Source organism: Carcharodon carcharias, chromosome 14, assembly GCF_017639515.1.
Source record: "Carcharodon carcharias isolate sCarCar2 chromosome 14, sCarCar2.pri, whole genome shotgun sequence".
NCBI lineage: Eukaryota > Metazoa > Chordata > Chondrichthyes > Lamniformes > Lamnidae > Carcharodon > Carcharodon carcharias.
In genome coordinates, this window is record NC_054480.1 from 15,712,742 (window position 1) to 15,834,637 (window position 121,896).

A 121,896-nucleotide genomic window follows, 5' to 3' on the forward strand; every position below is an offset into this window, starting at 1 on the left:
CATAGCTCCATCTCTTCTCAGCCAATCAGCTTGTCAGATCAGTCTGTGCACTTGACTCCAGGGTATTGCAAAAAGTTTTGGGAAGAGGAAAATCAAACGACGTTGCTGCTCTGACACTTTCTACGTGTGCAGGTGTGGGCACTTCAGCTAAATACAAGACTGGCTGCATAATTGATTACTTGTGTAATGTTATGTCAAGGTTCTCACCTGAAGAGTTGCCAATTCGGGTAAAGTTTTGGGAGGGTGTGGGGTGTGGGTCTGGTACTGTCTCACAAAGGAGTGAACAGCAGAGGAAGGGAAGATATTGGGGGAGATGAGAAGAAATATAGAATGTGTGATCGTGAGATTATCTAGTGTCCTACGTAAGCTTCGTTATGATGTGGCAGATAATGTGTGCCAGGCAGATCAAATCCACGAGGGAAACTTGATCACGTGATCACAACCATTTTGCAATTTGTATTTTATTTTGAGATGCATGCCCTGAATTCAGAAGTGATAAGTCCACCAAGACTTCAGAAATTTTTTAGAAAACTAAATTGAACCTTTATTAACAAAAGAAAAGATTTCAAGCGCATACATAGGTCTACAAATTACAAAAAACCCTTAATTAACCTGGCTTCCAGTTACACCCCCATTAAGGCGACAATAAACACAAATAGATTTTAAACAGATCCAGGCAAGTCAACGCAATACCCTGGACAGTAGAATTCAAAGTGGCTTTCCCAGCTTTGGTTTCTGTAGACAGCAGCCTTAATGCGCAAATAATGGAGGCTTCTCACACTTCTTTTAGATCTTACATTGCCTTTTCTGACACAAAGCCACATTCTCCTTTGTACATGTTTCACTCTTTTAATGTAAATTCCATTGTTCCCATATGTCTTTGCAACTTTACCAACCTCATAATATAAATCTTTTCATGGTGCTAATATTGTCAGTAACTTTTGGGAAAAATAACCATACTGCTTGGCCTAGCTTCTCTGGCTGGGTGTAACATCCTACCATCTCTTTGAAATTCAAACTACCCCGATTTATCGAAAAATGCAAATTCTCCTCACCTCACGTTCTAAGATTTCAGCCACGTTTACGTATTTAGCATTTCAAACCTAGCTTCTCCCGATGAGTCAAAGCCTCCAAGCCAGCTGTCTCCAATTCAATTAAATCCCACACACACGCACTATCCAAACCCCACTATTAACCAACTTTTATAATAAATCATAATAATATTATGAGAATTAGTATACTTATGTGACAGCTTGTGTGTGATTAGTGTTTGTTTTTCTTTGTTAACTCCCACATTGTGCTTCTACCTTGTAGTAAGTGTCGGAAGATGATCATGAATGAAAGCCCTGGCCATCTGCTTTGTACAAAGATCACGGAGTTTGCAGACGGAGGAGTGTCTGCTGGTGTGGCAGTTCTGGATACACCCTATCTTACCTTAACTAAAGATCCCCTGAAGTGTGTGCCCCAGGGTGTACAGTGTACAGCATTAAAATTGCAGGCATTCAAAAAAGATGCTTTTCTTTCCCCACATTCCCTCACTTGAGCTAGGTGAGGTAGGGCAGGGAGCAGTGGGTAGGGAATTCATGCCCGAAGATTTAGTGAAGGGTTCATCACCTTCCAGTTTCGGACAAAAAGGATCAAGAGAATTAAAACAGTCCAAAGCTGCAGAATGAAGTATCTGTAGTTGTTTACTGGGTGTCAGTATAGAATAAAATAATTATTGGGGTATAGTGTTAACAACTCAGAAGTACATCTCCTCATCCCCACCCCTTGCCTGCTACCCCCCCACCACCCCGCACCCCCCCCCCCAACACTGCCCCCACCACCCCCCCACTGACCCCCCACGAGAAATAGGCTGATGGTGTTCCAATGCTCTGTCCCCCAGCCTATGTTTGACTTGATCTCAGACATTTCTCCTGTTACATTGAATCTACTGGTGACTGTTCGCTGGAGAAGATTCTATCATGCAACTAGTAGAAATATTGGTGCACATCTAAGCCCGGCTGACACAGTTCTGCCTCTATTATGCGACTTAGCAGCAGACTCATTTATTTGTCAGTAAATCCCTTATGCTTTTGGCTCATCACTTATACAGCCTGGATAACTCAGTCTGAAACCGATCATTCAAAGTCGTTTTTTTTGTACTCAAACAATTTTAATTAGCCAATAATTTAAATTAAGTGACTTATTTAAGCAAAGTGTTTAAATTAAGGGTAGATTTTTAAAAATTTGGTATTTAATGTTGAAACAGATTAGAAATTGTGCAGCTAGGCCAGGATTTTGTGGCCTCTCACGTCCGGCGGGATATTATGGTCCTACCGAACTAAATGGAGATTTAAACGGCTAACCACATCCGCCAAGGGGAGAGAGGCGGGGCTGTAAAATCCTGCCCCTAGGCAAATACGTACCAGTCTCCTGTGATCTGGTCAGCTGTGTGAAGCTTAAGTCTATTATTTGCACTCCCTATGGATGATACATAAAGGCTTGAAAATGCTGATGGTAAGGGGAGGAACCAGAGCAGTGAAATGAAGCAAGTCAGTAATTCCCAGATGAAACAAAAAGTGAAGTCTAACTATACACGATTTCTGGTTGTCACATAATACATGTCTGTTTTGTTTCTCTCACTTAATGTTTTGAGCGCCAGCCTGTTATCTAATTCTATAAAGATGTAGTAATTACTTAGATACCCCATAATTGGCTGGAGAGGTGGTCAGCTTCAGTTGTTTATATGCAAATATACTGCTGACTGCTCTTCTCACCTCTAGGTTCCTGTTCATCATCATCAAAACTCAGACTGCAAATCAAAAGCAGCAATAAATTATAACCACGCATTCTTAAGATTAACCTTGGCTGAAAATTAAATATTTTCAGTATAGTCAATTCATAGCATCATCAAGCATAGATGCAGAGCAAGCTCAAAGGGCCAAACAACCTATTCATGCTCTTATTTCTCATGTAGAAGGAACCCATTCAGCCCATTGTATCTATCAAATATTTATCTAGTTCCTTTTGAAACTTACTAATGAATCTACTTCCACCACCTTTCCAGGCAGTGCATTGCAGATCACACCAGCTCACTCTCCTCATCTCTCTCCTGGTTCGTTGCCAATTACTTCAAATCTGTCTCCTCTGGTTAGAGACCCTCCCACCAGTGGAAAGAGCTTCTCCTTATTTACCCTCTCTCATCCCCTCGTAATTCTGGGTACCTCCATTAAATCTTCCCTTATCCTGCTCTGTTCTAAGGAAAACATTTGCAGCTTCTCTAGTCTGTCCACAAAACTGCAGCCCCTCATTTTTGAGAGCATTCTAATGAATCTCCGCTGCATCCTCTCCAAGGCCTTGACATCCTTCCTTAAACAACCTGCTCAACTTCTCCTGCCACCTTCAAACATTTGTATGTTAAAGCCCCAAGTCTCTCTGTGTCTGCATCCTTTTAAATTGTTTATGGAAAGAAATTTTAATACAATTTTCTCTTCTTGTGAAGTCATTGACAGGCTTTAGTTTTGGTTCTACGGGCACCTGTAACCCTTTATTAATTTACTCAACTCTAGTGGCCAGCCTGTTGCACTATATAGGAGATTGCATCAAAACTAAGCCTAATCTCTTGCAGCAGAGGTTGTTTGAGTAGAAACTCTAGATGTAATCATTTTTCAATCTCTCTGTGATAAAGATCAGTTTTGCTCCCCTATTCTAGTTGAGGCGGGATTAGCTAATCTAGCACACAGCAGCTGCTAAACTGGTGACCTTGGTTGCATCACTCAGTTACGCATGCACTACCTTTACTGACTGAGCTATGAAGCAAACCTGGTTTATTTCTTTAAGTGTATTCACACATGTTTATAGAGGAGGAATTTTATCATAAGTGTATGGGTCATAAATGATTTAAACTTTTCATGAGCTGTGGTCTCCTTACCTGGATTCACTATTATAGGCCAAAGTATTTAAAAAAATTTTTTTTTATTCATTCACAGGATGTGGATGTCACTGGCTGGGCCAGCATTTATTGCCGATCCCTAGTTGCCCTTGAGATAGCGGTGGTGAGCTGCCTTCGTAAACCATTGCAGTCCATGTGGTGCAATTCTTTTGAGTCCAACCAAATAAACTAAATCAACAAATAAGGGACAAATTAAAAGGCAGCCCCTTAAAGGGAAACTGCAAAAACAAAAGACAAAATTTAAAGGAAACTTACAAACATTAAAAGCAAAATAAAGCACCCCACAGTGCCCACCGAGCAAGGAAGGCCTGGATGATGCCAACGGATACTTGGTGCTCTCTTCCCAGGGGCACCTGGCCGCGAACATAGCCACAGAAGAGGGGCAGACAGTAGGGCCGGAACACCTCCTCAATCACCCGCTGCCTGGGCCTGTTGATGGCCAACTTGGCCAGGCCCAGCAGCAGATTCACAAGGAGGTCCTCCTCCCTCCTCTCCCCTCTCTGTATCGGGTGCCTGTAGATCAGGAGTGTGGGACTGAAATGCAATCAAAACTACAATAAAAAAAAGGGGTGCAGCCTACAACAACCTATATAAGCATAGTGCACGGACTCCACAAGGCCACAAAAGATGCAGGCATCTTGGGAGCCTGTGAACAGACACATCCTACGGTTGTATTGGACTGATGGGTGCAACATCCTCCACCTCAGGTCCCCAGTGGAAAGGGGGAGGACTCCCATAGAGAGGCCCCCCAGCGGGGACCTCTGCCACCGGACAACAACAAGGCGTGCCCGGGAGGCAGGCGAGGGCAAGGAAGTGAAAGGTGTGCAGCAGCAGCCCATACAGGAAAAGGGCAAAGAGGGCATTTCCACGAGGCGACTCAGGGTTGCAGGTCTCTGTCTCCCAGAGGGAGGGTTCGGGGCTTGGGGCCAATGTGAAAATCTGTCCGAAGGGGGGTACGCTCGGACGGAAGACCACCACACACCTGCGACACCCCGAGTCCCAGTATGACGCGGGGCTGAGCATGACTGTCCTAAGGTCTTGAATGGCATTGGCCGCAAACCGGGCATCCACAGATGCGCCAACTCCTGTGGAAGCATCCAGCCCACTCCTCTGCCACCCAGCACATCCCCGGATCCTGGTCACCCCAGCAGCCAGAGCCCTCCTTTCCGCCAGCCACCAAAAGTGGTAGAGGTGCGGATTTCTGAGCAGCGGCTCTCTGGCGATAGCCGCTACTCCTGACGGCCGAGAGCTGCGTCGCGAGGTGGCCACGTTCCAGACTTTGATCCGGTCCTGGTAAAAGACGGACAACGCCTGCAAGGAGCCACGAATGCCCCTCAGGTCCACAAATAGGAGCTGCACATTATAATTCAGGACATGCTCCTGGTGGAAAAAATACGTCACCAGGGCACACCCTCTCGAAGGGGGCTCAACGTAAAGGTATTGCTGCAGGGCCTGAAGGTGGAAAGTTGCCACCTGGATGCGTAGGCACATCAGCACCTGACCGCACCCCCCCCCCCCCCCCCCCCCCCCCCCCCCCCCCCCCCCCCCCCCCCCCCGCCCAAGCGGGAGACTCAGAACCTCAGCAGCCACCCAGTGCAGCCTTCTGTCCCAGAAGAAATCGATGAGCATTCCCTGGACTTTTGTGACAAATCTGGGGGGAGGGGAACTGTTGAAGGGTCATGAGGACTCGAAACGTTAACTTTGTTCTTCTCCGCCGATGCTGCCAGACCTGCTGAGTTTTTCCAGGTGATTCTGTTTTTGTTTTGTTTTATAAAGCACAGAAATGGGTCGTGTGGTTCATTTAACTGGCCTGTTTACCCTTCACATGAGCCTCCTCCCATCCCTCTTCATCTCACCCTCACAGCTTAATCCTCTGCTTCCTTCTGTCTAGTGTTTATCTAGCTTCTTAAATGCATCTCTGCTGTTTTCCTCAATACTCCATGTGGTAGTGAGTTTCACATTCTCACCACTCTTTTGTTAAAGAAGTTTCTCCGGAATTCCTTTTTGGATTCATCAGCAACACTTCTGTTTCTGTTTTGGTTCTGGTTTTGTTCTTCTTCACAAGCAGAAACATTTTCTCGATATCCACCTTACGAAACTCGTTCATTTATCTTAGAACTCTGTCAGGTCACCCCTCAGCCTTCTCTTTTCTCCCCGGTTTCTAACAGTGAAGCCTAGACTGGTTGATGTGAGAGTGAAGTCAATATGGTGTCATTGCAGTTTCACAACTGCGCTGATTTTAATTCCCATCTGAATGCTGCATAAGTACCCAGAACACGAGCGATGCTGAGGGGAGTCACCTACTTCTAGGCTTCGCTTGTCTTTCCTCCACAGGGTGGCAGCAGCTGATGAGGTTAAGTTGAATTTCTGGCTGCTGAATACACTCTGGCACCCACGTGTCTTCCTCTCTTATGTTGAGATGGAGGTTGGTACAGGGGACAGTTGGGTGAGGGGGAGCAGTGGCCGACAGCTTTACCCATTAACCTCATCAAAAATAACACATACTCTCAGTAGTTTTGAGATGAAATGAGCCTTGGACAGCAGGCCAGCATCGGGTTAGCTGATCTCAGCGGGGGTGGTGATAGGGTCGCTATCATTTGATCTTACAGGACAAAGCTGACCAGGCTCTAAATTGCTGCAGACTCTCCAGTAACCCCTGCTTAGAGGTACATGGTCATTGGTGATAGGGTTAGGATAAAACTAAGTCATGCTGACCGCATCTGTTTAGTAGCCTCCTGATGACACTCACTGTTGAAGTTCACTGTTGAAGTGAATACTGCCCATCGTGCTTAGATAGAGGAGGATATCCACTGCCGTTGGAACCATACCTCTGCAACGATTCAATGTGATTCAAGGTTAGAAAATTGGTCCAGACGATATAGATTGAAAGTTGCAGGTACAATAGTCACTGCCTGATTTTTAGCATGAGAATTAGCATTGAACTGTGTCATTGCAGCACATCCCTCACCATTCGATTTACAAGGATGCTGTCTTTTAGATGAGGCATTGGATGGTGATATATTGTTGTGGCGGACATTAATGACCCCGTGGCACTAGTCAAAGAAGTCATTTGTTGTTCCCTTCTATCCTGGTCAGCAATCCTCCCTTGGCGACTACCATGTAATTAATTAACTGGTTGTTCACCTTATGTCATCTTGCTGTGTGAAAAATATCAGCTGTGTTTGCCCAGATAATACTCACTGCTTCAAACTAATTATGAAGGATCCTGAGATGCTTCTGAGAAGCATGAGGCAAGGGTGCAGATGAAATGTTAATATCAGCTCTTGTGTACTCCCCATAGAGTCATCTTGTGTTACTGCTGAACTTATTTGTCTATCACAGAACAATGTAGTAGTTGCTTCAGCGCCAAGGCTGATGTGTGATCGAAAAGGAGAGAGAAAATGGATGAAAAGCGAGGGGAGTTTAAATGGTGTGGCCATACAATTCTGCCATTCCAAACTTCTGATAAAGTTGACTCTTGTTTTTTTTTAATACGTTTTGATGCAATACATCTTGACTACACTTCAAAAAGTACTTAGTTTGGTGTGAAGCACATTGGAGCAACCTGTTGTAGTGAAAGGCGCCATGTAAATGCAAGTTTTTTTTGCACTGTACACTTGTGCTGGATTCTGCCTGCGGTTCCCTGTTATGTACTACACTTCTGGGATGGAAAGATGATTGTGGATACTGCTGTTGACTTCAATATTTATTTTTACATGTTTTTGTGACAATTCTACAGATATTTTACCGCTGCATTACTAGTCGTCAGTCAGTAAGTGAGAAATTAAACTTGTGCTGTTCCATTTCTTTTTCATTCGTATTTCCAAAAAAAACCTCAAGACTGTTGGACAAAGTTAATGGAAATCTCCTCTGTCTTAACTTTCACATGTAAAACAAAGCGGCTGAATTTTACATGCCCCCATCAGGCATATTTCCCCCAGGCGGTTTGGGGGTTGGGGGTTGGGGGGTGGGGGAGGGTGGAGGGGATAGGCAGGTGCCAAAATAGGCACCTCTCCCACCATATTTAAATAAATAACCGAGGGTCAATTCGGCTTGTTATCAAGCCAATTGATCCAGATGATATGCTGCCCACGCTATGGGCAGGCATGGGCAGCTGGATGGTAGTGGACAGCCCGATTTTTTTCACTTAGCTGTTTAAAGGGTGGGAAGGAAGGGGGTTGCCGTTAGCCGATCATGGGGTGGCCCCCACCTAAGATTGAACCCCCGTTTCCTTCCTACCTGCTTCCTCCCTTAAACCCATCCCCCCACCCCCTGCGCCCCTCACCCTAACCTAAGCAAATCCTCCCAGCCCCAAGACCCCGGACTTCCCTGCTTAAACAGTATAAAATCCATCGCACTTCTGCTTCTCTTTAGCTCTGAAGAGGAGTCATACGGACTTGAACCGTTAGCTCTGTTTCTCTCTCCACAGATGCTGTCAGAGCTGCTGACCTTTTCCAGCATTTTCTATTTTTATTTCAGATTTCTAGCATCCACAGTATTTTGCTTTTATCTTAAAATGGGTGTTCGTCTGGCTATTATCAGGGAACATCTCGGCCAATCAGAGTCAACTTGCCAACCAATCAGCACCCTTTTACCCTGTTGCGTAAATTGTTGCAATCATTTGCAATCTGGAATTCTTGCATGTGTCCTGATGAGTGCAAATTCAGCAACATGCCTCTATTTTCAGCAATATTCAGGTTCTAAGCTACCAAGTGACAGTTTTGATTTGAACTATCTATTAAGTTCCTTCTTAACTTTCAAAGGAAAACAATCCCAGCTTCTGTTGTTGCTCCAGATAACTGAAGTCCCTGCTCTCTCGCACTATTCTGGCAAATTGCCTCTGCACCCTCTCCAAAGTCCTGACATCCTTCCTGAAGTGCCCAGAATTGGATGCAATACCCCAGCTGAGGTTTGATTGCTGATTTATAAGGGATTTATAAGCGTAACATCCTGGCTTTTCCACTCTGTGTCTCTATTTATAAAACCTACCTCTCACAAGTTACTTGTCGTTTTGTCAAAAAGTTTGATAAAGGGTGAACGTTGCTTTGGTGTAATGTTGTTTCAATGAACACTGACCCACATGCATGAAAGCAGCAAGCTGATTTGGGTAATGTGAACAGTTCCTGGGTTTTTAAGAATACACCATCGTGCTATATGTTATCTGTCTATTTCTTGGTTACCATTTTTGCCAACTGATTAGAAAGGCCCACCCCTCTGCTGTAACCCATCAAATAACTGTTCCAGACCAATTATTTATTGAGGCTATGGTCTGTATTTTCACTTAGTTGGTTTGACTCGGGAGCCCTTTAAAAATGGTGGGCAGATCCCAATTCAGGAATTTCTGAGCCCATTCCTGGGCTATCTAATTTTTGGGAGTGCCTTTAAAGGGTGCAGGCACTTCCAGTCAGTAGCCCGCATCTGGCACTCCTTGACCTGGCTGGCTCCATTGTGGAGATAGGCATCTCCTAGTCCTCCACAATTTTTGTGGAGTCGGGCCAGGTTTTAAAAGAGTCCTGGTTCACAGCTCCTCAGAGGGATTGTGAACCCTTGTGTGCATGAGGGGACCTTTTAAAAGGTAAGTGATCCAGGGCAAGTAAGTGTTTGCAGCTTGAGGAGCTTCGGCTCAGAGTCATTGAGCTGGAGGCTGAGCTGCAGGCACTGCACCACATCAGGGAGGGGGAAAGTTATATGGATGCTTTGTACCAGGAAGCAGTCACACCCCTTAGGACCTTAGGATAGGGTCTTCTGATTTGTCAGTGATCAGGGACAGAAGAGTGTGACTGTGAGTGAGGCAGGTAAGGGGATCCAGAGGGCAGGAATGTGAGCCTCTACAATTTTCCAATAGGTTTGAGGTTTTCTCAGCTTGTTTGGATGAGAGTGGGGGCTGCAGGGTGGATAAGCAAACTGACCATGGCACCATGGTACAGGAAGTCATTCAAGTGGGGGAAGCAAAAAGGAATGTAGTGGTCATAGGGGACAGTTTCATGAGGGGGATTGACATTGTTCTCTGCAGCAAAGAACAAGAGTCCAGACGGCTGTGTTGCCTGCCGAGTGCCAAGATTCAGGAGATCTGCTCAGGACTGAAGAGGAACTTGCAGTGGGAGGGGGAGAATCTAGTTGCCATGTCATGTAGGTACCAACGTCATAGGTAGAACTAGGAATGAGGTTCTGCATAGAGAGTATGAGGAGCTAGGTACTAAATTAAAAGGCAAAACCTCAAAGGTAGTAGTCTCTGGATTATTCCCTGAGCCACATGTAAATTGGCATAGGATACATAAAATTAGAGTGTTGAATAGGAGAGCAAAGAGGGGATATGAGAAAGCTCTGTCTGGTAAAAGTAGGGAAAATCCCAAGATATCCTGTAAGTATATCAATGGGAGGAGGATAACCAGGGAAAGAGTAGGGCCCATAAGGGACCAAGGGGCAATCTATGTGTAGAGGCAGAGGACATCGGTAGAATGTTGAAAGAATACTTCACATCTGTCTTCACCCAAGAGAATGAGGATGAAGGTATCGAACTAGGGGAGAGAGACTGCGAGGTTCTTAAGCAAATTGATATAGGGAGTGACAAGGTATTGGAGGTGTTGGCAGGCTTAAAAGTGGACAAATCTCCAGGTCTGAATGGTTTGTGTCCCAGACTGCTGAGGGAGGCAAGGGAAGAGATCGCAGGGGCTCTGACCCAAATTTTTAATTCCTCTCTGGCCACGGGGGAGATGCCAGAGGACTGGAGAACAGCTAATGTGGTTCTGCTATTTAAAAAGGTTTGTAGAGATAAGCCAGGGAACTACAGGCCAGTGAGTCTCACATCAGTGGTAAGGAAACTATTGGAGAAATTTCTGATGTAGAGTATCTATCTCCACTTGGAGAGTTTGATCAGGGATAGTCAGCATGGCTTTGGCAGAGGGAGGTCATGCCTAACAAATTTGATTGAATGTTTTGAGGAGGTGACCAGGTGTGTAGATGAGGGTAGTGCATTTGTAGTTTATATGGATTTCAGCAAAGCCTTTGACAAGGTCCCACATGGGAGACTTATAAAAAAGGCAAATGCACATGGGATACAGGGTGATTTGATAAGGTGGATTCAAAATTGGCTTAGTTATAGGAGGCAGTGGGTGATGACAGAAGAATGCTTTAGTGACTGGAAGCCAGTGTCCAGCAGCATACCACAGGGATCTGTGCTGGGTCCCCTATTATTTGTCATTTATATAAACAACATAGATGACTATGTTGGGGGGTAGGATTAGTAAGTTTGCGGATGACACAAAGATTGGCCGGGTGGTTAACAGTGAGGTTGGGTGTCTTGGGCTACAGGAAGATATCAATGGGATGGTGAAATGGGCAGATAAGCAACAGATGGAATTTAACCCTGAAAAGTGTGAGGTGATACACTTTGGAAGGAGTAATTTGACAAGGAAGTATTCAATGAATGGCATGACACTAGGAAGTTCTGAGGAACAAAGGGACCTTGGCGTGTGGCAGAGGGGTATCTTAGTGGGGTGGTGAAAAAGGCATATGGGACACTTGCCTTTATCAATCGAGGCATAGATTACAAAAGTAGGGAGGTCATGTTGGAGTTGTATAGAACCTTGGTGAGGCCACAGCTGGAGTACTGTGTGCAGTTCTGGTCACCACATTATAGGAAGGATGTGATTGCACTGGAGGACGTGCAGAGGAGATTCACCAGGATGTTGCCTGGGATGAAACATTTAAGTTATAAAGAGAGGTTGGATAGACTTGGGTTGTTTTCATTGGAGCAGAGAAGACTGAGGGACGACCTGATCGAGGTGTACAAGATTATGAGGGTCATGGACAGGGTGGATAGGGAGCAGCTGTTCCCCTTAGTTGAAGGGTCAGTCACGAGGGGACATAAGTTCAAGGTGAGGGGCAGGAGGTTTAGGGGGATGTGAGGAAATGCTTTTTTACTCGGAGGGTGGTGACGGTCTGGAATGTGCTGCCTGGGTGGGTGGTGGAGGCGGGTTGCCTCACATCCTTCAAAAAGTACTTGGATGAGTGCTTGGTACGTCATTACATTCAAGGCTACAGGCCAAGTGCTGGTAAATGGGATTAGGTGGGTAGGTCAGGTGTTTCTCACATGTCGGTGCAGACTTGATGGGCTGAAGGGCCTCTTCTGCACTGTGAGATTCTGTGATTCTGTGAAGCTGCCAATCAAAAAATCTTTCCTCTGAGAAGCAGGTGTTCTGGTATTTAAATAGTTCTCTGGGCTCTCAGCGATTTCAAGGGTTTGTAGTTTGTGGCTCTTGAAACTTCAAAGGATCTGAAGGATTGACATTATAATTAGCTTTCCAGACTTATTTTCATAGCCGAAATTTATCAATGAATTACATTTTCTTCAAAGCTTTTTTTTCACAGACCCTACTATACCCAATGGTATTCAGTGGTTCTAGAAAGTGTACAGTGGGTCAATGGGCAAAGTAGTGACATAGTGGAATGAGGGTACATAGGGGTGAGTGGAAAGGCAGAGCTTGGCATGGGGGTATGAGGTACATAGGGGTGAGTGGAAGGGCAGAGCTTAGCATTGGGTATGAGGTACATAGGGGTGAGTGGAAGGGCATAACTTGGCATGGGGGTATGAGGTACATAGGGGTGAGAGGAAGGGCAGAACTTGGCATGGGGGTATGAGGGTACATAGGGGTGAGTGGAAGGGCAGAACTTGGCATGGGGGTATGAGGGTACATAGGGGTGAGTGGAAGGGCAGAACTTGGCATGGGGGTATGAGGTACATAGGGGTGTGTGGAAGGGCAGAAATTGGCATGGGGGTATGAGGGTACATAGTGGTGAGTGGAAGGGCAGAACTTGGCATGGGGGTATGAGGGTACATAGGGGTGAGTGGAAGGGCAGAACTTGGCATGGGGGTATGAGGTACATAGGGGTGTGTGGAAGGGCAGAAATTGGCATGGGGGTATGAGGGTACATAGTGGTGAGTGGAAGGACAGAACTTGGCATGGGGGTATGAGGGTACATAGGGGTGAGAGGAAGGGCAGAACTTGGCATGGGAGTATGAGGGTACATAGGGGTGAGTGGAAGGGCAGAAATTGGCATGGGGGTATGACGGTACATAGGGGTGAGTGGAAGGGCAGAACGGCATGGGGGTATGAGGGGACATAGTGGGTGGGTGGAATGGCAGAGCTTGGCATGGGGGTATGAGGGGACATATTGGGTGGGTGGAATGGCAGAGCTTGGCATGGAGACATGAATGGACAAAGCGGGTGGGTGGGGGATATGAGGTGGCATGAATAGGGCATGGGGAGTATTTGGAGGGTGAAGGGGATGTGAGAGGTGAGGGTAAGAGAGCCTTTTTGTTTTTTTTCCATTGGGACAATATCCCATGGCATAGAGATGGGTGATTAAAACAACCCATCACTGCACCAATGGCTCCTGGGGCTTTTTAAAAATTAATTCATGGGATGTGGGCTTCGCTGGCTGGGCCAACATTTATTGCCCATCCCCGTTTGCCCTTCAGAAGGTGGTGATTAACTGCCTTCTTGAGTGGCTGCGGTCCATGTGGTGTAGGTACACCCACAGTGCTGTTAGGGAGGGAGTTCCAGGATTTTGACCCAGTGACAGTGAAGGAACAACAATATATTTCCAAGTCAGGATGGTGAGTGACTTGGAGCGGAACTTCCAGGTGGTGGTGTTCCCATCTATCTGCTGCCCTTGTCCTTTTAGATGGTAGTAGTCGTGGGTTTGGAAGGTGCTGCTGAAGGAGCCTTGGTGAATTCCTGCAGTGCATCTTGTAGATGGTACACACTGCTGCTACTGTGCATCGGTGGTGCAGGGAGTGAATGTTTGTGAATGTGGTGCCAATCAAGCAGGCTGCTTTGTCCTGGATGGTGTCCAGCTTCTTGAGTGTTGTAGGAGCTGCACTCATCCAGGCAAGTGGAGAGTATTCGATCACACTACTGACTTGTCCCTTGTAGATGGTGGACAGGCTTTGGGGAGTCAAGAGGTGAGTTACTCGTCGCAGGATTCCTAGCCTTTGACCTGCTATTGTAGCCACAGTATTTATATGTCTAGTCCAGTTCAGCTTCTGGTCAATGATAACCCCAGGATGTCAATAGTGGGGAATTCAGCGATGGTAGTGCCATTGATTGTCAAGGGGTGCTGGTTAGATTCTCGCATTACGGATATGGTCATTGTCTGGCACTTGTGTGGAGCGAATGTTACTTGCTGCTTGTCAGCCCAAGCCTGTATATTCTCCAGGTCTTGCTGCATTTGGACATGGACTATTTCAGCATTTGTGGAATCCTGAATGGTGCTGAACATTGTGCAATCATCAGCGGACATCCCCACTTCTGACCTTAAGATGGAAGGAAGGTCATGGATGAAGCAGCTGAAAATGGTTAGGCCGAGGACACTACTCTGAGGAATTCCTGCAGTGATGTCCTGGAGCTGAGCTGATTGACCTCCAACAACCACAACCATCTTCCATTGTGCTAGGTATGACTCCAAACAGTGGAGAGTTTCCTCCCTGATTCCCATTGACTCCAGTTTTTCTAGGGCTCCTTGATGCCACACAGTCAAATGCTGCCTTGATGTCAAGGGCAATCACTCTCACCTCACCGCTGGAGTTCAGCACGTTTGTCCATGTTTGAACCAAGGTCAGGAGCTGGTGGAACACAAACTGGGCACCTGTGAACAGGTTATTGCTGAGCAAGTGCCGCTTGATAGCACTGTTGATGATCCCTTCCATTACTTTACTGGTGATGGAGAGTAGACTGATGGGGCTGTAATTGGCCAGGTTGGATTTGTCCTGCTTTTTGTGTACAAGACATACCTGGGCAATTTTCCACATAGCCAGTTAGACGCCAGTGTTGTACCTGTACTGGAATAGCTTGGCTAGGGGTGTAGCAAGTTCTGGAGCACAAGTCTTCAGTACAATTGCTGGAATGTTGTCAGGGCCCATAGCCTTTGCAGTATCTAATGCCTTCAGCCATTTCTTGATACCATGTGGAGTGAATTGAATTGGCTGGAGAGGAGCATCTCTGATGCTGGGGACCTCTGGAGGAGGCTGAAATGGACCATCCACTCGGCACTTCTGGCCGAAGATTGTAGCAAATGCTTCAGCCTTATCTTTTGCACTGATGTGCTGGGTTCCCCCATCATTGAGGATGGGGATATTTGTGGAGCCTCCTCAGCTGGTGAGTTGTTTAATTGTGCACCTGCATTCATGACTGGATGTGACAGGACTCCAGAGCTTAGATCTGATCCATTGCTTGTGGGATCGCTTAGCTCTGTCTATCACTTGCAGTTTATGCTGTTTGGCATGCAAGTAGTCCTGTGTTATAGCTTCACCAGGTTGACACTTCATTTTTAGGTATTCCTGGTGCTGCTCCTGGCATACCCTCCTGCACTCTTCATTGAACCAGGGTTGATCCCCTGGCTTGATGGTAATGGAAGAGTGGGGTAGAGTGGGCCACGAGGTTACAGGTTGTGCTCGAGTACAATTCTGCTGCTGCTGAAGGCCCACAGTACCTCATGGATGCCCAGTCTTGAGTTGCTAGATCTGTTTGAAATCTATCCCATTTAGCACGGTGGTAGTGCCACAACACAATAGAGGGTATCCTCATTGTGAAGGCAGGTCTTCATCTCCTCAACGACTGTGCGGTGACCACTTCTACCAATACTGTTGTGGACAGATGCGTCTGCGGCAGGCAGGTTGGTGCGGATGAGGTCAAGTGTGTTTTTCCCTCTTGTTGGTTCCTTCACCACCTGTTGCAGACCCAGTCTAGCCATGGTGTCCTTTGGGACTCGGCCAGTAGTGGTGCTACCGAGCCACTCTTGGTGATGGCATTGAAATCCCCACCCTCTGCACCCTTGTCACCCTCAGAGCTTCATCTAAGGGTGGTGTTCAACATGGAGGAGCACTGATTCATCAGCTGAGGGAGGGCAGTACGTGGTAATCAGCAGGATATTTCCTTGCCCAGTTTGACCTGATGACGAGGGACTTCATGGGGTCCAGAGTCAATGTTGCGGACTCCCAGGGCAACTCCCTCCCGACTGTATATCACTGTGTCGCCCCACCACCTCTGCTGAGTCTGTCCTATCGGTGGGACAGGATATACCCAGGGATGGTGGTGTCTGGGACATTATCTGTAAGATATGATTCCATGAGGATGACTATGTCAGGCCGTTGCTTGACTAGTCTGTGAGACAGCTCTCCCAATTTTGGCACTAGCCCGTCAGAGATTAATCACACCGAGGCATAATTTTGTACGTAGAAACCCCATTTATTACTTGTGCACAAGGGAGACAGTACAATGAGAGATACTCTACAATCCCATAGCAGAAAACACGCAGACTTTTTAAAAGCATTTTTACAGCCAATCAGTAAATTTTGTACAAACCTATCCATTTATTTGCATATGTTAACTGACCAATCCATGTTCCAGTAATTTCCATTTCCCTCACAACAGATGTTTTGGTTACGCAGTTTCTTATTGCAACCCTGATTATATTCGGCCTGAGAAAGAACAAAATGGAATGTCTCAGGGCTCATCCTACAACTGTGGTCAGACAAGATGGTATTGTTCTCAAGGTTGGGGTATTTTTCTCTTAGGCCTAGGCATACAATTCAACTTCTCCATTAACCCTTCCAGCACCAAATGGGTTCCCTTCAGTTGCCTAGGCCACCACAGCCCCAGATGTTATTAAGGAGGACTTTGCAGTGTTGACAGGGCTGAGTTTGCCATTGTTGTTTCCAGTGCCTAGGTCGATGCCAGGTGGTCCATCCAGTTTCATTCCTTTTTTTGAGGTGGTTTGCTACAACTGAGTTGCTTGCTAGGCCATTTCAGAGGGCATTTGAGAGTCAACCACATTGCTGTGGGTCTGGAGTCACATATAGGTCAGACCAGGTAAGGAAGGCAGATTTCCTTCCCTAAAGGACATTAGGGAACCAGATGGGTTCACTGTGAAGTCCTCCTTACTAACATCTTGGGGCTAGTGCCAAAATGGTTCCACAATGGTGTCATGGTCATCTTACATTTTAATTCCAGATTTTCATTGAATTCAAATTCCACCATCTGCCGTGGCAGGATTTGAATCCTGGGTCTCTGGATTACTTGTCCAGCTACCTCCACATTTCTCCCTGGGTTGGCTCGCCCAACTCCAGCCTCCAGCAATGAAGGTTCTACCTTTGTGTGCACTTTCTCCCGAGGTGGGTGGGCTGAGTCGGCAATTTTCCCGATTCCCCTACCCACCTCGGGGTGAAAATCCAGGCCTATATCTGTTTTTGCTTGTATGAATGGCAGTGTTGATGTAGACGGAATGCAACATGAAATAATTTAATGTCAGTTCTGACTCAGATGACGGCATTCGGATTCATACTCTGAGCCCAAAGGGTGAGCTCGAGTTCATGTTAGGCTGACACTTTAGTGCAGTGGTGAGAGAGTGCTGTACTGTTGGTGGTGCCAATGTTTGGATGAGACATCTGCCCTCTCAGATTGAAGTAAAAGATTCTCTGCCAATCATTTGAAGCCGGGACTCCAGATGCCTTGGCCAACATTTATCTTTCAACCAAGAAGTAAAAAACAATTGAAACAGAAAATACTGGAAATACTCAGAAGGTCTAGCAGCATCTGTGGAGAGAGGGAGAGTGTTAATAATTCAGATCGTGCCCAAGTCTGACCTGAAACGTTAATTCTGTCTCTCTCTCTCCACAGATGCAGCCAGAACTGTTGAGTCTGCCTACCATTTTCTGTTTATATGTCAGATTTCCAGCAACTGCAGCTTTTGCTTCTGAACTAATAAAAAGTCTGGTCATTGTCGCATTGCTATTTGTGCATCCTTAATGTGCGTAAATTGACTGTTGTATTTCCCATGAGAGTAGCTAACTTTCAAAATTAAGGCAAATTAGGGCAAAGTAATGTACATGCTGGAAATCTGAAATAAAAACAGATAATACTGGAAATACCCAGCAGGCGGTGGGACAACAGCCTGAAATGTTAACTTTGTTTCTGTCTCCAGAGATTGCTCTTTTATTCATTGGATGTGGGCGTCACTGGCTAAGCCAGCATTTATTGTCCATCTCCAGAGGGACATTTAAGAGTCAACCAACATGCTGTGGGTCTGGAGTCACATGTAGGCCAGGCAAGGGTGGCAGATTTCCTTCCCTAAAGGGCATAATGAACCAGATGGGTTTTCACATCAATCAACAATGGTTTCATAGTTATCATTAGACTTTCAATTTCATATTTTTATTGGATTCAAATTCCACCATCTGCCATGATGGGATTCAAACCCAGGTCCCCAAAGCATTACTCTGGATGTCTGGATTATTAGCCCAGCGACAATACCACTATGCCATCATCTCCTCATGCTACCCAGCCTGCTGAATATTTCGAGCTTTTTCTGTTTTTATTTCAGAAAGTGTTTCATTGGCCGTAGGTTGTACAGTCATGAAAGGCCTACTGAAAGAAAATGTGTCAGGGTAAGAAGAGTTAAGTAGGAAACTCTGAAGAAGGATCATATGGACTCGAAACATTAGCCCTGTTTTCTCTCTCCACAGATGCTGCCAGACCTGCTGAGTTTTTCCAGCATTTTCTGTTTTTGTTTTAGGAAGAGTTAAATATGGGTAAATGTCTGTTGAGTATAAGCTTGGGCTGATGGAGCAAGTTGCCTATTCCTGTGCTGTAAATTTTTATGTAAAATGTTTGAAGATTTGTACATGAAGCAGTGGGAAAGGATGTGATTCTGAAACTTCTAAATCCTGTAAGGACTGGTCATAGTGGCCATTAACAGGTCCAGTCAGAGTACAGTCAGTGGAGGTTTTTGCACCAATGGGCTGCCTCTCTTCAGCCATGTCCACACCCAGGCATCCTGGAGAGGGGATTGGTGATGTCCATCAGTACACTTGAGGCCTTCTGTGACTACTGTATACCAGAGAGACTGGAGTGCATAGAAAATAAAATGGACAATATTATAATTATAGGAATAGATTTACTAGAATCAGAACAGAATTGAGAGGTTATACCAAGAAAGATTGAACAGAATGGGGTTCTTTTCCCTGGAAAAGATTAGACTGAGGGGTGACTTGATAGAGGTTAATATTATGAAAGGATTTGGCAGGTCAGAGGTAGAGATTCCACTTGCAGACGAGACCAGAACTAGTCACTGAATAGAGTGGTTGAAATGTGGAGCTTTCTACCAGTGGAAGTAATTGAGGCGAATAGCTTCAATGCATTCAGTGAGAGACAGGTGAGGGAGGATAAAAGGATTTATTTTTGGTTTTTGACGAAAAGGGACAGGGTTGCCAACTCCGTTGGACGTGTTCCTGGAGGCATCATTACATGACTTCCCCATTCCAACAACCCACCCTGCCCATTGCTCCAACATTGGTCACCTGACTCATCCTTGCTCGCAGTGCACCACAGCCAATCCGAACTCAAACAGACCCTTCATTACAAAATTGGATGGTTTTAGATTACCCGTCAAACAGCCTTTCTTCTCCAACTCAGATCTTTCTAACTAATAAATAGAAAAAAGTGTTCAAAGAAATTTTATTTTAATTTTTTAAAATTCTGCTATGATTTTTCTCCCCAGTGTCCTGGGGATTTGTCTTTAATTCCTGGAGGCTCCAGGGCAATTCTGGAGGGTTGGCAAACCTAGCGAGATTCGGTGGAGCATAGACATGGGTATGTACCTGTTGAACAAAATGAGAAGATGCAGGAGAGACCAGAACTAGTGGCCGTAAATATAAGTTAGACACTAATAAATCCAAAAGGGAATCCAGGAGAAGCCTCTTTATCCAGAGCGAGATAAGAAATGTGGAACTCGCTACGACAAGGAATAGTTCCACACAGCATAGATACATTTGAGCATATAGATAAGCACAAGAGGGAGAAAGGAATAGAAGCAATTTGGAAGCCAGTTCTGAGGAACAGTCACATTCGACTAGAAACGTTAACTCAGTTTCTCTCTCCAAGGATGCTGCCAGACCTGTTGAGTATCTCCAGCACTCTGTTTTTATTTCGGGTTTCCAGCATCCACAGTATTTTGTTTTTATATTTATTAAGGAACAGAAGCTGACGGTGTTCGCGGATGAGGGTGGGAGGAGGCTTGTGTGGGGCATAAGCACCAGCATAGACCAGTTGGGCTGAATGGTCTGTTTCTGTGCTGTAAATACTTTGAAATGACTTTATTTACTATATTATTTTATTATAATAGAATATATTATGGTATATATATTAATATAAATTAATATATTAATTGCTGAAAAAAAGAGACATGCTGTCTTAAGCTTTATCTTGCACTCATCAACAGATCACAAGACTTATACTGCATGAGAAGAGAGTGCTGATTGGTTGGCAAGTGGACTCTGATTTGTAGAGGCAAAATACTCACAGTACCCAACCAGCCCATGTTTGCAAAACTCAAAACATAGTGTCCAAAATTAGATGTGATTCCGCAGTTGTTCAACACTTGCTAAACAATCCTGATTGTGCTATGAATTACACTGAATACTATTTTAAGATAATCAGTCAGGTTCACAGCATAAAAACAAAAAAACTGCGGATGCTGGAAATCCAAAACATAAACAGAATTACCTGGAAAAACTCAGCAGGTCTGGCAGCATCGGCGGAGAAGAAAAGAGTTGACGTTTCGAGTCCTCATGACCCTTCGACAGTTCTGTCGAAGGGTCATGAGGACTCGAAACGTCAACAATTTTCTTCTCCGCCGATGCTGCCAGACCTGCTGAGTTTTTCCAGGTAATTCTGTTTTTGTTTTAGGTTCACAGCATGGTTCACCTACGCATGCTGGAAGTCACATATATTCACACACAGGGCTCTGTCCTGTGCAGACAGAAGGAGCATGTCCACACATTGCACCTATTTCAACTAAAAAGCTTGGGCGAACAGCCATTCTTCCATGGTTCATTCTCATGGCAATGCCTTGACCAATCGGAGTTCCACCTGCCAACCAATCACCATTTTCTTCTCAGGAAGTACAAATGGTTGCTCCCCTTACTGTTGGGATCTTGTGATCTGTCCTGATGAGTGCAAAACAAAAAGCTTAGACAGCATATCTCCTCTTCCAGCAATACTCAAGTTCTGCGCCACCAAGCAACTATTAATATATTAGTTATGTTTATATGTTATATCCATGAATTATGCAGTTTTTAAAAATGTAACAGTGACGATTCTCAAGTTAACTGATTTAAGCGACAGAAAGTTGGAAGAGAGTTAAGCCCAACGTGCTTGAAGAAAACTGCCACACGCTCGGCAACATCATCCCTCTTTGATTGACCTGCGCGCCAACCAATCGGAGCGCCGCGCGGGGGGGGGGGGGGAACAGTCGGTTTCCATGACGTCGGGCGGCCAATCGGGCGGGTCCGGGGGGGGGCGGGAGCTGGCCGCCGGGAGCCGGTCACGTGAGCAGGCGCTGCAAGATGGCGGCGGCGGTGGTGGCGGCAGCGGCAGCGACAGGGGTGTCCGAGGAGAGTTCGCGGCTGGGCTTGTGAGGCCGGCCTGCGCTCAACTCAGTGGGGCTTGTGCCCGCCTGAGCGCGCGCGGGCGCGTGTGGGGGGGTGCGTGCGCGCGCGCGCACACACACAGGGGGTGGCCTGAGCTTTTACTTCCACCTGTAAGAAAGTCTTTCATTTCTCTCCTTGTGAGGCGATAAATTAAATATTTATTTGTGTGCGTGTCGGGGGAGGGGGAGGGGGAGGGGGCGGCAGGCGGCGGTGGTGGGGAGGGGGACGGGGACGGTGGGGAGGGGGAGGGGTTTATCGCCTAATGGCGGGGCGAGCAATCACTCCCCCTCTCCGGGCCTGTGGCTGCTTTGGTTACCCTCCCCCCGGTGTCCCCTGTCTGCTGAGGCGACTCACTTTCTATTTAAAGCTTTTTTAAAAAAAAAATCGCCACGCAACTTGTGACGGCCGGTCTCTTTTTTTAAATTAATTAATTTTAAAAAAAAATCAAAATTACATTGTGGATGCCCAGAAGTAAAAGTTTGGGGCCAAGGAAAACTTTTGAAGCCTCCCCCTCCCTCCTCTTTGTGGACTCTTCACTCCCAGCCTTTAACCTAGTGTCAGTGCCAAGCTTGAAAAGGACTTGATCCACCTCGCAGACCAAAACCCCGCCTCCCCGGGACATTTTATTATGACAGTTTTACTCCGATAGTTGCTTCAGGTCCTCCCCGGTTTTGCTGGCGAGGTTAACGTCCAAAGCTCGGTGCTTCAGGAACCCCCCCCCCCTCCCCCACCCCCACCCGGGCAGTCAATCACCTGTCCCGTTTTGGTGGGCTTTTTTTTTGTGTGTTGAAATTTGTGGGAACGCTGATCTTGGATGGTGATACCAGTCTGGGTGCTTTAGCGTAAGAAATAGGGACAAGAGTTGGCCACTTGGCCCATTGAGCCATGTTCTGCCATTCGGTAAGATCGTGGCCAATCTGGTTGTGGCCTTAACTCCACTTTCCTTCCTGCCCCCTATAAATCTTAACTCCCTTGTTGATCAAAAAATTGTCCCTCTTCACCTTGAATATATTCAATGACCCACCCTCCACTGCTCTCTGGATAAGAGATTAACGGGCCTCAGAGAGAAAAAATTCCCCCTCACCTCCGTCTTAAATGGGAGACCCTTTTTAAACTGTACCCCCTGGTTGTAGATGCCCCTACAAGAGGAAACATCCAGCATCCATTCTATCAAGCCCCCTCAAAATCTTATATAGTTCAACAAGATTGCCTCTCATTCTTCTAAACTCCTGCTCAACCTTTCATAAGGCAACCCAGGAATCAACCTAGTGAGCCTTATCCGTTATCCGTACCACTTGCAGTGCAAGTATATCCCTCAAGTAAGGAGATCAAAACTGCACGTAGTTCTCTGGGTGCGGTCTCAACCTGTAGCAAGACTTCCCTACTTTTATGCTCCAGTCCCCTCGCAATGAAGCCGTATGTAATTCATGTCTGTTTTAACTGATTATGTTTCTCTGAGAGGCTGTGGGAAGTTTTATCATTTTAAAGTAACTAAATAAATGCGTGTTGAGGTGGCAAACTGATGGTATCATACAGGTTTAGTTATCTTTTTAATGCATATTTACACTTTACTGGATGATGCAGGATTGCCATAGTAATAAAAACAGAAAATGCTGGAAAAATTCAGCAGGTCTTACAGCGTCTGTGGAGAGAGAAACAGAATTAACGTTTCGAGTCTGTATGACCCTTCTTCAGACTTGAAACGTTAACTCTGTTTCTCTCCCCACAGATGCTGTCAGACCTGTGAGTTTTTCCAGCATTTCTGTTTTAATTTCAGATTTCCAGCATCCACAGTATTTTGCTTTTATATTGCCATAGTAATATGCCGACCTTGCACAGCATGAATCCACATTGTGCAAGGTTACTATTTCTGCTTTAGGCTAGCAGCTGGAGGTCAACATGTGTTCATGTGTTTGCCTTACTTTTGTAATTTAATCCTGCTTTACAGTAGGAAAGAGAAAACATGCATCCTTATAGAACCTCATATCCTCAGGATGTCCCAAAATGCCTCATAGCCAATGAGTTGCCTTTTGAAATGTAATCACTGGTTTGTAGACAAATGTGGCAATCAATGTGAAAGGTCCCATGAATAGCAAATGAGATAAATAAGATGGTTTGTTTTGGTGGTATTTTGAGGGATCACTGCTGGCCGAGACATTGGAAAAATTCGCAAACTGTTTTCAAATCGTACCTTGGGATCTTTTATATCCATCTGATCACATAAACAGGGCTACTAATTTAGCATCTCATCCAAAAGACAGAATGCTTAATTTTATTGATAATGTTTTCTCAAACTGACTTGATTAATTTATCCTTTCTTTTTACTCTGGTTTCATTGATTCTTGAATATGTAGTTACTGGCTGATGTATTTTCTAATTCAGCTGTTGGTTGTTATATCATGCGATGTTTAACCCATCATCTCTGGGTAGAAACCATGATTCCTCAACTTGCATTGGATCGCCGTGGGATTTATTTGTAATAGTGCATCCAAGTAGACATAATGGTGTTATATGTAGAAAATATTCTTTGCATTAAAGAGTAGCGAGACAAATTGTATTCTTTTAACGCTGCAATAAATACATGCAACTCTGCTGATGTCCATTGTTTAAGGTTGGCTATAATGTTTTTGTTTGTGAACAGAATATAATAACTATATTATAATCAGCATTTCCAAAGAGAAAATCAGGAAAAGTGTGTGAATGTAAAAAACAAAAAGTACAAAATTTTCTTGTAAATTTACAACCACAGAGCTGTAAAAGAAAATTTAAATTGCAGGCATAAAACTTTAGTTTGATAATCTCTTTTGTGACATTTTTGTTCTGGATAGATAACAGTAAAGAAGATATTTGATTCTGCTCAGTTTAGAAGAGTAAGAGCTGACTTGATTGAAACCTTTAAGATCCTGAGGAGTCTTGACTGTGAGGTTCTCGAGCAAATTGATATAGGGAGCAGCAAGGTATTGGAGGTGTTGGCAGGCAGAGTCGATGTGGAGAGGATGTTTCCTATTGTAAGAAAATCTAGAACTAGGGGTCACAATTTAAAAGTAAGGGGTCGTTCCTTTGAGACAGAGATGAGGAAAATTTTTTTCTCTGATGATCACGAGTCTTTGGAACTCTCTTCCTCAAAAGGCAGTGGAAGCCAAGTCTTTGAATATTTTTTAAGACAGACCTGATCAGATTCTTGATTAACAAGGGAGTGAAATGTTATTGGGGGAGGGCGGAATGTTACAGTCAGATCAGCCGTGACCTTATTGAACAGTTGAGCAGGCTTGAAGGGCCGAGTAGCCGATTCCTGCTCCTAGTTTGTATGTTTCTATTCACCTTACTTATATCTAGCAGATTGTGGTTCTCCCCAGTTGATGTTTATATTTGCAGCACTGTAACAGACTTATTTTGTATCTGAATTTAATTCATCATGAGAAAGCACTTTTACGTTGATAGGTTGTTGACTTGACTCAGTTGCCTGCCAAGAGTATCAGGGACTGCCTTAAGACTGGCTTCCACTAATCAGTCTGCCTGGCTTTGGTGGACTGACCCTGTGTTCTGCTCCTGCCAACAAAGCTGTCAGATCATAGCACACGAGCCTTCCCACCATCTTAAAGGTCAGTCTCAAGGAAAGGAATTATAGATTTTTCTCATCCAAGCTTTGGTTTTGTTTGGCCTACATTGAGAGCAATGTAAGATGATTAGTCCAGTTCTTCACAAGCATATTGGACTTTAAAATATATTAGCTTAACTTTAACAACAAATTGACTTATTGAGACATTCAGATTGCTACACACTCTAAGCAAAGCTCAAACAATTCTACATTATCTGAACGTTGAGATATGTAGCTACCTTGAGAGTGATTTTTTTCTAATAACTATAGCATGTGTGGAATAACAAGTCAGAGTTTCAATAGTATCACAAAATACAACTGTGAAACTTGAGAGGGTTATGAATGTTTTCTAATTCCAAAATGGATTAAGTCCTTAGAACAAAGTTTACTATATATTATACTTGTATTATCTGTAGATTCAATTCTTTGGGGCATTTCTGTTCTGTTGTATAGCTGCCTTGGTGGCCAACGAGGAGAGTCAGCCTCTTGGTGAAACCATATGATATGAACTGCAGTTCTGTTGTGGATGTGTGTGTGACCGGAATGCCATTATGCAGCTTTTATTTGATGGCATTTTGCTGTATTATTTTTAAAATATAACCCTGTCATTGTTCTGATGAATCTACATGATGCTCTCAGTGGCTTTAATTTGCTTTCTATTGTGGGGTTCCCAAAACTGCATATTGTGAAGTAACCAGTGCTGTACATAAATTGATCAAGATTTCTTTACTATTGTTCAGCATTTGTAGAACTCCAATTCTGTGGATCATATTTGTGGCTCTGTCGATGTTAATTTGCACTTTCAGAGAATTATGTATTTGAACTCCAAGGTCTTTGTCAATGACCTTTAATGCCTCGCGTTCTTTTGGAGTTCAATCTTTTTTTGCAGCCTTCACTTCTCAGGACAGTTGAGATGGTTGCTAAATTTTGTTCTGGCTCTCCGATGACTCAGTATAGTTATCCTGTCAGTAGCTGTGTCATGCAGAAAAAAAAGGTCATTGATGGTGTCCAGTCTGTACAGGATTTAGGTAAATTTTACACTCTCCAGTACCTCAAACATTAGCTGGGTTGATGTTCAGGGTTTTCTGCCGTAAGACCTTGTGTGATGTTTGAGAAGGACAACCTTGTTGTGATGCTCCCCACTGATTGTAGAGGCCCATACATGAATATTATAGGTACTATAGGACATGCAGTTGTGGGATGATTTGCAAGCTAAGAGTGAACTCTTTTTAGAGGAAGGGCTGATGAGAGAAAGTAATAAAAACATTTTACTTAACTGATTGAAAATCACTGCCTTAAGATCAGTGTAACAAAAGGGTCCTCCAAGTGGTCCACAAGCTGGTCCAAAATGCAAAGCTCAACTCCAGGGCTGCGGCCATATGAGAGAACCAGGTCAGACCCCTCACCCCACCACATACACATGACATCACACAACTAGGCTGACTCCTGTGTATGTGGCATGAGTTGTAAGAATAAGAAACGAGTGTAGCTTTACAAGCAAGAATTATGTTATTGTTACAACATAGGATTGCAAGATCAAATTTTCAACACTTATGGGGCTGAAAGCAAAAAGGAGGAACAGGCTAAATGTGGAGCCTGCCATGAGATTGAAGCTCTCCAGCTTGGAACCAGACATCACCTCATTGATGTCTAATCAAAAGCTGTGCCATTCTTCCCATTGATTTTTTTTTTAGCAGTGACATGGCGTAATATATGGGGTAGGACCAGTAGGTGGTCTGCAAGGTTTTAGACCTGTTTTAAGTGTTTCACAGACAAACATTTTTGAACAACTAGCTTAAAGAACTTTTTACTTATGTATGCGAAGGAGTTATGAACATAGCTAATTTGTGGATTGCATCAAAATTATATTTAAATGTAGTTAATGTATTGAATGCAGGTTGCCATCGGCTGACACCTAGCATTGTTGAAACTTTACAACTATGGATTCAGAGCCAAACCATACTACTTGTTCCCAGCCTTATCCCTTTTTTTGTTGGAAACTTCAGTTCTCACTGGAGTTAAGAAAAATTGGCCTTAAGGTATGGGAGTTTTCTTTAGAGTGAAATGCCCTAAATTTAGCCATTAAGAATGAGGAAATATTTGTCATAAGAACAAGAGGAGGCCATTGAGCCTGTTCCGCCATTCAGTGAGATCATGACCTAAATCCATATACCCAGCTTTGTCTCATACCCCTTAATACCATTGCTTAACAAAAATCTGCCAATCTCAGATTTAAAATTAATAATTGACCTGTTATCAATGGCTGTTTACGGAAGAGGGCTCCAAATTTCTAACACCCTTTGTAGAACTGCTTTCGAATTTCACTCCTGACAGCTCTTGGTCTAATTTTAAGACTGCAACCCGTAGCCCTGGACTCCTGAACAAGGGGAAATGCTTTGTCTCCATTTAATTTATCTGTTCTGTTAATATCTTGAAAACTTCAATCAAGTCACTCCTTAACCTTTGCTATGAATCTCATACCTTGTTGAGCTCAGAGGTTGAGAACTTTGGTTCCCAACGGACTTCTTGCGCAGGCCAGGACTACATGTGCAGTTCGGCATCCTTGCGTTCTTCAGGCCCTGTGCGCCTGCATATAGAGAAAACATGAAAGGTGTGAAAACTCAGGTCAGGTAACCAGGTGTGACGTGCCCTAACCAGCAAGTCTCCCAAAGAGAAGGATAAGGGAGAGAGGACAAGGACAGGTCCCAGGTAAGGGAGAGGGGCAGAGAGGTCCCAAGAAGAAGAGTCCCAGGTAAGGAGCAAAGGCAGGAGACAGGAACAGGTCCCAATTAAGTTTAGCTAGAAGGAAGGAGCAGAGAAACAGGCTTCTAAGGGCTAGCACACTTCCAACATTTAATACATATGGGATGAAAATAAATACTTGCTTCAGGTGCACATTATTCACCTTGTGACCCTGCGACACCACAAATGCAGCATGTAACAACATCAGATGTAACTGGAATGAGATTGAAACTGAAGTTGTTCAGTAGGTTAAAAGCAAAATACTGTGGATGCTAGAAAAACTCAGCGGGTCTGATAGCATCAGTGGACAGAGAGACAGAGTTAATGTTTCTAGTCTGTGACCTCAGAGCTCTGAAGAAGAGTCATACGGACCTGAAACGTTAACTCTGTCTTTCTCTCCACAGATGCTGTGAGACCTACTGAGTTTTTCCAGCATTTTCTGTTTTTGCTCAGTAGGTTGTTTTGTATCCTCCTTTTATTTAATGTTGTTATTAAGAAGAGTTGATTGTGGACTTTGGGTGTTGAATTGCATAAATAGCTGTGTTCCAAATTCGTTTTACTTTCAGAGTCAGCTGTTTTTGTTTTCTATTGGGGCGTTGTGCTGCTGTTTTTCATCTTTTCTGGAATGTTGCTTGTCAGTTCACCTGTGTGCATTTAAAATGTTGAGTCTGTAAACTTACTATTAAATATTTGTGTATTTTTCCAAGTACATTATCTCCCATCTGCAACCTACATGATCTTGACCTCTGTTGCTGAGTGTGTGGGCAGATTGTGGCAGATTAGCTAGCTTCAGGAAGCCCTCCCGCCGCTGATTGTGACTCCATTCCTCCCTGAATTTTCATTCTCCCTTTAGGGAATTGCTGTAGCTCATACCACTGTACTGTACCCTTAAATATTACACCTTTTGATAAATGTGGGCCCTTGATCTGTTTCAGCTTTTTCAATATTACAGAACAAAAATTCTGTTTAAAAATATGTTGCTATCACTCGCGTAATGCAAATGTGAAACCACTGTAAACTATTTGAGGAACCATTATCTTGGTAAAATTGCTCCTTGTATTTTTATTTCAAAGGTGTTACTGGTGCACAAAGTGACGTTTGACTTTTGCACAAACTTAGCACAGGTAGGAATGCTGCCTCTGTTGTAAGTTGTGGGGTTGTTATGGCAATGTTTTTGGAATACACAAGATTTCTCTACGGTTGAGCTATTGAAAATATCTGCAGAAAGTTTGTTTACATTGTGGATTTCATGTCCATATATGGAGAAGGAGTTTTTACCCAGAATATTTTATCACATGACTGCTGCTGAAGCATATAAACGACTGTTGGGCTATCTACAGACAAGTGACCAATTTGAATGAGTGACATCTGAAACCTGTAGCGATGGACTGTCTTGGAATGATTACCAGATAAAACATGGCTGTAAAACTTGTTTTAAGGTCAGTCATTTTGGAAAGCACGATCTAAAAAAAAGCTTCAAAGTAAATACTTCATGAAATGCCCTGGTTAATATTTATTCCTCAACTAACATTACTATAACAGATTGCTGTTTGTAGGATTTTGCTGTGTGCAAATTGGCTGCTGTGTTTCATACATTACAACAGTGATTACACGACAGAGAAAAAGTATTTTGTTGGCTCTAAAGCACTTTGGGGTGTCTTGAGGTTGTAAAAAGCACACTTAAATGTAATTCATTTTAAAATTATCTTCTGATTTATAAAACCAGATGTTGTTTTCTTATTTCAAGAACTTGTTTTCTCCCTCAGTTTTCCTTTTTCCCCAAAGGTAGTGATTCACCTTGGGGCATGGCTACTTATTTCTTACTTTTATGTGTGACGTAAAGGAAGTGTTTAAAAAAGAGAAAAATGCTATTATTCTATTTAACTGCCAAGGCCCTTAGCTCTGGAATTGTCTCCCTAAATGCCTCCACCTGTCTACTTCTCTTAACTCATTTCATGAAAGCTCGATAAAACCTACCTCTTTGACCAAGCTAAAATATCTTCTTGTGTGGCTTAGTGTCAAATTTGCTTTATAATGCTCCGATGAAGTGTCTTGTGATGTTTTAATACACGAAAGGTGCTATTTAAATACAAGTTGTTGCTGATATAATGGTAGCATTTTTGTAATAGTTCTTAATTTATGACTCACTTATTAAGAATCTGGGTTACAAGAAAAATTGCTGACGTCAGAACATATTATAACCTTCCACTTGGCAGGCAGCATGGAGCTTAGTTGCTTAGAGTGTGGCAATTGTAGGAAATTGAAACTGCTTGATAGTTTTGCTTTGACTCCAACCCAGAGTGATAGTTTATTGTTAGAATTCACATGCAGTTCTTCACATATGCCAAAAAGATCATGCTACGTGGTAACCATTATTGTTATGATATCATTTGTTTGTTCTCTTTATGCTGAAGACTTTCAACTTGTTGCCGAAACTTTAAATGAGTATAGATCCTGGAACTTTTTTAACAATAGTTTGCATTTATGTAATATCCTTTATGCAAAAGAATGGTAGCACATTATGGAAGAGGAGCAGAGATCCCCAGAAGGAGACATGTAGAGATTAATGGGAGAAAGGGGCTAATTGAAAAGAAGTGTTAACTTCTTTGTTCCCTTCAGAAATGCTTTGGAAGAGTTACAAGGGTGAAGGTACATTTGCTTTATTAAAAAAAAAGCCGCTGGAGCAAGCTCTAAGATGGAATAAATAGAAAAGAGGATGTGGGTCTGGGAAAGATTGCTGGCCCAAGTTGGAGCAAGACTATGAATAGAGTTGAAGGTGAAGAGCTTGAAATTGATCACTTGGAGGGCTTTGGAATGCAGCAAGGTGCCAGTGCATGACAATCAGCATGAGAGAGAACCTGGATAGAAAGGTTCCAGATTAACTGGTATTTGTAAAGATTGGAGAAGAAGTTGATCAGAATATTTGAGAAGTCACTTCTTAGTAGTGGATGTCTGGCGCAAGATTTTTGGCAGCAAGAGAAAGGTAGGAATGCCTGTTTCAACCTGAGCAGGCAGTCTGGGAAGCTGATGAGTTGTGACAGAGGTTTGTAGGTGTTACCCTGAATCAAAGAATTGTTCTGTTGTGTCAAAACATTTGGCAATTTCGTGACTTAATGGGAGACAGAATCATAGAAGGAGATAACAGCTGTAGAATTGATTGGTGATGAGGTAAGATCGGTTATCGTTGCTGCCCTTATGCTCTAGATGGTGCTGCTGGGAGGTGGTATGTAGATGATGAGGGGCTGAAGGATGAGGACATTAGTTTCCATAGATGCCTGTGCTGGCATAGAATAAAATATAAACAATACGTTGGGACAAATAAGAATTACTGTTGTGAAGACAGACCATGGTGTGGAGTCAGTGCAGGAGGATGGAGTGACTGATAGCTCTCAGGAGGTCAAGATGGGGCAACATGCTGCAAGCACAATCACAAACCATTGCAGCTTATTTTGACCAGAACAATCTCAGTACCATAGGGTTGTAGACTGGATTGAGGTGACCAAAAAGTGTGTTGGGAGAGGCAACCGTGAATGTTATGATTCATTTGCTGAGAGCAAGGTAGCACTTGACTGAGCGCAGAGCTCACATGGGCTTGTAGGAGGTTGGAGAGTGATATCTGAAAGGGGTGTGGTTGGTGCAAGCGAAAAGGGATACATTGATGATGTAAGCTAGCATTGGACCAGGAATAGGGGGACAGAGTTAAAGGGTCAGATGGTGCATTTCATGAATGAAATGCTTTTGATGAAGCTGGAAAAATTAACAATTAAAGGTGAAGTGGGGACTTGATTTAGGAAGAGAGTAGACAAAGTAGTAGCAGACTTAGGCTTTGAGCAGGAGGGGAGAATTTGGGTTTGAAAAAGATTGTAACAGCAGATTGGTGCAGCAATGTTGAAAGTGAAGATCTTGAGCTTGTTTGTGACAATAACTATGGTGAGGATGGAGGTTGGGAGACGAAGACCTAAGGGGGGAGGTAGTTGCAGAGAGGAGGAAATTAGGACTGCCTTTACCTTTCAGAGTGATGCAGAAGAATGTGACTATGGAGAGGGATCAGCTACTTAACCTGGCTGAAATTGTTGATTTACTATGAGACCCAATATACAGAGGTAATCAGTACAGTAGAAGCCATGAGCTAGACGCAAATTTGCAATCCAGCCCATCTGTACTCAATTTCTCTGGCTGAAATTGTTAACCTGCATAGTTGATACCCATGGTAATTGCATGGTTAGCACTGTTTCCCTGCTATAGGCAGGTGTTTGGGATAAATAGGGACAATGGAAATCATGGACACCACACTGCTCTGTTAATGTTTGGTCAGAGATGCACTGCAAAATCCTGGCATCATTGTTGTCTCCTCGCAAAAGCCTTGGTGCAGTGAGATAGGCAGATTTAATGATAAACAAATTCCTGGAGACTTGAAACATAGGATTTGAAGTTAGTTTGTGAGTGAGACCAGTGTTTTTTGGAGGTGATCAAGTGACGATTGAGACTGTTTCAGTAGCCTTGTGAATGCTTATGAGTTCAAATATGCTGTTGCATTGTACTCTTAGAAACAGTTTAGTCTGACAAACAAATGTTTACGTATAACTTGTTTTTTATGTTGTGACACTAGTGTTTAATTCCTCTCGTGCAACTGATGCCTTGTGTTGCTTGGCAAGTATGGTTATTGTAAATTCGCTCTTGGGCATTCTGTAATTGGATCATAGAATGGTTACAGCACAAGTCCGTTCAGCCCATCGAGCCCGTTCTGACTCTTTGGAGGAGCTATTCGCCTAATGTCATTCCCCTGCCTTCTCCCAATAGTCTTGTATACGCTTTGTTTACAGATAGCCCAATTTCCTCTTGAATAACTTGATTGAGCCTGCCTCCACCACACACTTGGAAAAGCATGTAGTCAGTCCAGTTTCAATATTACTCCACCTAATGCTGAAAGGCTGAAGAGAGCTGCATGGAATAACTTGCTGTGTAATGTTTCTCTTTGTTGCTAAAGGATAATTCCTGATCTCTTTTTAATTTGCCCCAATGACAATATCAAGATTGGGAACTCGGTAGAGGTGAGAGTTTGAACCCTGTACTTGCTGCTCTGATCTGGCACATGGGAGCAGCCAAGTGCTGCAGTTGTGCTATGCCTCAGAGGGGCTAGGGATTCGCTCAGATCTTATTCCTGTTGTGTGGTAATTCTGCTCAATAACTTTAGAAAACTGTTGCAGCTACCATAAATAACTGCCCCACCAGTTTCACTTCCTGAGCTGATTCATTCTCAATCGCTTCAGGAAAAATGTTCCAGTCATTTTGAGATTCCCATTTTACGCAGATGGAAAGATGCAGTACAGAGAACACAGCTGAAAATGTGTTGCTCATTTCATTGTTTCCTCCAGATCTCTGTAGAAGTTACCGAGGACTTTAGTTTAATGTCAGTGCAGTAATTCTCTTTGTAACTTGAGTCGTCAGATAGGATAATCAGAATTCCTGATGAGCGATAATGGGTAAATACACTGTTTTGTTGCTCAGTTGTAAAGGCTATGATGTCTACAACATAGAATAACCTTGGGTTGCTGTGACACTCTCGCTTGTTTCATTATCCTGAAGGCATTTGACTGCGTTTTACCAGGAAAAACAGGCATCTGGTACATTGCCCAAATAGCTGCCCTTAATCTAATGTGTCTATTTACATAGTGACTATTGGCAGGCTATCTGACTGCCTGATTTTCCGACCTGAACCCTACCAAAGCCGGTTGAAAGTTAGAACCTGCTAGTTATTTTTTTCTTGGCTTAGGTGCATGGAAGCCCTTTGTACCAATTCTGTCACCATGGAAACTGAAGTTAGCTAACTCAACACAGACGTTTGATCAAAATGATGACCTGCTGGTCTGCATGGCTCTAAATTCTAGAACCACACCACGCATTGGATTTTCCCGTAGAGCCATCAAAACTCCTGTTTTAATTTTGAATTACAAATGAATGGCTGTAGTTAAGCTTTGCTGTAAATTGCAGAAGAACCTGTCTTTGGAAGGGATGATTGGAGCAGGGCGAACAAGGAGGGTTACCAGGTTATAGTGCAAAGCCAGATCTGATATTAGTTCCTAAATTGTCAATTTTTCTTCCTTGGTAAAACTAGTGTGCTTATTTGTTGGCACAGCTGTGCACATAGTACTGGAACATATACATTGGAAAAAAGTGAATACACTTGGTTCTCACACACCCGCAGAAATGAACAGGAGGAGCCATAGCCTTGATACTTTTTGATTAACGTGCTTGGTTTCTTCTACGAGGAACAGCAATAAGACCCAATAGCAGGTGTGTTTCGGGATGCCATTGATGCTACTGTATCATACAATTGAACTTTGTTAGATGGTCAGAGCGTTGAGGTTAGTAATGGAGCAAAACTCCAGGATAGAAGTATGATATGACAATTACTCCACCTTTCTTATATATTGACTGTCATTCTATGAATAAGATTCCCATATTTTCTCCAGGGCTGGAACATTATAATACTTGAGTATAGTTCACATACATGGGCTTTACTTCAGAGTATTGATTTAAATTGGGTAAACAGAGCAGTCTGCCTCCAAAGCGACTAAATATATTTTATTTCACATGTTTGAAGCCTTTTTTCGCAATAAATAAACAGAATAACTATTTGCTATGTATGGTGGAAACTGAGAATTCTTCAAGCAATCTTCTAGAAAGTAGTCCTCCACTCAGGGTAATTTGCCTGTTTTATGCAAGTATTGAATTTGGCCCAACATTTTTTTTGTTAAATGTTCACAAGACCTGCATCAGTATTTGCTGGGGTAGAACCTCTTTTTACATTGAGGAAAATTCTACTCAAACTTACTTAGGATATGGTGTAATCATTACATTTCTTATATAAGCTTTCAAAACTGCTGTAGCTATAACTGAAAATGTTTTGGAGTGGTAAATCCAATAGACTGTTCAACTAATTAGGTAAAACAGTAAACTATAAATCGGAGGAGGTTGTGATTAAATGTTACAATGCTCATCTGAGAAACTGGGGAGGCAGTGTAGAGAAGAGCTGTGAAGATCCCTCTTTTCTGAAATCTTGAGTTGTGAAAAAAAACTGGAGGAACTTGGGATTTTTAGCTTGGAAAGATGTATTTTAAGGATATGGAAAAGGTAAATGAGAAACATTACTTTAAATTAAATTGCAAGGGTAGGACAAGGGGTCAGGTAATAGGTAAATTTAAAACAAACTGGAAAGTAAAAGTTAATATGTGGCATAGACTTCATAATAGAGCACTAAGCCCTGGAATCATCATGATGCAGCATTGGTCTTTCTAAATGAATGAACTAGATGGAACAAATGGCCATCCTTGTCTAGACTATAAATATGTTGTAGTTGTGAATATCCAGCTTTAATATAAGACTGTACTATGCCATACTGAATGAAGAACTGACAATTTAAAGAACATGTAAATTCATTATACTTTAGAGCCTTTAGAAGAATATTAGGTGCCTTTCGAAGAATATTAGGCCTTTATTACGAACTTCCATTAAGAGCATGCACATCAATATGCAAGAATACTTTTACAAGTCTCAAAAATTCTACATGGTATTTTTCCAGTAACCATTCCAGTAACTTTGAAATGAAAACGCTATTTTTATTCTGGACCCTGAGGGCAAACACCAAACTGGTATTTACTGAGGCTGTACTGAAATGATCCGCTTAATACAGGTCATTAATTTTAGCCATTAATTTATGGAATCCACGGTATTCTGCTTTTTACACCTAAAGCAAAATATATTCTCAATACGGAAAATCGTCAATGCTGCATATGGGGTTAATCTAATAAAGAAGGGAAGGAAAATGGTACAGTATCAGGCAGTACATTACAGTGGTGAGTCAGAGCTTTGGAAGTTATCAACTAAAGTTGTATGTAGTTTATTTGCATTTTCTGTTAGTTATCCAGGCTCACTTTCTCTGGTGGATATCTACCATAGATCCTGGTGTATAAGACATTTTTTTAGGTGCCAAAAATCAGGTTTACTTGGCATATATGTTGACCACCTCACCCACCGCCTGCCCTTTTCTGCTCAGAAATGCTATATTCACATTAGGAGTCGGCCTCAATTTTCCTCCTCAAATGCATGATTTACTCGCCATATAAGTTGGGGCATGGGATCAAGCAGATGATACAGGCCATGTTGCAAAGAGTTTAAGACAGGCCCACGCAGCAGACTGCACTGGTGAATGATGAACAGAAACGGGTGCCCCAGCAAAAAGAATGAAGTACAAATCTCTTTTCAAGCTAAAAGCCACAACATTTGCTAACTCGTCAAATAACTGTGCTAGAACTAGAGAATTCGGTGTTAGCAAGAAACTGGTGCGAGAATGGGGGGAGGAGGAATCCGTTTTGAAGAAGATGCCCAAGGTCAAATGTGCAGTGAGAACAGGGACCAGCCAGTGGCCTGATCTTGAGAAGCGTGTATTGAAATGGGTCCTCAAAATCGTCAGAATGGTTACGTTATCACCAGAAAATGCGTAGATACGCACTTAATTTGGCCACATAAACCCAGAGTACAGCAAAGATTTCAGAGCAATTTCAGAGTTGGTGTAGTGACTTTATGGAATTAAAATGTCTAGTGTTGTGGCAGAAGACTGAGACTGCTAAAAGATCTCGATGCCAAAATGATCAATTTCCAGCAATTCATCATCAGACAGCGACAACACAGCGCCCACAAATCACACTTACAACATGGATGAAATGCCCGTGAATTTCAACATGCCCAGCAACTGAACTAAGTCACGAAAAGGTCTGAAAAACCAACAAGATTCACGGTGGTACAAGCCTGACTAGCTGATGGAGCAAAATTAAAGCCTGTGGTAATTTTCAAATGTAAAACCATGCCAAAAATCAAGTGCCTTGCAGGAGATTTTTTTTTGTGTATCCATGATCATGGTTGGATGGATAAGGATGGAGTGAAGTTCTGGCTCAATAATGTGGGGACACGGTCTCCCGGTGACCTACTGAAAAGAACACAGCTTTTTAATGTGGGTTATTTTTAGATCCCATATAGCTGGCGAGATCAAGAGATGCCTGCAAAGAAATAACACCCAAATTGCAGTTATTACCAGGGAGTCTAACATTCATAGATCAACCTTTGGATGCATGCCTCATCAACTCATTCAAGGATCGCGTTTGTGCAAATGGAGTAGGTGGATGGCTGATGGAGGAAAAAAACCTTTGCATAGAGTGGAAATGTGCACGCTGCCCTCAATTTCGTTATCAACTTATGGGATACTGTTAATACACAAACTGTCATTAGATCATCCAAAAAATGCAGACTGTCCAATTCAGTGGATGGAGAGAGAGAGATGATTTGTTGTGGAGGGATGATTCTGAAACTGAAATCACCAAATCTGATCCAGATTGAGATCCTTATGCTGATGCCATAGCCAAAGTGAGTCAGAATGAATTCAGTGAACTCTGTGTTAGATGCCAAAGATGATGAATTTGATGGGTTTTAATGCATTTCAATTGTGGTTAAAGATATCTTTGTAGAATTAATTCATTCAATAAAATCTGTCACATTGATTTAATTTGAATTTCTGGTGTTATGTGTTTTCACATTTCAAATTGACAGCCACCCAGACCAGCACCTGAGGCTCATGTTTTATACTCTGTGTAAGTAGACCCCTGCTTTTGAAAGGATTTTTCAAGGCTTCAGCAAATAAGTACGCGCTCTACAGTATTAAGCCTGAGTAGCCTCTTTGCATCCTCTATATAATAGTAATTATATAATAATCATGAAGGTATAATGTCCATAAGAGGTTTATTGTAAAATAGGTTTATGGGGGTAAATGGTTAGATCTGTCTGTTTGTGTGATTTAATCAGATTTTATAGCCAAGCAGACTGCAAGTTGAAGTTATCAAAAGAAGTAAGGTCATCTTATTATCTTGTCCACAGACAGTCTATAAATGGCCCAGTTAGAACTGGACACATTTTTGCGCCTTGTTGTTGAATTTGGCAAGATCTGCAACAGTGCAGGGTTCCTCTAGCATTAGACATTGCAGGAGATGTTGCATAGTCTGTGGCTCAGTTCCTCATTCACAAGTTGTCGGGCAGGTTGTATATCCTCATTTGCTTAGTGACACCTTTGAACGACCTTCACCAGTCCTAAGTCTGTTAAGGCACTTCCAGGTTGCCCATTTGCAATTAGCTCCTAGGGGAAGGCTTTCATCCGGTAGAATTTCCGGGGTTGTTCGAGGCTGGCGAGCTGGTCTTTTCACAAGGTGATGCGGGCTTCAGATGGGGTTGATTGTAATGGAACAAAACTGTTCATGAAGCTCTTCCTTGACTTTAGGTGCTGGGTGTAGGTGTATGACCATGTAGAGGGTGCGTCAAACAGTCGCTCTTTCTTGCTGGCTACCGTTCTTCTTATATCAGGGGGAGTGATACCCGCCAGGATATGTAGGCTATTGGTTTTAAACAACCTGTGATATGTCAGCAGCTTGCATTCAGGACGGCATCCATCTTCTTAGCATGAGTAGATCTTTCCCATGCAGGGCAGGCGTAATCGGCAGTGGAATAGCAAAGAGCAAGTGCACTGGTTCGCAATGTTTTCGAGCTTGCTCCCCATTTTGTGTTAGTGAGATTATTCAGGATGTTGTTTCGTGCGCTCACTTTTGCCTTTGTCTTTTCGATGTGGTTCTTGAAGGTGAGGCATCTGTCCACGGTGACTCCTAAGTAGATAGTGTGCTTGCAATGCGTCAGTGTTGCTCCACACCAGGTTACTTTAAGCTGGCGTTTGGCTTCACGGTTTGAGGTGGATTACACAAACTTGCTTCTTTGATGGGTTTGCGCGAAGGTGGTTTTCTTCATAGTAGGATGTTCGTCCCTCCAAGGCCTCAGAGTGTTTTCTCCAAGGTGTTAAAATCAGTGCTTTGGGCAGTGACACATAAGTCATCAGCATATATAAAACGGCGTGTGACACGGTCTATAGGTTGGTCATTCGTGTAGATGTTGTACAGCAGTGGTGCAAGCACGCTTCCCTGACGAAGACCATTCTTCTGAATACGCCACCTGCTGCGCTTCCCACCTAGTTCAACATAGAACCGGTGATTCTGAAGCGTGCTTTCTAACAGCTCTGTTAAGTGAGTATCTTTTGTCATCTAGGATCTTGCAGAGGAGACATCTATGGTTCACTGTATCATATGCTGCTGACAGGTCTACGAAAACAGCACCCGTTATCATCCCTTGCTCAAAACCATCTTCGATATGTTGTGTGAGGTTGAGCAGTTGGCTTGTTGTTGATTTGCCGGGGCGGAAACCTGCTTTCTCTGGAATGATCTTCTCATCTACAGTTGGTGCTATCCTATTGAGTATCAGGCGTTCTAACAGCTTATTGGTGTGGCACAGCAGTGAAATTGGCTGAAAACTCTTAGGATCTGAGGGATCTTTTCCGGGCTTTAATAGTGCTATTACATGTGCCTTCTGCCAAATATTAGGTAGCTTGTGTGTTGCCAGACAGCGGTTGAACAATTGTAGGAGCCATTTCTTTGCTTGCTGTCCAAAATGCTTTATCTGCTCCGTTGCTATGTTGTCAAGACCAATTGCTTTCCTGTGTTTTAGACTAGAAATACCAGTTTCCAGCTCTTCCATGGTGCATGGTCCAGTGAAGCCAGGGTCATCGCTGTACTTCTTCCTATCTAGTTATGCTCTTGGTTGTTTCTTGTTGATTTTTCCATTTAGGAGCAATTGGTGTGCAACTTGTTTAGCAGACACGTTTGGATGTTGGGCAGCTTTCTTGGGATCGCCTCCAAGTTTGCGTATGAGAGACCATGCCTTCTTGCTGTTTTTTGTAAGATCTGTTGTCCCAATCAAGGTGTCTCAGGTGTTTTGACACTCGAGAGAGATAATTAACATTACCCTCTCACCGGTAGATACTGTTTCCTTTTAGAAGGGGTCAGATTCAAACATTGAGACATACTCCCAGTAGAGTTCAGCATTCTCCTTGGTGAGACCAGAGATGTAGTATGCTCTACAACCTCGGGAGATTTTCCATCTGGCTGTTTTCTGGACAGCTTTTGCAAACAGGTTGTAGTGCTCAGGTAGTGGTTTAATGCGTTTAACCTTACGGTCAAATGCTCGAATGAACCCATTCCAATCGGTCTTCTTGAAGTTGAAGCGCCTTTTGAATGGTACGATGGTTGGTAACACTGCTGCATTTACCTGGCTACCAATAGGACGGTGTTGTGTCTGTGGTATTGGATCTGTGACAAGCTTCTTGCAGGGGCCAGGATGTCGTTGCTGACAATGGCAAGTTCTGGGTTATAACTACACTTCCAGCGAGCACTGTGGAAGGAGGCTGGCAATTTAGGATCGTGGATGAGACTAAGCTGGTTAGCGTCCACCCATTCTTCGACTGTTTCTCCAGCGTTGTTATACTCCTTGTATCCCCATTGGGTACTGTGGCTATTAAAGTCTCCAGTGATGATCTGTGGTTTAATGTACAGGGTTAGAGAAGCTGAAATCTGTGCCAGGTGGCTTGTACACTGAGGTCACTACTACTTTGCTTAGCTCTACAGTTAGAATTTCGATGTTGTCCTCCTTTTTTAGAAGTGGCTTCTACAACTGAAGCTACAACATAGCTCTAGCAAATGCAGCACTGCCATATTGTCGATGAGGTCTTTCAATAACCAGGGACATTCCTGGTATTTTTGGGCCATTGTTCTCACTTCCTCTGTGTGTCTCCTGCAGGCAAAGGACATCACACTGCAACTCATTGCATAATGTAGCGAGGATGTTTTGTTTAGCTACAGAGAACCCTTCAACGTAAGCAGATATAACAGTCAATGCCGGTCTTGAAAAAGACCCGTGTTTCTGACATTGACGACTTCCGTCTTCAGGCATGATGTTGGTACTTGATCAAATCAGCGTTACAAAAATGTTATATACACTACTTGCTGTGTGTGGTGGTAGTAGAATTGGTTGAAACAGGGCCGCAATGTGAACGCTTCTACCTTGGCCCCAGAAGTAAGGTGTAGAAGTGTCTTTAATATGCTAATGAGTAAACATGGTTGGGGCCTTAGCATGTAAGATATAAAAGGGAATTTGCATTTTTAGATAGAAAGGGGAATTGGTTTTCAAAGGGACCTCAGTCTGTTTACAGATAGCCAGACGAACTAGTTAAGGAATGTTTATTTTTTTCAAGAATCACTGACAATATATAGTGGCATCATAAAAAGATTTATATTATGAGAAAGCTAAAGTTCCAAAGACACATGGAAACAATGGAATTTACAGATTAAAAAGGGAGAAACATATAAAGGAGAATGAGTCTGTGTCAGGGGAAGGTATTGTAAGATCTAACATAAGTGTGTGAAGCCTCCAGTATTTTTGTGCATAAGCCTGCAGTCAACAGAAACTGAAGCTGGAGGGAGCCATTTGAATTCCACTGTCTGGGTATTGTGATAATTTGCTAAATCTGTTTAAAATCTATTTTTGGACCATTGCCTTAAAGGTGTAACTGGGAGCCAGGTTAATTGGAGATTTTAAGAATTATTATAGTAGTAATTTGTAGTTCTGTGTATGTGCTTGAAATCGCTTTTGTTAATAAACATTTTAATTTTGTTTTTTTAAATCTCAAGTCTTGGCGGACTGATTACTTCTGAATTCGGGGCACGCATCTCGTAATAAATACAAATTGCAAAACCGTTGTGATTGCGTGATCAAGTTTCCCTTGTGGATTTGATCTGCCTGGCACACACCATCTGCTGTGTCATCAGAGTAATAAATTGCCATGGGGCAAGGAACTGAAGTTCAGGACCCTGCTACTGTGTAAGTGCACTTGGAATATCTATTCAGATGCCCACCCATGTGCACTTAGCAATTTTTTTTTCATAACACCATTGATATAACTCTGATTGTAAGGTTAATTGTGAAAGGGGTACATTGGAGCTCTGATTGCACACACCTGATAGTTGCAAGAAGGCTTTGTCTGATTTGGAGCTTAATTATACACAAGTAGCCATTGTCCTCCAGTACTTTGCCCAATTATCTATTTCATGTGTTTGAGTAAGTATCAACAGACTTGTCAAGAGGATGTGAGATTGGAACCTGTTCAAATTTGACTTACCCACACCCTTCTGACTAGGGCTGCTGGCTTTGATCAACATTGGGAGCCCAAATTCACTGAAGTTGTTTTCCTTTGTAGTTCTCTGCTGTCAACCCCTTCCCTTGTGCCTTTATGAGATGATCTCACTTGGTCCTAAGACCTTTCTGTTCCTTGAAAGCCTCTTCTAAGTTTGCAAATTCAAAAAACTCATCTGTAAGAATGAGATTAACATATTCAGCAATGGGCCAGTGAAATATGTTTGTGAATGATGGAAACAACAGTGATTGTATCAAATAAATGCATACTGTGAAAGTGCTTTCACATTCAGACAACTTTATTGTGCCCAGAAATCTCAAAAACGTATTGTCTATAGTGGAGCACAGCAAATCGGTTGCGGCGGCGGGGGGGGGGTCACTGGTGGATGAGGGTTTGGGGGTGGTTTACAGGCCCAGTTAACAGATGGAACTAGCACTTCTTTTAACCTATTGAGGTTCTTTTTTATACAAAACTGTTGAAAATTGTGATCTACAGGGTTCTAACTTATGATGAGAAGAACCAAAGCAGAGAGATCAATGCATTAAAGCAGGGACAGTCTTAAGATGATATTACCTAAATCGTCTTCTAAAGGCACATTAATGCACTAGCTTCAGTGTTTACTGAAGGAGAGCCACTGATAAAGTTGCTACGTAAACAGGGATGCTTGATCCAAATACAGATTGCACTCTAATGTGATGCAAAACCCCAGCAACTGGATTTCAAATCTAAACTGCAAATGCTGGGTTGTCATCTTCAGTTTAGCTTCAGAAGTGCACAATATTTCTAGGGCATCCATAAAATGTCAAAAGTGCTATTTATGTTGGAAGGCTTCAAACTGATATGAAAGCAAGTATTGACATCCGGTATGAAAGCATTATTGTTAGTTGCCTCTCCAAACCACAAGCATACTTAAGAGTGATTTTCACAGTTCACTTCAGGAAGTATAAATGTAACCTGGTTTCTCTATCACTCTCTTAGATTGCTAGCTGTGGTTCTGGTGCATCTAAAAGAGCCATCCCTTGAGTCATTTGACCACCAATGCCTGATGGCCCCAGGGCACATTCAAGAACCTGTTCTTCTATTTTGGAGGCAGATTGAGAGGCCATTAGGTTGTAGTTGGCAAAATATGCAGCAGACAGTGTGACTCCGTGAAAAGAGCTACATCTTTCCTCACCTTCATCTAAAGTCACTAAGGCAAGTTACTAGAAAGCACCAGTGACCATCTCAACAACTGTTATTGCTGGCTGGTGAGAGTTGGAAGGGAGAGAGAAAAATGGAATCAAAAAAGTTATTTATAAAAAATCAAACTTTTAAGCTGGATTTGTTATATCTTTTGACAGCTGTACCTTTTCAGTAAAGGAGAAATTGTAAAACAGATTAGGGATGGTAATTTTTAAAAATTAATTCATGGGATGTGAATTTCACTGCTGAGGCTGATTCCCATTGACTTCATTTTTATTAGGGTTCCTTGATACCAAACTCAATCAATTGTTGCCTTTATGTCAAGGGCAGTCACTCTCAGCTTGCCTCTGAAATTCAGCTCTTTTGTCCATGTTTGTACCAAGGCTGTAAAGATATCTAGAACCAAGTTATCTTGGCAGAATCCAAACTGAATGTCACAGAATCACAGAATTGTTACAGCACAGAAGGCTATTTGGCCCATCATGTCTCTACCGGCTCTCCGACTGAACATTTTACTGCCATTCTCCTATAACCCTGCTCATTGTTCCTTTTCAAATAAATCAATTAAAATTATTAATTATCTCGGTTGTAGAGCCAAGCTTTGAGCAAATTTGCTGCCATGTTTGCCTAAAGGACAACAGTAGCTACCTAAGTAACTCATGGATAGTGAAGAGTAATGGCACATCCTGTGGATATGAAAGGTGTTGAGTTACTGAAGGAAGGTTGGTAGTGGGGTTCCTTGGGGCCAGTGTTGGGACCCTTGAATTTCCTGATATTTGTTCATGATCTAGACTGGTATGAATGGCAAAATCTCAAAATTTGTGCTTGATATGAAACTTGGAAGCATTGTGAACTATGAAGAGGATAGGGTAGAACTTCAAAAGGACATAAACAAGTTGGTTCGGATAGGTGACAGAGGTTCAATGCTGAGAAATGTGAGGTGGTACATTTTGGTAGGAAGAACATGGAAAGAATATATAATAAAGAGTACAATGCTAAAGTGGGTACAGGGACCTGGGTGTACATATGTGTAAGTGGGGAGGTGATAGCAAAGTGATATTGTCACTGAACAATGTTGCTGGATCAGTGATCCAGAGACCCAGCCAGGGTAATGCTCTGGGGACCCAGGTTCGAATCCTGCCACGGCAGATGGTGGAACTTATTGAATTGAATTCAATAAAAATCTGGAAGTAAAAGTCTAATGAAGACATGAAATCATTGACGATTGTTGTAAAAACCCACCTGGTTCACTAAGGTCCTTTATGGAAGGAAAACTGTCACCCTTACCTGGTTTGGCCTACACGTGACTCCCGACCCACAGCAATGCGGTTGACTCTTAAATGCCCTAGCAAGCAACTCAGTTGTAACAAACCACTATAAAGTCACAAAAAAGGAATGAAACCAGATGGACCACCCGGCAACGACCTAGGCGCTGGAAACGACAACGGTAATCTCAGCCCTGCTGACCCTGGTCCTCCTTACTAACATCTGGGGGCTAGGGCCAAAATTGGGAGAGCTGTCTCACAGACTGGTCAAGCAACAGCCTGACGTAGTCATCCTCATGGAATCATACCTTACAGATAATGTCCCAGACACCACCATCACTATCCCTGGGTATGTCCTGTCCCACCAGCAAGACATACCTGTCCCAGCAGAGGTGGCGGCACAGTGGTACACAGCCGGGAGGGAGTTGCCCTGGGAGTTCTCAACATCGATTCCAGACTCTTATGAAGCCGCATGGCATCAGGTCAAAGATGGGCAAGGAAACCTCCTGCTGATTACCATGTACCATCCTCCCTCAGCTGATGACTCAGTGCTCCTCCATGTTGAACACCACTTGGAGGAAGCACTGAGGGTGGCAAGGGTGCAGAATGCACCCTGAGTGGGCGACTTAAATGTCCACCATCAAGAGTAGCTCGGTAGCACCATAACTGATCGAGCTGGCTGAGTTCTAAAGGACATAGCTGCTAGACTGAGTCTGTGGCAGTTGGTGAGGGAACCAACAAGAGGAAAAAACATACTTGACCTCATCCTCACCAACCTACTTGCTGCAGATGCATCTGTCCATGACAGTATCAACAGGAGTGACCACCGCACAGTCGTTGTAGAGACAAAGTCCCGGCTTCACATTGAGGATACCCTCCATCGTGTTGTGTGGCACTACCACCGTGCTAAATGGGATAGATTTCGAACAGACCTAGCAACTCAAGACTGGGCATCCATGAGGCCATCAGCAGCAGCAGAATTGTACTGTAACACAATCTGTAACCTCATGGCCCAGCATATCCCCCACTCTACCATTACCACCAAGCCAGGGGATCAACCCTGGTTCAATGAAGAGTGCAGGAGAGCATGCCAGGAGCAGCACCAGGCATACCTAAAAATGAGGTGTCAACCTGGTGAAGCTATAACACAGGACCACTTGTGTGCCAAACAACATAAGCAGCCAGTGATAGACAGGGCTAAGCGACCCTACTGCTAATGGGTCAGATCTAAGCTCTGCAGTGTTGCCACATCCAGTTGTGAATGGTGGTAGACAATTAAACAACTCACTGGAGGAAGAGGCTCTACAAATATCCCCATCCTCAATGATGGAGGAGCCCAGCACATCAGTGCAAAAGATAAGGCCAGAAGTGCCAAGTGGATGATCCATTTTGGTACCTTCTGGAGGCTCCCAGCATCACAGATGTCAGTCTTAATCCAATTCAATTCACTCCATGTGATATCAAGAAATGGCTGAAGGCACTGGATACTGCAAAAGCCATGGGCCCTGACAATATTCCAACAATAGTACTGGAGACTTGTGCTTCAGAACTTGCCGTGCCCCTAGCCAAGCTGTTCCAGTACAGCCACAACACTGGCATCTACCCGGCTATGTGGAAAATTGCCCAGGTATGTCCTGTACACAAAAAGCAGGACAAATCCAACTTAGCCACCTACTACCCCGCCAGTCTACTCTCCATCAGTAAAGTAATGGAAGGGGCCATCAACAGTGTTATGAAGCGGCACTTGCTTAGTAATAACCTGCTCGCTGACATCCAGTTTGGGTTCAGCCAGGAGCACTCAGTTCCTGACCCTGTTACAGCCTTGGTTCAAACATGGACAAAAGAGCTGAACTCCCGAGTTGAGGTGAGAGTGACTGCCCTTGACATCAAGGCAGCATTTGACTCAGTGTGGCATCAAGAAGCCCTAGCAAACTAGAGTCAATAGGATTCAAGGGGAAAACTCTCCATTTTTGGAGTCATACCTAGCACAAAGGAAGATGGTTGTGGTTGTTGGAGGTCAGTCATCTCAGCTCCCGGACATCACGACAGGAGTCCCTCAGGGTAGTGTCCTCAGCCTAACCATCTTCAGCAGATTCATCAATGACCTTCCTTCCATCATAAGGTCAGAAGTGGGAATGTTGGCTGATGATTGCACAGTGTTCAGCACCATTCGCGTCTTCTCAGATACTGAAGCGGTATAAGCTAATACCTTGGGACATGGGTTCAAATCCCACCACTGTACCTGGTGGAATTTATTTCAGTTTTTTTCTTAATTCTGGAATTTAAAGCTAGTCTTAGTGATGGTGACCATGAAACTATCATCAATTGTCTTAAAAACCCATCTGGTTCACTGATGCCCCTTTAGGGAAGGAAATCTGACGAGCAGAATTTGGAATGTATTGCCTGTTGGGATGATGGATAAAGGTTCAATGATAGCCCTCAAATGGAAATTGGTTGATACTTCAAGGAAAGAAAAATTCAGATGTATGTTGAAAGGGAAGGGGGCGGTGGGGGGGACAAACTGATCGCTCTTCTAAAGAGTCGATGGACCAAAATCATGGCCTCTTGTGTTGCACTGTTCTTTGATTCTTTTCTATGGTTCTATCATATTTTCATTCCTGTAGTCATGTAGTAAATGAGCTGGCCTGCTGTGTTTGTTTGGCAGCATCAGTTCCATATTACCATCAGTAAAGAAAACTGGGTGCTTTGAAGTCTGAAATGAATTAAGAAGTCACATTTTTGTTGCCGTTATTTGGGGAACATTCCCTTAAGTTAACATACGGAATAATTAACTACACCTATCAATTTAGGTGTGACTCATCAACCTCATTCCTCATTCCTCCTTGAGTCCCTCAGGGTAGTGTCCTCAGCCTAACCATCTTCAGCTGATTCATCAATGACCTTCCTTCCATCATAAGGTCAGAAGTGGGAATGATTATCATATCATGTCCCCTTGCAACTTTGTAAATTACCCAGAAATATAATTCTCCCAAAACTACCTGAAGGAATGTTTTGATTTAGGATTAAGTGCTAGTTGGTTTAATTGCTTATATGAGCCAATTGATGATACATGGTTAGGACATCAGATTCCTGAGTGTTGAGTAGAAAGATGCTTCAGCCCTAACTCAACTCTGATTAGCCATTCTTGTTCAAATTTTTCCAATTGAGTATAACTTAGCTACATGTAACTTTTTTCCTATAAATAGTACAATTCAGTGCTGAGTAGGCTCTTGTGATAAACTGAACCTCTGCATTATTTAACTTTTATAGGGCGAGCAAAGAAACCAGCACCTCGGAAGGTCTGTCCCAAGAAAGAAATGTCCAGGAAAGACTGAGATTTTTGGCATCCTTTGGTAGATTGGTAGGTATGATAGAACTATTTACATCAAATATCTGTGAATAATATTTCTGTAAACAAAGCACGTAATATCTCTTGCTTTCTGGTGCACCATATTATAAGGTTGTCTTTTTTGTTTGTAAATCCTTTATAAGGCACCCTGTCTATATGACAGAAATACATGAAGTTATGGTGCAAAAAACTTCCTGTCCATTAATTCTTATAAACATTTAGCACTGGCGAGGCTGATGTTGCCCATCCCCAGTTGTCATTGAAAAGGTTGTTATCTTGAACTACTGCCATCTGCATGGTGAAGGTATGGACTTAAACCCAGCAGTAGTGAAGAAAAAAGCGATCTGCATCAGTTGGTGTTTGACTTGAAGGGAACTTGGAGGTGATGGGGTTCTCATGTAACTTACTGATAAGTGGCTTGCGTCCATCTCTATCACGGTATCTGATGTATAAGAGACCTACTCTTGTTAAAAATTGCTGATGTTCAACTGAAACATTAGAAAGTTGGGTTAATATTTTAGATAATTGTAAGATCTGGAAAGTTAAACTTTATGGTAGAACAGTAGAAGCTGTTGGTCTTGGTTAAAATGGCACTTTTAACATCAGTCCCTTGGTAACACAGAATGACCAACTAAGGAGGTTACTGAATAATGCAAAGTAAATTGCACCAATAGCAATAACAACACTTAGGGATCTGTCTATACATTTGCTCAAACCTGTTATTGCTTTAAAGCCACAATAACCCACTGTTGTTCTTTAGTTTTTTTTGTTACAAGAAGTTGTTTATTATGTCAGTTTTCTTCTCAGCACAACCTACTTTGAGAAAATACTTTCTTTCAGTGGTTACAGTCAGGTTTCAGTTTGTGTACCAGTGATACTGACCTGGGCTCTCTGACTCTGTGTATTGCTCTGTAACTGAACACACTAACCTTAAGGAAGGATTAACTGATCATGGGAAAAGAAGAGATTAGAGTTCCTTTCTATCGATGATTTGGGGTTCAGCAGTAGCCTGTTGAAGTGTTGCAGTTCATATGGTTTAGGCCAATGTCTTCATCCTGAAGTGGTGCTTTCCTCAATGTAGATGTTTGAATGCCAAAACTGGCCTGGCCGGGGGGTGGGGTTGCAGACTTAGCTAACTTTAGCTGATAAATTTTGTTAATATTTTAAGGCTATACGAACAGACCTCCTGCAGCATTGTTTGTGAACAGAAGTGGAGATTGGTCTGTGTGGTGTTGGATACAAATGGTCAACAGTTGGTCCATATGGCGAATTGGGCTGGAAATGGAAAGGAAATTGGGTGGAAGCAGGAAAGTTGATATGGGATCAAATGTGGCTACGTTTGTTTGATCATTGTTAACCTGAATTGGTTCACATGAACCGCATGATATTACCAGTTATCTGGTTTGTGACCAGGGTTGTTGGATAGTGGGAATTTACTGATATTTCTCCTGCCTAACATAAAGACATTTAAATTTCATGCAGCACCACTGCATCCCCATCCCTTCCCACACCCCCAAGAAAAAGCTGTAATTTATGAGGTATAAATTCCTTTGCTTTCATTATGGGCTATGAATCAATTGTGATTGAGAAGCTGGACAAGGCAGCTTATTTCCGGCCTCAATGGCTCTACTCTGATCTGATTGCTAAGGTGAGTGAAAGTGATACAGGCATGACACTTCAGCTGATTTTCTCAGTGACCTCAGTATACAGTGATTCTAATTACACAGAGCAGACTTGTTCTAGGCTGTTACAAGCGTACACATTTTTTGAAATGTGCTTTTCACCTAGCTAGTTTTCTTCTTTAGGTTTCTCATGCAGCCTGAACCATGGCCGCAAATGGTACAAATACTGGTTCAACTAGCAACCACACAACAAAATCGCAACTTGGAATAAAAGGTGGGTTTTGAAGAGCATTTATTTATTCATTGTGAAGGGATGTACTATTGTGAAGGTATACACCCACCTGTGCTAGATTGAAGTTTCTGACTGCCACTTACTATTTCTCTGCAGAGATGTGACCACAATTGACATCTCAACCTGCAAGGTTTGAACACTTATTCCAGGCTTTGTGTTGCCCATTCACTGGTCTTCCAATACATTGTTTCCCTCCCTCAAAGTCAGTTATTTGGGAATAAGAGTCTGTGCCCTACATTCCTATTTGAATGAATACTACTCAGAACAGACACTCCATTGCAAGCAGATGAGGTGTTTTATTTATACAGGAGCCAAAATGTTCCCTTTACTCATAATGTCTTTGGCTGGCTATGCTGTTTTATATTCCAGAAGCCAATTTGAGACTTCCTGACAATGTTGACAGATATTGGATTATTATAAAGTCTGTATAATAATCTCTTCTCACAATTTGCTCTTGACTGTAGTCAACCAACAGAGCCTGTAAATGCTTTGGTTCTGACTTATTGCTCTTTTTAATTATGAACATCCAGGCTATCCATGAACTCCACTGAGCTACTAAATGAATGATCATGGGACTCGCTCACTTTATTTCTTAAGATCCTGCTTATTGACTTGTCTGCTATCATCTATTCAAGCAGGTCATAGTATTTTTTAAATAAATACACTTAAATTGTTATATTAGCATATTTCTTAAAATGTATGCATGGCATACTGTGACAGCAGATCTCATGGCAGGAGTAGCTACAAGCAGCAGTCCCTCCAGGTCAATGAGAAGAATATCCTGAGTTCTGAGGATTTTATAATTGTTGCTATCCCATGCATATCTGGGAAACTGGATTGGGGCTTCGGAGGAAGGAATTCCAAACTTCCTTCTGTTCATTCTATCCACGTGGAAAATAAAACTCTTTTGCCTACATTATAAATTTAAGGAAAAAGAAAACATACCTAGCCATGCCATAGGGCAGCATTCTTATCGAATGTGCCATTTCAACCATCTATGGGAAATACTGTTGTTATTTACAATCTCTTGTACTCTGGCAATACTGCCCTGTAACCCTTTCTATGGGCTTGCTGTCTAATATGGTTGTTTTGCTGGCACCAGCTGTCGTGACATACGCTGGCCAGGGCAATTCATCCAATTGATGCATGATTCCATTATGATTATTAATCTTTTCTACTTGGATGATTTGATGGGGATTACGGAGTGATGATTCGCTATTGTCAAATCATGTTTAAAAACATAATTGTAAAATTGTTAGTGCATCTTAATTCAGTAAGAGCACTCCTTTTTAAAGATTTGTTGTATTTCTATATTTGTTGCTAGTCATTTGTGCAAAGCTGAAAGAAAATAAGAAGAACTGGTTTGGGCCCAGTCCCTATGTGGAAGTGGCAGTCGATGGTCAGTCGAAGAAAACTGAGAAGGTTACCAACACACACAATCCCAAGTGGAAACAGCATGTCACAGTGTATGTTGTGAAGTCCAGCACTTGTTATGCTATCATTGTGAATTTAACTGGAAGAAATCTGCTTAATGCAGCTGATGCCTCTATATGCCTTGATAACTGCAGAGCAAAAATAAAAATTTGGTCACTTTTAATCATTATTTTTTCGAACGTATAAAAGATGTTGACCTTATCAATAAGATGATCGCAAAATGAGCTACTGTGACTTTTGTTTACCTGTAACTTCTCAATCTCATGGCGCTGCTAGATACATTTTATTTATAGCCTATCTATTTCAGTTATTCTCTAGTGCTTTTCCTCACCTGAAAACAGTGATTAATTGGGACTTCTCTTGCTACTGGCTAGTCTTTCTGAGCATTTAGGTGGGTGTTTAAATGTGAGAAATGTCGAACCTGAGCTTCCAGCACCACCACCACCACCTCAATCAATGATATTTAATCACTTTTTAGCAAGGATACTGAAACTTTTAGAATCTTTTTCTTGGGATGTGGGCAGTGCTGGTATTTAATGGCTTTCTTTGGTTACCCTGAATAAAAATGGTTTTGGTACCCACTTAAAAGGGCATAGAGCCCAACCACATTGTATGGACTGCAGTTGTGTGTAGGCCAGACAAGGTAAGAATGGTGGTTTTCTTCCCTGGTGGACATTGATGAATCATTTTAATTTCTAAAACAACACAGCAATTTTGCATGTTTTTCTCTAGTACTAGTCTACAAATTGCCAGATTTAATGATAACTTTCACAACTTGTTATGATGGGATTTTAACTCTGTCTCTTGGCTACTTCCATTGCGGTCACTATTACTACACAACTGTACCCAAGATGATGAGTGGCAATTTGATGCTGAAAATTTCCCCTTCCTGGGCTCTGGCCCTGAGCCTAGCGATGTTTCTTCTACTACACACTGAGATAACCTCAGCATAGGTTTCAAATCGAGCATCTTTATAGTCAGTGCGGCTTAGTGCCACAAGATAAACTGCTGATGGGCTGCAAGAAAGATTCCTTAAAAATCACAAATTAAGTTGTTTATCCCCCCCCCCCCCCCAAATTTGTTCTCCTTTGCTTCCATCACATCTCTTCTGAAGGTATTGGTTTCTTGTTAGGCTATAGTTTCATGGCTATCTTTGTTACATTGCCCTTATGACCATTCTTATTGTGTGGCCCTGGTATTGAGCCATCACCACCTGTCACCCTAGAGCTTTGTGTAAACCTTGGTGTACAGTTGGCCAGATTAGAAACAATGGAAAATGGCTGAGTGCCATAAAGTGGAGAGAGATTCCGGCTCTGCTTAGTTCTTAGTTTGGTTACCAATCCTGGAAGGACTAAGTGAAGGCTGTGACATTTCCCAGTGGAACCTCAGGGAAAGATGTAATATGTGATCCTTGCACCCCCCGCCCCCCCCCCCGCCGCCAGCCCTTGAGCAATGCAGCACGAAGAAACCTGCAAATGAGTTAATTCCCACTTACAGTTGAGCTACCCAAAAGAATTGATAAAAACAGAGACTTAATTTTGTTTTTCAAAATCTTATTTTGTTCACTACCTTTTTTTATTCACACAGGATTGTAACACCATTCAGCATGATCACTTTCAGAGTGTGGAGCCATCAGACCCTGAAATCGGATGTCCTCCTCGGCTGTGCCACTCTGGATGTCTGCGAGACATTAAAGTCTAATAACATGAAATGTGAGTTCATTGGGCTCTTCACGCTGTTCCATATATGAAGCTGCTCTGCTATCACCAGATGCACAATGACTTAATTGCTGCTCAAGGAACCATGCTACTAACTTTGCAATGTGCATTCCTAGCCAAGCAAGTGGTATGTTGGGGTTCCTACTTAAATGTTCTTCATACGATGGAGAGATGTTTGGAAAATAAAGAGACTGCTAGCCTCTCCTTCCTCTTCTAAAATTGCAATGATAACACTGATATAAAGTAATAATCGCTGTCTGGAAAAACAGTCAAAATGTTTCTCCTGGTTGAAGAATCTGGAACACACTAGTTGCAGTCTCAGAATAAAGGGCCGATTCGATAAAAACAAAATACTGTGAATGCTGGAAATCTAAAAAAAGAAACAGATAATGCGGCAAAAACTCAACAGGTCTGGTAAGATCTGTGGAGAGAGAAACATAGTTAACGTTTCAAGCCCATATGTCGGTCATCTTCAGAGCTGAAGAGAGGCAGGGGTCCAGGTAGAGGGAGAGGTTCCATTTCATGCTTCGTTTCATCCAACGCCTTAACAAGAAACTTTTTCCCTTCCTTTCAGGTGTTAAGGAACGCAAGCTCTAACAACTCATAGATACCAACACCCATCCGGCACCCTCCAAACCATCCCATTCCATCCCTCTGCCCCATCCCTTCTTCTAATCCCACCCCATGCCATGTATTCATTATACCCTCTATCCCCTGAACCCCACCCCGCCCCCAATGCCGAACGTTCTGTACTCAGCCATGGATCCAGCTTCATCTCCTTATGCCCTCACTTCAATGAATGTCGGACTCGGCACAATGCTGAACTCTTCTTCTGTCACCTTCGTTTCCGTGCTCACTTCTTTGGGCAGGAGTGTCCCACCTGCCCCCCTGTCCATTCAATGGATTTTTTCACCAGCCTCCAGTATTCTCCCTCTACCTGGACCCCTCCCTCTGGCCTCTTACCTGCTCTTGATCTTTTCATTGAGAAATGTCGATGTAACATCGGCCATCTTAATTTCACCCACTCCAACCTGTTTCCTTCTGAATTTGCTGCACTCCGTTCTCTCAGGCCCAGCCCTGACTTTGTTATCAAACCTGCCAACAAGGGTGGTGCTTTTATTGTCTGATGTACTAACCTCTCTACCTTGCAGAGGCTGAGCACTAACTTTCAAGACACTTCTTCCTACGTTCCCTGGACCATGACCCCACCACCGAACATCAAGCCATTTTTTCCAAGGCTGTCATTGATTTCATCTCCTCTGGAGATCTTCCCTGCACAGCTTCCAACCTCAGTCTCCCAATCCCGTAGAGCCCACTTCTACATTCTTCCCAAAACCCACAAAAGAGCACTATCCTGGTAGATGCATTGTGTCAGCTTAGCTCTTGCGCCACGGAACTAATTTCTTCTTATCTTGACTCCATTCTCTTTTCCCTTGTGCAGTCTCTTCCCACCTACATTCGCAATTCCTCTGACACCCTACGTCATATCAACAATTTCCAGTTTCCTGGCCCTAACCGCCACCTCTTCACCATGGACGTCCAGTCCCTCTACACCTCCATCCTCACCAGGAAGGTCTGAGGGCTCTCCAATTCTCCCTTGAACAGAGGGCTGAACAATCCCCATCCACCACTCACTCTCCTCCACCTGGCTGAACTTGTTCTCTCACTGAATAATTTCTCCTTCAACTTGTCTCACTTGCTCCAAATAAAAGGTGTGACTATAGGTACCCACATGGGCCCCAGTTATGTCTGTCTTTTTGTGGGGTACGTGGAACATGCCCTGTTCCAGTCCTACTCAGGCCCCCTCCCATAACTCTTTTTTCCAGTACATTGATGATTGTATCGATGTAACTTCATGCTCTCACCTGGACTTGGAAAAATTTATCGATTTTGTTTCCAGTTTCCAATTTCCACCTCTCTCTCATCTTCACAGGGTCCACCTCTGACACTTTCCTTCCCTTTCTTGACCTCTCTCTGTCTACCATATTCATTACAAGCTTACCGACTCCCACAGCTATCTCGACTACAGCTCTTCACGCCTTACTTTCTGGAAGAACTTCATCCCATTCTTCCAGTTCCTCTACCCCCGTCGCATCTGTTCCAATTCAAAAGGTCATCCTCCGCCATTTCCATCAACTTCAGCATGATGCCAACACCAAAACACATTTTCCCCTCTGACCCCTATCAGCATTCCGTAGGGACCATTCCCTCCGTGGCACCCTGGTCCACTCCTCCATTGCCCCCAACTCCTCATCCCCTTCCCACAACATCCTCCCATGCAATCACAAAAGGTGGAACACCTGCCCCTTTACTTCCTCCCTCCTCACTGTCCAACGTCCCAAAAACACCTTTCAGGTGAAGCAGTGCTTCACTTCCACCTCCTTCAATTTGGGCTACTATATTCACTGCTCCCAATACGGTCCGCTACTTTGGGGAGACTAAATGCAGACTGGATGACAGCTTTGCAGAGCACCTTCGCTCAGTCCACAGGCATGACCCAGACCTTCCTGTCACTTGACATGTCAACTCACCATCTTGCTCTCATGCCCACATGTCGGTCCATAAGATGGCCATTCGGCCCATTGAATCTGCTCCGCCATTCGATAAGCTCATGGCTGATCTGATAATCCTCATTCCACTTTCCTGCCTTTCCCCCATAACCCTTGATTCCATTACTGATTAAAAATCTGTCTATCTCTGCCTTGAATATACTCAATGACCCAGCCTCTACAGCCTGCTGAGGTAAAGAATTCCACAGATTCACTACCCTCTGAGAGAAGAAATTCCTCCTCATCTCTGTCTCAAATGGATGACCCCTTTCTCTGAGATTATGCCCTCTGGTCCTTGACTCTTCCACAAAGGGAAATAACCTCTTGTTATCTACCCTGTCAAGCTCCCTAAGAATTTTATATGATTCAATATGTTGGCCCCTCATTCTTCTAAACTCCATTGAGTACAAGCCCAACATACTCAACCTCTCCTCATAAGAAAATCCCTCCATACCTGGGATCAACCTAGTGAGCCATCTCTGGACTGCCTCTAATGCCAGTATATCTTTCCGTAGACAAGGGGACCAAAACTGTTCACAGTATTCTAGATGTGATCTAACGAGTGCCTTGTACAGTTTTAGCAAGACTTCCTTATTTTTATACTCCATTCCATTTGAAATAAAGGCCAACATTCCATTTGCCTTCCCTATTACCTGCTGAATTTGTATGCTAGCTTTTTGTGATTCATGCATGAGGGCCCCCAAACCCCTCTGTGCTGTAGCTTTCTTTCTCCTTTTAAATAATATTCAGCTCCTTTTTTGTTCCTGCCAAAGTGCAAAAACTCGCATTTTCCCACATTTTTTCCATTTGCCAAGTTTCTGCCCAGTCACTTAACCTGTCTATATCCCTCTGTAGACTGTGTCATCCTCACCACTTTCCTTCCCACCTACTTTTGTGTCATCCACCATCTTGATGATAGTACTTGCACTTCCCTCATCCAAGTCATTAATATATATTATAAATAATTGAGGCCCCAGCACTGATCCCTGTGGCACTCCAGTAATTACAGGTTGCCTTCCTGAAAATGCCCCACTTATCCCAACTCTCTGTCTCCTATTAGTTAGCCAATCCTCAGTCCATGCTAATATACTACCTAACACCATGGGCTTTTACCTTATTAAGTAGCCTTATTTGCAGTACCTTATCAAACACCTTTTGGAAACCCAAATATATTACATCTATTGGTTCCCCTTTATCTATCCTGCTTGTTTCCTCCTCAAAGAATTCTAATAAATTTGTCAAGCGTGATTTCCTCTTCATGAAACCATGCTGACTCTGCTCGATTATATTATGCATTTCTAAATGCTCTGCTATTACATCCTTTATAATAGACTCTAACATCTTCTCAATGACAGAGGTTAAGCTAACTAACCTATAGTTATCTGTTTTTTGTCTCCCTTTTTGAATAAGGGTGTTACATTGGCAGTTTTCCAATCCTATCTCTGCAGCTACTTCCTTTAATATCCTAGGATGCAACCCATAAGATTGAGGGGATTTATCGGCCTTTAGCCCCATTAGTTTCCTTATTACTTTTTCTCTAGTGATAGTTATTGTGTTTATTTCCTCCCCGCCTTTTGCCCCTTTATTATTTAGTATTTTTGGAATGCTGTTAGTGTCTTCTACTGTGAATTCTGATGCAAAGTAGTTTTTCAATTCCTTTGCCATTTCCTGATTCCCCATTATTTTTTCCCCAGTCTCATTCTCTGTTCACTTTGGCCTCTCTCTTCCTTGTTATATATCTAAAGAAACTTTTACTATTTGTTTTTGTATTACTTGCTAGTTTACCCTCAAAGTTTATTTTCTCCCTCTTTATTTTTCTTTTGGTCATCTTTTGTTGGTTTTTAAAACTTGGCCTGCAGCAATGTTCTGGTGAAGCCCAACGCAAGCTGGAAGAACAGCACCTCATCTTCCAGTTAGGCACTTACAGCCTTCTGGACTTAATGTTGAGTTCGACCAGACCATGAACACTTTCTTCTATCTTTACCACTTTTTTAAATCCATTTATTACTTATTATTTGTTTTTTTTTCCTCTAATCGCCTCCCCCCCACCCCCCCGCCACCCAACAGGGCCGCCTGTTGCTTGTTCTTTGCTTTCACAGAGCTCTGACCCTTGTTCTGCTATGAACACATTCTGCTATCTTACTTTGATGCCACGATCAGCACCTTCCTTAGTCTTTAACAGTACTATTAACACTCCCTTTGTTCTGTGTCCGTGGCACCTTTGTCAAATTTCTCCTTAACTCCCACCTATCCCTGACCTTCTATATTGCTCCACCCCCTCTTAAACAGTATAAAATCCATCACATTTCTATCTCGCTTTAGCTCTGAAGAAGAGTCATACAGACTCGCAAGGTTAACTCTGTATCTCTTTCCACAGATGCTGCCAGACCTGCTAAGTTTTTCCAGCATTTTTTGGTTTTGTTGAAGGGGAATTTAGGACTGAGATGAGGAGAAATTTCTTCACTCAAAGATTTATGAACCTTTAGACTGGTGTGGATGCACAGTCGTTGACTATATTCACGATAGAGATGGATAGATATTTGGGTACTAAGGGAATTAATGGATAAAGGGGCAGTGTCTTGGTCATAGTGGTCCACAGCACAGAAAAGGCCCTTCAGCCCATCGAGTCTGCATTGGTCAAACAAGTACCTAACTTCTAATCCCATTTTCCAACACTAGGCCCATAGCCTTGTATGCCTTGGCATGGCAAGTGCACATACAAATACTTCTTAAATGTTATGAGGGTCTCTGCCTCTACCACCCTTTCAGGCAGCGAGTTCCAGATTCCCACCACCCTCTGGGTGAAAAAATTTTTCCTCACATCCCCTCTAACCTTGTGCCCCTTACCTTAAATCTATGCCCCCTGGTTATTGATCCCTCTACCAAGGGGAAGAGTTCCTTCCTGTCTACCCTATCTGAGCCCCTCATAATTTTATGCACCTAGTGTGGGAAGGTGGAGTTGAGGTAGAAGATCAGCCATGTTGGATGGTGGAGCAGGCTTAAAGACCTAAGTGTATTACTCCAGCTCTGTTCTAATGTTTCTAAATGTAACGCTTGAGCTTTTTTAGTATCTAACCACAGCCTTAAATTCACTGATGTATTTGGTTTTTGTTGTCACTTTTGTTTTGTATGGTATCTTTTTTATCAGCATCCCGTGATCAACAATGGTATATATACATGATAACGTTCCAGCTGAGCAATTAATTCAACAAAGCATTTTGATGCATTTCTGTTTTACTGGTACTGCATAAGTATATAGCTTGCATTGATGCAGTCGGCCTTGTGCAGAGAACAAATAATGAATCATTGTACAGCCTGACTAATTTTGCATTTACATCTTTTTTTCCCAGTTGATGATGTGGTTATAAAGTTACCACTCTCAAACGAGCGAGATATTGTGGATGGGGCAAGTGAACTTATTGTGTCCTTGGATGGGTTAACTGTTGATCCAGAAGTCTTAACTAATGGTGACATTGCAGCTGCAACAAGTATGTAAGAAAATTGGAGCCCTGTTTCACCAACATAATGTTCTGTGGATAATATGTTCCAATGAAATTATTGATTATGAGTTAAAGGTTGAACCTATCAAATTACCTTGTTGCCTATGCTATTGTCTCTCTTGAGAGCTTTGATAAGGTCCTATATGAATGCAACTGCTAAATCATTCTCTTGATTGCAATTGGTCTGTTTAAACCATTCTAGGATTGGAATATTTAGCCCCTATTGCAGTGGAATGGTAAAAAGACAGCTTCCAAATAGCCTGTCTGAAAAAATCAGCTATAAGTTAATAAGATCAGTACGTTTAAAATATTTGTCTCTGGGGCCAACCTAATTGTTACTTCCATTAATTTCTTGTAAATGTTGCTAGCAATTATGAGGTGCACTAACGGAACAAAGACTGTTCCTGAATTTGAAAAATAATTCAAATGCAAAGTGTTTGGTATCATTGACAGCTGTCAGAGCTCAAAGCATGTGCATGCATCATGGGAAAAGGTGCATTCCTTTATTTGGGATGTGAATGCAGCATTAGGCCGTAGGTATAATTTAAAATATCCTTAAATACACACGTCTGTGGCCGTTACTCAGGTAAGGAGAGAAACAGTAGCAAAGTACCACTTGTTATGACACAACTGAGCAACGTCGTGTATGAACTTCAGCACCATTACGATGCCAGTTACGTGGGCCGTCCCAACATTTGTCTGATTGAGTCAAACAACATGTTCCTCTGGCTGTCCATAATAGACAGAATGCAGGCCGTACTCAACCAGCCTGTGCTTGCACAACTCGTAACAAAATGTCTACCGTTACAAGTGATTCCGCCGAGTATGCTAATAGCTGCACTAACAGCGAATTTAAGATAATCTATCAAGCTTGTAACGTGACTCATTTATGCTTGCTCGGAGCGACATACATTCATACACAAGGACCCATTCTCTGCAAACAAAAGGAATATGTTCAAGCCTTGCACCTTTTTTGTATTACCCGCAAGCATGGGGAGCCAAGAGTTTTCTGTTCCTTTCTTCATGACAACACCTCAGTCAATCAGAGTCAACGTTCCAACCAGTCAGCACCTCTTGTCTCCTGTGGTATAAATTGTTATGATCGTTTGTATTTTGGCATTCTTGCTTTTGTCCTGATGAATTCAAGAAGAGAACATTTGACAACATGTCTCTCTCTTCAACAATATTCAAAATGGTTATGTTACTGGGCTAATAATCCAAAGACCTGAACTAATGATCTGAAGACATGAGTTTAAATCCCACCACTGCAGCTGAGGAATTTAAATTCAGTTAATTAAACTAAATCTGGAATAAAAAGCTGGTACAAATAATGGTGACCATATAACTACTGGATATTTTATTGTTAAAAACCCAGCTAGCTCCAATGCCCTTCCAACCTACCAACTCTGGCTTTTATGACTCCTGATCCACAGTAATGTGGATGACTTTTAACAGCCTCTGAAATGGCCTAGCAAGCCCCTCAGTTGTGTTCAAGAAAGTGACTCACCACCTCCTCCTCAAGGGCTATTAGAAATGGATAGTTAGAAATGGGCAATAGATGTTGGGCCTTTCCTGTGATGGCGACATCTCATGCACAAATTTTTTAAAAATCTGGAATAATATGTAGAATCAATGACTCAGAAAATGTCATTGACACAGACCCAGAATCAATGTTTCCCCTAAATTTTCTTGGTACTGGGTGGCTACTTTTTTGTCCGTGAGATTTCTCCCAACAAACTGACTGTGTGGCCTTTTTATTTCAATGCTCGATGCATTCCACTTTACTCCCTGACCACAGCCGCGGACATCTTGGAGGAAATATTGCCCACATTGTGTGTCCCTTACTCAAGTTTTCAGGTTGAAAATAAAACACAGGTATAGGAGTTAATGCATCTTTTTCTTTTGACATTTACCATGTCAGGAGTGTTTAGTACCATGTTGTGGATGTCTATATGAGCACAGCTGCCTAGATTTATTTCTGCAAAGATAAATAGGTAGAAAGATGAAAAGACATTTCAAATTTAGACACTTTGTACAGAGTGTGGTGAATATGGAATGGACTGCCGAGGGAGGCAAATTGTTGCAAGTTGGACAAATATCTGGCCAAATAAAATTGGAGACTAAGAGCTAGACACAGGTGACCAGATGCATCACAGTTGTCTCATCCATCACTATATTCCCAAAATGAAGAAAATAAAACTCCTGGCTAACTGAAAATGCTTTCACTTTTTATGTACCTGTGTACTTTTTTGAAGTTAAGTTCTCGGCCTTCCCTTTTCTCATCAACTCAGAATATGCACTGTGACTATTAAGAAGGCCATATAATTTGGACCCCATTTGAAACGACTGAAGTTTGAAGTTTATAAGAATTACCTGTATGGTGATGCTGTTCTAATGGATAGATAACTTGTGTCTGTGTGATTGCTGGTATGGACAGTGGGAATGAACTCATGCCCATCCCTCATATTAAATCACTGCCAAACTAAGTTTTCATAACTTCAGTGTATGCTTTGACTTCTTTCAGGTAACTCACCAAATAAGACTTCCAGATGTGGCAGTGAGGCGTATGTTTTAAACCCATCAAGGTAAAGCCTTCCTTCATTCTCTTCAAAATTATGCGTCCCTTTCTCAATAATTTAAAAGATCACATTCAGATTTAGAGACCATGATGATGGCTGTTATATGTGTGTAGTGGAGTACTAAAGTTAAGTTGCAGAGACCTATGTACATGAATCACTCCTTACTATGGAACCTCATCATAATTTAGTATGTAGATAAGAAATCTATCCCAATGAAGCAGTAAGACCTGCTGCTCGTGTGCAGTCATGCCCGGTTTTAGAATGGTAAATAACCAAACCAATGTTAGAATTGGCTGCATATGGAAATGGTAAACAGTACAGTTTTACAAGGCCCACCTTAAATTATTCTATGTTTCCAAAAGTCAGCACGGCTTTCATTTTCCTTATGCTAAAACATAAGAGTGGAAGCCACAAGTTCAAATCCCACTGTGGCAGCTGGGGAATTTAAGTTGTTAATTAAGCTAAATCTGGAACTAAAAACTAGTGTGAGTAATGGTGACTGTATAATTACTGGATTTTTTTAATTTAGAAACCCAGCTAGTTCTAATGTCCTTCTGACCTACCTGGTGGCCAAAAACCATGACTTTGTCTTCCTTCTGCATAGGGCATCTGTCCCCATTGCCTGTCTTCTGTCTCTTCAACACTGACAGACCGAAGTTAGGTGTCACCTAACTTTTTCTCTTGTCATGTTTTCTTCTCTACTATTTTTAACATTAATGTCCTGCACGGTGGAGTTTGGATTTCATAATTAAAAAAAAAATCTCTTATCTTCCCGCTGCCCCCCATTCAGTCAGTTAAAATATGCTAAGTTCCCTGGCTGGTCTGCTTTTAAGCATAAAGTAGGCCAAGCACAAAAATAATGCTTGGTGCATACACCAATTTTTCATGTACTTTAATGCCTCCTTTACCTGGTAACAGCAGGTGGTAGTATGTTACTAGAGCCGTCCATTATATTTTTCCATCATGGGCATTACTGATGAAACCACCCAGTGGTATAAATGGGCTGGTTGAACTATGAATACAAGTTATAAACAATTTCTTAAGACATTCTTTAATTAGACATTACATTGTTGGTAGGAGGTTATACTTTATACAACCAGCCCTATTTTCTCTTCTTTCACTGTTAAACTATGGTTTTGCACAAATTAATTATTTCAGCACATTTTGATTTACAAAAATTAGATGAAACTAATAAATTAAAAGGGGGTTGGTCATAAACGTTGGACTTTAAAACGGACATCATAATGGATCTGTCATTAGAATAGTTTCTCTTCATAATGAGCATTATATTGTCAATTTCTTTTTTTTACCCTATATTTCCTTGAAATTTTTACTCTAATGTAAAAGTTGTTTTCCAAACTGGAAAAAGCACCTACTATTTTAATTACTGAGAGATATCAGCATTACAGTTATTATGAATGTGAGTAATCTCCGACAGGAATCAGATCTTGCAAGAACCACAAAGGGTGTACAAAGTAATATATTGAAAAGAAAATGAGCATCCTTGTCTCACCCCCTGGTCATTTTTGAAGAATTTCTCATGAGGCCCTCTCATATGGTATGTCTTTTAAGTATGCAGAGTCTCCTTTATTTCTCTTTAATTGCTACATCTGATTGCTCTTGAAGGTTTGGCATTGGAAATGTCGGTTGAGTTCAATTTCATTTCATTGATGTGCCAGAAATTTTGATCAGAGCTGTAAAATCTCTTCTAGTACAAATGGAGATGCCATCTCTCAAGAAGGATCATCAGAAACGAGGTCTGCTGACGAGTGTAGCATGAATGGCAGAAGCACACCATCGCCTTCTCCAAAATCATCAAAGCCAACGAGACCTCCAAGACCTTTGCGACCTCCACCAGCCACCCCATCCAGACCTCTGAGCACAGCAGGTAAATCACAGAAATGAACTACCTCTTTGCAGACACAGGGCCATATTTTATAAGACGTAATGAGTTTGGGGTGCCCCAAAGCAGAATTCACTCAGACCTCTTTGTCTCTGCACCACTCCTCCATTTAAGATGCTGCTTAAAACCTACCTCTTTAACCAAGCTTTTGTTCACCTGTCTCCTTTGACTGCCTCAACTTTTGTTTGCTTCTGCTGTTGTATAGGGTTTTGGGCATTTTACAACATTTAAAAGTGCAATTCAAATGCAAATGTTGTTGTTGTAGACCCTCTGGCCATAAGTATATTTTAAAATGTTTTTTTATTTAAATTTTGTTTATGGACCTTGGCTGTCACACTCTGACATCCTCCCAGTCCTTCCACCTGGCCTCTGCTGTGTTGGGCTGCACTGATCTATTGCAATATATGTGATAATATTTCATTTTTGGCCCTCTGGCCTCCGTGGGAAGCCTTTAAAATGTTTGTACTCTTAAATTCTGATCTTGGCCATCCAGCAGAAGCAAAGAAGAAACTATCCTGAACCCAATCTGTTTAATACTTTATTCCTCAATCAATCATTACTTGAATTTTCCCAATTTCAATTCCTGTCATTGTTTTTTTTTAATCATTCATGGGATGTGGGCTTCGCTGGCTGGGCAGCATTTATTAGTTGTCCTTGAGAAGGTGGTGGTGAGCTGCCCTCTTGAATCGCTGCAGTCCATGTGGTGTGGGTACACCCACAGTACTGTTAGGGAGGGAGTTCCAGGATTTTGACCCAGTGACAGTGAAGGAACAATGATATATTTCCAAGCCAGGATGGTGAGTGACTTGGAGGGGAACTTTTAGTTGGTGGTGTTCCCATCTATCTGCTGCCTTTGTCCTCCTAGATGGTAGTGGTCGTGGGTTTGGAAGGTGCTGCCCAAGAAGCCTTGGTGAATTCCTGCAGTGCATTCTTGTAGATGGTGCACACACATTCCCTGATCAATGTTTGATTATGTTTTATATGTTACTACAGTAGTGTCGAGCTGAACTGCTTACATTATATCAGTCTGCAAAACAGTAAGTAAGCATCAGAGTTCAGTTTGAGGCATTCCAGCTGATCAGGTGATCTGTTTCTAAAGTTAATAACACTGTCTCAAGGTGCAACCTTTGTTTTTCTGTCAACTAAAGGAATGTAAATATATTCTGAAACCAGGCAAATATCATTGCCAACTTTTAGTCTTAACCTCTTGTATGCAAAAACGAGGCATCAGCTTTAGTTTCTCTATTTGATATGAAAATTCCGAAATTTTATTTTTACTTGCTTAATACAATAATTACATTTTGACACTCTATTTTCTTCTAATTTTTAAAAATTGCGAAACGTAATTTTAATTTTAAATCATACTTTTATTTTGGTTGCTAAAAGAGGGGAAAAATACATTATAGCATAATTCAAACTTGATATCTTCCTGGCGTTGCTACTAATCCTAATTTAGATATAGGATTCTAATCAGTCTATTCCGTTGTGCATTTATCATTGTTTACAAAATTATAAACGTTACTGAATTCTGTTTTAATTTTCACCCAAAGCTTTTGTTAAGCTGTCTTGTTCTCAAGCAGTGGACCATTTTATTAAATAGGTACACTGAAAATTATCTGCGACAGCAACGCGCATTTATATAGCACTTTTGAAACCGAGAATTAACCCAAAACACTTGTCTAAGCACTTCTCTGGTATTGACGGAGAGGTGGGGGTGGAATATTAGAAAAAGTGACCAAAAGCTTAATCAAAGAGGTGAACATTAAGAAGGGACTTAAAGGAGAAGCGGGAAATAACAAGGCCAAGGGATCCATTTCTATATTCATCAGTGCTAACATGCATGTAGTTTATAATGCTGAGGATTAGTGATTCAGTTCCTGATTGTCATTACAAACATACTTAATGTAGAACACGTGGGATAAACAAAATCAATCTTTATGTAGTTCATGTATTTCAGATTTCTTTTGTGGACGTTCATACCAGTAATTCTAATTTTTAGTGCTAAATTAACATGGCTCCATCATCCATCCCTCTGTCCCAGCTACCCTTCAAGCCCTTCATTGTGATTAAAACTTACTGCTTTGGCATTATTCAAATGAGCAGTTAAAGGCACCTCCTTTTTTTGGACCATGCTAAGAGAAATGCTGTGAAAGTTAGGTTAAATGACAACTATAAGGGAGGCCAGGATGGAAATGAGCAATTAGTAGTTGCCATCCCATTGGTGAAACTACCACCTGATGTACTGTCTTCCCTAACCAGAAGATAGAGCTCTTGAACAAAACGCATATTAAAGTTCTTTAGAATTTCTTAATAAATTAATCTTGGCAATATTTTTTCTTGTCCTTTGCTTTCAAAAATTGTTGTGCAAGGATCATCTATATGTTGGAACTGTCTTCAAAAACCTGTTAATTTGCTACCTCACATGCAGACAGATCCTTCGGTGTATTTTCAACATTTATTTTCATCTCTGAATTCCAGAATTTGTAGTTGACCTTTCACAGATTAAAATTCAATCCAGTTTTTTTAAAACGTTTTGTCCTCGAGTTTGCTTTTATATCCAGTCATAAGAGTTCTTCACAAAGGAGAAATAAATAGTCAAAGAGTTGTTTAGGTTGAAAAAATAGGATTTGAGGAAACCTTTTGAAACCAGAGAGAGCAGTAATGCAGAGGTGATTAGGAAGGAAGCTGTATAGGGTTAGGGGCAGCTGAAAGCTACATCGCAAGTGTTGGAGCAGAGGGAGAGAGTGGATGCACAGAAGGCAAGAATTGAAGGACCAATGGTGTGAGTGCAATGTCGAACTGGAAGAGATCGCAGAGGCATTCATTCTGTTTGGAATTTCAACCGTGAAAAGATGTTCAGAATTGTAAAATGATTTATTGGTTAGGAAATGACTATCAGTGAAGTTTAGCACTGGTTTTGACATACATTTGTCATACAAATCTTCCAAATTCTTTACTCTCTTGCCATCAGCCTGTGAAAATGGATATCCTGTTCCCTTGGAGAATGGCCCTTCTTCTACTGTCCCATCTACGACCAGCACTGTGCCTGCAGCTGTAGCAACAAGCGAACTGGATGCAACACCCAGTAGCTGTGCAGCACCACCTGCTACATCTATATCTCCTGGTGACCGGGCGTTAAATACAGTGAACAAAGGTCCACTTCCACCTGGGTAAGACTTTTCTTAAGGGCGTGTTAAATGTTCTATTTAAATAATAGGCAATCCCTCAACACAATTATGGGAAAGATTATAGTTTGAAGCATTTTCCCTTTTGTCAGGACCGCCCAGGTCAGTTTCATAGTAACCAAGCTAATGAATTTCAAACATCTGAGCTCCAGATAAATTTCTTGTTGCATATGTTTCTGAAGATTTCCATGCAGCAAAGTGTACTGAATATGCCACAGACCAAGGTGATAATTTAAATGGGTTCTTGATCTTTTGATTAGTGATACAATTTTATACAAATATATTTAATACAAACTAAATTTAATGATCAATAAGTCTGTGTGTGCAGATATTTAATAGGGCTAGCTCCTCTCTTCCAGGCAGAATGGTACCTGTACTGATTATTTTAATTTACGACTTAAGTGATTCATCCCTCTACTCCCTGCTACCACCAGAGAAATTTAATCTGGAAGTGTTTCCTGATTCTGAAGGGTAGTTTCTATTTAGGTACAACTCTAGCGAACTGAAATATTATTGGGTGAGAATCTAAGCAGCAATCTCTTGCCTGCCACAAGAGTTCTACGCAGATGTTAATGTTGAACTTCATGTTGAAGGTTCTGCAAAGGATAGGGATTGTGGAGATTTGCATTTGGCCAAAATTGCATTGTTGAGCCTGATCCATATATAAACTTTGTGAGGATAGTAGCAGGAAAGCAATATTGTAAGATATAACAAAATGGATATTCTGGCTAGATCTAATTACTGAACACAATTAAGAATGCACCAAGGAACATTTTGACTCTATCCATGTACGTTTATTGTATTTCTCTATGATGAATTGTATAGCACGATAGGAAGCTATTTGCCCTATCATATCTGTGTTGATTCTGTTTTTAATTATGATTTTTGTAAACTTAAGTTAAATTTCGTGAACTTAAATTACAGTATACCAAATCTACTTATGCTTGGGTATTGTCTCCCCCCGCCTCAGTGATATCCTAAATAATTGTGACATGAGAAAGAAAGACTTGCATTTATAATATATCTTATCACATCTCATTTTAAAACATATCATGTATAGCGAATCATTTTGAAGTGCAGTGACTTTATGATTCTGCCCATATAACAATGATTGGGCAGAGGCAGTGGTGTAGTGGTATTGTCACTGGACTAGTAATCCAGAGTCCCAGGGCAGTGCTGTGGGGACTGGGGTTTGAATCCCACCATGACACGTGGTGGAATTTGAATTCATTGAAATAGCTGGAATTAAAAGCCTAATAATGACCAGGAAAACAAGATTGATTATTGTAAAAACCCATGTGGTTAATTTGTCCTTTAGGAAAGGAAATCTGGCGTCCATATTTGGTCATTTTTTAATTAATTCATGGGATGTGGACTTCGCTGACTAGACCAACATTTATTGCCCATCCCTAGTTGCCCTTGAGAAGGTGATGGTGAGCTGCCACCTTGAACTGCTGCAGTCCATGTGGTGTAGATACACCCACAGTGCAGTTAGGGAGGGAGTTCCAGGATTTTGGCCCAGTGACAGTGAAGGAACGGCGATATATTTCCAAGTCAGGATGGTGAGTGTCTTGGAGGGGAACCTCCAGGTTTAGGATGTTTCCACCCATCTGCTGCCCTTGTCTTTCTGGATGGTAGTGGTTGTGGGTTTGGAAGGTGCTGTCCAAGGAGCCTTGGTGAACTCCTGCAGTGCATCTTGTAGATGGTACACACGCTGCTGCTACTGTGCGTTGGTGGTGGAGGGTGAATATTTGTGGATGTGGTGCTATTCAAGCGGCCTGCTTTGTTCTGGACAGTGTCAAGCCTCTTAAGTGTTGTTGGAGCTGCACTCATCCAGGCAAGTGGGAAGTATTCCATCACACTCCTGACTTGTGCCTTGTAGCTAGTGAACAGACTTTGGGGAGTCAGGAGGTGAGTTACCACCACAGGATTCCTATGCTCTGACCTGCTCTTGTAGCCACACTATTTATATGGCTAGTCCAGTTCAGTTTCTGGTCAATGGAACCGCCAGGATGTTGATAGTGAAGGATTCAGTGATGGTAATGCCATTGAATGTCATGGGGCAATGGTTAGAATCTCTCTTGTTGGAGATGGTCATTGCCTAGCACTTGGGTGGCACAAATGTTACATGCCACTTGTCAGCCCAAGCCTGGATATTCTCCAGGTCTTGCTACTTTTGGACACGGACTGCTTCAGTACCTGAGGATTCGCAAATGGTGCTGAATATCTGGCCTATGTATGACTCCAGACCCACAGCAATGTGGTTGACTCTTAAATGGCATAGCAAGCCACTCAAGTTATATCAAACTGATAAAAAAAAAAGTAATTAAGGGATGAATCTGGAAGGACCACCAGTCATCACCTAGGCACCAGAAATGCCAAAGGAAAGCTCAGCCCTATCAGCCCTGAAAAGTCCTCCTTACAAACATCTCGGGGCTTGTGCCAAAATTGGGAGAGCTGTCTCACAGACTAGTCAAGCAACAGCCTGACATAGTCATACTCTTAGATTCATACCTTACAATGTCCCAGACCTCACCATCTTCATCCCTTGGTATGCCCTGTTCCACTGGACAGACCCAGCAGAGGAATAGGCACAGTGGTATACAGTCAGGAGGGAGCTGCCCTGGGAGTCCTCAACATCGACTCTGGACCCCATGAAGTTTCGTGGCATCAGATCAAACATGGCCAAGGAAACTTGCTGCTGATTACCATGTACCACCCTCCCTCAGTTGATGAATCATTACTGCTCCATGTTGAACATCACTTGAAGGAATTACTGAGGTGGCAAGTGCACAGAATAAACTCTGGGTGGGTGATTTCTACGCCATCACAAGAGTGGCTCGGTAACACCACTACTTTCCGAGCTGGCTGAGTCGTAAAGGGCATAGCTGCTCGACTGGGTCTGTGGCAGGTGATGAGATAACCAACAAGAGGGAAAAACATACTTGACCTCATCCTCACCAACCTGCCTGCCACAGATGCATCTGTTCATGACAGTATCGGCAGGAGTGACCACGGCATAGTGTTCATGGAGACAAAGTCCCGTCTTCACATTGAGGACACCCTCCTTGGGGTGTGTGACACTATCAGTGTACTAAATGGGATAGATTTCAAACAGATCCAGCAACTCAAGACTGGGCATCCATGAGGCACTGTGGGCCTTCAGCAGCAGCAGAATTGTACTCAAGCACAATCTGTAACCTTGTGGCCCAGCATATCCCCCACTCTACCATTACCATCAAGCCAGGGGAGCAACCCTGGTTCAATGAAGAGTGCAGGAGGGCATGCCAAGAGCTGCACAAAACATACCTAAAAATGAGGTGTCAACCTGGTGAAGCTACAACACATGACTACTTGCGTTCCATACGATAGAGCAAAGCGATCCCACAACCAACATCAGAACTAAGCTCTGCAGTCCTGCCACATCCAGTCGTGAATGGAGCTGGGCAGTTAAACAACTCATTGGCGGGGGAGGCTCCACAAATATCCCCATCCTAAATGATAGGGGAGCCCAGCACATCAGTGTAAAAGATAAGGCTTAAGTATTCGCATTGAGCCTTAAGTGCTGAGTGGATGATCCATCTCTGCCTCCTCTGAAGGTCCCCAGCATCACGGTGCCAGTCTTCAGCCAATTTGATTCACTCCACGCATTATCAAGAAATTGCTGAAGACACTAGATGCTACAAAAGCTATGGCCCCTGACAATATTAGACCATAGGAGCAGAAATTAGGCCATTCGGCCCATTGAGTCTGCTCCACCATTCAATCATGGCTGATAAGTTTCTCAACCCCATTCTCCTGCCTTCTCCCCGTAACCTTTGATCCCCTTACCAGTCAAGAAACTATCTATCTCGGTCTTAAATACACTCAATGACCTGGCCTCCACAGCCTTCTGTGGCAATGAATTCCATAGATTCACCACTCTCTGGCTAAAGAAGTTTCTCCTCATCTCTGTTCTAAAAGGTCTTCCCTTTACTCTGAGGCTGTGCCCTCGGGTCCTAGTCTCTCCTACTAATGGAAACATCTTCCCCATGTGCATTCTATCCAGGCCTTTCAGTATTCTGTAAGTTTCAATCAGATCTCCCCTCATCCTTCTAAACTCCATCGAGTATAGACCCAGAGTCCTCAAACGTTCCTCATTTTCTTTCCACAGCTGGGAGCAGAGGGTGGATCAACACGGCAGATTGTATTTTGTAGATCACATTGAAAAACGAACAACGTGGGAAAGACCACAGCCATTGCCTCCAGGGTAAGTTGAATAATATGTGGACCTGGAATGTCCATCAGTAAGTGGCTATTCTTGGGGAACTACTTTTTCAATCCACTCAATCCATCTGTTTTCTTTACTAGCTGATAATTAAACATAAGATGCAGTAGCAATGATGAAAATAATTTGTTCATGCCTTCTGCAGTGTAAATGCTTCTAGCACAATTTCCTTTGCTTTTAGGGAGCATTTCCATTGTAGAACCTACAATGGAAAGTACATTTTTCTAAGATTAAAAAGATAAATTTCTTTTTCAGAACTTTTCCCTCTCAGCTGTGAGGCTTACAATTTGAGAAAACTTTCAGTCAAGTACAATTCAACCCTCTCCCCCAAGGAAGATCGCTGGACAGTGAATAAGAATGTATACACTGATTATCCCTTTCTTAAACCCTAGGCCAGTGCTTCCCAAACATTTTCCCGATGTGACCCCATTTTAAAGCCTCAGACTTCGTGCGACCTCAGGGTGAAAATTTGAGGGGTACAAGAGCTATTGAGGGGTGGTGGGGGGAGCAGTCTGGGAGAGGCTTCAGTTGTTGAGCAGGGGCTGAGGAGAAGCTTCATTTGCTGAGCCTGATGTGGGAGGTTTTCGGGGAACAGGAGATGATTGTTCAGGGAATTGATGAAAAGGCAGTTTCAACAAAAAACAAATTAACACCTAACTTTTCACAGGCTTTATTTGCAGCAGCAATCAGACCTCTGAGTAGCCCATTAGGCCACACCCACCAGTAGAAAAAAGACAGGATTTAACGGGACCTCACAGCTGTGAAAAATCAGCCCAGACTCTGTGGCAACCCTTGCTGCCTTGGAGTTCATGGCCCCAAAATCTCTCATTACGACCCCACTGGTGGTCATCACCCACAGTTTGGGAAGCCCTGCCCTAAGCACTGTGGCCTCAACCAGTATTTTTACCTCAGCCCAGTTGATACTTGATAACTCAACATAGTTCCAGGATTGAATCTGGCGCAAAACAAAAACAGAATTACCTGGAAAAACTCAGCAGGTCTGGCAGCTTCGGCGGAGAAGAAAAGAGTGGACGTTTCGAGTCCTCATGACCCTTCAGCAGAACTGGAGTAACCCGTGTAAATAAAAAACGGAAGCAACCTGTTGGCGCTCGCACGGAAGGAAGCAGCCGGCCGAGCGCACGTCACCTGCGTTCAACACCGTTCCCTGCACGCACTCTGTATTCACTCGGGCCTTGTCAAACTTTGTGCAAACCAATGGGTCTGGAACCAATTGAATCTGGGTCCATGCTCAGCTATATGGTGCAGAGGCAAACTACTTTACTTCTGAGCCCTAGGACAGCCAGATCTATCATTTCTATTAATGATATTTAATTTTGCATGATTAGTGCACATTTGGTCTAACCAGTCTCAACAATCCTCATTCCCTTCACTAATTTGAGGCCACATAATCATGTACTAAAAACAAAAAAGTGCTGGAAATAATCAGTCTGTGGAGAGAGAAACTGCATTAACATCTAAAGTCGAGGGCGGAAATGTGATGGGTTTTATGCTGTTGAAAGGGAGAAGGGGATGAAGAACAAAAAAGGTCTGGTATAGAGTAGAGGGTGGGAGAGATTAACTGACAAAGATGTCAAGGAACAAAAAAACAAAGGGAGTGGAACTGGTTGTTGCAGAGACAAAGCATTTGTCCAGAGTGAGTGTAAGTGCCAGAACAATGAACAGCTCTGTCCAAAAACAATAAAATGAGAAACAAGATTCAAACAGGCACAGTGCAAAAAAAAAACAAAATGGGAGACAGAGTTCATGGTCTGAAATTGTTGAACTCAGTGTTAAGTCGTAATCATATAAGTGGCTACTTTTCATAATTGTTGGTCATGGAAGAGATGTCTCTCTTATAGCTTTATTAGTTAGATTTTGGTTTCTTTATACATCTCCTTCACATAATGATTTAATACAGAAGGAGGACATTCAAACCACCGTGCCTGTGCTGCACTAGTTTATACCATACGTTAATTATTTGTGATATGCTTTGTGGCATGTATTTTAAAGTTGAACTGCTGAGGAGAATTGAAGTAACCATGGTAGCACTATCGACCACCGTCTTCAGTCTATCCTTAAAGTCCAAACCATTCAATGTGAACCCATAAGATCTTTTGCGAAGTTTGCTCCATTAAACCTCAAAACAAAAGCAGTACAGACATTAAGCATCATTTCCTTATGTCTTTGTGGCCTTTCTGCTTATTATCCTTCCATTAGCCCACTGAGAAAGCTTGTCCTTCCAAAGCAGTGTGATGTGAGTGACTTTAACCCTTAGCTATAGATATGTCAGTTGCCCAGATAACAACTCTTGATCTTATATCTCCTCTAGCTGATGTACTCGAAGGCGTGTCTCTTACCTCTACAGAGCTAGCAACCAACTGCAATTATGCATTGCTCTCAGGATATGCTAGTTCTAATTTCACTTCCCATAATACATAGTGCCTATGTCAAGCATTAAAATAGTCACTATAACGTTGTTGCCACTAAAACCTACTTCGCAATTTGAAATATGGGGTTTGCTCTTTTTTTAGAAACTCATTCCAGCAGAACTACTATCATTAACCACTTTCTTCCCAATTCTTTCCTGATAGCTGGGAGCGGAGAGTTGACGAGAGGCACAGGATTTACTATGTTGACCACATCACCAGGACGACCACATGGCAGCGGCCTACGGTAGAGTCAGTCAGGAATTTTGAGCAGTGGCAGTCACAGAGAAATCAGCTTCAGGGAGCCATGCAGCAGTTCAACCAGAGATTTATTTATTCGGTAATTAATTTACTGAGCTACTTTTAGGACCTTCAAAGGTGATAACTGACAATCTAGTGTGTAGAAAATTGAAATCTTGGCACCTATTGAAGGAATGTATCCACTTCGATCCAATATCACTTGTTTTTCCTTCTAGCAAATCTAATATATTTTCACTGTTATTTTCATTTAAACCTAGCCAGACTGGTTTACCATTTTGCAAGGAAAAAGGAGACTTGCTCAGAGTTGTTCCCTGCATGTGACTTGTGTCTGTCTGCCCCTTTCTTCTTCTTTGCCTCACCTTGACCCCTAAGGCAGTGTTGTTTAGTTTTAGATGATCTGTTAAGATACACTTGATATAGCTTCCATTTGACCATAAGATGTAGGAGCAGAAGTAGGCCATTCAGCCCATCGAGTCTGCTCCGCCAGTCAGTGAGATTATGGCTGATCAAATAATCCTCAATTCCACTTTCCTGCCTTTTCCCCATAACCGTTGATTCCCTTACAGATTAAAAACCTCTCTATCTCAGCCTTGGATATACTTAATGACCCAGCCTCTACAGCCCTCTGCGGTGAAGAATTCCACAGATTCACTCCCCTCTGAGAGATAAAATTCCTCCTCTTCTCTGTCTTAAATGGGCGACCCCTTACTCTTAGATTATGCCCTCTGGTCCTTGACTCTCCCACAAGGGGAAATAACCTCTCAGCACCTACCCTATCAACCTCCTAAGAATCTTATATGCTTTAAGAAGCCTATCATTCTTTTAAACCCCAATTGAGTACAAGCCCAACCTACTCTACCTTTCCTCATAAGAAAATCCCTCCATACCTGGGGTCAACCCAGTGCACCTTCTCTGGACTGCCTCCAATGCCAGAATGTCTTTCCCTAGATAAGGGGACCAAAACTGTTCATGGTATTCTAGGCGTGATCTAACTAGTGCCTTGCATAGTTATTACAAGACTTCCTTATTTTATACTTCATTCCCTTTGAAATAAAGACCAACGTTCCATTTGCGTTCCCTACCCGCTGAACTTGCATGCTAGCTTTTTGTGATTCATGCATGAGGACTCCCAAATCCCTCTGTGCTGCCGCTTTCTGCAGTCTTTCTCCATTTAAGTAATACTCAGCTCCTCTATTCTTCCTGCCAAAGTGCATAACCTCACATTTTCCCACATTATATTCCATTCGCCAAGTTTTTGCCCACTCACTTAACCTGCCTCTATCCCTCTTAGACTCTTTGTTTCATCCTCACCGCTTGCCTTCCTACCTATTTTTGTGTCATCCACAAACTTGGCGATAGCGCATTCACTTCCCACATCCAAATCATTAATGTATATTGTAAATAATTGTCGTTTTTATTCAGTGGTGCATGTGGCTACTTTCTTGGCATAAACTGCATTCAACAAAAAAAAGAATCCTGATTGCTAATGTTTTCATTTTCAGTATCCTGAGCAGGTAGTGCCAGCTGAATTTGACCCACTTGGCCCCTTGCCAACTGGATGGGGTAAGTAAAGTTGAAGCATACCTAAACAAAATTATACACATTGCTTTTTCAATCATTAATTTATTATAGTGCATGTGACTCAGCTAGGCTTAAAGCTTGTTGGAGATTATTTCTTTTCATAAGGAGCACAGAATGTTAGCAGTTTTTATTAATTAAAAAACTTCATGTTCTTGTAGAAAAGAGAACAGACAGCAATGGTAGAATGTACTTTGTAAACCACTTAACACGTACCACTCAGTGGGAGGATCCTAGGACAGAAGGGTGAGTAATACATTTAAATTATATATAATGTACACTAACTAAAGTGTGCAATGAAATAAATATAGAATGATGGGTATCAATGTGTGAGTACATAGTAGCCTAACCATGGGGTTCACAATTTACAAGAGTGGAATACTGTTGATTTGCAATCACCTGATTTCTGAAATTAGATTTTATCTTGAAATTGTGCCCTGGCGTCAAAAAAATGGCCTGTTCAAGTTTTAGGGCGAAAGGATAACAGACAATGACAACAAGTTCTATTTATATAGCACCGCCTTTAACATATTAAAACACCCCGAAGGACTTCACAGGAGCATTTTAAAACAAAATATGACACCTGAGCACATAAAATATTAGGTTACCAAAAGCTTTGTCAAAACGGTAGATTTTGGTTGTCTTGAAGGAGGAATGCAAGATAGAAAGACTGAGAGGTGTAGTGAGGGAATTCCAGAGCTTAGAGCCTGGGCAACTAAAAGTGTGGCCACCAGTGATGGAGCAAATAAAATCGGGGATGCACGAGAGGCCAGAATTGGAGGAACACAGATATCTTTGAGTGTTGTAGGACTGGAGAAGATTACAGAGCTGGGGAAGGGGTGAAGTCATGAAGGGATTTGAAAATGAGGATTAGAATTTCAAAAGCAAGATGTTGTTTGACTGGGATCAAATGTAGGTTAATGGGCACGGGGTGATGGGTGAACAGGACTTGATGTGAGTTAAGAGAAGGGCAGCACTGTTTTTGGATGACTTCAAGTATACAGAGGATAGAACGTGGTAGATGAGCTAGCAGTGCTTTAGAATGGTCCAGTCGTAACAAAGACATGAATGAGGATTTCAGTAGCAGATCAGCTGAGACGGGTGAAGCCAGGCGGTGTTATGGAAATGGATATGGCCAGCCTTAATGAGACACAAATATGAGTTCAGAAGCTCATCTTGGGACCAAATGTGACACCAAGATGGAGAACAGACTGGTTTAATCTCAGATCACTGCAAGGGAGAGGAGTGGAGGCAGTAGCCCAGGAGACAGAGCTTGGAGTAGGCACCGATGACTTCAGTCTTCCCAATATTTAATTGGAGGAAATTTCAGCTCATCCAGTAATGGATGCCAGGTAAGCAGTCTGATAATTTAGCAACAGCGGAGGAGCCAAGAGAGGTGGTGAACTAGAGTTGGGTACGTATAAGCGAAATGTATAAGTGAAAGCTAGCGCTGTGATTTCAAATGGTCTTGCCAAAGGACAGCGTGTAAATGAGAAACAGAAGGGGGCCAAGGATGGACCCTTGGGTGCACCAGAAATAATCGTCTGGGAGCAGGAAGAGAATCCTCTGCAAGTAATTCTCTGGCTCCAATTAGATAGATAAGAATGGAGCAAGGTGAGAGCAGCCTCATCCAGTTGGACGACTGTAGAGAGGTGCTGGAGGAGGATGGTGTGGTCAACTATGTCGAGGGTTGTAGACAGGTTGGGAAGAATGAGGGAAAAGTTACCTTTGTCACAGTCACATAGGATGCTATTTGTGATTTTGATAAGAGTGGTTTTCGTTCTGCAGTTAGGGTACAGAGTATGTAAGTTCAAAACAGCATTATATAGTAACTTTGGCATCTCAATGCCAGTAAGCAATGAATGCTTAGCACTTAATATCTGATAGGAAGCCATGTTAAAAATTGGACTATAAATGTGTGGTGTGCTTGATCTCCTCACATAGTGGCAACAAAAACATAGAAAACACAGAAGATTAGCCAGCATCTATCCAAAACAAAACAAGTCAACAATGTGGACCAGGCCTTTCCGCTCTACAGCATGGCTTAACCACAGATGCTGACTGACCTGTGTATTTTTGCAATTCTAGCAGACACTTGCTTTGAAAGAAACCATTGGTTTGCCCATTAGGATCAGCAGGCCAGCCACCTTGCTGAGAAGCAATGACTTGCCCAACCTCTAAAGAGATCAATTTTGGGCTGTGTTTAACCTGCTTTGAAGTGAAAGTGAAGGGAGTGAAGAAACCAGACAAGCAGTGAGAGTCATTTCTCAAGTCTGAGAAATGCTACAGAACTCTATACACAAGTTTCCAGAAATCCTGGATATGTGTGCTTTGACATTTTAAGCAGATCCAAAAGGAAATTACAGGAAATGTGCAAAGTAATAATAAAGCTAAAACATGAGAGCTCCTCAAAACCACCAGAAGACCTCAAGTTTACATTGAAATGGAGCAGTTTGGAACAGGCCTCTTACATCCAGAGCTTTTTGAAAAGGAAAGGTGCCTGGTGCCATATCTGAAAGGTTTGATCCTGCAAATGAATTCCTCAATCCAAATCCCTGCTGGATGATGGGTGGGGTGATGGGCTGGAATTGGGAATAAACCCTGATTTTCGGCATCTTGCTAAGGGCAAAAGTCAAAACAAAAATTAGTGGGATGGCTGATGGACCTTTGCCTATTTTAATTTTTAATTCACTTGTCCCTATTGGGTTTATGGGTTGTTGATGGCTCTACGTGGAATGTTAACTAACTGTTCTATGTCCTTGATAAAACATTGACGATGGAATGGACAGTTGTGGTGTTATTAACATAAGGACATTAGTACCATTTTTGATTTTTTTTTTACACATTTGCAAAGTAAGTACAGGTCTGAAACCAAAAGCAAAACTTAAATAAATGAAGATTTATGATGTTAAAAGCTATTGGCTCGTCTCCGGTGCCATATCCTAGCAAGGGGGTGATGCATTTGGGAGAAAATCGGGAGGTAATGGACGAGAAATAGTATTGGAAAGATTTGAGCTGAAATCTCCAGTATTTATTGAGGTGTATAGATTTACAAGTGTTTATAATCGGCTCCCGTTTTACGCTGTAGCTTTCTTCATCTTCCATTATCATCTGTGCTGTGTGAGAAATAACCCATAAATAAAATGCTCTCATTAGTTAGATCGAGTTGCCTTTAATTCGTTGGATATGTCTTGAGATGCAATGCTGGAAATCCATAATTACAACAGTTTCTGATTAGCCAGGCACTTTTCCAAGGCATGCTATCTGAGAATGTTAGGGTTTAAATGGCAAATCTATGGTTGAATCTTTGCCTTCATTACATTTCAAGGTTATGAAATGACTCCTTAATGGACTGTTCACTTTCCTACTGATAGGTGAAGAAAGAAGCAGCATTGGTCAAATTTGTGGACTGAAACCATTGAAATATCATAAACCTGAGGCAGTAACTTGAGTTGGGGATGACTATGAAAATAATGCTTTACTTATTTGCATGATTCACTTAAACCAATGCTGAATTAATGTTTAAAGTTCAATTATTAAAAATGAAAAAAAAAACCTAAATTGGACCTGTACCTTTTACATTGAAGTTTAACTAAATAGACCAGTTATTCCAATAGCCAGAGGAGTGAGGATCAGTTAAGAACTAACTGGAGCCTGTAATGATAGTGTACAAATGCCATAAATAATAAATGAAAGCTAAGAGGGTTCATTAATATCAGTCTGTTTTAAGTGATTTGTGACATTGTTCAAAAATTAAATTTTGATTCCAACATTTGTGGTTTCAAGCAAAAATCTTTTGATTTGTTTCCATCTATGGAATCCTCTGCAATGGTTATATTGTCTGATGAGATGGAGGCTTACCATTTGTGACATATTGTGGTGAAAATGTGAATGTTGACGCAGTAGCACGGGAGAGATAAAGAGCCTCGTTTGTGATGTTGCCTTGTGTCATTGTTCACCATGCAGTCTTCTGCAGATCATGCTTGTTTGCTCATTCCTGTAGCACTCTCAATGAGAAGCCCTTACCAGATGGATGGGAGATGCGCTTTACGGTTGATGGCGTTCCATACTTTGTGGATCATAACAGAAGAACAACAACTTACATTGACCCACGCACCGGAAAGTCAGCACTGTAAGCCTTTAACGTTACAAAATTTGACCCCACATTTCATTTTTTTAATAGAACAAAATGTTGACTGTTGAACACGAATTATCAGCAATAAGTGATGGTGGACTGGATAGGATAACAATACTATCAAATCCAGCACAGATTGTTACTGAATGAGAGTTGTCTCCGGGTGAGACCTTAAATAATGGTCTCTTCTGCTAATTCTCATCTGCTTAAAGACTTTGTGCTTATATTGGAAAATTAATACAAAGCATTCTCCAGGTGTTCTGGGCAACACTTCTCCCACAATAAATGATCCCAAAGAAAAGTCATATTAGCTGGTCGTTAATTTGACTTGTTTATGAGACATTGTTAGTGTACAGTTGCTGCCATGTTAGCTTACATAGGTCACTACACTGCAAGATAAAGGAATTTGTTTGAAGCAAGATCATTTGATGGGATAAGGGGCGTATAAATGCAATAATTCCTAGTTAGTGGAAGACCACAATGCACAATGCTCATAATTGGGCTCTTTGGGACTGAAAGCAAATATAAAATGACACGTGAAACAATGACCCTGATACAGCAGATGCAGGGGGAAAAGATTAGGCAATTTTATCCTGCATTGAACCCTTTCTATATCTCATCTGGGAGTTGTCAATACTGACAAATTATGATTGTCATTTTTGTAATGAACAGAAAGTGTAAAGAACATGCTTATATAATTTTTAAAGTTGCTTACTTGAGTTGACTAAATCCTTTAGTTTCCCTGCAGTTGTCAGCTACGCTTTGAGATTTCAGTGTGAACCTTGTCTTGACATGAGCTGATCTAAGCTTATCAGATGCACGGTTGGGCTAATAGGAAAGGTGATAGGCGTTCAATTTTTTGCTGTCTCTGCACCTTTGCAAAAAGTTACCCAACCCCCTTTTATTCATTCATGGGATGTGGGCATCACTGGCTAGGCCAGCATTTATTGCCATTTCCTAATTGCTCAGAGAGCATTTAAGAGTCAACCACATTGAGATTTCACATTGCTGTGGGTCTGGAGTCACATGTAGGCCAGACCAGATAAGGCCAGCAGATTTCCTTCAGCAGATTTCTTTCCCTAAAGGACATTAGTGAACCAGTTGGGTTTTTATAATAATCTTTAATGAATTCAAATTTCACCATCTGCCGTGATGGGATTTGAATCTAGGTCCCCAGAGCATTACCCTGGGTCTCTGAAATACCAGTCCAGTGACAATACCACTGTGCCACCGCCTCTCCAGAGTGATTATACTTGAATGTTGAAAACTGTGCATGTCTTTTTCAGGGACTATACCAGCAACTTTTTATCTTCCTACTAGAATTTGGAGTTGTAAGCCGTGTATTTTTGTGCTGCGTTGCAGTGGTACTAATTTGGCAATAGATCCCAGTTTTTATGTATTGTAATTCATGTCCAATTACTCATAATGGGACATCATACTTCTGACCCTCAACCTGTTGCTTCTGAGTTGAAACATGTGTTTATTTAGATACTGAACAGAACCAACACTGGACTTCTCTTATGCAGAGCAAATTTTAAGCATCATTTTCGTTGTCCAAAACTTCTATGTAGGAGCTTTGGTTTAACTTGCTTGACCTATCCCCGACTGAGGACGTGATCAATCGTTTGAGTGAGAAAGATATGCTTCTCCTGGAACGGAGGCAAGGGAGGGGTTGGGGGCGTTCTGTAGCTTGTAAATCTGCTGTATGATAGCTAGAGGTGACTGGCAGACGGAGGATAAGCATTAATTAGTTTGAATGTTCTTGTGCAATCCAAATAAACCTTTCTTATTGCTGAATATTGCTGAAAATGTTTGCTGTACTACCAAACGACTACTTTCTTATACTGTGAACCTACAACTGATGATTTATTTCTCTCCACCATACCCGCCCCTACCCTCCTCAACCTCGTGTTTTTTCAGATTGAATGGTCCAAACATAGCATATGTGCGTGATTTCAGATCCAAAGTTTCTTATTTCAGGTTCTGGTGTCAGGTAAGCAGCATTTAATTCATTACAGCGGTGGGGGCAGGGGGAGGTTCTCATGATCTTCTGCAATATGTTTGGCAATAGGACGTCGGAAAATGTGGATGAACAAAGTAGAAGTGGCTCTTTGTTTGTCCAGGAGTTAGGTCTGGAGAACACCTGTGGCATTCCAGGAGAGTATTTTGGGAAGAATGAGTATTTGACTGATCAATATAATGGAATTGTTTTGTTTTCTAGCAACTGGCTGCACCTCAGCACATAAAAATAACTGTGACCAGGAAAACCTTATTTGAGGACTCATTTCAGCAGGTAATTTTGTTGGGGGTGGAAGGAGACATGTAACTAACTAACTTAATCTTAGTGAGTGGAAAGATAAGCAGAGGGTCTAATCCCAGACACCTGCCAATGCCCCCTCCCTTCACCTAGTCAAAAGGTATATATGAGTATCACAAGCTCACTCATCTTCAATTATTTTTATCCCCTTCTGTAGGACAGCTGAACCTTTAAATTGTTGACGCATGTCTTTGGGAATTTCCCCTTTCAGTAGGAGAGTGATATGGGAGAGACCTAAAAAATGGAGATCTTTGTCTTTTATATAGGAGTGAGGGTAATGAGTTAAATGAAACAAAAGAAATGGAGATCAAAACTCACAAAGATGTACCCCAATTTATAAATGCATTTTGCTGGAATTTAAATTCAGAAAACTTGTCTTGAGCTTGCGAATAATTTATTGCCAAGAGATTGCGAAGGTTTGTTTTAGTTATTTATTGACCTGTTAATAATGATGGAGGCAAGAATTCTGTCCTGTTTGTTACTAAGTGTGGTTAAAATAACATTTATAAATTGGGGTCCTTTACCTAGGACATAAGTGATTCCAGCTCAGGCTAACTAAAACTATTCACACATCGGTTTCCATTTTGTGTTTCAGATTATGAGCTTCAACCCTCAGGATTTGCGAAGACGATTGTGGATTATTTTTCCAGGAGAGGAAGGTTTAGATTATGGAGGTGTGGCAAGGCAAGTATCTCCATTATACAAACAAGCTGATTCAAAGTATCAATCGTGGTGCTCAGTGGCAGAAAGCATTTACTCGATGCAGAATCATAGAATGATGCAGCACAGATAGAGGCCATTTGGCCCATGGTGCCTGTGCCAGATCATTTAAAGAGTTTATACAATTAGACCCACTCGCCTCATCCCCATATCCTTGCAGATGTGTGCCCTTCAAGTGTTTATCCAGTTCCTTTTTGTAAGTTTTTTATTGACAGTGCTTCCACCATCCTCATGTAGTGAATCCCGGATCACTGTAATTCGCTGAGTAAAACTTTTGTTCTTCATGCTTCCCATCTCTAATTTTTTTGCAGTCATTTTAAATTTGTGTAACTTTGGTTATCGGCCATTCAGCCACTGGCAAGTGTTTCTCCTTATTTACTCTCAAAACCCTTCATAATTTTGAGAATAACTATCTAATCTCCCCTTAACCTCCTCTGTTTGGAGCAGAACAACAACAGACATTCTCTCGTCTCGACACAAACTGAAGTCTTTCATCCCTGATAGCATTGTAGTAAATCTCCTCTGCACCGTCTCTAAGGCCTTAACGTATTTTCTAAAAGTGTGGTGCCCAGAATTGAACATAATACTCCGGCTGAGGCCAAATCTGTGTTTTAAAAAGGTTTACCATAACTTACCTTTCTTGCTGCAAAGTAACTTACTTGTGTAAAAGTAAAATACTGGAAATCTGAAACGCAAACAAAAAATGCTGGAAAAACTCAGGTCCGACAGCATCTGTGGAGAGAAAGACATGAGTTAACGTTTCGAGTCCGTATGACTCTTCTTCAGAACTTATTTGTGTACTTGATTATTGCTAAAGCCAAGGATCCTATATGCTTATTTAATAGTGTTATCAACTGATCCTGCCATCTTCAAACATTTGCACGCCCCCAAGTATCTCTGTTCTTGCACCCCCTTTAAAATTGTAATTTAGTTCATTTTGCCACTTTAAATCTCATCTGCTATGTGTTTTCCCATTTTGTCTGTGTCTCCCTGGCCTATTACTGTTCTCATTGTTTACCACGTTTTCAAGTTTCACATCACCCGCAAGGTTTGAAAACATACCCTCTATACTTAAGTTCAGGCCATTAATATGTATCAGAAAGAACAATGTCCTCAAACCGACAATTAATTTTGTCTTTGCTTACAGTTTCCCACCACAAACATTAGGCTAACTAGCCTCTCGCTGCCGGGTTTATCCCCCTCCCATTTTTTGCACCCGAGTGTAATGCATAACTCTACAATTCTCTGGCACCACTTCCATATCTAAGGAGATTATGACCAGAATTACACAATTTTCAACTTTGCATCCCACAGCATCCAAGGGTGCACCTCATCTAGGACCAGATGACTTTCCTATTTTGTGTGCTGCCATCCATTATCTATTTTAACCCTCTACAATTTCTCTTCTACCTCCTTTACTGTGACGTTGGCAGCATCCTAGTCTTTAGTGAAGACAGATGCAAAGTACTTCTTTAGTACCTCAGCCATGCCCTCTGTCTCCACTAGGATTCTTTTTTGGTCCCTAATCGACCCAACCCTATGGAGTCATGTTCCCAATCTCAGCTAGGCTCTTATAGATGAGGTTGTTTCCTTTCTTGCTCCCAGAGATCACCTAGTAGCTGGCATACTGGTGGGAGAGCACGAGCTGTGACACATAAATAAGAATAAAAATGAAATTTTCCCTGTTCCACAATCTATATAATCAGTGAAGTGGTGAGCCATATAGACTACAAAGGTTCAATCCACGGTCTGTGCTGAATTAGCTGACCCTACGTTAGGAAAGTTAAAATCAACCAAGATCTCTCACCTTTGTTGTTCAGGAGCCCTGCTGGAAGTTCATGTATCTGCCTTCTGTAGGACATAAATTGGTTCTGCTGTGATACCTACAGTGCCCAAATGGCCTGTCAGTCTTCACTGTGCAGTTTCACACAGGAATAATAGCCATTTGGGTGTGTTACCATAGCGTGTCCGTGGAATTCCACCTCAGTAAACTTTCAGATAAGACGGAATAGAAAATTGGTGAGGGGAGGAAGAGACCAACCCTGGCTAAGCTGTAAGTTCTTGAAAAGAATGAACCATGATTAGGAAATGTTCTGACTGCGCAAACAACTGATCCCTGTTCAAGTAGAAACATTCTGCCATATTTAAAATTAAGGGAACAAAAGTGTGGGCTCACCCACAGAATAACCTTGCAGTGAATGCTTCACATCTGTTGTGGGTTATTTATTGAAGCTGGACTGCTACCTATCTTGGTCCAGCACAGATGACTTGGAAGTGGTGTGGCTTTAAAAATGAGTCGGATTGTATGTTGAGAATGACTGAAGTCTTGCTACCAGTGTATCTAATATTCATATTTTTTTTAATAGAGAATGGTTCTTTCTACTTTCCCATGAAGTTTTGAACCCCATGTATTGCCTCTTTGAGTATGCTGGGAAGGAAAATTATTGCTTGCAAATAAACCCAGCATCTTACATCAACCCAGACCATCTGAAGTACTTCCGGTTCATAGGTCGGTTCATAGCAATGGTACGTTCCAAGAGTTACTTGAGCCTTAACATTACTGCTCTTTTTAAGCCTAATATACAGTTTTTAAAAAACTGGTTAGATGATAAGCAAACCTTACAATTAACTAGATCTTATCATTGATTTAGTTTTATGTAGTATAGTGTGTGGCACTTGAGAATTATACTCAGAAATGGTAACCATAAACTTAGCCTAGGCAACAGGTTTTACAGCAGTTGCAAGTATGTAGATCGCTGTAGGCAGCGATGGTGAAATGGTAGAAATATTAAATAATCACTTCAGTATTTACTAGGGAAACATATCAGAAGTTGAGATTAGAAATGATACGACTGCATTCAAAATAAAAAGAGAAATATTAAATTAATCGAATTCAGAGAATAAAACCCCTGGTCCAAATGAATTACATCTGCGCATTTAAAATAATCTAGGGAAGGGAAAGCAGAGGCATGATTACGCATTTAATAATTTGATAAGAACAGCATAGTGCCAGAGTTCTGGTAGGTAGCTATTGTAATACCTAACTTTAGGGCGGGCGCTGGAACATCCAGGGAACTGTAAATTATTCAGGTTAACATTTGTGGTAGGAAAAAGAATGGAATCCCTGCTGTAGGTGAAAATAGAAAGCATATAGAAAACTGAAACATAGATTGCCTGCAAGAATTTCACAGGCGAATGTCTTATTTGACTATCTTATTGAATTTTTGAAGAGGTACCAGAGGGAGTAGACGAGGGTAATGCAGTAAATGTAACATCTAGATTTCCAAAAGGCCTTTGATAAGTGAATGAGGTCAGAGCCTGGGGCGTCAGAGGACAAGTAGCAGAAAGGATAGCTAGCTGGTTTCAATGCAGAACACAGTGTAAAAGGTGGAAATTCAGAGTGGCAGAAGGTGGGGCCGCACAAGGATCAATACCAGGACCACCGTTCACAATTGATATTAACGATTTAGAATCAACACAATTTCTAAATCTGGGGATAGTCAATACGGAGAAGGACTGCAACAAATTGCAAGAAGGCATTAACGGGCTTGTAGAATGAGCAAATGAATTTCAATCTTTAGCATGAGGCATTATATTTTTGGTAAGAAAATTAAAGACTTCACATTACTAAATGTAGTGGAGGAGTAAAGTAATCTCGCAGTAGAAATGCGTAACTCATTAAAGTAGCGATGTAGGTTAACAACGTCATTTTACAAAAAGAAAGCAAAGCACTAGAGTTTATTTCTAGAAGGATGCAGTTGAAAAGTGGAGAAGTATGCTAAATCTGTATCGAAGCTTGGTAGACTGCTTTTGGAATACTGTTTACAATTCTGGTTGCCATGTTATAAGAAGGATATAAAGACATAGGATGGAGTGGAGAAAAGATTTTACATGGCTGGTACCAGAAATGTCAGGTTATACCTATTAGTTGAATACGTTTGGGTCTCTTTTAAGAGAACACTGCCATGTGGTGGGGTTGGGGTGGGTGAAGTGTGGGATGGGACCTGATAGAAGTCTTTAAAAGTAATAAAAGGTTTTAATATATGCATAGAGAATGTTTCCTCTTGTGGGGAAGGGCAAAATTAGAGGCCATAAATATAAAAACATCACCAAGCAATCAAATGTGAATTCATGGAGGAGCTACTTTATCTGGAGAACTGAAAAATTGTGCAATTTGCATTTGCAGGGAGTGGTTGAGGTGAATAATATTTATGCATTTAAGGAAGCATTGAGAAGCAGATGAGGGAGAAGGAATAGAGGGTTACACTGATTAAGTTGGATAAAGAAAGATGGGAGGAGGCTTGAGCGGTGCATTAGTGCCGCTTATGGACTGGCTGGGCCAAGTAGCCTATTTCTGTGCTGTATATTCTATGTAGATATGGTTAGCCATCTTCTTTAACCAGATACCTGCTGTTCGTCTCAAGTTTCTCAGATTTGTAAATTACATTGATTAAAATTTCAAATTTTGAGCATTGATTTTCCCTAAGCAATGTAGACCGACATTTTGAAAAGTAATTACCTGATACATTCTACCTTTTCATTTTCGCTACACAACAGCTTCAAGTCTAATGCCCCTTGTCTTTTCTACTATCCCAAATGTCTTTAGCGGTCAGGTGCCTTCTAGCATCTTGGCGATAACCCTACGCCCCTAAGCGTATAAAAGTATGAGATTGGATAGCTTTACCTACAAAAATTAAATTGTGTACTATATTGTGGTCCATTTTGTAAATTTTCAATGGTAATAGATAAATTCATAAAGTCACAGCTAAGATCTGACTCTTGACATAAGCATCAGGTCTTTCCTGGTATTTTCAGTGATAACTAAAATACTCACCACTGCAGGTGCAGACCAACTTGCATTTGCAAGCTCTTGTTTTATGTTTCTGTATTATTGTCACCTCACTCCAGTGAGCACTGACTAAAAATTTATTGCAAATTTCAACATGCTTGAATGGTGGTCTGTACCTTTTCAGTGTAATGTGAACTGCCCAAGGGGTTCAATTCTACTTAATATACTCATGTACTCTGTATCAGCAGTGAACATGGTTTCTGTATGTGATAATTTCTAGAAATCAGTTATAGATTTCACTTTGCATTTCCTTTCCATGACAGGCTCTGTTTCATGGGAAATTCATTGACACCGGATTTTCTCTCCCATTTTACAAACGCATGCTGACCAAACCCATAGTAACCAAAGATTTGGAATCTATTGATCCAGAATTTTACAACTCCCTCATTTGGATAAGGTTTGTATTGTAATATTTTGTGTTGTTTGCGAGCTTTAACTATTAATGACTATGCAAAGAAATTAAAATAAAACAGAAATGTAGAATAGTAACATGCTTCCAGCAGGAGACAGCAATTGGTCCATTTAATCTGTCCAATAAAATATCCCTTTCCTTTTTAGTTTGCTACTATTATAGCCTTTATAAAGCTTAACTCCTACGGATGTGAAGAAACTGTATGTTTCCTTTTCGAAATCACTTCCTATAAAAGTTTCCAAACCAACTACCTGAACTGGCATGCAGTTGCCATATTTTTAAATATATTGAACAATCAACTTTTTGTGGTGTGGCTTATGATCAATGTATTTTGGACCCCGCTCCTCAGTCTTGTTCCTGTGCAAATTTTGCTGGTGACAGAACTGACCTCTGGTTACCTCCCTCTAGTGCATTTCTAATGCCGTTAACAAATGATTCTGGCCTTTCCTTGAAGTATTGCATTTCTTTAAACTAGATTTAGGAATGTGGGGTAGGCAATGGCAGATAGACTATCTCTAAACTGGGGTGGGGTAAGTTGTGGGAGAGTAATTGTTCAGGTAGCTTGTGGGGAAATGATAGTTTGATTGGCCTGTTGAAAGTCCAAATGTCACTTTCTCTATTTTAGATTAAAAGCCTTCTAAACTGTGAAGTATAAAATTCTTAAAATAAGCAGGAATGCATAATTTGAATGTAAAAATTCAAAATTTTCCAGGGACTTATAACCCCAAACCACAGTGCCCCCTCAGTTCTTTTTGCTGTGCGCAGCCTGTTGGTTTGAATGCGCGGTACTTTTAAGTTCTTGTATGGCCACGCACACAAAGGGAAAACTTGAGTGGTACTTTCCAAATTGCTGTGTGGTTGCACGCAGCTTTTGGGGAGCATTGACTCAAATCCCTTGGAGCTGCACCACCAGCATTGTCTGCAAAATTTGGATTTCCTTCTTCAGTCTTGATGTGCTTCTATCACTTTTTTCTCCAACTCAAGTGAAGGAATGTTGGGAATACCCACAGTTTAAGTTACATGGATCATGTTGAAAATTCCGGGCCACACTCAGTGTCTGATCATTGAAGCTGTTGGTTAACTTTGGCTTTCTGGGTTGGCCTGTATGTTGATCACAACCTTAAAAATAAACATTGGGAGTTCTTAAAATGCTTCAATATGTCGAATGCCATTTGGACTTATATCATGAGTTGAGTATCATGTCAGTTGGAGCATTTACTTAGGCACGAAAGATTACCTTTAATAAATTGTCTTATGCATTCTAATGGATGTTGAGGACAAAACAGATGAGGATTATCCTTTCTTGTTGAGAAATGTAATTCTGGTTCCCTGAAATCCTGGTTCTCCGGAGGAGGAGTAAGCCACAAGTAGAACTGGGCCATTTTATGGTGTTGGAATAGGGAAATATTGAGGTGCAATTGTTGGTACAGTACTGTACTTGACCCATTACACAATTGGCAGGCAAAACAAAGATATTGCAGCTGAGAAAGTTGTGCTTTTCTGAGTTTGGGGTTAAGTTTGTTAACCAGCAAAGTAGCAGGACCTTTGCATCTCAACTGTGTTGTAACATGGTTGTACCAGATGCTGACTCTGGCTGCTAAAAGTGCAAGAATATTCTTTTCGGCCCTTGCGTTCCTCATTTTGGAAAATACGTGGATTTATATGGTACCTTCAGGATTTAGAATATTAGCCTGAATGGTTCTTTGAGCTTCACTGCCCAGCTCAATGTGTTCAGCTAGTTGTTAAAGGCTGTTCATGGTTGTTGAATGTTCAGTAGTTGTGGCAGGGAAGAAGCAGAATCTGAATACAGTACTGGCTTTGTTTTCTCTTCTATCTGTCCTTACACTGCAAGCATATATCAGCCATCTGTTGATCACAGTGCTATATTGATTGTTGACTTAGCTACAGGCTTATTTCGTTGGGCGTGACCTGCCCAAGACAAAAAAAGGAAGAGTTTACTTTATAAATCTTCTATATCTTCTAATTTTGCGACATTATCGTATTAACCATTATCCTACAGTAATGTACCCCTCTTCTAGCCAAGATCAGAAACTTTTCACAACCCCAATATTCCCCACCACCTTCAAAGTGAATGTTCTGATAGCTTCTTGGGGTTGACTGGTTCATTTTAAGCAGTTTGCATTGAAAATGGACTAGGCTCACATTTGGATTTGTTTTGTTTTTGTAAATTGTTATTTATATTTAAAAAAAATGCCTTTCTAGGGAGAACAGCCTAGAAGAATGTGGCCTGGAAATGTATTTCTCAGTTGACAAGGAAATTTTAGGTGAAATACAAACCCATGAGCTGAAGCCTGATGGCAACAATATCCTGGTGACTGAGGAAAACAAAGAAGAATATATTGGGTAAGGTGAAGTGAATATCTTCAAGTGCTAGCTATAGTTGAGCATTTCATACTTAAATTCATTTTATCACGTTTCAAGTGACTCCAATATGCTGTGCTATAGTTACTAAACATCTAAGTGATATTCACTAATTCTACAGATTAAGTGTAGATTGTAAAAATAAGGTAATGATTTCTTGTATTTACTGTACAGTAATTCCTCATTGAGCAACGTAATTGTCCCTGAAAAGTGCAACTTTAAAGCAATGTTAAGCAAATCAGATTTTCCCATTACAACCAATGTAAAAACTCTAGTTAGGTTCTGTAGGACCTTTTTCAGAAAAAACAAATCAGAACTTTATACCTTGTAGGTTGAAATACTGTACATTGCAAAATTCCTACATTTATAAATGAATAAAATTAAAAATATAAAGGAAATTTGTTCTTCCTACTTATTGCCCCTCTCATTTGCAATCCTCCCACACTCTGCCTTTCCCACTCTTTAACCTCCCTGACCCTCCCAGCCACCGCCGATCGTACTCATTGAGCCTCCCACTCGCTACACATCATGCTCTCCGATCCTCCCAGCTGCTAGTTCCCTCTTTCCTTCTTACCTCCCTCGCTGTGAGTGAGGCCTCGGGAGATGAGCAGCAAGAGGCCTGAAGAGCAGCTTTGGAGCGAGAGCAGCTTTGAGTTGCATGGTCATGGAGGTAAGCTGCAAGCTGAAGAAGCGGTGATGGGAGGGTCGGCCAAGGGCCATGAGAGTCAGCCAGGAATGAAGGTAGGCAAGTGGGAGAGGCCAGTCCAAAATAGTGCTGATCAGGTCATGCGTGCCTAAGTCACACCCGGCATGAAACAATGTTAAAACAAAACTCCCAGCGTTAAATGCAAATACCTGCCTCGTTGGCTGACTGACGTTAAATTGTAACAACTTAAAGCAAAACAACTTAAAGTGAGGATTTACTGTATTGTAAACTTGCTGGAAGTAGATAATTCAATAAGTCATTAATTAAAGTGGTTTAACCCTGACTAGGCTTGTAGCTGAGTGGAGACTATCACGAGGCGTTGAAGAACAGACACAGGCATTCTTGGAGGGATTTAATGAAGTGCTTCCTCTCCACTATCTTCAATCGTTTGATGCCAAAGAATTGGAGGTATTGTAATTCGTTGAGTGCTTTTACTTCCATTTGTATGTTTAACTAGATGGTGGTGATACAGTGACCTATGATATCCACCATTTTTCTATCCTGGTTTGGAGAGGAGTGTTCTGTTGAAACACGGAACAAGTGAAGCAATTGGACTGCAAATGGGCCATGTGTAGCCAGCATCCACTGTATTTAACCTGTGCTGTCATTTTGCATCTTTGGTTCAATGTTGACTCTATAGGCAATCACCTGATCTAGAATATCCATTTTGTGTAATGATCTATATTGAATTCTGGTCAGTTGAATTCTTCGGGAAGTGTGATTTATTTGTTGATCTGTGTTGTATTTATTTCTCAAATGTTTGGTGCATTTTAGATCAGTGCCATGTTATTTGTAACAAAAACAGAATTACCTGGAAAAACTCAGGTCTGGCAGCATCGGCGGAGAAGAAGAGTTGATGTTTCGAGTCCTCATGACCCTTCAATAGTATAGGCTTTAGCCATGTTATTTGTGTTGTTTTTCAGAATGTTAATATAATTTCCTCTTCAAATCTAACTCTTTTTAAAAAAAAAAAATCATGTTTATGTTTACTCCAACACCTGAACCAGCTTGACCGGAAGTTCATTTCTGGACCTTTAGTCTGATGCCAGCGTTTGAATTTCTTCACCATGTGATCAGCTTTAGACATGGCCTTGTTTAGGATTGTCGAGAGTTCAGGTTGATATTATAATTTGCCTTTCAAGTCACCCCTATATCATTTCTGTCAGTGCCCCAAGAAGATTCCTGGGAGAAGTAGCTGGGGGTGTTTTATATTAGTCCTTGGGGAGAAGTCCTTTGCCCCCAGGTGGAAAGTGGAGTGAAGCAGCTCTAAAGAATGCTTTTTACAAACTGTGATGTCATACAGAATTTCCCTGTTGGGATGAAAGAATTTTACAGCACAGCAGGAAGCCATTCAACTCATCATTACTGTGCCAGTTCTCTGAAAGAACTAAATAGTTCAGTTTCCCTGCGCTTTCTCCATACCTTTCTCAGATATTTATTTTTCAAATATTTAATCACTTTGAAAAACAGCAGTCAGATCTGTGAGCACCTGAATACTGACTGCATTGCCGGTAGCTACTAAAATGCCAATTTTTTCTTATGTTGCCAGTATTCCTCTACACCTTGGTCTTGGGTTAATTCTACTCAAATTTTTACAGGTACTTCTTTGTGGAATGCAGGAGATAGACTTGAATGATTGGCAGAGAAATGCAATCTATCGTAACTATACCCGTAACAGCAAACAAGTGGTCTGGTTTTGGCAGGTATGTAAAGGGCTCTGCATTCTTCGCATGCTGTGTTCAATTGTTCTTACAACATACATATCTCACTAGTTCTTTATTTTAAATAGAGCTGTTTAGTTATAACTTATTAAATGCTGTCACTGCTGTAGTGTCAGACAACATATCAGCATGCTTCTCCCATAAGATACCTTTACTAATTGTTTGCTTCAAGAAAGGGACCTTGCCATCCTCTACTTGGTGCATCCTACATGTGACTCTAGCCCCACATTACGTGACTTACTATCCTTTAGGAGACTAAGCATAGGAAATAAATACTCAGTTTATACAATCTTACAGAATGTAAAAGGGCCATTCAGTCTTGTGTGCCTTTTGCTGACTTTTGAAGAAGCTGTCCAATTTGGTGCCATATCCCAGCTTTCTTTCCAAAGCCCTGTAAATTAGTCCTCTTCATGTACATGTCCAGTTGCCTTTTGAAAGTTTACGTAGAATCTGATTCCACCACTCCTTCAAACACAGCATTCCAGATCATTGCAGCTCTCTGTGTGAAGTAATTGTTCCTCATTTCCCTTCTAGTTCTTTTGCCAATTATTTGAAATCCAGGAACTCTGGTTACCAATCCATTTACCAGAGGAAGCAGTTTCACCCTATTTGCTCTATCAAATCCCATCAATTTTGAATTTCTTTCATTAGATCTCCCCTGCTGTAAGGAGAACAATTCCAGCTTCTCCAATGTCTCCACATAAAATCAAGTTCCTCTTTCTCCTGGTATCATACCAGTAAAGCTCCCAAGTACTCTCTTCGGAGCCTTGACATCTTAAAGTATGGTGCCAGAATGGTACACAGTACTCCATCTGAGGCTTAACCAGCGATTTGTAAAGATTTATCGTGGATTCCTTGTTATTATATTCAATGCACTTTAGAAAACCAGACGTCCCATGAGCTTTCTTAACTCATCAGTTTGCCCTACCACCATCAAGGATTTGTAAATGTGCAGCCCCAGGTTCCACTACTCTTGCACACCCCTCAAAACAGTACCCGCTGAATTATTTTGGTTACGTCATCAAAAAACTCAAGCAGGTTAGTCAGACACAATTTGCCATTAACAAATGAGATTAGCCCAAACCCCAAGAATAAATATAGAGATATTAAGGGATTAATGTTCCTTGTTGCAGAGTTGGATTTTGATATATGTATAGTTCTACCGGATAAAGCAAGTTTTATAAATTTCCAATGGCCTTATAGTTTTCCAGCAACAGCAAGTGAACTGGTAAAGAAGCACATGCACTGCACAAATGATGTCTTGTGATTATCTGTCTGAACTTAATGACACTGGTCCCTTAGGTTGTGAAGGAAATGGACAATGAGAAGCGAATGCGTCTGCTGCAGTTTGTCACAGGAACATGCCGTTTACCAGTTGGTGGTTTTGCTGATCTCATGGGTAAGTCATGTTCAAAACCAAATGGGTGTGGGTAATAATGAGGAATTTGTTCGTTTAAATTGCTTGTTTGGCCTGCAACCATTCCTTGTCCATTTTAGGGCATTATTCTAAGGTCTGGTTTTAAAAATGTTATTGTGCAATCGAAGATGAGAGTTCCTCCCAACAGTTTAGTGAGTAGAATACGCCACATTGATGTACCTGTGTTTGATGATGGTTTAGCTGACTTCAGATGGAGCAGCAGCTGGGCCCTACAATTAACTTCAATACCCAGATTGGAGGGTTGGACAATCTGCCAAGATTTCCTGCTTGTGATTGCTGTTCAATGATCCTTGCTGAAAAGTACATCTGAGTGGTTGTCAAGTGAGTTCAGTATTAGCTATGCCGTGGTTTCTTCTGTGAAAAATAAAACTAATCGTGCAACTGTCAGGCTGGTTCATTCATGTCTTCTTAGAGAATAAATCTGCCATCCTTACCCGGACTAACCTATAAATGACCCCAGACTTTTTTATTTTTGATAACCAGTCATTTTTAATGTCTTTAACTCTGAAACATTGGGCAGCATCAAGTTTGAAAGTACCATCTGCGTAACTGGAGAGAATAAAACCTCAGTTTAATATGCAAGGCATTATGTAGAGGTGTAACTCACGTCTTACTGCAGTATGCCTTTTCTGTTTCTGTTCTTAACTCAAACAATGCACTTTCAATAAAGCTATGAATTAGAGGTCAGTTCAGATGAAACATGAAAGCTAGGCAAGCTTGTGACCTGCAGGACTTAATTCTATTTCCATTTGTTAGCTGTGCTGTGAGTGCTGGTGAGCCACCGTTTTGAACCATTGCACTCCGTGTGGTGAAGGTATTCCCAAAGTTCTGTTTGGTGGAGAGTATTTTGACCCAGCAATGATGAAGGAACGATGATATATTTCCAAATCAAGTTGGTGTATGATTTGGAGGTGGCGGTGTTCAGTGTTTCCTTTAAATTTTCTTTGTACGCAGCCTGTTTATTTCAGTGCGCTCGCACAGGGTGAGGAATGTGGTGACCAGACATCCTGGTTTTGGCGGGGCAGTCCTGGTTTCTCATTAAACGCCTCAGTGACCCAACAATTTGTTCAAAGTAGCTCAACTGTCCCATTTTGCAGCTTTTCCCTCTTCACATGAACCATATCAGAGATTTCTTTTCACGCAGCATCAGCATCTCTTCACTTCCTCTCCCTCCGCTTTACCTCACGCTCCATTTACTGTTGGCAAACCCCCCAAAAAATTGCTTTCAACTGCACCCTGAGAGTCAGGATGCTGCCCAATTGCCAATCCTTAAGAAGCCCTGTTGGGATGCTCCCGCATGTGCAGAAATCCTTCTCAACGGCTTCTGGTGCTCGGGGAAAACTTTCTTTCCAAAATGCGAGATAAGACATTGGCACCAGAACTTTGGATAACGTCATGTATACACAGGGTAGAATGTAGAAGACTGGTCAGGAGTGCACAGTCGAGTTTAGAGGTAACAAAGGTATGAATGAGGGTTTCAGCAGCAGATAAGTTAAGTCAAGGACGAAGTCGGGCACCCCATCCACAAGTGTTCACTTCCTCCACCACCAGTGCACAGTAGCAGCAAGATGCATTGCAGGAACTCACTAAGGCTCCTTAGACAGCACCTTCTAAATCCACGACTACTACCATCTAAAAGGACAAGGACAGCAGACACATGGGAACACCACCGCCTGGAAGTTCCCCTCCAAGCCACTCACCATCCTGACTCAGAAATATCGCTGTCCCTTCACTGTCACTGGGTCAAAATCCTGGAACTCCCTCTTTAACAGCACTGTCGGTGTACCTACACCACATGGACTGCAGCGGTTCAAGAAGGCAGCTCACCACCACCTTCTCAAGGACAATTAGGGATGGGCAATAAATGCTGGCCTAGTCAGCATTGTCCACATCCCATGAATGGATTTAAAAAAAAGATTTTATAGAGATGAGAATAGGTGGTCTTAGAGATGGCGCAAACATGTGGTCAAACGGGAAATTCACCTCTGGATCAAATGTGACATCAGTGTTGTGAACAGACCAGTTTAATCTCAGGATATTGCCAGGGAGAGGGATGGAGTTTGTAGCTAGGGAACGGAGTTTGGAGCAGGGCCCAGAAACAAAGCTTTCAGCCTTCCCACTATTTAATTGCCTTTGTTACAAGCTCCAGTAATTTTTTTTTAATGGACAGAGCATTAAGTAAGAAATTATTGGAGCTTGTATTGATGTAATAGTTGTGGGGGACTTCAATCTTCATATAGACTGGACCAATCAAATTGGGAAAGATGTTCTGAAAGATGGGTCAAAATCCTGGATATCTCTACCTAACAGCACCGTGGGACAACTTTTACCACACATACTGCAGCAGTTCATGAATGTGACTCACCAGCACCTTTTTGAGGGCAATTAGGGATGGGTAATAAATGCTGACCTTGCCAACGACAGCCACGTCCCATATATGATTGTTTTAAAAAGTGCTTGTGCACATAAGTACTGACTAATCTCCAGGACTTATTCAGATGGTAACCACTGTGTGAAGAGATTTTGTTTTTAAAATTAGCTTTTCCTTCAAGAGTGACTATCGGTGTTGAACCCCTTACTCAAAAACAACTATTAAATTTGTCAAATGTGAAAAGCAGTCAAGTGCATGCCCTAGCAGTGGTGTAAAATGTGCATTCACAGTGTGCTAGTTCTTCAATAGCATGAATTATTCTTAAGTTCTGCCAAAGCAGTCACAAACATTAAACTTTTGGCTTCATGCCCTTCCTCATTTGCATGCCTGTTTATGACATTGTAACTGCTTCTGGATTAATTTCCACAAGCTTGTCTATCAGTTCCTTTCACTGGGGAAAATGGAGGATGAGAAGCTTTGGCAGTTTTGCTTACATTAGCAGTTTCAGACAAATGGAGCATGTGGATTTTTAGCTGGTGGCAAAGTAGGCCACCTACAGTTTTCCTTTTTTTCATCCTTTCCTAACTCATTTTATCACCTTTCCCTGCTGAAACCCTCGAGTCATTGATTTCAGTTGCCGTTGGGCAGTTCCTTGGGTGGCAAGTATCCTCCAGTCAGTCACCTGAATGGTTTTTTCTCGTCTGAGTCTCAACAGGATTATCACAGTTAACCCAAGTACCTTACCTAATACCCATTTTAACTAGAGGTTGTTGGATAGTAATCAGAAACACTTTTTTAATATATGCTCACACTGTATGTATGCTGAAAGCAGTTGGAGAATCGAGTTTCTGCTCCAGGTTAAACTGGTTGCCATTGGATAGATTGAGATCAAACCTGAGAATTGGCTTTGGTACTGTCTTAACTAGCTGGGTCACTAGGGGAGACTGACGTTCCTCTCTCAAGTGAGGATGGTCTTTCTGCCAGTTTTGGGAGCACAAATTGTTTTTATGCTTTCTTTCTCTTTAAAATTTAGCATTCTGCTATCTATAAATATTCTCTCCAATCACTGCTTTAATCCGTGCCTTTGTTACCTCTAGGCTTGACTGTTCCAATGCACTCCTAGCTGGCTTCCCTAGTTTTACCGTGTGTAAATTTAAGGTCATTCAAAAATTTGCTACCCGTGTCCTTAGCGATAACATCCAACTCACCCATCTCTTCTGTCAACTGACCTACATTGGCATCAGGCTGAGCACTTTTAGAACTCTTTGATTTGTTTTCATATAATAGCCTCGTGCCTCCCTATCTCCTCCAGCCTTGCAGCCCCACCAGATGTCTGTCCTCTGCCAATTCTAACCTCTTAAGCATTCCTAATTTTAATTGCTCTGCCATTGGCAGCCTTCAACTGCCACGACCATAAACTCTGGAAATCTCTCCCCAAATTTCTTTGCCCCTTTCTTCTGTTAAGATACTTCTTGAAGCCTGCCCCTGACGAAGCTTTTGGTCACCTGGTCTAATGTCTCCTTATGTAATTTGGTGTCAACCTTTTGTTTTATAATGCTTGTAAAGCATCTTGGGATGTTTTTGTTGTGTTAAAGGTGCTATGTAAATGAATGTTGTTCCTGTTAATCACAAATGAAAAGTGCTAACAGGTAATTCCTTTTTGTATTTTGATACAGGGAGCAATGGTCCTCAGAAATTCTGTGTTGAAAAAGTAGGGAAGGAAAACTGGCTGCCAAGAAGCCATACCTGGTGAGTTGGGCATTTTGAGAAGATACCTTTCAGTTGTTTTGATGGTACAAATACAATTTCTGTTCTTTACATTCCTCAATCACTAAACTTTAAATATTTGTGCTCAGTACTGGCAAAGGAAATGCTTTTTTCCATATTTGTTTCCCAGGTAAGGTAAAGCATTCATGAATGTGAAATATAACTTTCTTTACTCTGACCCACTTAAAATCACTGTTTCAGTAGGAGGCAGTGAAGGTTTCACTTCCTACACCAGTAGCTTTACAGCCTCTGAGTGATAATACCAAATGATTCCAGTCCAAAGCAGCTTCACTGATTGATTGATTAATTGTTTAGAGACCTCATTCCTAAAGATACTGCTTGATCACTGCACCCAATTGTTTGTTACGTGATTCCAGGGGGTTTTGTCTCCATTCCGCTTCCTGGAGCTCCATTCCATGTGCTCACCACTCTGCCACTCTGTATGAGAAGAACTTCTTGCCATTTGTCCTAAATTTGTCACTTGCTAGTGTAAATATTACTTTCACAGTTTATTTTGAAGCACTTGTCTGAATTTACTCCTTCTATACTGTTAAATATCTTGTGAAGCTCTATGTGAACGCTTCTCAGTCTTAGAAAGATAAATGGAATGTTGCTGTTTATTGCAAGGGAAATGGAATATAAAAGTAGAGAAATTTTATTGCAGCTGTGCAGGTCTTTGCTGCGACCACATCTGGAATACTGTGTACAGTTTTGGTCTCCTTATTTGAAAAAAGATTTAATTGCATTAGAAGCAGCTTAGAGAAAATTCACTCGACTCATTCCTGGGATGAGAGGCTTACCTTTTGAAGAAAGGTTGAACAAGTCGGACCTATACCCATTGGAGTTTAGAAGAATGAGGGATGATCTTATTGAAACATATAAGATCCCGAGGAGATTTGATAGGGTGGATATCGGGAGGATGTTTCCACTTGTGGAAGAGACTAGAACTAGGGGGAACAGTTTATGAATAAGAAGTCTACCACTTAAGATGAAAATGTGGAGAATTTCTTTTCTCAAAGTCCTGTGGAAAAACCCATGGAACATATTTTCTTTGTTAACACCTGGACATAAAGGACTTCTCCCAAATTCAGATACGTAACTTCTTACAATATTTTGTCCAGTGAAGATGGAGCAATTTGTCTCCTATTTAGTAAATGGGAGAAAGAAAAAGATTTTTTAGAAAACAAAAACAGCTCTTTGTTTTTATTATAAAAGCACTGGAAAACTCAGAAGGTCTGGCAGCATCTGTGGGGAGAGAAACAGAGTTAACATTTTGAGTCCGGTATGACTCTTTCCTGGTCTTTTGTATTCACTGGGGGTAAATACAAGGCAGCCATGGGCACTTCTTTGTCTTGAGCCCTTTTAACCTCTTTTAGTCTTCCATCTCCATTTATGTCAAACTTAACTAGATTATTCCTCTTTAGTGAGGGTGTGTGGTTCATGCCTTGGATGAAGAAATTTATTATAATACCTACTTTGTTTTTTTCCTTCATTTTGCCTCCACTAGCTTTTTATAGGTTTTTTTCCAGTGAAGCAGATACCAGGACTGTCAAGTGCCCTTCAATGATCAGGTGCTTTTAGACTATAGGAGAGTAGTTGATGGTAGGCACACAGTTCTTCCTGCATTTCCTGCAACGCATATTGTAAACCACCTGAGAAATGTCAGTCTATGAACACCTGGTTAATGCCAGCAGCTTAAGTAAATCACTTGGAATGTGGGTTTGTATTGTACAGCAGAGTTCAACATGCCCATGAAGAGCAATATTTGATACCAAGAGCTGTGTCTGTCACTTGCTACCCCAGAACACAATCAATGATGCAATGCTGCTTGAGAGCACCTATAGTGAGCTTGAGAACTCTACTTGTGCACACAAACTCGTGATCTCTCGCGTGTGCTCTCTTCTGGAAGTCAGACTGAGTAGGACAGCAGTAAGGTACTTCTCTCCCTGGGAGAAAAACCTGAATACAAGTCAGGGACTGGCATTTATGGTAGAGAGCAGTTGGATCCAAGAATAAAATAACTTCTGGGGCAAAAAGGAAGAGGATTCTTCCACAGAAAACAAAGCTAGCTGTTTTATAACATGACCTACGAGTTGTGGCTGGAGTCTGGCAGGTAAGTATCATAATGAGTAATTGAACTTAATTTCAGGTAATACTATCATGGTTCTGATTTTGTTTGTTTCCATATCTTCCCTATAGTTTTAATCGTCTGGATCTACCACCATACAAGAGCTTTGAGCAACTGAAGGAAAAGCTGTTATTTGCAATCGAAGAAACTGAAGGTTTCGGACAAGAGTAACTACTAATATGTATAATAATCTTGTCAGGAAAGAGTACTGTGCTGTCATTTAAGAGATTCTGTAAAGGAGGAATGCATTTCATTTCTTGTGCTTTACTTTCCAGTAGACATCTGTTTATCCAGACATGTCAAGACTGTCTATTTGTGTTGGAAACCCTGTGGGGAATGGCTGAAAAGCTTTTGTCTTGGCTTTGTCACTCTGTATTTACAAGCTGAAGAACCTAATATAATGAGGATATTGTACATGCTTAAATAGAATTAATGTGCTGTGATAAATAGTTTAAAAATGTAGTGTGTTCATTTGTGTTGTCTGTGAAGGAGCAGCCAAGCTGATCCCCCACTTACACATAGGGATACAGTTGGCTGCTGCTGATAATTTAAAGATGATCGGGAGAGGGCTTCCTGGAATTAATAGCATCTTATAATTGGCCCTGAAGCAGAGCTGGAAAACTTGTCAACTAACCAGACGCATGTTCCGTTGATGAGCTAAGTAACAAACCAGATTGTGTATATTCCTCCTATCATTTTTTTCCTCCTTTTTGCTTTCTGCTTGTACCACATTCTTTGTGTCCTCATGGCCCATTACAGCAGTCTCCTCTCTCCCCACCCCCAATTCAGTCTTTGCCAAAAGATGTATTCATACTTCATTTTGAGATTAATTTAAGTTCACGTCAATGTTTTCAATTTTACTTTAAGCAAGTGGAGTGAAATTCAGGGAGTCCTTACCATGTGACAAATTCTTATTGAAATGTTTTTTCCAGCACTGTTGATACTTGAAAGATAGGTGCAGGCTACTGTTTGGTGAACAGATGTCTACTCTACCGTTGCACCTTTTATTGATTTTTTTTAAACAGCCTCTTAAAACACCCTGTACCAGTAGCACTCATAATCCCAGATATATTCTTCCTCCTCTGTATAAAGAGTAGCTAGAAAACAGAGGCTTTTGCCCTATATTTTTAAAGGATTGAGATATGTAGATCAATCATAGCTCTAGTTTTATAGAGCTTGATTGGGAAATATTTTTATGGTATGTGTGCTGTCACCTCTGATTCAGGAAGGGCTGCTGTATAATAATATGTCATCTTTAGTTAGAAGTTGAGCTTTTCCCATTTTCTCTCATTCTTGCCAGTACAACCTTTAAAATAACCTCTGAGGACACAAGTGACACTCCCCATATATCCAACCCCAACGTTCAATTTAGGCAAGTAGCACTCCAGGCCACATTGGCATTTCCTCTGTTTCTACTTCATTTACTGTTAGTTTATGCATCTGAAAATTATCAGCAGTGTAGAACACTTTGCAAGTGAGATGGTTATACATTTCTGAAATGGGGAGAGGGTGGGGAAGGAACATTGTTTAAAACAATAGTAACATTCAGAAGTAACCTTTCAGTGACTAAGCATTCTGTATGACCAGGACTAATTGTACAGCATCTTTATATAATTCTCTTTTGGCCATAAATGTTTACTTTATATATCCATTTGTGAAAAAGTTTCTACTTTCTAAGAACCTTCCTAACAATCCCTGGATGATGAGCTTTAAAATGGCACTATATAATCGGGGAGAGTCGCTTTCATTAAGATGGCATTCCCCTGTCACTTTCTGATGTCTCATCCCAGTTCCTAATTTAGAACATCTAGTGTTTGATCATCCATTACAATCCACCCAAACAAAAGATTTAATTGAATTTCATTGAGAGGAGTTTTTGTATAAGAGGGCAAGTTTATAACTTTTTTAGCTGATAGAGCATGTCTCCAAAATCACCTCCAGATTATATTTGTGTTCCAAGATTCTGTTTATAATCTAACCTACATTAGATAATTTCAGCTTGGATCCGCAAGAGTGTGAGAAAAAGCCTCGGCCAAGGTTATTTTTTTTCGGATTACCGTCTAGAGTGATCTTGCTGAAAAATGTGTGTATGTGCATTTTGGTGAGGACAAAACTGAGCTTGGCGAAATTTCTACAAACGCTTGTGTAGGCTCACGGATGCATTGCCACTTAGGATAGTTGACACCCATGGGACTATACCCCAGAATAAATTGATGGTTTGAGGGAAGGAGGACAAAAAAAGAATTGCATGTGGCAGTGGTGTCAAAGATTACAGCAAGCGATGATCAGTTTCTGCAGTGTTAACTGAATGGACCTCTCAGATTATTGAGAGGGCTTTGGTACAAATTAGTTTGAAAAGTTGTTTGCAACTTCCAATGATTTTTTTAAGTTTGTCTTATAGTTGGGAAGATCTGGCCTTTTCCAGTTAAAAACAAAAATAAGAAAGCTCTGGGCGCAGTTTACTTCCCAGCTATTTGTAATCTCTCTGGCCTGAGATTTAGGACCAGCACCTGCTTTCAATGTAGGATTTAAATTACTCCATCAGCATCTACTCTATAAAATAGTGTATACCCTTTCGACAATTCAATGGGATCAATCCTCTCTTCCCTCCCCTACCTTCCAAAAGGCTGTATATAAAAGTAATAGTACTGAATCAGACAAACTGGAAGTTGCTGGCTGCAATAATTGGTTTCTACTGACTTTGTTAATCTCAGCGAGGGGTATTGGTTACATTTAGCAATTATTTAAGTGCTCCTGGGTAGGAAGGGGCAATTCAGTCAGGATCCTGCTCTTCTTCAGTATCCTGTGAATTATGCTGGAAAGTGTGTGTGTTGTGTGTGGGAGGGTGTGTGTAGGGGGGGTTGGGATGTGTGTGTGTGTTGAGATCTGTTGAGGACCAAACACAGTCCCGTTGTGATGCACTCCATACTTGAATTGTCCCTGAACACCCGCTGTCTAAGCTCATATGAAATGCAACTGCTTAGGTGAGGACTGAAGCTAGTGGAACTACTCCAGCAAGAGTCAGTACTTTCAGGACAGGGTGAGGGCAGTCAGGAAAATCAGTTGTCTTATTTTTAACAAAACCTGTTCTTAAGCTAGGATATATTTGTAATATATTTTCACGATTTATCAATAGTTATAAATTATGTATATAGGGATCAAGGGTAGATAGGTTTTTTTTTCAGTTAAAACCTGCCAATTGTAGTAAGTTTTGACTTCAGTTTGCATTGTAAGTAATCACTGAGTTTCCAGTTTTAAGCAATCACTGAGTTTCCAGTTTTAAGTTTCGTGTTAGATCATCCCAGTTCCTGTTGGAACTACTGGAATTGGAAAGTCCCAACTTAGTTAACCCATGTTGGAGTCAAGTAGTTGGCCTCAACCCTGTGCTGAGGAGGGAAAATTAACCCAGGTTCCAGATTGTTAATCCATTAAAATCCCGTACTTGATAGTGCACACTTGGCGTTCGGATAGGAGCAAGATCTGAATCTCCTCCACCTGCAAATATTTACAGTTTTCACCCATATAGAAAGATGGCCATTTTGTAAAGAGGCCTGTGAAACTATACCCCAGCATGAGTTAGCCCCTAGGGTTTGCTTTTTATTTTTAAAGCTGTACTAATTGTGTGAGCCTGCCTAAACAAACTAAAAATTAAATTGCTTATCACTGTTCTGTAGCTGGCCAGAGTAGACCGACTGGCTTGCAACAAGAGTCCCCAAGTCTTGGCTCTTGCTAACCTGCATCTAAGTTATCTTGGTTTGGTTGTGTCTCGCTCCGGGGAACTCTTGTATCAAGCAAACAGGATCGTTCCTCATTAATTTCTCAGGCTCAGTTTGATGACTGTTGAGCATGGATTTCAGTGCATGACTGCCACCTGACTGACCGGAAAGAAGCCAGTTTCTAGCGGCAGTGTTTCCTTAAGTGTTCTGTTTCGCACTCCACCTTTAGTGAATCTGTTTTTATGAGATGCTAGTCAGCTTGCTTCAATGTGAGTCCTTTAGCAAAGACAATATTTTTAAGGTTAGGAAATGGAATTCTTTGGTTTAACCAGAAGTGTTGCAGCCTTTTTAAGGCCAGTTTTCTTGCAGTTTAGACCTAACTAACATATAATAATCTCTGTAATTTTGTGTAATATGCATCACAATGGCCAGGGTACTGGTAAAACAATTGAACATGTGCAATTTTAATACCAAAAAAAAAACAACTCCCATTAAATGTGAACAATCGCAGGAAGTTTTTGGAATGCAAGAGCTGTACTACACAACACTTCTCGCTTTATTTTTCTTCTGTCCCTTGCCACCTGCTTGTTAAAAATACATTTTCCTCCACTTAAAAGTAGGTAGCAGGTTTCTCCAGAGCCCCTCTGACCAGCAAGCGAAAGCAAGATGGTAAAAGGCTTTTGTTCCAGTCCCTGTTTGCCACCCTCCCTCCCTCCTCACTATTTTTCTCTGCTTCCTTTTGAAAAAAAAATGATGTAACATCCATGCTTTTCTATGATACTTTCTTTCTATTGTTCAGCCACAAATTGAATGTGACCTCTCAATGATGTAATACACAGTTAGATACAATCAAATGGCTCATGCCCTGGGGGGCTTGAACCCCTAACTTTTCATTCGGAAGTAAGAGATTTAATGCATATGTTTCAGTTATCAGAACTAAGTGTTCCCTCTTTTAGCCTAACCAGTAAACTGCAAAAAAAAAAGGCTTTCATTTTACAGGATAGTTTATGGATGTGTGTCAACCCTGTTGGACTCAACAACCAATTTATTTGAAAATGTTGATGCTAGTCTGCATACTTTGAATTGTGGAGTAGGGTGTGCTGATGTTGCTTCTGAAATGCTGATCATGAAAAAGGCTATGTATTGGTTTAAACTTTATGCCAGATTAGTGGGAGGCAGTAATTTTATTGATCTTGATTGTCACTAGGGGGTTCAGACCCATTTGCATCATTCTAATTCTTCTAACCAGTCCCCATAAATCTATTTAATGAATAGAACTTAGACTGATATAATGCAAGAAACAAATTGCCTATGACTGCATTTATCCTGTAAAATTGTTTTCCTACAATATTACCACTCCATGTTGGTTAATTTGTATAACCTGTATCTGATGCATTTAGAATATGGGGGTTATAAGTGGAGCCATTCTTCAGTTTTGTTAGTGAGGGGAAGCAGGTTTCTGTCAGCTTTATAGACTTAGAGTCAAACACAGCAAAAACTTTGAGCATTCCATCAGAATTAATTAAATTTTAATTCAGTTTTCAACTGGCAGACCTGAAGCATAATATATTTTCCCATTTTAATGAGTTGGTCTATATGGGCATATAATCTTGTGTTTAAGGTGTATGTTCATGCTTTTGGCCACCACCTCACTAATCGGGTAATGACTTGTCAATGCATGTGATTGCAGTTTTTTCCCCATTAAACTTGCTGGCAATTTGTAAAGGGATAGATGATACAGCCCTCAATTACTCAGCTGGTAAAGGTTGTACGTAACTAAATCATTAGACACCAGAATGTTGTCTGACTCCTGGTATGTGCCGAGTTTGCTGATCTTAACTGGGTGGCAGTAGATGCTGCTACAATTGGCCCCTATATCCTGGATGAGGGAAAAGGAAAATTGCCCCAAGATGCTAGAACTTGGATGTGTTTCCAGTGAGCCCTGCTGAAAATGCATTTGTGTAGAAATTGATGGGGATTGGGTGCCTAAGAATGCCCTGTTGGGTGGTGTGTTGGAGAGCTATGGAACTGCACCTTGTTGGGCCTCAAAATCCTCATGAGGAGGAAGGGTGAAACCACAGCAATGTATTAGATCTGGAGTTTACAGTAAGTGTTTGTATCAATTCATGAGGGGAGAGATGAAGGGAAACTACTGAATGTCCACTACTTTGTTCAGGAAATAACTGGAATCTGAAGCCATGGGTGCTGCACTTTGTTTAGAGTTATGTATAATTAACTTATCCACTGTGATATTAAGAGGAAACCGTATTCTCATCTTATCTGCATGATACTTTGACATCTGATGATGATTTGAAGTGATTTGTGGGCAAGAGAAAGATGGAACCTAGCTTATTATCCAATGGTAATAACTTGCTTTTTTAAATATTGATTTTCACTTTTGAGGCTTGCTAATTTTTCCCTTTTCCAGAAAGTGGGTGAATAGGAAGGAGGCAGCTGATGTGATTCCTCGTCTCTTCCTCAGCTCCTTCAATATAATTACTGCTGCACTAAAACCAGAAGTTAGGCAAAGCCTCATCGAAAAGAATTTGGAAATCTGTTTCTCTCTAGCACACATCATGCATCAATTTGTATAGTCCTTGTTCTAGTCATTAAGCATTAGTGAAAGTTTCTGATCATGTGTTGATGGGCCACCCACAGTCCATCCACATATGTATGAGTTGCTGGTACTGTTCTGTTTTTTTTTCTCCTTCCATCCTTTTTGTTGCTGTGGAAGTAAAATTTAGCATCTGTTACATTATCAGTGAATGCACTGATGTTTAAGTTATTGACATTAACCCATGGTTATGTTGTAACCAAGCATTTTGTATCAATACAAAATAACAGGAAAACTTTCTTTTTAGATCTGTGCTTTTTTTCTACCCTATTAAAAACTATTATTCCTTACTCCAGTCTTGAATTTACCTTGTTTTTTATGGTTTGGAGGACATTCACAGCTTCCTCCAAGCCCCACTCTTTAAATTGCCTCCTGCTGATGCAGGCAAACAACCTCGTTTCACTTTGCCAACCATCCCTAGCAATTACTTATCCACTGCTCTGCATCTTTCAGAGAGGCAGCTTAAAGTTAGGAGGCATATCAACCAAAAAAAAAATCAAACAAGGACCAAACAAATCAGCAACCCAGCTCTCTTGCTTTGAGTGCCATTATGATGGTCCCCAGCATAGTGTTGAAATTTTTGTGTCCAACCTTGTTACAGACAAATGAATTCCATTGCAATAATGTATCTACAAAGTCTGCTGTAATGTCACGTCAAGCATCCGGAAATCCATTGGATAATAGCTGTGTTGCACTCTTTCACTCATGCCCTGAAAGCAAGTTACCCAATGTTATATAAAAGGCACTGATATTAATTTGATTTAAAATAAAATGAATTTGGTATTTTAAGTAAATAGCATTAGAAATATTTTCAAGTAAATCCCTTAGGAAGTTTGATGGATGTAATTTCTGAAGCTGCAACATAATTTAAAGAAATCCAGGTAATTTCTCGTCAGAACTTTGAGCTTTCTTTATCGTGTCGAATTTCCAGTGTATGATACCTAAAGATTGTAAATCATGTTAATATTTCTGTGTTTAATCCTTTTGTAAAGCTGAATTTGATTGTTCCAGAAATGGGTTAGGCTACTAAGGTAATTCTTGCCTCTTGGCACAAGCTTCTTATCCTGTTTATCTATGTAAAAATAGTTAACATTGTAAAAAAAAATAAAAGCTTATCTTTAAAACAGACAACATGCTGCTTTGTGTAACAGTTTTGAGGTCCAGGTATTCTTTCATTGGTTCTCTGAGGTCAAATGCTGTAATGCCCGATTCTGGTGAGGCACAGATCTTTATTCCAGTTCCATAATTGCAGTAGAATTGAACTTCATTGAATGATCAGTACTATTTCATCCCCTGTTTTGAGCAGAGAGGTGGGTGAATTTACAAGTGAGACTTGAACAGAGATTTGCCTGGTTCATCAGTCAGTCAGGAATGTGATGGAATACTCCCCACTTGCCTGGATGAGTGCAGCTCCCACAACACTGAAAAAGCTGGACAAAGCAGCCTGCTTGATGGGCACCATGTCCACAAACATTCACTCTCTCCACCACCAATGCACAGTAGCAACAGTCTGTACCATCTACAAGATGCACTCACGAATTCACCAAGGCTCCTTAGACAGCACCTTCCAAACCCAAGACCACTATCACCTAGAAGGACAAGGGCAGCAGATAGATGGGAACACCACCACCTGGAAGTTCCCCTCCAAGTCACTCACCATCCTGACTTGGAAATATATCACTGTTCTTTCACTGTCAGTGGGTCAAAATCCTGGAACTCCCTAACAGCACTGTGGGTGTACCCACACCACATGGACTGCAGCGGTTCAAGAAGGCAGCTCACCACCACCTCCTCAAGGGCAACTTGGGAAGGGCAATAAATGCTGGCCCAGCCAGCGACGCCTACATCTCATGAATGAATTAAAAAAAAAATCCTTGCCCCCTGTTGAGAACTGGCTGACTCTTCACATGCAAGTAAGTAGGAGCTTAACTATCAAAACATTTTAAATATTTTTGCATAGTCCCTATTATTTAGCCATGCATACCAAGCATAGATCAGATCAGAAAACATAAGACCACCTGCTCTTATTGACAAATTAAATACTTGTATTTATAAAGCACCTTCAATGTGAAATAATGTCCTAATGTCAGAGAGGTGTATTTAGACAAAAACTGAAAATCAAGCTGGAGGAGGAGATATTACGAATGACAATCAAAAGCTTGGCCCTTTAAGGCAGGCCTTAAAAGAGGTGGAGAGGTTTAGGGACCTCCAGACCATAGTGCCTGGTTAGCTAAAGGCACATCCACCAATTGATGGTCAAGGGAAAGAAGATGTGCAGAAGGCCGTAAACAGAAGAATGGAGTTCTCCAGGAAGGGTTGTAGAACTGGAAAAGGGTAGAAATAGGAAGGGGCAAGGTCTGAAAGGGATTTAAACATGAGGGTGAGAATTGTAAATTGGAGGCATGTTGGGAAATACCAGGAAAGGAAGGAGTGATGGATGAGCAGGACTCTGTGGCTACAATACAGGTGGCAAAGCTACTGAACGTGGTGTATGAGAGGCTGACCTGGAGAGTATTGGTGAGTATTGGTCAAGTCTAGAGGTGATAAAAGCCAGGATGTTTCAACAGCAGAAGGGCTGAAGCAGAGAGGAGGCGGGCAATATTAAGGAGGTGGAAGTAGATGGTCTTTGTGATGGTGAGGCTATGGGGCCAAATAAAACTCAAATTGGTTTGCAGCTTATTTCAGCGGCCAGAGTGGTGATGGAATCATTAGCAAGGGTACGGACTTTGTGAAAAGTTAAGATTTACATTTACGCTGCACATTTCAGGACCAGAGGAGGTGCCAAATCACTTTCCAGCCAATTAAGTGCTTTTAATATGTAGTCACTGTTGTAGGAAACATGGCAGCTAATTTGCTCATTAAATAGACACCGATTTTTTCCAGTGACTGCCAAAATTTGGACTCGAGTTTGGTGTCATCTTGTACTAGATTCATCCAATCTCTACCAGAGGGATTCTCGAATTGTTACTTCCTGAAAGGGAATCTGAAAGAGGCAAGTCAGTTAATGTACAATTCCAAGAAAGAGTGCAAGTGGAGAAGATGATCTTTGATACCTTTCAAGAGTTTGTTCTGTGTGAATCATAATTAAACAATATGGGGATACTCTGGTTATATCTGGTGTACTGAACATGACAAGATAATTATCACTGAACAAAAAGAAACGGACAGTGTGTGGAAAATGCTCTCCAAATCAGTGTACCAAGAAGTCTGGTTTAACATCCTCATACTTTCTAGGTGACTGGTTTACTTGATAATGGGGCATAATTACTCCACTACACTAATGCATCACTATTGGTGCTTAACAGCAACTAAAATCTTGAAGTAACCCTGCTCAGTTGTCAAGGAATCTACACTTTAGCCTCCTATTTCATTCTTCCCACCTGCTTACTCACTGAACCCAAAAGCCTACAGTTTTGCTGGGCTGTTTGACCTTGACCCGAGCTTCAAACCCCACATCCAATCTGTTACTTGAGACCATCAGTTCTGAAGAAGTCATACGGACTCGAAACATTAACTCTGTGTTTCTCTCCACAGATGCTGTCAGACCTGCTGAGTTTTTCCAGCAATTTTTGTTCTTGTTACTTGAGACCACCTGCTTGACTTCCCACATAACTTTCCTTCCATTCCTATCTAAACCTTGCCGTTGCTAAACAAAAAAATCTCATCCAGGCCTTTGCACACTCAGGTATGACTTCCCCAGCAGTCTCCAGCCAGCACAAACTCCAACTCATCCAAAGCTCTCTTACTAGCATCCTAACCTTTCAAAAGTCCCAGCTTCTTCTTCCTACTCACCATCTTTACCTGGCTACCTCCAGGAGCAGTTTTTAAAACATTGTTTACAAATCTTTATATAGCTTTGTTGGACTCTATCTCAGTGATCTGTTTTGATCCACATCTATCCTGCTATACAAGCCTTCTACCACCAGGCATAATGTGTTAAAACTGAATTCTCGTTCTAAACCTCTTTGTTTTGGTAGTTCCTCTCCATCTTCAAAAGCCTCCTCAAAACTTTTCATTTTGTAAATATTGGGAAGACGGAAGGCATTGTTTTTTGTACCTGCTCCAAATTCTGCTCCCTAGCCATTGACTACACTCCTCTCTGATGTTAAGCCAGTCTGTACGCAGTCTTGATGCCACATTTGACTCTTGGGATGAGCTTCCAACCTCATCTGTGCCATCAGTAAGAGCACCTATTTCCACATCTGTAACATTGCTCCACCATTTTCTCAGCTCATTGGCTGCTGAAACTCATTCACGCCTTTGTTACTTCTAGATTCACTCCTGGCTGGCTCCCACACTCTACCCCCCACAAACTTGAGGTCATCCAAACCTTTTATGGCTTGATGTCATATTTTTGTTTTTTAATGCTCCTGCAAAGTGCCTTAATGTTTTATTACATTAAAAGTGCTATATAAATATACATTTATAATTAGTTATAAAAACAAAATGCTGGAAAAACTCAGCAGGTCTGTTGGCATCTGTGGCGAGAGAAACAGAGTTAACGTTTCGAGTCCGATATGACTCTTCGGAACAAGTTGCCGTTGTTCAACCAGGTACAGTATGCCCTAATTCTTGCTCAGTGTCGGCTATCCCTTTCAAGCAACTTGGGCCACAGCTATTTTGGAAGTGGCCTATAGGTGAACTCGTGTAAAATAAGCAGTAATGTGTATTTAACAAGTAAAGTATTATAAAATAGCACTAATGCTTTTTTATAAATAAAATAGAAGCAAAACACTGTGGATGCTGGAAATCTGAAATAAAAACAGAAAATGCTGGACAAACTCAGCAGAGCTGACAGCATCTGCGGAGAGTAGGACAGTTAACGTTTCAAGTCTGCGTGACTCCTCACCAGGATAAAAGCAAAAAACTGCGGATGCTGGAAATCCAAAACAAAAACAGAAATACCTGGAAAAACTCAGCAGGTCTGACAGCATCTGTGGAGAGGAACACAGTTAACATTTCGAGTCCGTATGACTTCTTCAACAGAACTAAGGAAAAATAGAAAAGAGGTGAAATGTAATATATGAAATATAAGCTGGTTTAAGGGTGGGGGGGGTGGGACAGGTAGAGCTGGATAGAGGGCCAGTGCTAGGTGGAGGTTTGACTCTTCACCAGAATGTTGTTTTGTTCCCTTTTATCGAGTTTTGCCATATTGAAGGATTAGTATGCCATCCATTAAAACTGATCCCCAGAAACTGGAGCACCCCTGGATGTCAATCAAAGGTGCCCGCCCATTCATGAAAAGAATTGTAACGGAGCGCGGGGCGGGGCGGGGTGGGCGGGGCCGTTGATTGGCACTCCAATTGCACCAATCAGCGTAGGGGACGGCGGGGATGATGTCATCGCCGGCTGAAAAGCCTACCGCGCAGGCGCGGTGGACGGCAGCCGGCTCTGGCTGAAACAGCTGCGAGTTGGGAAATGGTGAGTCCTGTGTACACCTGGTGGTGGTGGTGGTGGCGGCGGCGGCGGCGGCGGCGGGCAGCTGGTCTGCAAGGACAGGGAGATAGGGAGGGAGGGGGGAATGCATTTGCTTTGCAAGGAGCCGAGCCCCTCTTATTCCTTTTTATTGCAGCATATCTATGGCTTGGGCGGTGGCTTCGCAATGAAATGTCACGTAGAGACTGTCAGAAGATATTGGACACGCCCTATTGTTAACAGGATCGAATCAGCAAGGAAGCTCGTATTTTAATATTGATCCGAGGCTTTGGGTTAAAAGCACCTCTGGCTACTGACTCGATTAAAGCTGGCTGAAGCCATTTGCGTATCTTGGATATCAGGGTATTAAAAGCCTGCCTAGCATCAACAGTGATGATGAACACACCCACAATGGGTTGTGGCATCTGCTACATATATTCCTTATTAACCTCCGAAAATGAAGCAGTGTTAGCAAGCTACTGTGCCACTGGCTTGCTGGGTACACCTCCCCTGTCACTGCGAGGCTGAGTAGTTCATTTTAGATTTTGGCTGCTTTATTTTATTTATTTATTTATTTATTTATTTATTGCTCTGTTTTCAGAGGAAAGTGCTTCCCGTTGCAAGGTCCTTTTGATTTAAAGTTTTCATCAGAAGTGGAGGGACTGGGTGCAATTCTGGTCACCTCATCACAGAAAGGATGGAATTGCATCGGAGAGGGTTCAGAGGAGGTTGGCGAGGATCTTGCCAGGTGTGGGAATACTGCAGTGATGAGGGGAGATTGCACAGCTCGGGGTTGTTCTCCTTGGAACAGAGGAGGCTGAGGGGAGATATGATTGAGAGGCACAAAATTGTGAGGGGCCTGGATAGAGTGCATGGGAAGGGCCTATTTACCTTAGCAGAGAGGTCAGTGACTAGAGGGCATAGAGTTAAAGTGATTGGTGGAAAGATTAGAGGGGAGATGAGGAACAGACTTTTCACCCAGACCTGGAACTCGCTGTCTGAAAGGGTAATAGAGGCAGAAACCATCAATTCATTTAAAAGGTGTCTGGATAGGCTCAAGTGCCCATAACCTGCAGGGCACAGAACAAATGCTGGAAAGTGGGATTAGGCTGAGTGGCTCGATTTCAGCCGGCGCAGATATGATGGGCCATGTGGCCTCTTTCCATGCTGTAAACTTCCTACGATTTCTGTGAGAAGTTGTTCTCCATCAGTCTGGTTGTAGGCTACTGTGCAAAGAACAGCGCTTGACACAGCAGCTTTTCATCGGTTCTCGATTCCTTGAGTCTATAATGCTAGTCTACAGATAGGATTGTTTCTGCTTAGAAGACTAGGCAGAAGAGGGGAGAACAGTGGCTGTGCTTTCTACTGCTCTCTTTAGTGTCAAAACACATCAACACAGGCCAGCAAGACCTGGATTTGATCTTTCTGTCTGTGCTTGTTCAGTTTATCTCAGTTTTGCAATTGTGCTGAGCGCACCTGGAAAGGGAAAATCAGCTCCTCTGATGGTTCATTGCAGTGTTAGTGTTTATGTGTGTAAAAGTATTTAAGAGAGAGAGAGTGTATGTGTTAGAGAGAGAAATAGGATTAGCATCACATATAATGGTACTGGGGTGAGATATTGGAATGCTGCCAGCACTCTTGGATCTACAGCCCATCATGCATCAGTACTTTAGGACTTCTGTTGGATGGGGTGGGGGAAGGGAATAAACATGGGTCACATTATCCAGTTACTGATAGGAGTGAGAATGTGCCGCAGCAACAAGAACAGGGTGTGTGGTGTTCCAGTGAGATGGAGAGCAAATGTTTACAAGGAGAGGCAGGTGAGCTTGTTGCCTCCAAGGAGCTTGCTGTAGGAAATGTTGGCAGAGGCAGTCTGAAAGCATACACCTCGCCAGCTTCAGAACTCCACCCCTCTTCCCCAGTACCTGCCTCAGCCCTGAACCAGACTGCTTGCGATCTCAGCCCCCTACTTGAGGTTACAACCTTTTATTCTTACCATCATAAGATTCCAGCTCTGTAACGTTGCCACCTCTATCCTGTCCTCAGCCCGTTTGCTGCTGAAACTATCATTTACATTATTGTCACCTCCAGATTCGGCTATCCCACAAACCCCTGGCTGGCTTGCCATTCCCCACCCTAAACTCATTCGTAAACATCGCTGCCTGGAAGTTGGTCCACTCGCCTGTAATCCCTGTCTTCACAGTGATGCCCTGACCCCAATAATTCAAATGTAAAATTCTAATTGTTTCCATAAATCCCTTCATGGCTTTTCTCCCCCCATCGCTCTCCATCCTCTCTTCTATCTCCAACTGATAGGATAGGTGACCCAAAGCCTTTCAATTTCTTATTGGGAGTCATCATTGAGAAATGGGAGGATGAGGGGGAACATTAAGAGTTTCTCGGCATCGCTATCTGGCAATGTTAACTTCTCTTCTCTTTCAGGCTGAAGTTGAAGAAACATTGAAGAGAATTCAGAGCCAGAGGGGTGTTGTAGGGATTATAGTTGTCAATGCAGAAGGTATTTAAAATTTTTTTTTGTCTATAACAAATGATTGAATCTTCCTGGTTCATCGTTGCACCAGTTTCTTTTAGTCAAACGGGCTGAACGTTTGACCTTAACTCTGTTTGCTGTTTCTTTCCTCCTTGGAATGATGCTATTTTAAGATAATTTGTCAAAATGTGGTAATGTGACATCATCAGGACTGGATGACTTTGGGATCTAAAATAATATGTGATCTTATTGAGTTTTAGGTTGTACGTTAACAAGCTGGATGGAGCATACATTAACCATTTGAATGAAGAATAAGGTATTGATAATGGGCTGGACTCTACAGCCATGCTTTAGTGGCTGAAAATTTAGAAGTGCAAATTTAGAAATGATGGAAGTGATCAGTGAGTGGAGCTTTGGTGTTTATGTGGCAGAGTCTGCAGACCGCACATTGGACTTATCAACCATCTCAGAACCCATCGAACCAGAGCGGGAAGCAAGTCATATTTGACCCCAAGGGTTTGTCGAAGCGGTTAAAACCAAAGACCTTGGGATCCTTTACCATAGTTGAAATCTATAGCTTTTTCTGGATGAATGATGGACCAGGTTGCTTTCATATCTGTATCTATCATAGGACTCAGAAACAGCATGGAGGTGATAACTGAGATTGGAAGATCAAACTTTTCATTGTTAAATGTATTTTTCCCTTTATTTGTTTTATAAAACAAATGTAGACAGAGTATAATTTGGGCAGGTATTTGGTTTCCTCATGCAAGAAAGGACATACTTCTAGAGGTGCAATCGATGTTGACTAGACTGATCCGTGGGATGACAGGGTCATCCTGTGAGGAGATATTGGATAGAAAGGGCCTATATTCTCTGGAGGTTATAGGAATGAGAATTGATCTCATTAAAACCTATAAAATTCTTAGAACATTTGACAGGGTCTGGATTGAGAGGCTGTTTCCCTGGGCTGGAGGGGGAATAGTCCCAGGATAAGGGGTCAATGATTTAAGACTCAGGTGAGGAGAAATCTCTTCACTCAGAGGGTTGTGAATCTTTGGAATTCTCTCCTTCAGAGGGCATGTGGGTGTTGAGTATATTCAAGACTGAGATCAGAAGGTTTCTGGACACTCTAGATACAAGAGGGTTGGGTAAAAATGGGCAGTTAACGTAGGAGCCAGCCATGATCTTATTGAATGGCAAAGCAGGCTTAAGGAGCTGTATGACCTGCTCCTGCTTCTATTTTCTTGTGCTATGAATCTGGATTTTTTTCATCATCGGTTGAGAGCCCTTTTACATGTTCATTATGGTGCTGAACTGGTACAGAGACACTGGATGGTTCATGTTCCAAAGCGTGGTTTCTGCTTTATGCCCTCTGGATTAAAATGTTGATTGGTTGGGATCTTTTTTAAAGCAGCAATACATTGGAGCAGTTTGTTTAAAATTGGCTTCAGCGACCTCCCCCTATCCCTTTACTGGCAAATGCATGGATGCCAGGTGCAGACGAGGTTGCACTATTCTCCCTTCCATACCCTGACTTAAATTGCCTACTGGGCTCATATATGGAGATTGTTACCTCACTCAACTGGTCAATGTTGATGTGTTTTGACATATATCACAGGATGAGGCAAGGGAATAAGAAGGATGGAAATCAGGTGATATGATTGGGTGGAACAAAAACCATCTTAAAGCAATCAGGTTGATGGTTCAAACTGCGCAAGCAGGAACTCAACTTTATTCTGAATACGCAGCATTTCTGACCCTGGCAAAGTCAACATCATGTGTGATCTCAGAAGGGGTCGGAAAGGAATTTTCCAGATTATTTTTACGAGGGATAAACTTTAGCCAGGACACTCAGAATGACTCCTCTGCTCTCCTTCAAAATAGTGTTACAGGATCTTTTAAGTCCACCTGAGAGGGCGGGCAGGGCCTTGGTCTAACATCTCATTGGAAAGATGGCACCTCCGACAGTGCAGCACAGCCTAAGTACTGCGCAGGAGTGTCAGTCTAGGTTTTTGTGCTCAAGTCCTGGAGTGTGATTCAAACCTGGAACCTTCTGATCTCAGAGGCAAGAGTGTGCTGTCCTTTAAACCACAGCCGACACCGATCATTTAGTCTGTTCCTGCCTGTCATTGTCACATGGTTGAAAGATATTCTTCTCCTCTCTAAGGTATTCCCATCCGGACAACCATGGATAATGCGACCACAGTCCAATATGCTGGCCTTATCCACCAACTGTCCATGAAAGCTAGGAGCACCATCCGGGATATTGATCCACAGAATGACCTCACGTTCCTAAGAATCCGCTGCAAGAAAAATGAAATCATGGTTGCTCCTGGTAAATGTGGTTTATTTTAACCTGTGCATTAGGCACATTTCACGTTACTTTCCTCCAGGATAAAAGCTCGGTTGTCTATCCCTTTAAAAGCAGTGATATTAGCTCCCCAGTGACCTGGCAGATGAGAGCACCCGCTGCCATGGTGCTGACCAGTGTGAATCAGAAGCTCCCAGGTTTGATTCCTGGTCTGTGCCATTATTCTTTTGATTCTTTCATGGGACATGGGGGTCGCTGACAAGGCCAGCATTTGTTGCCCTTGCCCTTGAGAAGGTGGTGGTGAGCCGCTGCCTATGAACAGCTGCAGTCCATGTGGTGTGGGTACACCCGCAGTGCTGTTAGGGAGGGAGTTCCAGGATTTTAACCCAGCGACAGGGAAGGAGTGGCGATATATTTCTAAGTCGCGATGCTGTGTGATTTGGAGCATCAGCTGCCCTTTGCTTTCCAAGTAGTAGAGATCGCAGGCTTGAGCAATGCTGTTGAAGGAGGCTTGGTGAGTTGTTGCAGTGCATCTTGTAGATGGTACTCAGTGCTGCCGCTGCAGCGGTGGTGGAGGAAGTGAATGTTTATTGTGATGGATGGGGTGCAAATCGAGCAGGCTGCGTTGTCCTGGATGGTGTCGAACTTCTTGAGTGATGTTGGAGCTGCACTCATCCAGCAAGTAGAGTGTATTCCATCACACTCCTGACTTGTGCCTTGTACATGGTGGGCAGGCTTTGGAGAGTCAGGAGGTGGGTACTCACTGCACAATTTCCAGCCTCTGACCTGCTCTTCTTGATACAGTATGTATATGGTTGGTCCAATTAAGTTTCTTGTTAATGATAACCCCCAGGATGTTGACGGTGGGGATTCAGCAATGGTAATGCCATTGAACATGTTGTCTGATCGCCACCAGAACAGCAGTAGGAGAGCCACAGTCAACCACTAAAACAATTTGGGGATTTAGACATCATCCTGGGTTCCTCACGCCCACTCTCTATTCACTGAAATGGTTATGCGTGGGTAAACAGAATTAGGTCACCTGTAATTTCTCGGTTTATCCATTTATGCGATGTGGGCTTTGCTGGCTGGGCCAGCATTTATTGCCCATCCCTAATTGCCTTTGAGAAGGTGGTGGTGAGCTGCCTTCTTGAACTGTTGCAGTTCATGTGGAGTAGTTACACCCACAGTGCTGTTAAGAGGGAAGTTCCAGGATTTTGACCCAGTGACAGTGAAGGAACGGTGATATATTTCTAAATCAGGATGGTGAGTGACTTGGAGGGGATCTTGCTGATGGTGGTGTTCCCGTGTGTCTGCTGCCCTTGTCCTTCTAAATGGTAGTGGTTGTGAGTTTGGAAAGTGCTGTTGAAGGAACCTTGGTGAGCTGCTGCAGTGCATCTGGTAGATGGTACACACACTGCTGCTACTGTGTGTCAGTGATGGAGGGAGTGAATGTTTGTGGGTGTGGTGCCAATCTAGGGCAATTAGAAACCTAATGTTGACTGCCCAGGCTCCCATTAAGTCTAAAATTTGAAGTGAGGCATCTCGAGGGTTACCAAGATGAGACTGCACTTTTCATGAACCCCTTCGCCTCTACATCATCCTTAACATCTCCCATTAAAATCTACCATCTTTGACCAAGGAGAGAAAGAAACATTGAGGGGAAAGAAATTGTATTGTAATGGTGGCAACGTGTGCTGAATATAACAACAGAGACATGCATTTATATAGTGCATTTAATATAGAAAAACATTCCAAAGCTTTTGACCAAGGCATGATCAAAAAATGGATACTGAGCCAAAGGAGCAGAAATTAGGAGAGAAGACTTAAGGTCAGTCAAAGAAGGAAGGTTTTAAGGAAAATATTGAAGGAGCAGAGGAAGGGGGAGGTGGAGAAGTGGGGGTGGGCCTTATGGAGAGAGCTTCATGAGGTGGAGCCTAACAGTAGAAATTATGGCCATCGGGGGTGGAGGGATGTTGTGGTGGTGGGTGGTGGGGTACACAAAATGCCAGAGTCATGAGGAATGCTGAGTTCAAGGGATGTCTCGGGACTGCAGACACAAAGAAGGGGCAAAGTGATGAAGGGACTTAAATATGAGGAAAAGGATTTTAAATTTGTGGTAGTAAGATTCTGGGGCTGTGCAGGTTGGCTGATGAGGATGGGTGGCAACTGGTGAGAACAGGGATAATGGGGAAGTAGAGCTCACTATCGTTTATGGAGGGTTGAGGATGTGAGAGGCCAGTCAGGACAGCGCTGGAATAATTGACTTGGTGGGTGACAACTGAATGATGGAGATTCAGCAGCAAATAAGCTGAGGCAGAGATGGAATTGCCTATGTTAGGCAGGTAAAAATAGTCTTTGTAACAGAGAGGATATAGTGCAGTTATATAGCATCAGTTTGGAGTTGACTTGGATACCATATTGCAAAATGGTCAGGGCAAGGAATGGAATCGGGGGCAATAGGATGGTTTTAGTTATGGAGAATGAATATATGGTTCTTAGCAATCTTTAACTAGAATAAATTGCAGACTGAAACCATAACCCTTGATTCCCTTACCGATTAAAAATCTGTCTATCTCAGCCTTGAATATACTTAACGACCCAGCCTCTACAGCCCTCTGTGGTAAAGAATTCCACTGATTGACTACCTTCTGAGAGAAGAAATTCCTCCTCATCTCTGTTTGAAATTGATGACCCCTTACTCTGAGATTATGCCCTCTGGTCCTAGACTTTCCCACAAGGGGAAACTACCTCTCAGCATCTACCCTGTCAAGCTCCTTAAGAATCTTACATGTTTCAATAAGGTCGCCTCTCATTCTTCTAAACTCCAATGAGTGCAGGCCCACCCTACTCAACCTCTCCTCAAAAGAAAATCCCTCCATACCCGGGATCAACCTAGTGACCTTTCTCTGGACTGCCTCCAATGCCAGTACATTCTTCCTTAGATAAGGGGACCAAAGAGAGGTAGAACTGGTTGTCCATGGCTTAGATGTAGAGTTGACCCCTAGTCTACGGACGTTGTCAGCAAATAGCAGTAGATAAATGAGGCTTTAAGAGGACCCATCTAACAATGGCTGCAATCAGATAGCAAAGTGAAGGCAGTCCCACCTAGCTGGACATCAGCAGAGGAGAGGTGTTGGAGGAGAATGGCTGTTCGACTGTGTCAAAGGCTGTGGAGTAGTTGAGGAGCCTGAGGAAGGACAGTTCACCACTGTCATTGTGTCATTCGTGACTTTGGCTGGGGCCACTTATATTGCGTGGGGTGAGCATCAGATTGGAAAGATTTAGGCATGTGGGTTGCAGGAAAGGTGGGCACAGATTTGGGACGTGATAACCATCAGAGTAAACTAAGGCTGTTGGTGCAAACCTTTGTTCAGATTGCAAGCTAACAGCAACTCTCATTCGTAAAGCATTAAGTAAAAGGGAGGAAGTAATCTAACTTCAATTTTTCCTAACTCAGAAAGGAGATCTCATGTTTTCATTTGCTTGCTTGTGAAGCTGAACATTCTACTGATTTTGGTATTTATATTTTTTCCCCCTGACAGATAAGGAATATTTACTGATTGTCATACAGAACACAAACGAGTCATCTTTGTGACGTCACCATTGACAAACTTTGGAACAGTTTCAAGGCTGTAGAAACACTCAATTACATGACAGCGCTTTATGCTGTTGAATTCTCAGTGCAAACTGCTTGAGACCACGACTGAACTCGCTGTATCGTAACTCCTGTGCTTCTGTGATGCTCTTCTTGAAACAAGTGGCTGCAGCCTGTCTTTTCCACGAGTAGTTTAGTGAGTCCACTGCTCACTGCCCAGTGCTTTGCTGCTAGTAACTTGTCATGTGCCTGCTCATTTGCATTTGATGCCTTTTATTAATCGAGTCTTCAGAAGCTGTCTCTTTTATTGGCCTGCTGCTCCAGTTAAATTTTAAACAATATTGAACCACTTGCAAAGCTTTTCTTTTGGAAAATTGGAACTAATTCCCAAACTAATTTACAGCATTTTAATACCTAATGGTCCCCTCGTTTAAAATTATAGTGCTTTGAGTCTTGAACAGCCGACGCTTTTATTTTCACATGAGGCCTGGTTTATAATAATAGCCAAAGTAGAGATTGGAGAAATGTCATTAAACTCATAAAACAAAGTAAAATGTCTTTAGATCGGCAAAACATGATAATTGAAATGATCGATTCCCTGGCACTCTGAGGCTCAATCTTCCTCTTTCAAATTTTTAATTCTTCCCCAAAAATAAATATTTGTTGAAAAGATGCATGACACAGGCTGTAATATATATTGGCTGCTGGAATGTGATTGACAGGTTACTATGTTTTGGGATGGAGGGTTGGGTGGAAGGGGAAATGGAGACAGTGTGAAAAATTGTTTTATTGAAAGTAAAGTGACTTGCTTCCACAAACCTTTGTCCTTTGCTTACCTAACGGAGCATCCATTTCAACTGTGTGTCTTCTTGTAGCGCCACATTGACAGGCTTGTTTTTAAACCAAACTGTTGATCAGCCCACACGTAGAGTCCTGCATACCGTTTTGGGCTCCTTATTTAGGGAAGGATGCACTCATATTGGAGGCCATTCAGAGAAGATCCACTAGGTTGATTCCTGGCATGAAAGGATCGTCTTATAAGGAAAGGTTGAGCAAGTTGGGCCTATATTCATCGGAGTTCAGAAGGACAAGAGGTGGTCCTATTGAGATTCCGAGGGAGCTTGACAGGGTCAGATGCTGAGAGGATGTTTCCCCTTCAGGAATTTAGCACTGGGGGCACAGTTTCAGAATAAGTCACCTCCCTTTTGAGACGGATTTGAGGAGGAATTTCTTCTGAGGATCGTGAATCTTTGGAATACACTTACCCAGACAGCAGTGGAGGCTGGGGTGGCTAAATACGTTCAAGGCTGACTTAGATGGATTTTTGATCGACAAGGGAGTAAGTGGTTATCGGGGGCAGACAGGGAAGTGGAGTTGAGGCCACAATCAGATTAGCCATGATTGTATTGAATGGCAGAGCAGGCTCGATGAGCTGGATGGCCTGCTTTTTCTTTTGGTGTTCTTAAGTTGCGAAGTGCACAAGTTAAGTACCTTTTTTTGCAAGAGAAGGGCTGAAGTTTGGAATGCATCTTAGCTGGAGTTTGGAATGTGTCCTAAATCTTACGTGAGAATGCATGGTTTCCTTATTGCACTGACAGTGCAACACCTACCAGATTGGTTTTTGAAGTGGAGGATATGTAGAGATGTAACGCTGTCATGCCATGCATTGGGGTGATGGAGTTTAATTCCCTAATCGCCATTTCCTACTTGCTAAAATAATCACCCTGTCTCCTTCCTCTGGCACAGTCCGTGTGCCCTTCAAAATATCTGCCACATTCACACCCGCCAATGTCGCCAACTTCCACCCCTATCTCCAC

The 121,896-nt window shown here is 42.0% G+C and overlaps 2 protein-coding genes and 1 pseudogene across 7 annotated transcripts; all 3 read left to right on the forward strand.

Moving 5' to 3' along the window:
• Positions 1-2,817, forward strand: part of LOC121287036 — a 56,735-nt pseudogene extending 53,918 nt beyond the window's left edge.
• An 18,535-nt stretch (positions 2,818-21,352) lies between these two features.
• On the forward strand, positions 21,353-107,389 carry LOC121286938 (E3 ubiquitin-protein ligase Itchy-like). 5 transcript variants are annotated; one of them, XM_041204251.1, is made up of 26 exons: positions 21,353-21,532; positions 42,854-43,069; positions 47,593-47,683; positions 49,477-49,567; positions 50,910-51,051; positions 52,607-52,731; positions 58,637-58,774; positions 61,311-61,371; positions 63,078-63,253; positions 66,240-66,438; positions 70,607-70,702; positions 73,312-73,486; positions 74,910-74,970; positions 75,147-75,231; positions 78,989-79,117; positions 81,041-81,113; positions 81,342-81,413; positions 82,033-82,121; positions 84,524-84,683; positions 87,270-87,403; positions 89,642-89,782; positions 90,794-90,914; positions 92,105-92,209; positions 93,530-93,626; positions 97,713-97,785; positions 100,003-107,389. In XM_041204251.1, exons 4-26 carry the CDS (start codon positions 49,498-49,500, stop codon positions 100,100-100,102), a joined length of 2,622 nt encoding a protein of 873 aa, XP_041060185.1. In that variant the 5' UTR covers positions 21,353-21,532; positions 42,854-43,069; positions 47,593-47,683; positions 49,477-49,497; the 3' UTR covers positions 100,103-107,389. The 5 variants fall into 5 exon arrangements, with proteins under 5 accessions (XP_041060185.1, XP_041060183.1, XP_041060187.1 ...); XM_041204249.1 differs by lacking the exon at positions 42,854-43,069; XM_041204253.1 differs by lacking the exons at positions 21,353-21,532; positions 42,854-43,069 and adding an exon at positions 24,709-24,727.
• A 4,194-nt stretch (positions 107,390-111,583) lies between these two features.
• On the forward strand, positions 111,584-120,897 carry LOC121287247 (dynein light chain roadblock-type 2-like). 2 transcript variants are annotated; one of them, XM_041204946.1, is made up of 4 exons: positions 111,584-111,682; positions 114,119-114,194; positions 116,338-116,505; positions 120,027-120,897. In XM_041204946.1, exons 1-4 carry the CDS (start codon positions 111,680-111,682, stop codon positions 120,077-120,079), a joined length of 300 nt encoding a protein of 99 aa, XP_041060880.1. In that variant the 5' UTR covers positions 111,584-111,679; the 3' UTR covers positions 120,080-120,897. The 2 variants fall into 2 exon arrangements, with proteins under 2 accessions (XP_041060880.1, XP_041060879.1); XM_041204945.1 differs by lacking the exon at positions 111,584-111,682 and adding an exon at positions 112,299-112,424.
• The last annotated feature ends 999 nt before the right edge of the window (positions 120,898-121,896 follow it).

Bases quoted from the DNA above. Each gene is read 5' to 3' on its own strand.
- LOC121286938 (XM_041204251.1), top strand. From the start codon at position 49,498: ATGGCCGCAAATGGTACAAATACTGGTTCAACTAGCAACCACACAACA. The intron at 75,232-78,988 runs GTGAGTAATACA...TCATTCCTGTAG, and splicing joins GAGGATCCTAGGACAGAAGG to CACTCTCAATGAGAAGCCCT. The intron at 93,627-97,712 runs GTAAGTCATGTT...ATTTTGATACAG, and splicing joins TGGTTTTGCTGATCTCATGG to GGAGCAATGGTCCTCAGAAA.
- LOC121287247 (XM_041204945.1), top strand. From the start codon at position 112,374: ATGGAATTGCATCGGAGAGGGTTCAGAGGAGGTTGGCGAGGATCTTGC. The intron at 112,425-114,118 runs GTGTGGGAATAC...CTTCTCTTTCAG, and splicing joins GTTGGCGAGGATCTTGCCAG to GCTGAAGTTGAAGAAACATT. The intron at 114,195-116,337 runs GTATTTAAAATT...CTCCTCTCTAAG, and splicing joins TATAGTTGTCAATGCAGAAG to GTATTCCCATCCGGACAACC.